The sequence below is a fragment of the Sphaeramia orbicularis genome, chromosome 7, assembly GCF_902148855.1.
Source record: "Sphaeramia orbicularis chromosome 7, fSphaOr1.1, whole genome shotgun sequence".
Taxonomy (NCBI): Eukaryota; Metazoa; Chordata; class Actinopteri; order Kurtiformes; family Apogonidae; genus Sphaeramia; species Sphaeramia orbicularis.
This window is the reverse complement of record NC_043963.1, coordinates 51,308,174-51,431,932: the sequence shown is the minus strand read 5'-3', so window position 1 is coordinate 51,431,932 and position 123,759 is coordinate 51,308,174. Positions and strand designations below refer to the sequence as shown.

The window sequence follows — 123,759 nt, the reverse complement described above, 5'->3', positions numbered from 1 at the left end:
TGACACGTCGCCGGTACGCGTGTGACGTCATGAAGCTTCATTTGGGGAGTCACGTGATTTTTTTCTTGCCTAAGCGAGGCATCGAAACGTCTTGTTGCGATACTTCTGCTTTGAAAGCTCAACACCTTGTCGAGCGTCTGATTCGAGCGTAACATCTCTACTTTTACGTCTTCAAGTCGTCTTTTACCGTTTACAATGCCTTCTAAGTCCAAGGGTGCGAGTAATACATCGGCTCCAACTCAAAGGCCTATTCTGCACACTGCGTCCTCGCCTCACAGTGACCCCCCTTCCCCGAGACAGGAAACTGTGATGCCGGACTTTATGGAAGAGCTGCTGCATTCCCTGCGTAACGAGATGGCGGCTATTTTTCAAACTGAGCTTCAGGCAGCCTTGAATGAAAATTTAACTTCCATCAAAACTGAGCTGCAGTCAATCAAATCCAAACTGTCGGTCAGCATTTCGAACATTAAATCCGACCTCAGCGCCCTGAAACACACGGTGGGTGAAATGGAGACTTCACTGTCCACATGTACCGACGACATAGTTTCACTTCAGGCTAAAGTAGATCACCTGTCGGCCGAACCCTTAAAAGTGGACAGGAAATGCGAGGATCTAGTGTCCAGGTCTCGTCGTAACAATATACGGATTATCGGTGTACCCGAAGATTCATCCATCTCCTTCACTACAACTGCTATCTCCTCCATGCTGAAAGAGGCGCTAAACCTGGAAAAAGAGCCCCTCCTGGACCGCGTCCACCGCACCCTCCAGCCCAAGCCCAGACCCGGTGAACGACCCCGTCCCATTATCGCAAGGCTACATTCTCACATGGACTGCGTTGATATTCTCCGGTGGGCCAGAGCCCAACAGCGGATCAAGACGGCCGACATGATGATCTCCGTCTTCCCCGATTACACCGTGAAGACGGTCCGGGCTCGTGCTGCCTTCACAGACATTCGCCGACAACTACGGGACATTCCAGGGATACGGTTCAGACTACTCTACCAGGCACGCCTCCGTGTCACATATGATGGGGTCGAAAGAGAGTTCAACTCACTGGAGGATGCCAGATCATTCATTAAGACATTGACCAAGTAAGAAAACTGAAAACATTTCATGCTGTTGTGGACTTAAAACAGACAGTTAACACACTTTCACTCCACTGATTGTATGTGTTTTGATGGTGAATTATATGCATATGTGCTTTGTTTTTTACCATCATCACTCTTGTCAAGTTTGCAGGAGCCTTATGTTATCTTAGGTTATTTACTACCATTGGATCTAAAACCGTTAGCTTTTCTATTAGGGATCTGACTCCTTTTGGAGTTTGCACTAGGTTCACCATCGTTTGGGGATGGGATCTGGGTAAGTGCTGTTATGAGGGTGGGTGGGGACGGGACTGTCTTCTTGCTGGGGTTTTTGCCCTGCCAACTGTTGTTGTGGTGTACAAGCTGTTTTTTTTTTGTTGTTTTTTTTGTTTTTTTTCCTTCCTTTTGGGGGAAGGGGTTCTTCTCATGTTTGGCTTTTTGAGAGTACCTAGATATGTCTTCAAACACTAGTAACATAACAGGATCAGCCCTTAGTGACTCTTCTGTGAGGTTTGTGAGCTGGAATATTAAAGGTATGGGGAGCCCCATTAAAAGATCAAGAGTATTTGCCCATCTCAAAAGGCTCAAAGCTGATATAGTGTTCCTGCAGGAAACTCACTTGCGTACCACAGACCAAGCTAGGCTTAAATGCCCATGGGTCTCCGATATGTTTCATTCCAGTTTCAATTCTAGAGCCAGAGGAGTCGCCATCCTAATTAATAAGTCAGTTCAGTTTTCATTATCTAATAGTTTTTCAGATAAAAATGGCAGATATTTGATAGTTTCAGGGACACTGTTTAATGTTCCTGTTCTATTAGTTAATATTTATGCCCCAAATATTGATGACCCGCATTTTATGAATAAGCTGTTTGAATCTCTCCCTTCACTACCAAGGTTATTATCATTAACGAAAACGAACGAAATGACAAAAACTAAAATTGAAATAACATTTTCGTTAACTGAAATAAATAAAAACTCTAATTAAAAGAAAAAAACGATAACTAACTGAAACTGTATTGTGAGTTTACAAAACTAACTAAAACGTATAAAAATTATGGATACAATTCCCTTCGTTTTCGTCTTTGTCAGTGTCGGATTGATATGAAATTAATTTATTCCGCTCCAGCAGTTTGAGCTGGTGACACCATACAACACTACACAGTCTGTCATGTGTGGTCACTGGTGGTTTCCAGTCGTCTTCTGGTCCCCACTCTACCTGGAACATACAGACTAAAGCTGGGACACAGCAGCACAGTCCTGTCTGGGGTTTACTGTAGTGATACATGGGTCGTTTTTTTTTTTTTTTTTGGGGGGGGGGGCGTACCGTGTGTGTGTGCGCGAGTGACAGAGACAGACCAGAGCTAAAGGACAGAGTCAAACAGGACTAGCATCCAGGTTAAAACTGGAGAGTTTATCACCATGAAAAAGCCTTCCAAGCCCTGAACTGCACAGTTTAGAAGAGGAGAAAAGAGGAGGATGAAAACTAATCCAATTACAGAGGTATGGAACCTGTTAGAATGTTAAAAAACGTTTGATGTTACTAGCTACAGCTAGCTGAACTGAACTGAAGCAAAGTTGGCTAATAATGGAACTGGAGATGATTAAGATATGAGATATCTGCTAAGGTGTGGTTTACTGATGATGGACTGGGTTATATATGTTTATAAGTGGTTTATATATGTTTCTGTCTGCTTTAACTACTGGTTAGCTGGTTTATATATGTTTCTGTCTGCTTTAACTGCTGGTTAGCTGGTTTATAATATGTTCCTATCTGCTTTAACTGCTGGTTAGCTGGTTTATATATGTTCCTATCTGCTTTAACTGCTGGTTAGCTGGTTTATATATGTTCCTATCTGCTTTAACTGCTGGTTAGCTGGTTTATACATGTTTCTATCTGCTTTAACTGCTGGCTGCTTTGTGCATCTCCTCTCATGCTTTGCACATCTTCGCATTGTTTCACGTAAGTGACGTTGTGTATGGATTGCACCCCACCTCAACCTGCTATAGGGAATTTATACATTGTACGGTACATTGTGTCTCTGCTCAGTCCATGAGCCGCCCTAACCCGACCCCCAAATAAAGTGTCCAGGGTAACCCATATCCGCACCTCACTAATTTCTTTGAATAGGATGATGAGGAAGATAAAATATATGAAATAACTAAAACTAATACTAAAACTAAACTAAACTAAAACTAAGCATTCAGAAAAAAACGATAACTAATAAAAACTAACAAACCTGCTCTAAAAACTAATTAAAACTAACTGAATAAGAGAAAAAAAAGTCAAAACTAATTAAAACTAAACTATAATTAAAAATCCAAAACTATTATAACCTTGTTCACTACACAGTAACTTTCTCATATTTGGAGGGGACATGAACTGCATTGTTAATCCCAGGTTAGATCGTTCTACTCCTAAAACCCTGACCCCTTCCTCCATGGCTAATACGCTTTCAGATTTTATGTCCAAAAGTGGTTGCATTGATCCTTGGAGATTCAATAATCCCAGTGCAAAAGAATACTCCTTTTCCCAAATGCACAAGTCTTTTTCCCGGATTGATTATTTTTTTTATTGATGCTAAACTAATTTCCAAAGTCTCAACAGTTACATATCATCCTATAGTAATATCTGATCATGCCCCTCTTTCCTTGGATATTCGATTTTCACCACAACCTAGATATTCCCCCTTTTGGAGGCTCAATATTTTACTTCTGTCAGATAAAAAATTTTATAATTTTATGACAACCTCAATTGATGACTTTATTAGAACAAACCAGAGTGAAAGTGAATCTATCTCTAGTTCGCTGCTGTGGGAGTCACTTAAGTCTTATTTATGTGGCCAAATTATTTCTTGTTCTGCACATTCAAATAAAACTCTCACAGCTAAACATCAGGAGCTTCTGCTAAAAATTAGAGAAACTGATCGACAACTAAGCTCCTTTTCTTCTCCCAAGCTACTAAAAGATTGTGTTGCTTTGCAGACCGAGTTTGATCTTTTGACAACAACTGATGCAGAGCACCTCCTATTAAGATCTCGTTCCACATATTACGAGCATGGTGACAAAGCCAATCGACTGATTGGCTTTGTCACCATGGCACATCAGCTGCGTCGTCAAGCAGCCTCCCGTTTGATTCCTCAGAAGACTCTTCAGGCACACAACAAATTGACCCTAAGAAAATTAATTCAGTTTTCTCTTCATTTTATTCCTTTTTGTATAAATCTGAATTTCCATCTGACGCCATGGAAATGAATAACTTTCTAGATTCTCTCAATTTCCCAACCATAACCTCAGATGCAACCTTGCTATAAAGAGCATGCAAAATAACAAGGCTCCTGGTCCCGATGGATTCCCGGTTGAATTTTTTAAAAGATTTCAGTTCAAACTAGCCCCAATATTACACGCCATATACAATGGATCTCTGCAAAATGGCTCTCTCCCATCAGCCTTGAGACAAGCCTGTATAAGTCTGCTCTTAAAAAAAGATAAGGATCCAAAACTTTGCGGCTCTTACAGACCTTTACCAGCCTTCTCAAAAATCCTAGAGAAAATAGTCTATAAACGGATCGTAAATCACCTAGAAACTAATAATATCTTGTACACACACCAATATGGATTTCTAAAAAAATATTCTACATACATGCCACTTTTGCAACTTGTTGATAAAATTTCTACATCCTTAGAAAATAACGAATACACTATAGGAAAATTCCTCGACCTTTCCAAAGCTTCGAAACGGTCGACCACAACATTCTACAAGACAAACTTTTTACCTATGGATTCAATGGTTCTGCCCTACAATGGTTAAAAGACTATTTGACTGGCAGAAAACAGTTCATCTCTAATCGTAATAACAACTCTTCTCAGAAAGTCTTAACATGTGGTGTACCTCAAGGATCCATTCTCGGTCCCCTTTTGTTTTTAATATGCGTTAATGACTTGGCATCAGTATCAAAGAAATTATTTACTATATTATTTGCAGACGACACGGGCTTATTTATGTCCCACAAAAATTTTGACGCCTTATTGACATCTATTAATAAAGAATTGTACAATGTGAATCAGTGGTTCAAGGCAAATAAACTGTCCCTTAACATCAAGAAAACAAATTTCATTATCTTTGTAGGTAGGAACAAGAAATACAATAAAGAGAAGGCTAGAATATTCATAAATGATAAATCTAGCAATCAGGTAACTCACACTTTCTTTTTAGATATATTGATAGACGAAAAACTTTCATGGAAAAATCATATTAGCTTTTTTTGTAAGAAAATTTCAAAAAGCATAGGAATCATAAGAAAAGTCAAATCTGTGTTCACACAAGACATATTTATGACCCTTTATTATAGTTTGATATATCCTTATTTAACATATTGCAACATCATCTGGGCTAGTACATACACAACATCTATCAAACCACTCTATCAACTACAAAAGCGTTTTGTCAGAATCATAGCCAGTGCTACTTTTACAGCACATTCAGCTGGTCTGTTTCACCACCTAAAAGTTATGACTGTGTATGATAACAAATTTCAGATTGCCTTATTTGTCCATAAAATTGTTAATAACAGTTCAAGTTTACCTGATCAATACAAAGGCTTCTTCCGGTTCAACTCAGACATTCATCACCACAGTACAGGACAGCGGAATCTACTAAGATCAATTATGACCAAATCCAATCCGAAACAATTTACAATATTGTATAGGGGCCCCATCATATGGAACAATTTAAGCCAGTCACAACAAACCTGTGTTCTTACCCAGATTTAAAAAACTCTTAAAACTGGATTTCATACAACACCCAAGCACTACTTTCACCTGATTTGTTTGTTCTTCTTGATTCACTTAACTAGTTAGATAACTTATTAGTTTCATTCTGAATTTTGTTTCATAGTTTTATCGATTCTTATTTATTTCTACATGCACTGCTTACGATGTATTTAGTTTTCTTTGTTATATTTGTTTTTGACTTATTTCCTTCATTTAGTTAATTTTGTTTACTTATGATTGTATATCATTATTAGACACTGCAAATACTTTTTTTATTTCACGTCTTTGGGGAGGCCCACGATAAACCACTTTGGTTTTTGGCTTCCCTGGCATGTCTTTTATTATTATTGCGTTTTATTGTCTTGTATACATGCAAATGAACAATAAACAATACACAGGCAGCTGCCTAGGGCGTCATCTGCTGGAGGGGGTGCCCTACGGTGGCCGAGAAGGGCAAATCACAACAGCAAGTTGCAAAGCACACAAGAAAAAAAAACACACACAATAAAAAGAAAATGACGCAAACAAGAAAAAACACACACACAATGAACAGAAAATCACGCAAACAAGAAAACACACACACACAATAAAAAGAAAATGACGCAAACAAGAAAAAGGTCCTACCGGAAAAGGTAGGTACCTGTTGTGTGGATGCCGAGTGGACAGAAGGACCTCCCCTCTTTCTGGCTGATGCACAGGATGACAGTTGTCATTTAGCATCAGGTAAGAGGACTGCATTGGAGGCTAGATGTTTTGCCCTCGTTATGGAAAAAAGGTACCCGAAGAACTCGAACAGCCGAACTATTGCAGTGGTTGTGGCAAGAGCCATCAGGAGATTGGTGACAATGAATCCATCACCGGACTGTCCTCAGGTAAATTCACTGATATAGCGTCATTTTGCGCTAACTGCGTTAGCCTAGCAAGGAAAGTGTATCAGACCATGGTGGTCCACAGGTTGCTAACAACATACTCTGGTACTATCCCTTACAAAGTTTAGGTTTGTAAACAGGGGTTCATGCATGAAGACAGCCAGTTTTTACTCCAGGCTTTAAAACATTTCAGGATAATCCTTGTTGTGCATAGCCATGCATTTTATGTGTTACCGCTATTTATGCACCTGTAATACACGTTTTTCCAGAACATATTTTCCTTTGTTTCCTCATAGTATCGCAGAATACTGAGTTTAATCCAAACTCAATGTTAATAACGTTCCTGGAATACCGGAAAAAAAGCAGAGGAAAGACAAACTTTCTCATCTGGTAAAATGGGCACAAAGAAAAAGTCAAAAAAGAACGTTCAGGTAAGTAAACACGTTTTGACATAACTCAGAGTGAGAGTGAACAACTGTACCTATAATGTCAACCATTTTAACCAAAGACCTATAGAAGGGTCAATTTAATGATAATAGTTCACTTGTGAAAATACTTAGGTGTATATAAATATACATGTGTGTACTAATAGCTTCTGTGTTTTCAATTAATTCTGAACACAACATTCAATTTCCTGTTTTGCCTATTTTGCAATTGAATTCTCATCATAAATATCAAATATGTCAACTTCTGTTAAAATAAAATTCATATTTTAGAAGCGATTATTTGGCCAAGATAAAGTTTTTTTCAAAAATACCTCCAAAATCTATTGTTTACTTGAATTTGAAGTAGTGATAATTTTTGGATCCAACATTTGCCAGCCTCGCAGCAGAGAAATAATCACGTTTGAATTAAGTACTCTTCTTTAATTCAGATGAAAACCTCCCTTTGTTTTCTGTTGCAGATAAATATTGGTTTGATGGCTGCTCAGAAAGGTGTTTAAGGCCACAACGTGGAAAAAAAATTTCTTTACCAACAGACCCGGATACCACTGCACAAAGTCTTCTGAATCAGGCTGTGAAAAAAATGAGTCACTTCAACAAAGACTTAGATGAAGGACCCTTCGTCCTTCTTTATCTGGATGGTTCTGAAGTCATACCCCAGGGATACAAAGACCTTTTATTTTAAAAGAATACAAGGCAGAAGTAGGCAAACCATATCAGCGAATCACCCTTTTTCATCTGCTCAAAGAAGGATTTTGAAGAAGGTAGGTCGTTTTCCCATCCTAACTCCTGTGCCTTGTAATTTCACCTGAGAGGCACTGTCTACTAGTTAATTATATAGTTAATTACTAGTTAATGATGTTAAAAAAAAAAAAAAATATATATATATATATATATATATATATATATATATATATATATATATATATATATATATATATATATATTTATATATACATATGCCAGGAAACTGCTGGGTGCAAAGCTATTTCGACTTGTACAGGTATATGTTGTTGAGATCAGACCTTAGCCAAAACCAACTGCTTGTTACATTTTTTTTTTTTTTTTGTTTTTTTTTTGTTTTTTTTCAGTTGGAGAAGTGTCATACATTTCAGACTCCGACTGTGAAGTTTTCATAAAAAAACCTGCATAAAACCTGCATGTATAACTCTCCATAAGTACAAGTATAAACATTTTGAGATAGAATGTACAGTTATGAAATAAACACAGTTTTTCTGATTTAACTCAAGCATCATGTAGTGTGTACAAGGCTCTGGGCCAAGGTGAAACATGTGCTGTGATAAATAAAAATATCTGTATAATAAACTTGAAATACACCCTTTACACCTCCTTGAAAGGTTTTCCCTTAAATAAATCATAATCAAACCTCAATATGACATATCTCTATTACACTTATCACACTTTCTGTATTCTGTGATACACATTTATTTCTTATTCACTATTAAAATGCATCACACCATTTCAAATGATCTCTTAAACATGCCAAGTTCTAAGCAGTTTAGATTATTTCTCATTCATATATATTTCTCTCATAATTATGGTTCATTTACATCAATTCTTTATCACTGTATACATGCAACCACTTTGCATCTCATGTATTTAAGTGAATTAGACTCTAGCAAACAATTTTATTATTGTCATTGGTGATGTGTCTATTGCCAGATTCAGGTTCAGTTTCAAAGAATTAATAAATTAAACTTCAGGCTTTTCAAAATCAAAGCCTGGGGAAGACACATGGTTTTTGACTGTGCCATGTCACTGTATTAATTTAAAGCCTATTTGTATTGGTTATTGGATGAAGTTTAATTTCCCACAGTCGCATATAATAAATAAGTAAATAATTAAAGAAATGTTTGGACATTTGCTTTGTTGGCACACTACACCTGCATCTGGTATGTGTGCAAGCCACTTCTGACCAGTTTGCACAGATAATGGGCATTAGGAAGCCACTATATTACCAATATTAATATCTTGGGCATATATAGAATTTTCACCCATATTAACAGGGTAGGGCAGCCACATTGCCTATTTGAAACCTGTCTCTGCTGTAGCTTAAACTGCTGATGAAACTTAGTGAGACAGATAGCAGTGATGACATTGTGCTAATCACGCAGTATGTTTCAAGGCGAATACAGACTGTGAATGTTGCCTGAAGTAATGTCAACAGAAATAATCTTGTATGTTGTAGCAAAAAAAGTATATGCATTTTATTCCTTACAATAATTCACCAGTGTCTGTCTTTCAATAGTTTCAAAGAAGGACTTGCCAGCCTACATTTTCTTGATACCCTCTGCCAGCATCCCAGTGTACTGGCTCCAGCGCTGTGTCATGTGGAAAAGCGGCTGACTGCTACACAACTTGAACAACTCTTTGTGCCACAGCTTAGTCTCTCTGGAAGCAACAGGTGGACTACAGAAAATTTGGCACTCAGCTTCTGGGCAGACTATGTTATGGACTGTGAAGGTTTGAAGTAAAATACTGTTGTGATAAGATAATAAAATGTAATTTTACATCAATGGAAATGTATCTAATGATATTTCTTTTTCACAGAACAAGGACCTGTGTCACTGGAGGAGTTGTTGATGTTTTCCACTGGTATGAAGTCAATCCCACCTGCAGGAATGACACCCCATCCATGCATCACATTTGCACCGGAGTCCATGGACCCCTTAGCCAACACATGTGCCAGCACAATCACACCTTCACTCTTACAAACATACAGTCTTTTCAAAGCAAATATGGACTTTGGTATTCAAAATTCACCAGGTTTTGGATGCTGCTGAAAAGTTATGACATGAAAAGTCAAAGAAGTTACCATATAGACACAAGTGAAAGTTCCAAGTTGTTTATTTAGTTTTTGCTTCAATTTCCTTTCCAACATTTTACCAGTTTTCTTATTGGACTTCATTTTACAATCAACGCTGTTCTTAAAAAATTCCAGCTGAGTAAAAAAGAAAAAATCTAAATTCCAGATTGCTTTGACTTAATTATACTATTGTTTAATATGATTTCACAGCAATAAACAAGTTGTTAAACAACAGGTCATGGGTCGTGGTGAATTGCACTGTATATTTTAATTGCAAAGTTCAAGTCAGTTGACTCATCCAGGGTGTACCCCGCCTTCACCCTTAAGTAGCTGGGATAGCCTCTGATTGACCCCCCGCAACCCTAGTGAGGATAAACCAGGGTGTTGTCAATCATATTGTTTATTAGTACTTATTCATAGCCCAGCTATTTCCTTCATAATAAAATATAGTTCTGAGGCAGATTCCCAGTCGTGTGGTTGCTGTAGTCCATTTTGTTGCACTGCCTGTTGTAGGTAATCCTGAATGTTTGGATCAATGCATGAATGAATGCTTTGCCTCAATTCAGGAAACACAAGTAGTTCTCTCTCTTCAACTGCGAATCCACAATCCCTTGAACCAAACCTGCACAATGAGACAATTACATAGTATAACTAAAACTGAATGTTCAAGTCTCTTAGTTTTCCAGAAATGTTTGTTCCAAATGATTATTCTTCATCTTTGCACCTAAATATTAAGGTAAAAGAAGGCCCCAGCCTATAAATTCAAGGTTATAATTTACCTACACCTGCAATAAACCGAATGTACTACCCATAATATCAACAGTTTGCATTTTTATGAGAATGTATAATGTCAGTTCATTGTGATATGTGATATGGATTACCTGTGAAGCAAGAAATAGAGTTCGTTTGGAATCCCTCCAGGACATGATGAAAGTCTGCTGGGTCAAATCCTATGCTTATTCCAGAGGTCAGTGCATTCATCAAGATCTTTTTGCAGAACATCACCGAAGCAGAATCTCAGTAAGTCCTTGTGTTCATTGCTGCCATTGAATTGCCCAATGTCTGCAAGGTCTTTGAACAGGTCCATCCAAAATTGAGCTCTGGAATACATGGAAATTTCTTACTTTACCCAAGGGCCCAAAATTATGATTGAACAATCTGTAAATATTAGAAATATGCATTGATGCTGTATCCAAAGCTGATCTGTCAAAGAAATATACCAACCTCCCTTTCCTGAAATAGGACCACCATGACTCAGTGCGCTGGTTGCCTGTTGATGATCCATAACTGTGGCTTAATGAGCCTGCACAGTAATCCGTATTCTCATGGTGGAGGGTGCACTGTATTGCTGCCATTGTCCCATTTTCTGTTCCGAAGTCAGTTCTTAATCTCATTGGGATAACGCCAGTATTCTTCACACAGTTTATATAAGTGTGAGCAATGACAGACGGATTATTGTTGGTAGCCCTACAAATAAGCCACATGATTCTTCTGGAGGAGTCATCTATACATCCCGACAGAGCCGAGCCATATGGTTTGAGTTTATCAGAACCATCTACGTGCCATATGTAGTTTGGACCCATGGAGTGGTATGCTCGTCTCATAAATCTCCGTCGTGTTCTCATATCGGTCCCTTGTGGATTGAGTTGTTTCAGCAATCTCATCACAACATCACGATTAACACGTAGCTAGTGTTTTTGCTTCAGTACTTGCCACATAGTCCTATAGCCGAACAGTTGCCCGGGCCCTCGCAGCTCATTCAGAATAGCTCGTCTCACCTCAGCTAGTTGGGAGTAATTTTTTCTCCGAAACAGCCCTGCTTCTCTTAAACGGGTCTTCAGAGTGCGAATACTCATTTTGATGTTGTGCAAAGTTGACAGCATGTCAACTATTGCCTCATAAATATGTCCTGCATCAAAATAACACCTGATAATTTCTTCTGTGGCAGCCATAGTTAAATATAAACTTCTGGTTTTCCCATCTGTCATAAAGACAATCCAATCAGCATCCACCTGGTCACAACAGGTACCTACCTTTTCCGGTAGGACCTTTTTCTTGTTTGTGTGTTGTTTTTTTCTTGTTTGTGTGATTTCCTTTTTATTGTGTGTGTTTTTCTTGTTTGCGTGATTTTCTTTTTATTGTGTGTGTTTTTTTTCTTGTGTGCTTTGCAACTTGCTGTTGTGATTTGCCCTTCTCGGCCACTGTAGTGGTGCCACCTTACAGACAAAACCAAATAAAATTGGAAAAAAAAAAAAAAAAATAGATAAGAATATCTGTACAGTAAACTTGAAACATACCCTTTACACTTACTTGACACGTTTTCTCTTAATGAAATCATAATCAAGCCAACACATCTTTATTATACTTTTCCCACTTTATGGATGCTGTCATTCACATTTATTTTTTATTCACTATTAAAAGGCATGTCACCAACTCACATAATCTCTTAAACATGCTAAGTATCTAAACAGTTTAAATTATTTTTCATTTTCTATTTATTTCTCTTAGACTTATTTCTCTCATACTTATGGTTCATTTACGTTAATTCTTTACGACTATGTACTGTTTTGGATAAATCTTGGGTTCCTTTTGCACAAACCAATTCCAGTATTAATTAATAGTCTCAAACATTTTACATATTGAAAATCACCATATCAGTGACAGTCAGTATTTTGAAGATTTGCATGAGTCAGGCCGAGGGTTTTCAAGTGTATGCACATTATGTTCTCATCTGTAAACCTTAGTGTGTAAGCCAGGGGTCACCAACCTTTTCTCTTCTGTGAGCTACTTAATGAAGTTGCTGGAGGGCTACTCTAATTTAGCAACATTTATTTACATAGCTAATTTTCGTACATACGCATATTTTGTATAATACGTTTGTAACATTGTGTTCTTTATTTATTTTGTTTGTTTATATATCTTTGTTTTAACATTTGCCATACTTAAAAAGTGTTAATATGAAACTATTATTTTACTTTAAGAAAATCAAAAGTAGAAAAAAAAACAAATACAAGCATTTGCATGTTGTATTCCTAAATATTTTAATACTATGTCAAAAATCATGAAATGGAATAATCCTGCCTATTTTTATAGAATTATTAAAAACAAATAATACACACCTGTATGTGCATTTTTAATACTTCGAAATTGTGAAAAGGAATGTTGTCACTCACACAATAAAACTTCACCCGGATGTGCTGCTGTATTTCTGAAGGATTTGACCTTTTCTAAATTCACATATGCTGTCAAAACATATCAGTTAAAAACAGAACTTTGTGTACATAAATCCACCATCCCCGTCACTTCTACAGTCATCACACTGGAGTCAAACGCAGAGGCACCTGTTCAGGTCCGACTCCAGCTGTCTGAGCGTATGCGCAGATAGTGTACATATGTTTGCGCTTGTCCAGGATGTGACCCACTTTACTGATGCCTCTGTTGAATTGGTCAGTTTAATGAACATGGACTGTTGTTTGTGGACTTTAGTTTTCAGCTCTTTTACCTTCTCTTCACGGAGGCTGATTCCCACTGGAGAATCTCCAGAAAAGTTGCTGTGAACTTTGGTGAAATTCCGCTCCACGTTGCATCTTTCACTGACTTCCAGAATGCGCCACAGATCAGACACACACACCCGTCTTTCACATTTGTCAAACAGAAGTCCGTGCCTCATTGTTGGTGAAAATAACTCCCTGACTATATTCAGCCGACATCGTTGCGGGGCTAAACCCACTACCTGCCTGGCATCTGGCTCATCCTGGGCCCCGCCCCTCTCCAATGACAGGCAGCAAACCAGCGCTAAAGTTTGATTGACAGCTAGTTGACCGTTTCATCTTGGGAGGGGGACAGGACACTTGTAATTTTGATTGGGTGGAAATTTAGGCCTGTTCTACCAAATGACGAATCAACTTTGTGTTCTTATATTAGTGACCCTTGGAGAGCCACCGGTAAATCGTGAGCAACGTGTTGGAGAACCCTGAACTAGTTTTATTTTTAGAACAGGCCTGCGGGCGACTCGCATGGTCCCTGCGGACAACCTGGTGCCCGCGGGCACCATGTTGGTGACCCCTGGTGTAAGCAATGTCTATGACCAATATTCAAAATGTACCATATATTAAACCTTTAATATTTGTCAGATAAATTTGTTGGGGGGTCACATAGTAATGAACATTGCTGGTGACTCAACAAAATGAGAGACCATTAAAAGGGAATAGTGTTAGCGCTTTTACATGTGATGAGTGATGCGTGATACATCAAGTGACGAGTTGCAGATTGCAACCATAATTAGTAACTCCTTGCTTTGCCTCATTATTATTCATTTATCCATGTAGTTGTGATAGTGTTTATCATATAGTTACATGAATGGTTGTTAGAAATATTATTTGAGACAAAAGACAGTCCTAGATTCTCGTGTCAGAAGTGTTTACTTGCAAGGAATCAAGTATATACAGCAGTTGCAGCAATTGACTGACTAGCATAAAGGACTGTAGTTTCTTTTACAAAGTGGAAATTTGATACACCCAACAATAATCATAATTGTGGCTCTTTCCGTCAGGGACAATTCCTGCTCTGCTCAGGTGGTTCGTGATCTCCTTGGTTCCCACACCGAGGTCATTATATTCTCGCAGTAAGGAGGACCTGTAGACACAAGGCACACACACAGACAGAGAAATAGTCTAACAATTTAATTATATTGTACTTTTTTCATCAGTGTAGAGGTTTCTATTGTTGGTACTATCAGCTGCAGTAGTAGTATATATCCACTGTTAGTACTTGGAGCACCCCCTCCCCCTATTTCTTTTTGGTTTGTTTTATCAAATATTTACATTACATTAGGTTAAACTTATCAGCTGCTCTGACCAACACAAAATTTGCCCAAGTGTTACCAAAATAAATAATTGTAAAACTTATGGTATTTAGTTTTTCTGTATTATTTTCATTTACAGAATATTGTGAAATGTAAGGTAATAAGTTATTGAATTTATTGGGGGACATTATGACGTGTGGTAGCGAGTAGACGTATCCTCCGACTGCTCCGAGAAAATCTGATTTTTTCACCTCGATCTAAATGTACTTTTGGAAATAACTTGGTGAGCTCGAGGCTATAGTTAGCATGCTAGCTGCCCAGGTGACTTCTCTGACTGGAAAATGTGAGGATTTAGAAAGCAGGTCACGACTGAATAACATTCGTTTGGTGGGGATCCCAGAGAATAGCGAGGGCCCTCAGGTTACTGACTTTGTTGCCAGGATGTTGCAGGATATGTTGGGCCTGAATGAAAACCACTACTTGACCGTGCTCACCGCACTTTGCGGGAAAAGCCCATACCCGGAGCCCCACCTCGGCCTATAGTTGCTCGAGTTCACTTCTTTCACATTCGCAAAATGATCCTACAACGTGCGGGTGAAACTTCACCACTCCTTTACAAGGGCAAGAGGATTTCCATATTCCCAGACTTCACCTCCTCTGTTGCAAAGAAGAGAGCAGCCTTTGGGTCCGTTAAGCGCTCGCTGCATGCCATTGAAGGGGTCAAGTACGGACTTTTTTTTCCAGCGACTCTCAAGTTAACGCTGCCAGATGGAACTTCGAGACAATTTGATGATCCGTTTTTAGCTGCGGACTTCGTCGAACAGAACTTAAAACAAAGTTAACTCAGGTCATGATGAGCCTGTTAAGCAGCTGAGTATCTGTTACTGCTCTTTTGTAAGTTACTGAAAATTCTCCATACTGGAATGTACATTCGTTTGGTGGGGATCCCAGAGCGCCCTCGGGTTACTGACTTTGTTGCCAGGATGTTGCAGGATATTACTTACATATGTAAGTAATTAATACGAGAATTTTTCTATGATGATTGTTCGAAATACCACTGTTATTGTCATGGTCACTTTGCCTCCTGATTGTTATGCCACGGACACTGATTTCAAGATTTATTATGAGTACACTTGCTTAGTTTTGATCAGATTTTTCTGAGGTAGCCCATCACAGTTTTGGTTGGAGCTTTTCTGGAGTGTTCTAGCATTTTTTTGTTTTGTTTTTGGGTTTGTGTGCATCCTGTTTGGGTGGATGCTGACACAGGGGTGGGTGGGTGTTTTCTGTTGTTTTTTGTACTTAAGTGTCAGTGATTTTTGTTATTCGTTTTCTTATTCAACTCCATGTTTATTTTCTGCTGCAGTATTGTCAGTCCGTCCATTACATACATGTCAAGATAACTTTTTACTTGGTTTGTAAATGACTCAACTCCGGAATAACTTTAGTCCTGACGGTGGTGAACTCAAGTTTCTTTCCTGGAACTGTAAAGGCCTTAATTCCCCGGTGAAGCGCACTAGTGTTGAATCATCTTCGTCATTTGGAGGCTCAGGTAATTTTTTTTGCAAGAAACACATTTCAAACCTACAACCCACCCACAAATAAGATGTTTCATTTCACAAGAAAGCTAGAGGGGTTGCAATTTTAATTAATAAATCCATCCTGTTTGATTGCTCCTCAGTGGTATCCGATCCAAATGGTCGATATTTAATTGTATCCGGCACTTTATATGGCACCCAGCTGCTTTTGGTAAATGTGTATGCTCCTAATTGGGATGATGCAGAATTTTTTAAACAGCTTTTCTCTAACATCCCTGACATGTCCCCTCATGTACTTATTATGGGAGGAGACTTTAATTGCTGGTTAAGTCCATATCTTGATTGTTCCTCACCCAAATCCGCAACAATTTCTAAATCTGCCAAAGTGATTAAGACCTTTATGGACGAATTTTCCATTTCAGACCCTTGGCGTTTCTTTAATTCTCCCAGTAAGACATACTCGTTTTTTTCTTCTGTTCACCATACATTCACTTGGATAGATTATTTCCTATTAGATAGTAGACTTCTTCCTAATGTTAACGCTGACTTGTGCTCATATGAACCTATTGTTATTTCTGACCATTCGCCTGTTACTATCAGTATCAAGTTTAGTGGGAATATTCAATCACGGTCTCCTTGGTGTTTTAACACGTGCTTGCTGTCAGATAATAATTTTAACAGCTTTATGTCTGAGCAAATTGATCTGTTTTTAAGCTTTAATAAAACACATGACATTTTGGCATTTGTCTTATGAGAGATACTAAAAGCATACATTAGGGGACAGGTGATTTCTTACTTGAGTCATGAGAGGAGGAAAAAGAAAGAGGAAACTGCTAGTCTTACTAAACAAATTGCTCAACTGGATGCTGCTTATGAAAATACTCCCATTTCTGATGTATACAAGCAGCACCTTATAGCGCAGTCTGGGTTCAATACTCTAGCTGCAGATCATGCTGTTAAATTATTACAAAAAACTGGTAGTGTATTCTTTGAACAGTGTGACAAAGCAGATAGGCTTTTAGCTCACCGGTTGCATCAAAACATTTCCTCACAGCAAATACCTAAACTTTGTACCTCCTTAGGCATTACAATAGACCCAATAAAAATCAATGAGGAATTTAAAAACTACTATGAATCTTTGTACTCTTCAGAAACCAATGTGAATAGATTAGAATTTGATAACTTTTTCTCTACTTTGGAAACTCCTCAGGTGGGGTCGGATATGTCAGAAGAGTTGGAGAAACCAATAACCACTGCTGAATGGTCTAGAGCTGTTAAGTCAATGCCTACTGGTAAACGTCCGGGCCCAGACGGTTTTCTGGTGGAATTTTATAAGTGTTTTTTGGATAAGCTAGCTCCACTTCTAGACATGTTTAACAAATCTTTTGCCACTTCAAGACTACCTCCTACACTCAATCAGGCCTCGATCTCTCTACTTTTGAAAAAAGACAAGGATGCTCTAAATTGTTCTTCTTATAGGCCAATTAGTTTGTTGATCTTAAATTGCTGTCAAAGATGCTTGGAATTCGATTGGAAACAGTTTTGCCTCTTATAATATCTCCTGATCAAGAGGGTTTATTAAAAATAGACGTTATTTTTTCAACCTGAGGCGTTTGTTTAATACGATCTATAATCTTCCAACGTCCAACCTCCCACAAGCAGTCATATCTGTGGATGCCGAAAAGGCCTTTGATCGGGTAGAGTGGTGATATTTATTTTACACATTACAAAAATTTGGGTTTGGGGTAAACTTTATCTCTTGGGTGAAACCTTTGTATTCCCCCCTTCGGCTTCAATTAGAACCAATAATAATCAGTCATCATACTTCCCTCTACATCTTTATACGCGCCAGGGCTGTCCTCCCCTGTTATTTGCCTTAGCTATCGAACCCCTCTCTATTGCTCTCCGTAGTAATCCTTTGATTAAAGGCATTGTCAATGCGGTCAAGAACAAAAAGTGTCGCTTTATGCAGATGATTTTCTCCTCTATATCACAGACTTTTCTGTGTCAATTCCAGCAGCTCTCTCTCTTCTTGACTCATCTGGATCGATATCTGGCTACAAACTGAATCTGAATACAAGTGAATTACTTCCTCTTAATAAGGCTGCTTGTGAATACCCAATGCATACCTTGTCTTTTAAGATTGCTAGCAGTCAATTTAAATATCTTGGAGTACAGGTAACCAAAAAACATAAAGAGCTTTTCAGTGCAAATTTCACTCCTCTCATGGCTCCAGTCCAAAAAGACTTAGATCGCTGGTCAGTGCTGACGCTGTCATTGGCTGCCCATATTAACAGTGTTAAAATGAACATACTTCCCAGATTTTTATATCTTTTTCATTCTCTTCCAGTTTTCCTCCCACAGTCATTCTTTCAAAAACTAGATTCTATCATTTCAGACTTGATTTGAAAACTCCTAGATTATGTAAACAATTTTTGCAAAGGCCAAAGAAATTGGGTGGGATGGCTCTGCCCAATTTCTGATTTTACTACTGGGCCGCTACCATTAAGATTATTCAGTTTTGGTTACATTCGCATTCACGATTGTCTACTCCTGTCTGGTTAAAGATGGAAAGTGCTGCTTGTAGAGCTGTTTCTCTTTCTGCTCTGGTTCACTCACATGTTAATCTTTCCATTAAAGCGTATACTAATAATGTTATTGTAAAAACAGGCTTAAAAATCTGGAACCAATTTTGGCGCAGTTTTGGTCTTACAACATATTCCATCCTAACCCCAATATCATCAAACCATGCCTTTGCTCCATCTCTAATGGATAGGGCTTTCAATGTCTGGTGTTGTAAGGACGTTAAAACATTTAAGGATCTCTATATTGACAATATGTTTGCATCTTTTGCACAGCTGTTTGAGAAATTTTCAGTTTCTAAATAACACTTTTATAGGTATTTACAAATACAGTTTTGTAGCTGAAAAGTTTCCCTGTTTTCCTGCCCTGCCTCCTGATTTGCCTCTAGATGTATTTCTTGAACCAGCTCCTGCATTGAAAGGGATGATCTCATATGTATACGCTCAGATTCACTCATTAAGAATGGCATCCTTGACTTCTATCAAGGTACTTTGGGAAAATGATTTGGAAATTGAGTTAACCAATGATATGTGGGAGGAGGTTTTAGACAAAGTTCACCGCTCCTCAATTTGTGCAAAACAGGGCCTTATACAGTGCAAAATTTTACATCAAACCCATTTGACGAAGGTCAGGATTTCAAGAATGTATCCAAATATAGATCCAACTTGTGATCCAGGCTGATGCATCACTTATTCACATGCTCTGGACATGCCCAACATCCACCGTCTCACTCTCGTTGGGTTAGGGATGTACTTTATTTTGCCAATTTGGAAAAAATCAGATACTTGTTGAGGGGCTCACAACAACAATTCTCTAAAATATGGGACCCTTTTTTTGAATATGTTCAGAAGCTGGACTTCCCTGTAAACGCTGTTTGATTTTTTTTACTTTAATCTTTTCTTCCAATCTTGTGTTAACAACCCAATACCGCTTCACTAGTAGCTTGTAATACAAATATCATGTTTTGTGTTGTTTTATATGTCTTTTTTATTTTTAGGGACCGAGCCGAAAGGTAAGGCCCTCTCACACAGTGAGAGGCCTTGCCTGCAAGCAAGGCCCTATTGTTTTTCGTTCGTTTTTAGGGACCGAGCCGAAAGGTAAGGCCCTCTCACACAGTGAGAGGCCTTGCCTGCAAGCAAGGCCCTATTGTTTTTCGTTCGTTTAGATATTATTATTATTTTCCCGACGCCACTTTGAACTGGATTTTGACCCCCTAAACATGCTCAAAAACTCACCAAATTTGGCACACATGTCAGGCCTGCCGAAAAATTTCATAAAATGCAAAAATTAACCCCACAGGTGCCAAAATGGCCTCTCTAGCGCCACCTATATGAAAAAAATGGCAACTGCCCTAGTGGCCAGTAGGAATGTCATACAGACATGAAACCAGTGCCAAAATTTTTGTTGGATTAAGAACTAAAAATCATCCACTGACACTTATGACCTAACTCCTACAGGAAGTTTACAATATGCCTTTCAAAATAAAATTTTTCAAACTTACTCCGATGACACCGTTTGTTGTATTGACTTCTAAATAGCACCAAAAGATAGAGTGAACCCTCCTCAAAAAAGTGGTCTCACACTTTTTCCAGAACTGTCTTAGGTTTTTTTTAGAAGCCCGCAAAGTTGCGATGTTTGGAACTCATTTTTCACTTTGGAGTTTTTCCCCACATGTGACATATCTATGTATTCACGGGACTCAGCACAACTCTCACATGCTAAATTTTTTGAAATAGGATGTACGGTTATTGATTTATAGCAATTTGTTTATTTTCATACTTTTTCCACTTTAGACTACCATTTGACCCCTTAACATGCTCCAAAACTCACCAAATTTGCCATGTATGTCATGGCTGGTGAACACTTTGATTCAATATCAGAATTAACCCCTTGGGTGCCAAAATGGACTCTGTAGCGCCACCTTTGTACTAAACAGTAGCCACTTCCCCAGAGGGGAGTGGGGACAAGGGACACAGGGTGAATAGTAATGAACAGACTAAGTAAACTAGATACTGTAAAATATTAGTAGAGGGAAAAGAGGTACCAGAAAGAGGTGAGAGGATTCAGTGCACTGTACTTCCCCCGGCATTATTGCTCCAGGGGCAACTTTAGACTGAACTGTGGGGTTAGTCTGTTCTTAACTAGCCTGACCATAAGCATTTTTCAAAGAGGAACGTTTTCAGTCTGATCTTAAATGTAGAGACTGAGTTGGCCACTTTAATATTAGCTGGAAGCTGATTCCATAAGACAAGAGCTTGGAAGCAAACTACATGTATAGACTATAGTTAAAATTAAAGCTGCAAGCAGCATTGGGCGGGACCTCGCACCGGGCGTTCCGCCTCCCCCGCGATCTGCGCCCCGGGAATGTCCACACCTCAGCTCCACTCACACCTCTCCGTCCCCATACCAGTTCCCACCCTTTAGTGTCTGTCCTCCTTACATCTGTACAGAACACCAGCGACCCTCTGCTGAAACCACCATCACCTTTAAAATGACACTTTTATTTTGGAAACCCTACTGTGTGCATGTGCATTTGTTTTGTATGTGAGAGAAAGAATCAGTTTGAAAAATGAATTGAAATTGTATAAATAATTGAGCATTAAAGTGATGATTTCTCACATTTAAGGCTTTTATTTTGAAAAAAACCCTATTGTGTGAGCATGTGTGTCTGTGAGAAAGAGTACTTTTGAATGAAGAAACATTGTACAAACAGTTGAGTGTTTGGTCATAAAAATGAAAAGAAGTTATGTAATAGAAATTTTGTATTATTGGTAATTAGGGTTTTATTTAGAAAAAATGTACTCAGTGTACTTTTGAATGTGTGCAAAATTTCCAATATCCAAAATACAATCCAGTAAAACCTGTTTTAAAATGGAGAAAGAAGAAAAAAAAAAAAAAAAAAAAAAAAAAAAATTGGATTGTCTGGGATTTGAACCTGGGTCCTCTTGTTTCATAGGCAGCTACATGAACCACTACACTAAGGACAGACACATACAGCTGTGCACCAGGAAGAGTTTTATAGGGACTTTTTCATTGTTAAAAGTGAAAGTAAACATAGTCTTCAAAAAATCGCCATAATTCCATAACCGTAGGTCGTATCTGAAAAATTCTTTCACTTTTGGATTCTGCAGACTTGTGGGAATTGAGTGAGGAATTGACTTTTTATTCAAAAGTCTGGAATGACTGAGTACTAATTGCAGAAACGTAGAGTAACTTTCAAAGGCAGATTGCCAACTTCCTGTTGGAGTTAGCTCATGAGTGTCAGTGTATGATTTGTGGGGCTCAATCAGACCAACATTTTGGCATTTGTTTCATGTTTCTGTGACATTCCTACTGGCCGCTAGGGCCGATTTTGTGTGTTTTTTAGTACATAGGTGGCGCTACAGAGTCCATTTTAGCATGCAAGGGGTTAATTTGATATTGTATGAAAGTGTTCACCAGTCATGACATACATGGCAAATTTGGTGAGTTTTGGAGCATGTTAAGGGGGTCAAATGGCAGTCTAAAGAGGAAAAAGTATGAAAATAAACAAATTGTTATAAATCAATAACCGTACATCCTATCTCAAAATTTTTGGATGTGAGAGTTGTGCTGAGTCCCGTGAACGCGTAGATATGTCACATGTGGGGAAAAACTCCAAAGTGAAAAATGAGTTCCAAACATCGCAACTTTGCAGGCTTGTAAAAAAGAAACTAAGACAGTTATGGAAAAGCTGTGAAATCGTTGTATTGAAGAGGGTTCACTCTATCTTTTGGCGCTATTTAGAAGTCAATACCACAAACGGTGTCATCGGAGTTAGTTTTAGAAATTTTATTTTGAAAGGCATATTGCGAAGTTCCTGTTGCAGATAGGTCATGAGTGTCAGTGGATGATTTGTAGAGCATGATCCAACAAAAATTTTGGCACTGGTTTCATGTCTGTACGACATTCCTACTGGCCACTAGAGCAGTTGCCGTTTTTTTCACATAGGTGGCGCTAGAGAGCCCATTTTGGCACCTATGGGGTTAATTTTTTCATTTTATCAAATTTTTCGCCAGGCCTGACATGTGTGCCAAATTTGGTGAGTTTTCGTGCATGTTCAGGGGGTCAAAATCCAGGTCAAAGTGGTGTGTGAATAATAATAATAATTAAAGCTGCAAGCAGCATTGGGCGGGACCTCGCACCGGGCGTTCCGCCTCCCGTGACCGTCCACACCTCAGCTCCACTCACACCTCTCCGTCCCCATACCAGTTCCCACCCTTTAGTGTCCGTCCTCCTTACATCTGTACAGAACACCAGCGACCCTCTGCTGAAACCACCATCACCTTTAAAATGACACTTTTATTTTGGAAAACCTACTGTGTGTATGTGCATTTGTTTTGTATGTGAGAGAAAGAATCAGTTTGAAAAATGAATTGAAATTGTATGAATAATTGAGCATAAAAGTGATGATGTCTCACATTTAAGGCTTTTATTTTGGAAAAACCCTATTGTGTGAGCATGTGTGTCTGTGAGAAAGAGTACTTTTGAATGAAGAAACATTGTACAAAGAGTTGAGCGTTTGATCATAAAAATGAAAAGAAGTTATGTAATAGACATTTTGTATTATTGGTATTTGGGGTTTTATTTTGAAAAAATGTACTCCGTGTACTTTTGAATGTGTGCAAAATTTCCAGTATCCAAAATACAATGCAGTAAAACCTGTTTTAAGATGGAGAAAAAAAAAAAAAAAGTTTGGATTGTCTGGGACTTGAACCCAGGTCCTCTTGCTCCATAGGCAGCTACATGAACCACTACACTAAGGACAGCCATAGACAGCTGCCCACCAAGAAGAATTTTATAGGGACTTTGTCATTGTTAAAAGTGAAAGTAAACATAGTCTTCCAAAAATCGCCATTATTCCATAACCGTAGGTCGTATCTGAAAAATTCTTTCACTTTTTGATTCTGCAGACTTGTGGGAATTGAGTGAGGTATAACTTTTTATTCAAAAGTCTGGAATGACTGAGTACTAATTGCAGAAACGTAGAGTAACTTTCAAAGGCAGATTGCCAACTTCCTGTTGGAGTTAGCTCATGAGTGTCAGTGTATGATTTGTGGGGCTCAATCAGACCAACATTTTGGCATTTGTTTCATGTTTCTGTGACATTCCTACTGGCCGCTAGGGCCGATTTTGTGTGTTTTTTAGTACATAGGTGGCGCTACAGAGTCCATTTTAGCATGCAAGGGGTTAATTTTGATATTGTATGAAAGTGTTCACCAGTCATGACATACATGGCAAATTTGGTGAGTTTTGGAGCATGTTAAGGGGGTCAAATGGCAGTCTAAAGTGGAAAAAGTATGAAAAGAAACAAATTGTTATAAATCAATAACCGTACATCCTATCTCAAAAATTTTTGGATGTGAGAGTTGTGCTGAGTCCCGTGAACGCGTAGATATGTCACATGTGGGGAAAAACTCCAAAGTGAAAAATGAGTTCCAAACATTGCAACTTTGCAGGCTTGTAAAAAAGAAACTAAGACAGTTATGGAAAAGGTGTGAAATCGTTGTATTAAGGAGGGTTCACTCTATCTTTTGGCGCTATTTAGAAGTCAATACCACAAACGGTGTCATCGGAGTTAGTTTTAGAAATTTTATTTTGAAAGGCATATTGCGAAGTTCCTGTTGCAGATAGGTCATGAGTGTCAGTGGATGATTTGTAGAGCATGATCCAACAAAAATTTTGGCACTGGTTTCATGTCTGTACGACATTCCTACTGGCCACTAGGGCAGTTGCCGTTTTTTTCACATAGGTGGCGCTAGAGAGCCCATTTTGGCACCTATGGGGTTAATTTTTTCATTTTATCAAATTTTTCGCCAGGCCTGACATGTGTGCCAAATTTGGTGAGTTTTCGTGCATGTTCAGGGGGTCAAAATCCAGGTCAAAGTGGTGTGTGAATAATAATAATATAAAAACGAACGAAAAACAATAGGGCCTTGCTTGCAGGCAAGGCCTCTCACTGCGTGAGAGGGCCTTACCTTTCGGCTCGGTCCCTAATTAAAGCTGCAAGCAGCATTGGGCGGGACCTCGCACCGGGCGATCCGCCTCCCCCGCGATCCGCCACCCGTGACTGTCGACGCCTCAGCTCCACTCACACCTGTCCGTCCCCATACCAGTTCCCATCCTTTAGTGTCTGTCCTCCTTACATCTGTACAGAACACCAGTGACCCTCTGCTGAAACCACCATCACCTTTAAAATGAGACTTTTATTTTGGAAACCCTACTGTGTGTATGTGCATTTGTTTTTAATGTGAGAGAAAGAATCAGTTGAAAAATGAATTGAAATTGTATGAATAAGTGAGTATAAAAGTGATGATTTACCACATTTAAGGCTTTTATTTTGGAAAAACCCTATTGTGTGAGGATGTGTGTCTGTGAGAAAGAGTACTTTTGAATGAAGAAACATTGTACAAACAGTTGAGTGTTTGGTCATAAAAATAAAAAGAAGTTATGTAATAGACATTTTGTATTATTCTTAATTTTGGTTTTATTTAGAAAAAATGTACTCCGTGTACTTTTGAATGTGTGCAAAATTTCCAATATCCACAATACAATGCAGTAAAACCTGTTTTAAAATAAAATTTAAAAAAAAAAAATTTTTTGGATTACCTGGGACTTGAACCGGGGTACTTTGGCTCTTCAGGCAGCTACATGAACCACTGCACTACAGAGAAACATGTGAAAATGTGCACCAGCAAGACTTTTATAGGGATTTTGCCATTTGGAAAAGTGAAACTAAACATAGTCTTCAAAAAAATCGCTATAATTCCATAACCGTAGGTCGTATGTGAAAAATTCTTTCACTTTTGGATTCTGCAGACTCGTGGGAATTCAATGAGGTATAACTTTTATGTCAAAACTCTGAAATGAATAAGCAGTAATTGCAGAAACGTAGAGTAACTTTCAAAGGCAGATTGCCAACTTCCTGTTGGAGTTAGCTCATGAGTGTCAGCGTATGATTTGTCGGGCTCAATCAGACCAACATTTTGGCATTTGTTTCATGTTTCTGTGACATTCCTACTGGCTGCTAGGGCAGATTTTGTGTGTTTTTTAGTACATAGGTGGCGCTACAGAGTCCATTTTGGCACCCAAGGGGTTAATTTTTGATATTGTATGAAAGTGTTCACCAGCCATGACATACATGACAAATTTGGTGAGTTTTGGAGCATGTTAAGGGGGTCAAATGGCAGTCTAAAGTGGAAAAAGTATGAAAATAAAAGAATTGTTATAAATCAACAACCGTACATCCTATCTCAAAAATTTTTGCATGTGAGCATTGTGCTGAGTCCCACGAACGTGTAGATATGTCGTATTTCAGGAAAAACTGCAAAGTGAAAAATGAGTTCCAAACATCACAACTTGCGGGCTTGTAAAAAAAAAAACTAAGACAGTTCCGGAAAAAGTGAGAGATCACTTTTTTGAGGAGGTTTCACTCTATCTTTTGATGCTATTTAGAAGTCAATATGACAAACGGTGTCATCGGAGTTAGTTTTAGAAATTTTATTTTGAAAGGCATATTGCGAACTTCCTGTTGGAGTTAGGTCATAAGTGTCAGTGGATGATTTTTAGTGCTTCATCCAACAAGAATTTTGGCACTCGTTTCATGTCTGTACAACATTCCTAGTGGCCACTAGGGCTTTTCCCATTTTTTTCACATAGGTGGCGCTAGAGAGGCCATTTTGGCACCTATGGGGTTAATTTTTACATTTTATGAAATTTTTCGCCAGGCCTGACATGTGTGCCAAATTTGGTGAGTTTTTGAGCATGTTTAGGGGGGCAAATTCCAGTTTAAAGCGTCACGGAAAAATAATAATAATAATAATAATAATATAAAAACGAACGAAAAACAATAGGGCCTTGCTTGCAGGCAAGGCCTCTCACTGTGTGAGAGGGCCTTACCTTTCGGCTCGGTCCCTAATTAATACAGTTAACCTTAGTTGGGACATTTCAGGTGTGTAAATCCGCAAATATAATTCATAGACCACAGATGGTATATAACAATGGACATCATGAGAACATTTCACATTTGAATCTAAACCATATAGAGCAGGAGGCTGGCTTCCGTAAAGTTCATAAGATCCCAATCTTTCGTATTCTATGAATACTAACTTAATCTAATACTTAATCTAAAATAAAACTCAAAAGTACTTCTGCAACAAATTTTTCCCATGCATTACATACTACAGTAAAGTATGTACAGCAGTAAAAACAAAAGTTTCAGTAGAAAAAAACCCAGCTTTTATGAACCAAAGGGGTCGTATTTAGTGTGACCTTTATTTGATACTTAACATGTCTTTAATCCTTTTGTTCAGACAATAGGAAATTTTTGGCATTCACTTTCTGATTTTTTTATACTGATTATATTCAACAAATGCCAGATGTTTGTAATGGCTTTTTCTGCTTCTTGTCATGGGGTCAGGGGCCACACTAAATACTAAATACTTTAGAACCTATTTAGCTCCATTTTTTTTTTGTGTCTTTTAAGGCTGTGCACATATTTCCTTGTATTTTCTTGTTGTATCTGAAGAAAAGAGTCTGAGAAATAAATATGCATGCTCGTTTCAACGCTGCAAAAACAAATCTAAGGGCCGCCTAAAACTTTTGCACAGTATTGTATGTAAGTAATTTATCTGATCAGTTTGTTTTTATCAAGTAATTTGATGTTAAAAAAAAAAAAAAAAAAGACTGACAGACGTAATGATCATGTGACGCTAAACTGAGAACCTGTCTGGAGGTTGGGTGGAGGGCAAATGTGACATCGCCACATCTCTTCTGCATAGATTTTAAATGATGTATAGCAGCCTTCACACAGCCCTGGCTCCCAGATCACATTGCACAAGATGACATCAGCAAGATGACATACACATACCCTTCTACCAAAACCCTCTCACTCACAGACACACAAAGTGATGTCATGTTTCAAAGTCATTGTATGTGCTTTACTGCTTTTAGTCAACTTGTCCACTTTTGTCAACAAACAACCATGGCACCAGGATCTTTTGTTTGGACAGATGAAGAAGTTGAACTTAAATTAAATGTAGCGTTAGACTAAAAATCAACAGGAGAACGCTGACTGGGAGTCGTGCCAGAAGAAATACAGTGATGTATTGGAACTCTTTTTAGAGCACTATCCTGATTAGGATCAAGAGAATTTTTCACAACGCAGGGAGGATACCACCCGCGGCGTAATTACAACCAATCTCAAGGCACTAAGAGGAAAATACAGCAGTGCTGTGGATACGGGACGCAGATCCGGACATGGAAGAGTAGTTCTTTATTTCGAACTCTGCAAGCAGGTATGGGGTGGTTAGCTGACCACCACCACCTTGGTGACCAGCATCGAAACAAATGATTTGGAGATGACCACCTCCTCCTCTGCATCATCTCCCTCTTTTTCAGCACTGGATAGATGCTAATGGCGAGTCTGATAACGCTTAAGACGAAACTGATGGCAGTGTGGCAACAGTGAATATGAAGGAGAGAACGTCTTCACACATATATGTATTATTGCTACCTTTTATGTTCATTGATGTTTGTGTGTATGTGCTGATTTGGTTATGCAGTTAACAGGCCTAGCTATACAACTCTAACAACAGTAATTTGATGCGATGATTGTGCAAGGTTCTGTTGATGTTTTCTGTCTGAAATTAGATTATAGAACTTGAGTCTTTGGAAATTTGATGGCTTTACTTGTTCAAATTATAATGTTGTAATGTATTTTGTAATGATCATGCTTGTACAAGGCTAAACTGAGGGGACACCAGCACGAGCACCTGAAAAGAAGGCTGCCAGAAGGCAGATGAACAAATGAAGCAAATGATAAATGCAAAATGCCATTGAGGAAGACAGCGATTATAAAACAACTCATAAATATCATTGAGGCCTCAGACAAAGAGCTGCTGAAACATGGCCAATACACTAGATCGGCTTACAACCTTCATTGCTGAAGGGTTTTCTTTATTGTGCTCCACACACCACCACCGCCACAGTTCCGCTACCCCACAACATTACCCCACCCAAGGCCAAATGCAAACACAACATTACTATCTCCAAGGGTCCAGAACCGTTTCGGTATGTACCTGTTCGGTTTGGTTCGAAATGACACAGTATATGAGAAAAAGAAAAAGGAATGAAAGACGTCGTTCGACGCGGAACTTTAAATCCACACAGTTCCACACTCACATATTGAAGGAGCACACATTGACCCAAAATACAAATAGCAGCTGCTATAAGGTTACAAAAAATAACAAAAATGATGTCAACCTGAGCGAGGGGATTGAAGACCCTCTGCCAACATTACAGTCCTGTTTGGGATCACTGCGGGTCCGGTGAAACACAACAATGGGGAAAGTCGAACGTTGTTTGCTGCCTATGTACAGTAGTTCTCAAATACTTACACTTACTCTGACTGTCTGTGTGTGTCACACACATGCGCTGTGATAATAGAAGAATAAAACCCGGGAGTTGGACGTTGAAAGTATGAAAGTTTCACCTTTTGTTCATGCCAGCTTAGTAATGGACTGCACCCCCAGCATATAACTGCCCCCCCCCCCAGACAACACAAGCAAAATATCCCCCCCCCAGTGTGGCACTGACAAATTGCACCCTGCACACACACACACACACACACACAAATACACAAAGTGGCCTAAACAGTTTGTTTGCTGTCCTAAATAATAATTTGGTGAATTTTGTCATCAATGTTGCTCTTCAGTAAGAGAGAATACGAGTTCGATTTGATTTTTGTTGTTTGTTCAAACTACCTTTCAGGGAAAAGTGCAATACAAATGTTTAAAATACATTTAGTAATATTTTATTATTTTATTTCTATTTGATTTATAGCAGCAGAATTAAATTTACCTCCTGTTTTTCTACTTTCTGTTGTCTCCAAAAATGGGGGGAAATGTTCATAAAACTTCATAAATACATTAAAGACGTTTTGAGGGGTTTTCTTTCTTCCCGTAGCAAACCGAAAAAAAACCAAACTGTGGCTTTCAAAACTGAAACCATACCGAACCGAAAATTTTGTGAACCATTACAGGCACACGCACGCACACACAGTTTTCATAGTTTTTTTACTACTGAGGTCTGCTCATTACAGGCCTCTTAAAGTACTTTCTTTACCTGTTAGTACACTGGTTGCACAGTATTTCTTCTGTTTGTCTTAATGTCAATTTTCCTTCATATGTTTACAATGTTAACAATGTTTATTATAGAAACTGGGGCTGGGTTTCAGAATGGAAAAACACAACCTTATGATTATGCATGCCTTTGCATTAAGACAGCCGAAATTCTATAAAAGTCAAAAATGTGAAAGCCATATAATTCCATTGTTTACATTTTCAAAACATTTCTGCACTGAATACATTTTTCATAATGCCTGCATACTGTTTGTACACTTGCACTGTTGCACTGTATTTCTTCTGTTTGTCTTAATGGCAATTTACTTTTGTATCTGTTTACAATGACCAATGTGGTCAGAAATAAAATGTGTGAAAAACATTGTGTGTCTGTGTAATAAATCAATGTACAGGTCAAAGAAGGCATTCACCACATAATTATTTCAGGTTCCGGTTACTTTATTTAAACCAAAAACAGGTGAGATGTTTGTCACATTCTTTAAATAATGCCGTTCAACATAAAATGCTTTACTAAAAATGGAACCAGTTATGAATTAAGGTATTGACTGCGGATTCTCCTGACCCTCTTCCCTTCTGCTATCAAGCTGTATCCTCTGTCCGTTGGTTGAGTAACTGGTTGGTTGTCTCAGTCACTATGAATAGCCTCAATAGCACTGTTTTCACTACGGGATCCTTTGAAGCCTCACAGCAATTGTGCAGGACGAAACATGCGTAGATGACAAAAGGAAGGTCGTTCAGGTTAATGTCCATTGCTCCTCTCAGTGTTGCAAACCGGGCTTTCAGCCTCCCAAAGGCGCACTCGATGACCATCCATGCATGGCACAAAGGAAGTCGAAGATACTGTTCCTGGGCAGTGCTCCCCTCACTTGCATATTCATTCCTTAAATATGGCAACAGTGGGTATGCTGGGTCACCAAATAAATACACTGGTATGGCTCTTCATTGTCTACAGTTTGCCTTGGACAGGGCAAATTTTTTCTGTTTTTTCATCTCTCAGGTGTTGAGTGTAGAGTTGGCGAAAATGCAGGTGTCATGTATGCTTCCTGGCCATTTCACTACCGCGTCAATCAAAGAATTTATAGTCACAGGTGGCCTGGATGTTTATGCTAAACCTGCCTTTTCTATGAAGGTAATCATTGGAATTGACTGAAGCTGTTTAGAATCCATGTACAAGTTGCTGGACAGCAACACTGGAAGTGGACAGTTCAATGTAAATGGGACCCAAGTGGACAGTTATTGCCTTACACACCTGTCTGACACGGTTGATCGAAAAAGTCTGAAAGCATTAGCAGTTTTGCATAGTCTACTCTTGTCCACCTTGTAATATAACGTACAGGCTACCTTTTTGACCACACTCACTGGAGACCGCATGGTAGTTGTCTGACCCTCTACATTGGGTGGCAGCAATTTGGCAAGTGACAGTAGTGATGATCGCAACATCCTGAAATTCTCTTGCCACTCCTCTGGCAAAACCACTTCTTGTTCGAAGTTCTTCCACCAAGCAGCAGTTCACCCAGGTTGAACCCAAAAACGGCCGCGGTGGCTGGCGCTGAATCTTCATGTTGATTGTAGGAGAAGTTGCTGCAAAACTGCTGACCTCCAAACAGTCATTCTCCTATGCTCCTCAACGTTACAGAGCAGTTGCACTTAAATTTGCAAACAAACATAAAGTGTCTGCATTAACAGCAATACCACCACAACTCTGTACGTGTCAACAAACAATGTACCAAGAGTCACACGTGACGTAAATGTATTTCCGTTGCCAACTGTAACGTTGTCTGAGATCTCCGGTTCCCTCCATTTATACGCAAATGCAAATACGGAAGTTTGCAGAAATCTCCACTTTGTCCGGAGTGATGAGAAACCTTCATTTACTCTGTGCATGCCTGTCATTGTCATGTGACCGATAGGCACAAACACAGACAAAAATCTCTGTTTACAAAATCCCCAGCTTCGTGTGAACAGCTACGCCCCTTGCACATGGTGCAGACTCATTCCAACAACACTTTACGACCCTATTATAGAAAAAAAGCTCCCCTGCTTGTTTATCTACAATGTTTAGAACGTGCTCAGCCTCATCTACACATTACCTATTACATATTACACTACATATTACAGAGAAGAAACCCTTCGCTGGAATCAGGAATACATTATCATGAAACATCATTTAAATGGCATTCCCTTTAGTGGGTCAATATTTCACCTGGGGTTGGGGCTCGTATGAGAGCACATGGTGGCCGGGGCCTCTGCCCGAACGGACGATGTGGGCCTGACCTCCGGTGGGCTCACCATTCGCTGAGGGAACCATAGGGGACGGGTGCAATGTAGATTGAGTGAAGTCAACAGCAGGGGGCTCGGTGACCCAATCCCCAGACACAGAGACTGCTCTCGGGACATGGGACACCTTGCTGGGGGGGGAAGGAGCAGGAGCTTGTGAGGGAGGTCGACGAGGTACCAACTAGGATGCAATCGGGCTCACCATCCACACACAGCTTGGGCTCTGGAACCCAACCCCTTGAGAGGGGCTGGACTCTCCACTTCTCTGACATTGCCTGCAGTGAGAGGCAGTGAGCTGGTGTGGGCTTGCTCATAGCCCCACAGCTCAGCCACCATGTGTTGGAGTTTACCCAGAACAAGAAACAATGTGAACAAGAAAGTAGTACCCTTGCAATGTGTCTCTTTTCCATTTTCGTAAAGCGCTGTGGAATTGCCCTGTGTATGAATTGTGCTAAATAAATAAATCTGCCTTGCCTTGTGCCTGTGGGTTGGGGACAGGCGTCTCACTGTTGTTCTGGCCAACAGGCCGAGCAGCAGTGCAGAGTGCAGATTTGGAGTCCCTGGCTGGGGTGGTGGATGGTGCTCCGACTGGGGACTCCATTGTTCTTCTGGGGGACTTCAACACCCACGTCACGACAGTGAGACCTGGAGGGGGGTGGTGGGGAGAAACGGCCTCCCCTCTCTTCACCCAAGTGGTGTTCTGTTATTGGACTTCTGTGGTAGTCACAGTTTGTCCACAATGAACACCATGTTCAAGCACAGGGATGCCCATAATGCACTAGGACACCATAGGCCGGAGGTCGATGATCGACTTTGTTGTTGTTTCATCTGACCTATGGCTGCGTGTCTTGGACACTCGGGCGAAGAGAGGGGCAGAGCTGTCAACCGATCACCACGTGGATCTGCTGGCAGAGGAGGAAGCCGGACAGACTCGGCAGGCCCAAATGGGTTGTGAGGGTCTGTTGGGAACATCTAGTGGAACCCGATGTCAGTGTGGGTCCTTCAACTCTCCCTCTGGCAGAACTTCTCCCAGATCCCGGGGGTAGGCTGGGGACATTGAGTCCGAGTGGACCATGTTCTCCGTCTCATTGTCGAAGCAGCGGCACGTAGCTTGCTCCAAGTGGAGGAGTTCAGGTATCTCAAGGTGAGGGGAAGGATGGAGTGTGAGATTGACAGGCAGACTGGTACAGCGTCTGTGAAGTGATGCGGACTTCAGTCTGTCATGGTAAAGAAGGAGCTGAGCCGAAAGGCAAAGGTCTCAGTTTACTGGTCAATCTACATTCCTACTCTCACCTATGGTCATGAGCTTTGGGTCATGACCGAAAGGACAAGATCCCGGATACAAGCGGTCGAAATGAGTTTCCTCCATAGGGTGGCTAGGCGCACCCTTAGAGATAGGGTGAGGAGCTCAGTCACCAGGGAGGAGCTCGGAGTAGAGCTGCTGCTCCTCCACATGGAGAGGGGCCAGCTGAGGCGGCTCGGGCATCTGTTTTGGATGCCTCCTGGACGCCTCCCTGGGAAGGTGTTCTGAGCATGTCCTGCTAGGGGAGGCCTTGGGGAAGACCTAGGACACGCTGGGGAGACTATGTCTCTTGGCTGGCCTGGGAATGCCTCAGGATCCCCCCCGGAGGAGCTAGAGGAGGTGTCTAGGGAGAGGGAAGTCTGGGTATCCCAGCTTAGACTGTTGCCTTCGTGACCCGGCCCCAGATACGCAGAAGAAAATAGATAGATGGATCAATATTTCAACTTTATTAGGATTTTATTTAGAATTATTATAAATCCAATATATAATTACTCAATCCAAAATATCTAATTTGTTTATAATTTAATAGTATTAAAATTTGTGTTTTAATTATTTATACAGGGTGTCCATAAAGTGTCTTTAGAATTTTACAAATTTATTACAAAAGCAAATGAATAGACAAATCTGTGGAAATGATTACAAATGAAAAGTAGATATTAAGTTTTTTTGTGCCTCATTTAATACACCTCTACATGGGAACTATTACTTGTATGACACACATCAAGACCGTTCTCCATTTCTTGCCATGTTCGCTGTAGCATAACCTTTTGCTTCAGGTCGTTGATGATCGTTGTTCAATACATGGCATCTTTAACATGGCCCCATAGAAGGAAATCCAGGGGAGTGATATCTGGTGAAGGAGGAATGATCGGATTGTACATCACACCTTTGAAAACTTTGATAACCCTGAGTACATCAAACAAACCTGGTTCCCTTCAATTGCTTTTGTAATACATTTTTTAATTGTAAAGATACTTTGTGGACACCTTGTACTAATTTTGGCTGACTTAAAATGTCAGTAGTAAGACTAATGTCTTTAACTTGTAAATGCTGATATCAAACATCAACGCATTAAACCCCGTAAGATGATTTTTAATCTTGTGGTAAATCTTCTAACAAATTATCTTGTGCACATAAGATAATTAACCCGATCCAACAGGATAGTTATTTTGTTCACGAGACAAGTTGAATGTACAAGATTTTGGGCTCTGTGGTTTTACCTTTGTGAAATTTTTCCTCAGCTACACATACACTACAGCTACACATTACAGGTACATTTCTACCTGGTAGAAAATGGACTTCAATAGATGATCATCATTTGTAAGAAAAGCCCCCCGACATATAACACAGACCAGGCTACATTCAAACAAACAGCATCTTGAAATAAATGTGGCAAAGACCCTTAAACATATCCATTCTTCCATGCAACTTCATTTACATTCATTTTCAGCAACAGCATTTTGGATATTTGTCTTCACTTTATAGGTTTAACCCCTGTGCTTTTAAATGTACAGCAGAAGTCCGCTCTGGTCCTTGTGTGGAGGAACGAGCATGCTCAGGTCTAGAAATGCTCTTTGAATGTAATGAGTGCCTCTTAAAAAAAGTAGCATGACAAAAGTAGCGGACTTCAGAAATCAACTTCTGTACACCAACATGGATTTAAAACTACTGCTACTAACCCACGTTACTTGTGTAGTGCTTAATCTGCACCTCTATTCCCACTATGTAACTGAAGCCATGCAGATAGTTTTCATTTCCAAAATAATTCCTCCACTAAGGGCTGGGTGATCTAATGATCCAATATCATGGACCATCTTCATTTGTCATCTGACCTGCTTTTCAGAGGGGTCATACTGGTCATGTCAGTAAACAAACGAATACAAACGCTCCCCAAACATGTCCCAGTATATATTTTTGCTAGGCTAGTATGTGCGTTTCCATCGAGGGGTACAAGCAGGGAGGAAGGTCATTTACAAGAGTATCCTCCCACTCAGCCCTTTCGGCTGCCATGTCTCCACTGCAGAGTTCTACCCACAGCTGACATAATCGCTTGCACTCATTGGAGTTTTGCTGTAGAATGCACACAGTGTCTGCACATCTGCGTCGGTCCACTTATCATACATTATTCTTTCAATTGTAAAATCCGTCAATTCACCAGAATCCAACAATTTACAACTCCACCTCTGCAGGGCTTTAAAAATGCTGCTTGATTCCTTTCCTGCTTTGGGTCTACCTAACCAACATCTTTAAGTTCCGCCCAGGAGTTTTACGGGTGTTTCGAGTAGGAGGGCCTTGGTTGGACCCTGTAAATGTTCTTGTAGTTTGATCCACGGGGGTGGTTCCTACAGTGGAGACATGCACCATTGGCCCTGCCCCAGCTAAACTACCTCGAAGTTCCTGCAATGGAAAGGCATGTGTGCGTTTATGGATTCTTTAGAATGTATTCAGCGTTAAATGTTGAGTTAGTCCTCTTAACAACATGTAGGTAAGTGCTGCATCAAATGTTGCTCCATAAATCTATTTTATAAACATTTGAAGGACTGCATTAGAAAATGTTGTACAGATGAATGGAAATAACATATTGAAAAACTTAAAATTACTAAAATTTTACTCTCCTTAAGGTGATTCATGAGATTCTTTTTGCCTAATATTAGACATAGTGAATACTGAAGTCATGATGATCAGCTCTTTTTTATCTTCCTGAACAGACAAACAACCTTAGGTTTTATGTAGGTCTTTTGCATCTTAGGTGGCCATTCTTGCAACTTCCACACTAGATGACACTAAATATCATGCACAGATGTTTTAGGAATATGTATTCCTAGTATGTTTATATACACATATATATTCCATATACCTTTTAAGTTTGTCCAGTCATGTATTTTCTGTTTGAAAATTATTAGGGAAAAGGCCAATTTAAAAAATCATTTTGCCTTTTTTTGTGCTTAATGAGGTTCAAAAGATTTGTTACATATTTCAAACATTTCTATACAGAGTACTAAAACATATCTGAAACAAAAGGTCATGTGGACTGATGACAAGACCAATTCAGCACCTCGGTGAGCTAATAGTCTCACAACTAAACTCTATTGTGTTACACCCCAGACACATAGTCTACAAAACATGTTAGATGTGAGTTACATATTTAGTAGGAAACACTGCAGCTATGACAGCTTATTGATGGGCAGATGTTTGGGTATTCTTATAGATAAATACTACAGTAATACCGGTCCAAGATAATGAGTTTTTAGCCAATAACAACAGCAAAGCCACAGCCTCTTGTGACAGCTGAAAATGGACACCTTAGTTATTTGGCTTTGCACTTTCACACATCCACACAATACACTCACTACTGATGAACTAATGTGTTAATTTTAAGTTGTTGGGGTTTAATTTGAAGCAATTACATGTGACTAGAACACATTGTCAATGAGACCTACTTAAGAAATATTTGCACACAATGCTGCAATTTTCAACACTAACAATTTCATGTCTTAATACTTCTTACACTCATCTATGGAATTATTTCTAAGTCTCTACTCTTTAAATGTTTCAGTATTGTGTACAAATATTTCTTAAGTTGGTCTCATTGACATTGTGTGATTTGGTGGTCTATACAGACCATAACCCATTAACCTTTTTGCAGTCCCTCCAGAATCCAAATCAGATTGATGCTCTGGGCTTTGTTTTTACAACCTTATGATTTGGATATTTGTCCAAAGGTGAAGGAAATGTAGTTGCAGATGCATTGTTAGTTGTAGGTTTGCCGCTCTGTTCTTTATTTACATTATACCGTTTTGATGTACTCTTAAATGTGCTTCCTCTGGATCCAAGGGTGCTGGGCCAAGAAGACTGCAAATGGGGAAAGAAGTTTTGGGAGGGGATCGGAAGTTGTGGGAAAGGTTAAGTGACATAGCTAAGCTTAACTAAATACTTATCATGAACATATAGTTATAGTTAGAATGTACTCAGTTACAGTGGTATAATTCTAAATCATAATGTTGGAATGTTCTCTTTTTTTAGTTGTTTTTCGGAGTCTAATGCCCTGTTTCCACTACGTGGTACTGGCTTGACTCGACTCGGCCTTTTTTGCGTTTCCATTATGAAAAAGGACCTGGAATCTGATACTCGGTACTACTTTTTTGGTATCACCTCCGCCGAGGTTCCAGGACTGGGGACCAGATACTAAAACGTGACGTGTACACACTGCAGACAGTTGTCAGACAGTTGTCTCTGTGACCCACCGTTTTACAAAAAACAGATGCGGAAGTGGACAGTAAATATAGCGGTACATTAATCTACATGACAACAGCCCAAAACTACACCATGGTCAGTCGAGGAGATTCAGTCGTAGGTGGCCGACGTAAAAAATTCAGACCGAGACAACCACGCAACAAGCGAGTTTATCAGCAACTCTCTGAACAGACGACACAAGTAACGCGCTGCATCACTATGACGACCAGGTACTGTAAGTTGGTAGTATCTTGTAATGGAAACGCTCTCCAGGAATACCGAGCCGAGCGGTTCACGCAGTGGAAACGCAGCATAAGATGGAACCATACTCTTGAGGGGGGGGGTGACAGCCTCTTGCTTCTACACCATTCCGTTTTATTTGCTCCTGGGATCTGGAGGCGTGGCCCTATCAGGAAAATTGTATATATATACAGAGGGGCCAGTGCAGTCTTTCTCTTGTTTGGATTGTGGTTTGGTTAACTTAACGGGTTACTAGTTTTTGGATATCTTGGTTATTTGGCTTGCACTTTCATACATGTTCACACATCCACACAATACATTCACTACTGATGAACTGATATGTTAATTTAGTTCCTTAAATAAATTGGGTTAAATGTTAAGAGTCTTGTGTGGTCTCATCCTTTTTTTAGCCTTCCTCTGAGCCAGGTCGTGACACTCTAGAACCAGGAAACTGCAAACTCATTTTTACACAAGGTGATTCAGGACCCAGCAATAACTCCAGCTCAATAGTAAATGCCAAACATATTCTAAAATACAAGCTTAAAGTACAAAAAATGACATGTCTACTGTACCAACAGTTCAGAAATCAGTCATGAACAGAGGTGGCGAATGTCTACACAGTTTCCTCCAGTAGAAGTACATACTTTAAGTACCAATAAAATAAGACTGGTAAAGGTAGAAGTACTGATGCAAAAGTGAAAAAATCCAGGCTCTGAAATGTCCTCCAAGTATCAAAGTTTAAAGTTGGCCTTTAAAGGACATTCCTCAGCTGTTTGTGAAGTGAACTGAACCTCATGTCATATTAATATAATGTGAAGACTATCGAACCATTCTAGTAAAATATCACCAACTGAAAATAATTTAAACATCAACTTTACTTTAGTGTGCAAATTAGTTTTCAATATCAGCAACACAACAGGTATCATAAAGATTCAACCATTATGGTACTTTTTCTCTATCCAGTCTCTGTTTACTGTCTGGTTAGTCTTATGTTTACATGTTGTTTGACATGTAAAACATTTACCAGTGAATACACAAGGTGATTGTCACTTCAACATGTATTAGGAATGTCAGTGACAGCCTGGATGGCATCAAGTTGCACAATGATGCAAAAAAACCCCAGATAATTATATATAAATGCATTAAAACTAATTATTAGAATTTGGAGTAGAAGTACAGATATACGAGTTTAAAATGTAGGTAGTAAAAGTGAAAAAAAAAACACATACACAAAGTGCAGATAAGCCTTCTGAAGTACAGTATTGAAGTATTTGAACTTGTTATTCCCCATCTCTGTTCATAAACATTTACATGCACACAAGAAGGTTCTACAGGTTAGCCCATACGTTCACATGCACTGTAGTAATGAGCTCTGATGATCACACACATTACAGCCTGCAATGGAAATGGAATTGTGTTCTGAATTTAAATGCGGTTTCTGACACTTTTCCTGCCTGTGTTTGTGGCATTAAGATGCAGTTTTCAGATTACCATTTCAAACAATTCAACCCACACTGGTGTACTTATCCAGTCTAATAAAAATCTCCAATCTAAACACACCTACACGTGAGCTGCACTGGAGTTGCATCAAATATCAAATAAGGTGCACTATGTGGCCTAAAAATGTACAAAAATGTAATAACTGTTCTGGTCCATCCATCATTCTCATATTTCTCATACACAACTGAAGTTTCAACTAGTGGCATTGACAGAGTTCAAACAGAAACATGACCTGATTTACTCAGCCAACGGTCTTTGGTTACGGGCCTTGAGTAGCAGCAGCAGTACTTTAGAGAAGCTTTATTAGTGAGCAACAACAGAATGAGAGAATCCCTGATGAGCACCTGATTTCACTTCATGTGACAGCTAAATGTTTCAGCTCAACTGCAAAAGGGACAGTCCTGAAAAGGGCCCTTGGTTGGTCCAACAGTCTGATGCTGGTTTTACAGACAAGAAATGTAAAGGGATGCTGGTATCTGGAGATTCCCACTGTGAGTCCACTGGTGGAAAAGGCCCGTGGACCAAATCACAACAATCCAGTTTGAGTGATGCAATAGCAGGAAGCAGAAAGGTACCCTCAATGCGTCAGATCAAGTGAAGGCTGCGGGAAAGCGATTGATGAAGGGTGTAGGGAGGGGGGCCCTTTATTATTTCCACTGTGAAAAGAAAAAAAAGCCTCCTGCTCAGCTTACAGAGTAGAGGGCTGAAGTTCACCAGACAAACCAGTTTTGAACAACTATTCATTCAGAAGTTAGCGGTGGCATGGTAGTTTGCTGAAGCCAGACGGAGGGTATTCATCTCTTTCCTGACTTCATGTAGGACGGGATAGCACCTCGAGCTGTCAGGCCTTCAAAACGTTTGTAAGTGTAGTTGATGAAGACCCAATCCTTGTTCTTCAGGTCGGCCTCAGTCTGGTTGGATACTGTGGTGACTGCATGAGAAGGCAAGTCATTAGGTCAACCCATACTTTTTAAGGGATCTTACAATAAAGACAGGTCAAGACAAAAAGGAATTCTTTCGCCAATATATACCCTGAAAGACTCTAAAACCATGTAAACTTAATTAAAATGCACATCTAAGACAATATAACTAATTAACTTAACATCACAACTCCATACCTGTTGGCTGAAGAATGTCTGAATCAGGGAATTCATCAAAGTGTGATGTGTCATCGATGCTTTTGATCTCTATGGGGATGGCAGCAGGTCTCTCTCTACAGTTCAGAGACAGACACAAAAGTCAGAAATGTTTAAGATTAAGACAAAGAGACACCTAGTGCCAGTGTTTCTGTTTCAGTGGAGTTGCTCAGTTCTAACCACTCATCAGCCCATTTTCTCAGTTCTCAAGTTGTAGCCCTTGCCTTGACTTGCCAGGGTCCTGCTCCCCAGTGTAAAAATCGAGGACCTAAGAAGAGAGGAGCTGAGGCAACACAATGTTTTCCCTTCCATTATGTTAGGGGGGTGCATAATGCACCCCCACCCCCCAGAGGTTCAATTCATTTTATTTAATTTTATTTTCTACATAACTCCGGATCACAAAAGAAGTTATTTAAAGATACCTTTCCTTTTAGAACTGGTCTATTCCTTGTCCTTTTATCAAACTAAATAGCCTCAAGTTTTTTTTTCTTATTTACATGACGGCAGATCGTTTGTCTCTTCTTCTCTGAGTTCTGTATTGTTATGGAGAGACATTTGTCTTTTTATTCAATCAAATAGAATAGATTTGCAACCAAAAAAGAGATTTGAGAGCAAAAGACATAAAGTGGCAATCAAAAAAAAGATCATTTTGCTTGTAAATCAGTCCTCTTCGCTTCCAAGTTGAAAACTTTTGTTTGAAATCAGTCCTCTTTGCGAGTTCAAAAGTTTTGCTTGCAAAATAAACCGCACTTAATTTGCGGGGTCTACACTGATGGATGAGAGAAGAGTTTCTATTGGTGGGTTTGACCTGGCTCCAGTGTTGGCTACAGCTTCCACGTTGAACCCACTTCTTCCTTGTGTTATGCTACTGGGAGGTAAGTTTATAGTCTATTGCTCTTTGAAATTGAAATGTGTCCTATAAGTAATGAATTACGCTAAATAGTGTCAGCTACAGCCTGCTGTACATTCACAGTTTGAGCAGAGTCACAACCTGAACAGAGTACGTCGGAATGAGTGAGTGAGTTACAGGGAGGCATTCACAAAATAGGGCTGTGATTTAAACATTAGTGCAGACTGGTGCCCGCGGTGCCAAAACATGGTTATAAAACACACACGCTGCTACAGCTGTCAGCCTGTATCTCTCCCACGGAGCTCTGTCCATTAGAAAGGTGACGTCACTTCTGAGATGTAGAATGTGTATTATAGCAGAGAAACTCATATTTCAGCACCTCTGATTTGTAGTTCCTCTCTCTTAATCTGGCGTTTGACTGTGTTTTTTTTGACAGTTATTTAACATTTGTTATACAGAACATAACACCAATCGGCAATAGACCTAATCCAATAGCAAAGATAATTCAGGCTACAGTTATGAAACAGCAAACAAGTTACACAATCAAATTTTTAGTGCAGCAGTTCAACACGCACTTCAGAGGACTATGAGACAACCACACATTATCTTTAAAGAAACTAATCCATTTGCCCCACATTATCATATAAAGTTCAGCTTGCAGCCTCAGCATAAATGTTAATCTCCCCATTTGTGAATTTCATCAACAATTTAACCAGTCCTCCAGTACCGGTGGATCAAGTTGAAGCCATTTTTGAGTGATTGTTTTTTTGCTGCAGCACCAAAGATTTTTAGAAGGTATTTGTCATTTATTGCCAAATCATCAGGAAGATCTCCTAACAAAAAGTAGGTTGGTAAAGTAGGTTGCTGTAATTTAAAACCCAAAATCTGTTCTGTTTTTATTCCGACATCTTTCTAAAAAGTTGTACTGTTCATACAGGACCAAAAAATGGGGGTGTGGTTTGCCTCTGTGTCCCCGCAACCCCTCCAGCATGTAGAAGCATTTAAGTTTCTACAAAAGTGTTGTTTTGGTGTTATAAAGAACCGTACTATATTTTTTCCAACAAAATTCTCACCAGTAGGCTGAAGAGGAGGTTGCAGTAGCAGATTCACACATATTGTCCTATTGTTCACATGATATAACAGTGTTCAATTCTTTCTCCCATCTTTTTTTAATCTGTTGAGTTTCCTTTAGCCTTCAACAGACCTTGAAAGAGCTTACAAATAATAGACTTACATTATTTACTTAGTGTAAGCTTGTGAGACTAGTTGAATTATCACATTGGCCTCTGAATTACACATTTTCAGTATGTTTGAAGAGCGATATTATTGTAATGCAAATACCTAAAAAATCATTTTTTTCCAAAGCTACGGTTTGTTTTTTGCAGAGTTTTAAAAACTTGGTAAATTATTTTTATTCAGTATCTTGCAGTACACAGTGATCCCTTTATGTGACCAATTTATAAACTTAAATCAGTTTGATTAGGGTATAAACTCTTGAGTCAAAGCCGGCCCATCACAACTTCACAACTTCAAACCACGTCATTAGTCTAAAAGAGACCAACAGACCTTAATTTGTTTTGACACGTGGCTGTAAGTTCTGATCTCCAAACAATTCTTGTATTGGAATATTTCCACACATGTTCTTCATTTCTTTCCATCTAGCCTCATAGGCACCATCACACCACTGTATCACTGTTTTAAGTTGAGCTGCAATGTAATAATCACATAGATTTGGGAGGGATAAACCCCCTTTTTATTTTCTAATCATAACTGTACTGTAGTTAACTCGAGGTTTCTGTCCCTTCCAAATAAAACCAGATATTTGTTTGTCCCACTCACGGAACTGAGAATGAGGGATTCTAACAGGCAGTGACATAAGCAGGTATAATAACCTAGGCAAAATGGACATCTTAATGACCTCAATTCTTGCATTAAAGTCAAATATACATGTTACCCATTGTGTAAGGTCGTCTTTAATCCTCTTGTTCACATTTTCAAAGTTTTTTTTATACAGGTCACTAAGAGAGTGGGTCAGCGACACACCTTATTTAATTGCTTTCTGAGACCAATCAATAGAAATTTTGTCTTTAAGCTCTGCTGAAGGGCAATAATTAAAACTCATAACTTTTGTTTTACTTATATTTAATTTATATCCTGAATAGACATCAAATGTATGCAGCAATTCTAGAAGGGCCTGGATGGATTGCTCTGGACTGGAAAGATACAAAAGGACGTCATCTGCATATAATGCTCTTTTATGTTCTTTTGAATTAATTACAATACCATGGATATTCCATGTCCCAACATGGAATATCAAGTGGAGGAGTTCAAGTATCTCAGGGTCTTGTTCACGAGTGAGGGGAGGATGGAGCGTGAGATTGACAGATGGATCGGTGCAGCGTCTGCAGTGATGCATTTGCTGTATCAGTCAGTTGTGGAGAAGGAGGACCTGAGCTGAAAGGTGAAGCTCTCGATTTACCGGTCAATCTATGTTCCTACTCTCATCTATGGCTTTGGGTCATGACCGAAAGGACAAGATCCCGGATACAAGCAGTCGAAATGAGTTTCCTCTGTAGGGTGGCTGGGAGCACCCTTAGAGACAGGGTGAGGAGCTCAGTCACCAGGGAGGAGTTTGGAGTAGAGCCGCTGCTCCTCCACATGGAGAGGGGCCAGCTGAGGTGGCTCGGGCATCTGTTTCGGATGCCTCCTGGACACCTCCCTGGGGAGGTGTTCTGGGCATGTCCCACTGGGAGGAGACCTCGGGGAAGACCTAGGAACACTGGAGAGACTATTTTGCTCGGCTGGCCTGGGAACGCCACGAGGTCCCCCCGGAAGAGCTAGAGGAGGTGTCTGGGGAGAGGGAAGTCTGGGCATCCCTGCTTAGACTGTTGCCTCTACGACCCAGCCCCAGATAAGCGGTAGAAAATAGATGAATGGATGGACCATGGATATTATTATTTTCCCTTATTGATGGTAAATCTTATGAATCACGAAACAGTTTTATATCTTCTGTGTTATTTTGTCTCGGTTGCGTGTATAACATTTTATAATATGTTCGGAATGCCGTATCAGTTTCTTCTCAATTATTTTCTAATATTCCTGTCTTTAGGTCAATTATTGAGCACACTGATTGCATTATTAGTTTTTTTTTTTGCTAATTTTCCTTGCAAGTAATTTTGTTGCCTTGGTCCCGTTTCATAGTATGATTGTTTTTAGGAATTATACTTTTTTCTCTTCTTCTTTATATACATCTAAACTTTTACTCCATATCTTTTTAATTTGTTCAAGAGTCTGGTTACTATGAGTTTTAATGTGTATAATCTCTAAATCTTTGATTATGTTCATAAAGTTGTTTTTCCGTTGATTTTTTTAATACCTGTACTCAGCGATATGAATTTGCCTCTTATAACAGCCTTCAATGTGTCCCATAGAATGTTAGGATCAATTTGTCCATTATCATTTAAGTCTAAAAAGTTTTTTTTTTTCTTCTTTTACCTCTTTTATGACATTGTTATTATTAAGTAAGCTTGTGTTTAGTCTACAAATAGTTTTTTTGGGGGGATCAATTAAGTGTTAAATAGATTGGTGAATGATCTGACATGTTCCTAGTAACAATTTCACAACTTTTTATTCTATGTCTGTCATTCCTAAAGACCAGAAAAAAAACTATCCTTGAATACACTGCATGAGGGGGAGAGAAGTAAGTAAAATCTGTTTCCACTGGATGCATATCCCACCAAACATCAAATAAACCTAAGTCATCCAGGCAGTTCCTTAACAATTTACTCTGTGGCGTGACTGTCCGTTTATTATTATATCTATCTTTTTTTATTCAACACTGTGTTAAAGTCACCTGCACATATATTAATACACCTTGTGACTCTGAAGAAATTACTTCTAGGATTTTTTTCTGAAATTGTAGGTCATAATGTGGAGGCATATAAACCAAAAGAAGACTGGTCATTTTACCCTCTAATTTTCCCTGGACCAGTATATACCTGCCTTCACTATCTTTTATTTGGTGTTTGGCTGTATTTTGTATTGAAAGAGTTGGATTGAAGATCTCAGCACCAATCAGCTGAGCAAGATTGCTGCACAGCTGTAGCAGCATGTGTGTTTTATAATGTCAGCAACAAAAAAAGCATTATTCAGTTGCTCTGAGTGTGTTTTCTGGTATAGTAGTATTTACTTATTTAGTTACAGGACAGTGTGTATTGGCATTAGTTACAAAGAACAAGATGCATGCACAAGACTTAGCAGAGAAGCTAATTTCCATCTGTTGTCCTGGACAAACGATTAACACAACAAACATCACAGTAGTAGTAACCATGACATTTTGGTACCACGGGTACCGGTCAACACTAATGTTTAAATCACAGCCCTATGTTGTAAACGCCTCCCTGTAACTCACTCACTCATTCTGATATACTCTGCTCAGGCCATGACTCTGCTCAAGCTGTGAATGTATGGCAGGCTGTAGCCGATGCTATTTAGTGTACTGCATTACCTATCGGACACATTTCAGTTTCAAAGAGCAATATACTATCAACTTAGCTCCCAGTAGCATAACACAAGGAAGAAGTGGGTTTAATGTGGAAGCTGTAGCCAGCACTGGAGCCAGGTCAAACCCACTAATAGAAAGTCTTCTCTCATCCACTGGTGTAGGCCCCACCCATTAAGTGATTTTTAATTTGCAAGCAAAACTTTTGAACTCGCAAGCAAAGACCACTGATTTTCAAGCAAAAGGTTTTAAGTCACAAGCAAAGAGAACTGATTTAGACACAAAATTATCTTTCTTTTTTGATTGCCACTTACTATTTTTTGCTCTCAAATCTCTTTTTTGGTTGCAAATCTATTCTATTTGATTGATGAATAAAGAAACAAATATCTCCCCATATATTAGGCATTGGGGCAGAACTCCGCCATGCTCAAACACAGACAGGTGCACCGCTGAAACTGGCAAGAACATCCACAGTGTGAGCTACTGCCTTGAGGATGAAGCTACTGTGTCAATAAAATGTCTCTGCTTTAGAATGTTGTTGTGTTAACAGTGTAAAATATAAGCCACCTTTGACTGGAAATCAGCTGTCTGTTTGGAAAGGTCCTCACCTGATATGGTCATAGTCGACCCCCTCAAAGAAGGGGTTGGACTTTATTTCCTCCACACCGGCCGCACCGATTCTGTGCTCCTCTTCACAGCAGAACCTAGACACAACATGGCTTTTAGATGTTCATGTTTATCCATCATTTTCAGCAACCACTAGAATGATATTATGCAATCATATTATCTGACTTTCTGTTTAGCCACATGTCAAGTAACAGTTGCCTTTAGCCAATTACTTTGTCTTTATGAGTATATTTGCCTGACCACAATGTGACTAAATTTTGTGCCAATCATGTCACCTTCACTAATACTAACATTAATGGGACTAGTGAACATGGTAAACTCTGTGCCAGCTGACCTGACACCATGTTCTGCTCCCTCAGTTACTGTTGCTAATCTTTGGTCACTACGTAATTCACACCAGAAATTTGATTTGTAATACATGTCAGGAAAAGCGACTTCCTGTTGCCAGGATTTCCAAGCAATTACAGCAACTTCGGGGATTTTAAAAAAGTGACCATTTTTGGTGGTTGTGTACTGTAACTCACAATTCAAGATTCATGTAATTTCTTTTCCAACAGTCACGTCAGAAATGACATTAACTGGCAGGATAAAAGTAGCTATTAGTGAGCTAAGCATAATTTGCTACCTCAGACAGACTTATGAGAAAGTAAGAGACCGTCAAAGTTCATTTTAAAAATGTTTCTGGGATTCTGGGCTTAAAATACACATTAGGAACTGTAGTTTACTTAATCAATAAAGTAGATTTAGCTTATTTCATACTCCTTCATACACACTATTTATTTACAGTTTTTCTCATCACTTTGACACATTTCTCAAATAATCCTTGACATTTACAAAACAGTAAGTGCATTTCTCAAAATTCATATAAATAGCAAACACCATGGATTACCTGCAAAAGCCAGTCTCTTGCTCAAAATCCTTAGTTCGTCTCTCAAAAGTAAATATCTGTGTCAATGAACGTGTCAGTGCTATCAGAATGACAAGTCCTTGTGTCACTGTGTACAGATAAGACGGTCAAATTGCTTAGTCATGTTGTCAATATAACAGTGTACTCTGGAGGGATGTTCTGATGTAAACTATGGCTAAAGTTTAGATGACAATTTTTGTAAATTGTAAGTTACACCTTAGTGTATGTGGGAGATTGATTGCAAGAGACTAGACAAGATTCACATTTACACTCACTGTTTGTACTGTAATTTGTTGACATACCATGTTATTGCAATACAGAAAGGAAAAGACAGCACCGCATAACACAAAGAAAGAAACAAAACAAAACAAAATAAAAGTAGAAATATGAACATAGGACATTCTCCTTGGGGAAAACTGTACATGCAGTGCTGTAAGAATTACAGTTCAGTCTTCCTACACCTCCTAATGTTCCTGTCTGTTGGGCCACAAATTCTCATCCACATCACAATGAATATCTTCTCTTGTGATGCAGTGTGGAAAGAATATTTTAGAAAACTGCTTGATCATTGGTTAATCTAATGCTTCACACATTTCCCTTCATTAGAGAAAGTTAAGATTCACCTGGGAACAATTTACCAATTCACGACAGATTTGGAAAAAAAAAAGTCTAATGAAAATGTATAGATATATGCTTGGCATATTATGACAACTTGTTCAACCCTTTTGCATGTAAAGACTTAAATGATGAACTAATGCCTAAATGTTGTGGGGGGTGAGACTATTCAATAGACCCATTATAATACATTTTGATAAACATGACGTGAGCAATAGATAATGTAGGAAACAGCAGAGAATTGTACATAATCATTTGCATGGATGTACCAAAGAATTTGCAACTTGTTCAAAGAAATGAGAAACAGTTTTTTTATGTGCGCACACGACACAATGTGAAGATTGAGCAAGTACTTTTGAGAATTTCCATTCTGATCTGAGAAATGTACAAAAGCAACTGAAAAAAACAGTAAAAAGAAATCAGAGGTAAGAATTAGACCTGCTACTATTAACTGAGTGGCCAACTAATTCAATGTTTTTTTCTTTTGATACTTGATGACTTGTTTAAGATGTTTTTAAGACAAAAGTGAAAATTCTGAAATTCTAGAATCTGAAAAGTGAATATTATGGGTTACTTTCCTCCTATGTGTTAAGTTATGTTTTAGCTACTGCACATGTGTGCATTTGGGGGGGGGGAGACGCTATATCCTTAGTTACATTACGTTACGCAGATGTTGCTATGGAATTAACATGTGTTGGTGAGGAGTAAAACAGAAGTGTCACAAGAAAAAAAACAAGTGTGGTTATTGACTCAACACTATGTGATATCAAACTCAATATTATAATAATATTATAATAATTATAATTATAATATTTAAAGGAGTCGTACATAGGATTGTGGCTAAGACAGGTATTGCAATCACATTCAAAATACTGTAGAGCATGGTATCCCCTTTGCCTCCCCCCAGACAAGGGGTTGCCAGATCCAGCATAAGCATCTACAACAAGGAGCTACCATGACAAGCGACTAGTCCTACATCCACGCAGTTCCGGGCTGCAGTCTGTTCTCCCAGCCCAGTCCGTGGTGTATTCTTCAGGGACCAAGCCAGGAGAAGAGACCACGACAGGGCCCCAGGAGAAGAGACTGCGGCCCAGGACCCAGTGAAGACACCGTTGCCTGGCTGTCATCAGGTGGCGAGACTGCGGGCCCAGCTGTGGCAGAGCGTCAGTCAGTTGAACTTATTTCTAGTCAGCTTGTCAGTCTTTAAGTTTTCCTGTCTGTCTTATAATGTGTTTGTTCATGGCCTTTTCATTTCCATGTCTCTCACCTGTCTTCCTCTGTTCTGTGCTTCAGTCCCTAGTTCAGGAGTGTCCAGATCTGGTTCTTGAGGGCCGCTATCCTGCATGGTTTAGATGTATCCCTCTTCCAACACACCTGATTCAAATGATAAGCCTATGATCAAGCTTGATAATGACCTTCAGATGTGCTGATTGAGGTAAACATCTAAAACATGCAAGTTGGCAGCCCTTGAGGACCAGGATTGCCCTTGTTCATTTTTTTCCACTTCTTTCCCCCTCTCATCTTTTTGTCTGTCTTGTAACTGTTGTCCTAGCCCTGTAGTCCTGGTGTTTATGCTCCTTTGTCTTTCTGTCTCTCTGGTCAGTCTGTCGTTCCTCTATCTTCTAAATTTTTAGTCTTTTCGGTGATGGTAATTTTTTTTAATGGGAGGGGGGGCCTCAAAATAAAATTCTGCTTAGGGGCCCAATTTGGCCAGGGGCAGCCCTGCCAAGGAGCGTACACCACCACCGAGCCAACATCAATCGAGCTGTGACTCAATGATGAGCACGGACATTAGCTCGTCATCAGAGCAGCCTTCTGCAAGCCGCGACGGTAAATATCGAACTAGCAGATTTAATCCAAAATGGTTACTTTTAAATGTGACCATTGCATGACTTTTCAAGATCCACTAGCCGATTACTTTATTAGGATTTAACTTAAGTGAAAACAATTGATATTATTTATTTTAATTGTATTTTTTTTGTGTTTGTTAAAACAGTATTTCAGAGTGTGCCTTTTTTGTTAGACTCTATAGTAGGTGTGTAAGTATTATTAAATGTCTTACAATAACACATAATAGGCATAATTTCATATTTCCTGTCAACTTTTAACATTTTCTTTAAACAAAAACATGGTGGGCTTCCCTAGTGGCCCTACCACCAGGCTTGGCAAAATTTCTGGGGGAAACCCTGTATTACATAAGTTAACAATTTTCTTAGATGACACCGTTATGTGTTTACTTATCCTTCAGTTGTTGTTTTTTTTTTACCAGACATTTCAACCTATTTCAAGTGATACCCACAGTGCCAAATGGTTTACAGGTATCAGGAATGGAAGGATGGACTACACAACATTGATAACCATCTAATCTTAAGCCTTGAGCTTTGTTTATATTTAAGCCAAAACTTGCAAGTAGGTACAATGGAATTGTTGCGGTAATGGACAATTTAGTTAAGATTATCTGGGTATATTTATTTTGTTGAACCCATTTTCATTGTATTTATTAAGTAATATGATTTTTGTTTTGTTTTTTTTACATTTCTCTCTCAGAACAATGTATCTGTGCCCAAAGTCATAAAGTCACTGGAAAGCCTCAGGAAAGTAAAATTTCCTGCTGTGGACACCACCCTCCATGCTTACTACCACTTTGAGGCACTGACAAACCACAGTTATTCTTTTTCTTGTCTGTGCTGTGGCTGCCACCCATCAACTGTTGTGATGGACCAGCATAAAAAAGGAGTATTCAAATGACCTGATAAGCTACAATGTCATGTAGTGTAAATGAGGTGGTATGTTTTGATGTGATAAACAATTTGCATGTTGCTCCATGTTATAGAGAGTGACACTGAGGAAGCCTTTGAGAACTTCACTGGGGAAGGTGAACAGAGTTCTGGGAGTTGGTTGAGCTGGAAATGATTTCACGTGGATTTTTCCCAAGTATTGTGCTGTTCAACTCTCTCCAATTTTCTTTACATTTATTCAATGATTCATATTTCCATTTTTATAAATTTTTTGTATGATGTATGGGAGCGGTGCACCCCCACCTAAATATACATGCACAAATGCGGAGTCGGTATCGGATCGGAGCGTTTTCTCTGGAGGTTGGTGTAGTCCACGGTCATCTGGACTATCTAGTCAATGAGACAGAAGTTGAAAACCTGATCCAGGCCATAGGTATGTCCCGCATTATGAAAATAGCAAGGGGGGGCATCTCCGCTGAAATCTCGTTCTATCATGTCAGGTAGTGATGCAAAGTCAGAAATGCCCATTTCACATAAACTGCCCCTCTTCAGATCCATTTATTTTATTAAATTTCTCTGCAGAATTTATTTTGTTCTACTACATAAATGTCATGGTATAATAAATCAATCATTAAGGAATATGACATGCTTTTTTCATGAAGTAGCCTATATAAACAATATTTAGCTTTTATTCTTATAGACCCTATCGAAAGAGAAATTCAGGTTCTCAGGAAAATCGCTGCTTATCAATTAATCATTAATCAATCAATAAGGTCAACCAACTAATGATTAATAGATTAGTTGATAATTTGCATCCCTAGTTTCAACTGTATGCAAGCTGTGCAAGGCATGCAATCTGGATACCAAGGGATTCAGGATGGATCTTATCATCAGACTAAGAGAGGAGATGATGACCAGACATTCCTATGATAAAGTATTCAGGAAAATATGGGGAGCATCTGGATCATTGCACATACAGAATTAAAAACACTCCGATAAATTGCTTGTGCACTGTCTGACAATGTTGTCATTTGTCACTCACTGAAAGGCGGCTGGTCAGTTATCCTGTGCCCTCATGGTGTTGTGTACAGTTTAAAGTTCAACCTACGAGCTGAGTCTCCAAGGGACTTTGTGGATCTTCTTTTGATGTGGAAGCATCTGCCAAATGTTTCTGTTTATAATTTTGCTTGTGGGTGGGCAACTCATGCAAACCTCCACTTCTCAACCTCTATACCTTTCAAGCCGTGTGAAGGGAGACTGGCGGCATCTACACAACAAAACATTACAGCAGCCCAGCAGAAAAATAACTAAAGATCTCTCTACCATGGCTGACTAAAATTTCACAAAACCCAGATGAAGCTGGGCATCCGCACATGGGCTCCTCAGACCACTACGTGCTCTATGATAATTTTATGAGGCCAATACCAAAGACCCACAGGAGGTCTTCAGGAGGATCAACCTGGTTCCTGAACTTCAAGGTTCATTGAATAGCCAGGTGGCCAAGCAGCTTTTCTCAAGTATGCAGAAAAACAACTATTTCCTTAATAACATGGTCCCCGCAACACACATATTTCTGATGAGAAATATGGTACATTACAGAAACAACACAAATGCTAAGCTTTTGGAAAAGCAACCCCAGAGGGTCAATGAGATGCATCATTTGCAAGACATCACTCTGGAAAGATTTGTCCAGGCAGTATTTGGTAAATATTTATTTTGTATTACTGTAATGATTTTTTAAATGTAATTCTTGTGTTCAATGTCAACAATTTCTGAAAACCCCAGGACCCCTAGCATCACAACATCAACCCCCCGTAGTTGGACTGCCTCTGCAGCAACAGAAGCTAACCCTTGATCCATACAAAGGTAAGTATTTGGCTTTCAAATCAACATGAAATTATTTTGCCAAGATTTTACAAGACCTCCAAGAGTTTCTGCATCAAATATCTTTTATAGACACTGATACCTGTGGACTACAATGAGAAACAATCACAAAATGTGAGGCCATGTCAAGCACCATGAACACTGAAATTGCATCTTGGCCAAGAGCAGCTGGTATGCATTTTCAAAATTTGTGCCCCTCATCTTGAAGTTGTGCTGCAAATTAATGTCCTGTGTTGAAGTACACATTCAATATCTGGGTTTTATTAATGTGATGCTTTGTAAGAAACACCATGTCATGCTTTTTCTTTTATGGGTGTCAACTGGACTACATCTTGGTCACTGACAGGCCAGGGGGTGAACTGATTGTTAAAGCAGGAAAAAGTTGCCTGACTCGAGCAGAGTTTTTGGGACATGGCTTGAACAATGAAACATGAGTTATAGTTAATCAATTTTAGGTGAGACTAAGGGATGGATGTTTGTGGCTACTAAACTTTTTTTTGGCTGGTGTTTTTGCAGGTTGGAAATGCAGGCTTTGAGGTTTTTAAGTGGCTCAATCACAGGTATATAAAATACAAAATTCATCTTATCCATCCATCCATTTTCTTCCGCTTATCCGGGGCCGGGTCGCAGGGGTAACAGTCTAACCAGGGATGCCCAGACTTCCCTCTCCCCAGACACCTCCTCCAGCTCTTCCGGGGGGACCCCGAGGCGTTCCCAGGCCAGCCGAGAGACATAGTCTCTCCAACGTGTCCTGGGTCTTCCCCGAGGTCTCCTCCCGGTGGGACATGCCCGGAACACCTCCCCAGGGAGGCGTCCAGGAAGCATCCGAAACAGATGCCCGAGCCACCTCAGCTGGCCCCTCTCGACGCGGAGGAGCAGCGGCTCTACTCCGAGCTCCTCCCTGGTGACTGAGCTCCTCACCCTATCCCTAAGGGTGCGCCCAGCCACCCTGCGGAGGAAACTCATTTCGACCGCTTGTATCCGGGATCTTGTCCTTTCGGTCATGACCCAAAGCTCATGACCATAGGTGAGGGTAGGAATGTAGATTGACCGGTAAATCGAGAGCTTCGCCTCTTGGCTCAGCTCCTTCTTTACCACAACCGACCGATACAGCGACTGCATCACTGCAGACGCTGCACCGATCCATCTGTCAATCTCACGCTCCATCCTTCCCTCACTCGTGAACAAGACCCCAAGATACTTGAACTCCTCCACTTGGGCAAAGACTCTCCACCGACCCGGAGAGGGCAGACCACCTTTTTCCGGTCGAGAACCATGGCCTCGGATTTGGAGGTGCTGATCCTCATCCCGCTCGCTTCACACTCGGCTGCAAACTGCCCCAGGGCACGCTGAAGGTCCAGGTTCGATGAGGCCAACAGGACAACGTCGTCTGCAAAAAGCAGAGATGAAATCCTGTGGTCCCCAAACCGGACCCCCTCCGGCCCCTGGCTGCGCCTAGAAATTCTGTCCATAAAAATTATGAACAGAACCGGTGACAAAGGGCAGCCCTGCTGGAGACCAACGTGCACCTGGAACAGGTCTGACTTACTGCCGGCAATGCGAACCAGACTCCTGCTTCGGTCATACAAGGACCGGACAAAATTCATCTTAAAATGTCCTTTTTCCATTTTTTTTAAATGAACGCTTGTTCATTTTTGATATCTTTTCCAAAGGGGAAAACCATTTTTGTGGTTGATCTCTACGTTGTACCAACATGGCGACAGCTGCAAGCATGCAACCCACTTGAAAGTTTACCTGTAAGTGTACCATGCCATACTGAATTGAAATAAAATTACATTCATGTTTTTCAACATGTTCTTTTTTTAACTTTTTGGAAGAATGATGCTGCATTCAGACATGCCATTGTGGTTCCTGTGTGGAAATCTGGGCATTACATTCTCTCTGTAAGTAATGCTGGTCCCTTTGACTAGCTCTCATATGGCAACTACTTCTAATGTTCTTAAAGTCTTAGATTAGTTTTATCTGCTAGTCCTGTGCTGTGTTTTTGTTCTGTCCTTCCACTGACAGTTGAGTTTAAATGGCAATAATTGCAACTGTGGGCTTTGAAGCCAGCACAAAGAGAAATATTCTCTCCGGACTCAAAATGTGCTCAAGCACGATTTGGATTTGGTGATGATAAGATGAGGGGACTGTTGAAGAGAAGACTTCCAGTTGCAGGTTTGATCAGTCCAGTCTTCAGTAGTCCACTGCTGGTGTTTCATGGCCCAGGGAAGCCTCTTTTTCTTATTCTGAAGTCTCAGCAATGGCTTTCTTGCTGCAACTTGTCCCATCAAACCTGCAACTCGAAGTCTTCTCTTCACAGTTCAAACTGAGACTTGCTTACTACGACCACTATTGAGCTGTGCTTGAAGCTGTTGTCCTGTGAGTCGCCTATCACGAAAGCTGCTGACTCTCAGAAACTTGTCTTCTGATTCTGTTGTAGCTTTGGGTCTGCCAGACCTCTTCCTGTCAGCATTTCCCCTAGTTTCTGAGTGCTTTTTGATGGTGAAGGAAACTGTACTTACTGACACCTTGACTTTCTTGGCAATTTCTCTGTAGGAAAGACCTACATTTTTAAGTGTAGGTCTTTAAGATGGTCTGTCTCTCTTCTATCATTAATTCCCTTTTCCTTACCATTTTTATAGTAACACACTACTTTCTGCAGCACAATACTGTTCAAATAATGCTCACAATGTTATGGTACCAAAGTATGTTCCAGCACTACTTTTATGCAGACAGAGGGGGTTGGAAGTAATTGAGAAATGTTGGGACACCTGTAGGAATTGGTAGCACCAACTTTCGAGGCTTGATCAACCTCCATTGCTGCAGAACTGCTTTAGGTTGTTAACCCATTTCTTGTTCGCCTTATTGTATAATTCTGAAATGTACATTATTTTTCAGTTTTGTTTAAACTTACCTTTTTTTTTTTTTTTTTTTTTACCTCTGGGAGTTCACAGCTTACCTTTGTACCATTTCAAGCTGTTCATTGGACTTGAACTGCTTGAATTTCAATACAAAACTGGAAAAATTGGGGTGTTCTAAAAATTTTTGACCGGTAGTGGATATGCTGATCTGTGTGTCATTACTGGTTATCAAATTCATATTTGAATTTTACACTTCAATGTTGACTTGGGAAAAAAAAGGCACCATGAATAGCTCGTTCAAATGGTGTGTGGAGTATGACTGCATGTAAAAATGTGTTCCCAACTGAATTCAGTGTGGTGTGTGGTTCATGAAAATCAATCATAATGATTCATTCTAACAACTATCTATATAGCTTTAATGCAGTTGTCTTTGTAATTTTAGAAACCTTGCACAGTCATTACACGCTGGAAATTGAAAGGAGGTGAATGGCTTGCAGACAGAGGTAACAGTAACTACTGTTTGTAGTTTGTGTATTACCCTAAAATGATTGTCCGAAAGAAATATTTATGGAGGACTTAATTGAACTACACCACTAACTTTTCTTGAACATTATAAGATTTTCCAAGACCAGCATTTGGCATTGACTGTGGCATCTTCATGTAGATGGTAATACAATTTTGTCCAATTAAATTATCCTTCTGTGTTGAAAATGTCAGCATTATATTAAAATGCTGACATTTTATTCCTAGTATGCCCTTTATATCACATTAGATGCTCCATATAATTTCACTATTGTAAGTTTACCTACTCAAAGTAAGCTAAAATTTAAGGGAGGAATTGATCTGACAAAGTGCTGGCATAAATATATACATACATTTTGAAGATAGACATGCCATATCTGCGGAAAAGGTGGTGTATTCTCTTAATGGAGAACTTTAACCTTGGAGGGTAAGACTGCAATGTTGATATTTGAATGACTTGCATGTTGTCCAGAGTTAGTTATGGCATGCCGCAAGGGTCGGTCCTCAGGCCCATTTTGTTTACACTGTATATGCTGCCTTTAGGTAACATCATTAGAAAACATGGCATTTATTTTCACTGTTACACAGATGACACACAACTGTATTTATCGATTAAACTTGATCAGACCAGGTAAGCGAATAAACTAAGTGCCTGCGTCCGAGACATAAAGACCTGGATGAGCGCTAATTATCTTTTACTTAATCTTGAAAAAACATAAGTTATTATAATATGCCCTAAAAGTGTGAGAGACTCCCTAACTGACCACATAGTCACTCTGGACAACTCGAGTGTAGCCTCCAGTGCTACAGTTAAAAACCTACGAGTTCTATTTGACCCAGATCTATCATTTAAAGCTCATATTAACCAAGCCTGCAGAACAGCCATTTTCCAATTGTGCAACATAGCCAAAATTGGAAATATTCTGTCTAAAAATGATGCTGAAAAATTAATTCATGCGTTTGTCACATCTAGATTAGATTAATGTAACTCCCTACTCGCAGCATGTCCTAAAAGTTCACTAAAAAGTTTTCAACTGGTTCAGAACACAGCAGCAAGACGATTAACAGGAACAAACAGAAGACAGCATATCACGCCTGTGCTCCAAGCCCTTCACTGGCTTCCAGTCGAGTTTAGAATAAAATCTGAAATCCTCCTTCTTACATACAAGACCATTAATGGTATGGGCTCTTCTTATCTCAAAGATGCTCTGGTGCCGTACCATCCTAACAGAACCCTTCGCTCTCAGAATGCAGGTCTACTGGTAGTTCCCAGGGTCTCTAAAAGTACAGTAGGAGCAAGAGCATTTAGCTACCAAGCTCCTGTCTCGTGGAATCAGCTTCCAGCTAATATTAAACAGGCCGACACAGTCTCTACATTTAAGATTAAATTGAAAACATTTCTCTTTGAAAAGGCTTATGGTCTGGCTAGTTAAAAACAGACTGAACCCCACAGTTCAGTCTAAGCTGCCCTAGGAGCAATAATGCTGGGGGGAGGTACAGTGCACTGAGTCCTATCACCTGTTTCTGGTACTACGTACCCCTTTTGTCTGTACTTATAATTTCCAATATTTAGTTTACTTAGTCTGTTCATCACTATTCACCTAGTGTCCCTTTTCCCCACTAACCTCTGAGGCAGTGGCCACTGTTTCAGTTGTAGCCACCTGGGGCCCAATGATGACAGGATCTGAGATGGACCCCCTCATGTGCTCCCACCTTACTGCATCTTCACAGACTGGAACTACATCTGCAAATGGACATCCATCAGTCCTGGTGCATCTATAGCCTGTCTGTCCATGGGAGTGGATCTCTCCTTCACCATGGTTCTCCTCGAGGTTTCTCTCTTCCTACTGGGTTTTTGGAGTTTTCCCTTGCTGAGAAGGAGGATCTAAGGACGGGGGATGCCCGGGACAGTAATCCATTTCCTTCATCTGCTGTTTATTTGACTGTTGTTTGTTTTCATATCCAACTAATTCTGTAATGCCCTGTGAGGCTGAGCTCTACAGCCTCACAGTGATATAGAGCTCTACAAATAAAATTGAATTGAATTGTTACACTGCATTATCATTTTTTTTTCATGTGTTAATTTTTATTTTAGGCATTGCAAGGTGTTTGCTCACTGGACACACTCAGCTAAAGTCCTCCTGCATGGTGAAGTACCACCTGTGTTCAGGTTGAGGAGACAAAAGCTGGATGACACAGTTAAGGTTAGGGTTAGGGTAAGGGTTAGGATTTTTTGACTCTAAATAACCAGACACACCACAAGTTTCCAAAGAGCACCTGTGGATAATCACCAGGAAGACCCAGCAGCACTTCCACTTTGTTGGATTAGAGTTCAGTAGGACTGTGTTTGGGTGAGTCCTGTGGAAGTACCTCCATTCTACCTGAATGTTTGTGGGGCATTTTTTAACATGGCCTTGAATACCACATTTTCCTTCACAAATGGGCAAGGCAAGAACATAATTGAACAAGACTCTCTTTTGAATGAAGAAGCTAATAATCAAACAGGCACTTTACATGAACTATATCACAATCTAAAGAAACTAAAAGAAAAGGAGAAGAAGTTAGAACTACATGCAATCACACTGTCGGATTACTGGAGAGAACAAATGATCCCAAGAGGACTGCGTATCAAAAAGTTCCCATCATTCAGCCATGACAATGTTGAATTTAAAAAGAAATGGGAGGCCATTTTGAACAAATGTTCACTTGATTTGATTTTATTGCTGATTGAAGAAGCTAAACAACAGAAAGCTGCTTTGCAACCAAATATAGATGACATCAGATCAGTGATTGACTCTACTGATCCCTCTGAACAAAAACTCCAGCGTGAGGAAAAACTTGAAGAGATGCAAAAATTCACAACTCTATTGAAACATGAGAAAATGGCTAAATTTAGAAGCAACCAAAAGGATTATAAGGAAAACAAGGTGTACACATGGAGTCATGGATCTCCTCAACCTCCACGGAAGAACAAAAAAGTCCGCTCAGTCTCATTCAATCTGCTCACAAGTGATGAAGATCAAGAGGATGAAAATTCCTCAAAAGCAATAAATTCTGGAGCTGAATCTGATTTTTTGGAACAGCAAAACCCCCAATCCTACTGGAACGGAAAACCAGGAGAGGAAGGAGGAAAAAGAAAAACAGGACGATACAACAGAGGACAAATACTGAGACCTCGGACACGTAGCTCTCAGCGGAGGACAACACAACAACAAATGTGATCAACATTTCAGGTATGTCTCTTCCTAAAGAATGCATGTCAGCTCTATCAAAAGGACTAAGTTATGCTCCTACCTACAGAACAAATGAGTGTCAAATGAAAATAGACCTCTTCAGATTCTACAGTAATTTGCATTTGAAGGTCTGGTACAATCAAAATCCAGTGAATCATGACTCACACAGTGGGGTTGAGCAGAAAGCAATAAGTTCATTCAGACCTAAATCCACTTTCTTTCCTACCAGCAATAATGTTTGTCTTAATGCTTTCACAAAAACGGTATCGCATGAGGTTGAAAAACTTTTTCAGAATAACAAACCAACAACTAGATACAACCTCACTAGGAAAGAATCACAGGCCATTAATTGGCTGAGCAGAAATAATGATGTCATAGTGAAGAGTGCTGATAAGGGAGGAGGAGTGGTCATTTGGGGAAGACCCAGTATGTGGAAGAAGCACACAGACAACTGAATGACATCCACTACTATTCCCCCATTGACAGAAATCCACTGAACAACCTGCAGTGTGAACTTATGAATATGCTAGATAAAGCTAAAGCTGAAAAGTGGATCACAGATAAAGAATTTACATTACTGTTTGAAAAAAACCTAAGACTACCTTGTTTCTACATGCTGCCCAAAGAACACAAAAATCTGTTAAATCCACCTGGCAGACCCATCATCAGTGGGAATGGCTCAATTCTAGAACCCATTTCAAAATACACTGATTATCACATTAAATCCTTTGTTCCAGAACTAAGATCTCACATTCAGGACACAACATATGTATTAAACAAATTAAATGAAAGAAAAAATATTGGAGATGCATATATGATCACAATGGATGTGGAATTTTTATTTACTAACATAGATCATGAGGAAGGCCCCCAAGCCATGCAGCATTTCTTACAAAAGAGACATGAACTTACTCCTCCCACAGACTTCATTGTGGATCTCACAAGATGGACACTGCAAAAGAACATTTATTTTCCAGGAGCAGCTGTACAGACAAACACAAGGCACGGCGATGGGGGTCACATATGCACCATCCTATGCAAATCTGTTCCTAGGAGTATGGGAAGAGAAATATATCTGGAGTCCATCTAACCCCTTTTTGAAGAAAATTGAATGGTTTGGACACTACATTGATGATCTGATTTTCTTTATGCACTGTGAAGAGCATGAGGTAATAGAGTTTCATAAATACTTGAATAACACCAACAAGAATCTGAAATTATCTCTGGAATGCAGCAAAAAGGAAATACATTTTCTGGATTTGAGAATTACAAAAACTGATGATGGGACTCTACACACAATTATTTACAGAAAAGCCACTGATCGGAACACAATCTTAAGGGCGGAAAGTTTCCACCCAAGGACTCTCATTGATAATATTCCTTTTGGCCAGTTTCAGCGATTAAAACGCATATGCAACACAGAGGAAGAGTTTGATATCCAGGCCTCTGAGATGGCAAACCGCTTTAAAGAAAGAGGATGCAAAAGAAATACAGTAGAAAAATCACTCCGGAAAGTAAAGGCCCTGGACAGAAAACAACTACTCTTGACCACGAAGAAGTCACAGCAATCTTCTGGAACATATTTTGTGACTCAATTTAGCAAACAAGCATCCCAAGTAAGAAATATCATAAAACACAACTGGAAAATTCTTCAGACTGATGCATCTCTCAGACCACTGTTCATGGAGCTACCTCAGTTCTCATACAGACGTGCACCAACCCTGAGAGACAAGGTGGTACAGAGTTATCTCCCTCCCCCTGAAAAAACTTCTTGGTCAAAAAAACCCTGTGGAACTTTCAAGTGTGGAAGGTGTAACCACTGTGACAATGTGAAAAAAACTGATGTATTCCAAAATGTAACATCTCACATACATAAAATGAGAACTTTTGCTAACTGCAACACCACACATGTGGTTTGCAGATTGGAGTGCCCATGTGGCCGTTTCTATGTCGGACAAACAAAAAGAAGGCTCAAAGATTGATTGGCGGAGCATAAAAATGCCATCCGTATGCTATGGCATCACATTATATGGAGGTGGGACATGGAAACCCCAACACACTGAAAGTGGTCGTTCTGGAAGGTGTAGAAAAGGACATCAGAGGAGGTGACTGTGTAAAAAGACTACTCCAACAGGAGACTTTCGGGATTATTGAACTACAAGCAACAAAACATCCAGGTCTCAATGGAGATGTGGACCTCTCTCTTTTTTTGTAAAGGATCATTTCATGAGGGATATTTGATTGGTAATGAGAAAATATGAATTAATAAGACTTTAAAGTGTATTGCATTTGAGTATGTGGTACTAATAGTGGGATCTAACTTTAGAAGTGTGGGTTTTTTTTTTTTTTTTTTTTTTTGTCATATTATTTTGTTTTATTTAATTATATATGTTTATATATTTGTATGTATGTATGTATATATGAATATATATGTGTGTATGTATGTATGTGTGTATGTATACATACATATATATACATATATATACACACACACACACACACACACACTATATTGCCAAAAGTATTCGCTCACCCATCCAAATAATCAGAATCAGGAGCTCAGTGAATTCCAGCGTGGAACTGTGATAGGATGCCACCTGTGCAACAAATCCAGGCATGAAATTTCCTTGCTCCTAAATATTCCATAGTCAACGGTCAGCTGTTTTTATAAGAAAATGGAAGTGTTTGGGAATGACAGCAACTCAGCCACAAAGTGGTAGGCCACATAAACTGACGGAGCGAGGTCAGCGGATGCTGAGGCGCATAGTTCGAAGAGGTTGCCAACTTTCTGCAGAGTCAATCACTACAGACCTCCAAACTTCATGTGGCCTTCAGATTAGCTCAAGAACAGTGCGCAGAGAGCTTCATGGAATGGGTTTCCATGGCTGAGCAGCTGCATCCAAGCCATACATCACCAAGTGCAATGCAAAGCGTCGGATGCAGTGGTGTAAAGCACGCCGCCACTGGACTCTAGAGCAGTGGGGGTGCGTTCTCTGGAGTGATGAATCGCGCTTCTACATCTGGCAATCTGATGGACGGGTCTGGGTTTGCCGGTCCCCAGGAGAACGATACTTGTCGGACTGCATTGTGCCAAGTGTAAAGTTTGGTGGAGGGGGGATTATGGTGTGGGGTTGTTTTACAGGAGCTGGGCTTGGCCCCTTAGTTCCAGTGAAAGGAACTGTGAATGCTTCAGCATACATTTTGGAGAAGTCCATGCTCCCAACTTTGTGGGAACAGTTTGGAGCTGGCCCCTTCCTCTTCCAACATGACTGTGCACCAGTGCACAAAGCAAGGTCCATAAAGACATGGCTGACAGAGTCTGGTGTGGATGAACTTGACTGGTCTGCACAGAGTCCTGACCTCAACCCCATAGAACACCTTTGGGATGAATTAGAGCGGAGACTGAGAGCCAGGCCTTCTCGTCCAACATCAGTGTGTGACCTCTCAAATGCGCTTCTGGAAGAATGGTCAAAAATTCCCACGAACACACTCCTAAACCTTGTGGACAGCATTCCCAGAAGAGTTGAAGCTGTTATAGCTGCAAAGGGTGGACCGACATCATATTGAACCCCAAAGACTAGGAATGGGATGTCACTTAAATTCATATGCGAGTCAAGGCAGGTGAGCAAATACTTTTAGAAATATAGTGTGTATATATATATATATATATATATATATATATATATATATATATATATATATATGTTAAGCCTGTAACGGTACACGTACCGAACCGAACCGTTTCGGTACACACCTGTTCGGTTCGGCACACAGCTGTACCGAAACGGCACAGTATGTTGACAAAAAGAAAAAGGAACGAAAGATGTCGTTTAATGCGGAACTTTAAATCCGCGCAAGTTTCACACGGACATATTAAAGGACACGCACATTGACCCAAAATACCAAATAGCAGCTGATATAAGGTAAAAAAAAAACAAAAAAAACAAAAAAACACAAATATGATGTGAACCTGGAAGGAAGAGACTGAAGACCCTCCACCATCAGTACAGTCCAGTTTGGATCACTTCAGGTCCCGGTGAAAGACAACAACGAGGAAAGAGACGGAGATAAGACGGACGTTGTTTGGCCCCTAGGAACTACGGTAGTTCTAAAACACACTAGCGCTCTCGCTCTCTCTCTCTCTCTCTCTCTCTCACGCTGTATAACAGAGGAATAAAACTCGGAGTTGGCCACTGACAGTATATAAAAATAAAGTTTCACTTTCGTTTCACGCCAGCGTTAGTTACGTTAGTTATGGACCGGACCCCCCCACCCCCCGGCTCCGACCAAAAAAAACAAAACAAAAAAACAACAAACAAACCATCCCCCAGACAAATCGTACGTTCCATGCGCGCGCACACTCAAACACACAAACACACACACACACAAGTACACACAGTGTCCTAAACAATTTATTCTCTGTCCTAAAATAAATAATTTGGTTCAGTTTGTTGTCAATGTTGCTCTTCAGTTTGTTTAAACAGAATACCAGTTTACCCTCCTGTTGATGTTGAACTTCATGCAGAATTTTTTTGCTGATATTTTTCTGCAGATTGTGAACTGACAGAACTGTGATTAGATTTTTCTTGTTTGTTCAAAACTACCTGTCAGAGAAAAGTGCAATACTAATGTTTAAAATACATTTAGTCATATTAATAATTTATTTTATTTTCTATTTGATTTATAGCAGCAGAATTATATTATTCCTGTTTTTCTATATTCTATTGTGTCCAAAAATTGGGGGAAAAATGTTAAAAAATTCATAAATGTATTAAAGACATTTTGAGGGGTTTTCTTTCTTCCCGTACCGAACTGAAAAAAACTGAATCGTGGCTTTGAAAACCGAAAACGTACCGAACCGAAAATTTTGTGTACCGTTACAGGCCTAATATATATATATATATATATACATACAGGGTGGGGAAGCAAAATTTACAATGAACATTTAGTTGTTTTTTCTCAGCAGGCACTACGTCAATTCTTTTGAAACCAAACATATATTGATGTCATAATCATACCTAACACTAGTATCCATACCTTTTCGGAAACTTTTGCCCATATGAGTAATCAGGAAAGCAAACGTCAAAGAGTGTGTGATTTGCTGAATGCACTCGTCACACCAAAGAAGATTTCAAAAATAGTTGGAGTGTCCATAAAGACTGTTTATAATGTAAAGAAGAGAATGACTATGAGCAAAACTATTACGAGAAAGTCTGGAAGATACTATTAAAGAAGAATGGGAGAAGTTGTCACCCGAATATTTGAGGAACACTTGCGCAAGTTTCAGGAAGCGTGTGAAGGCAGTTATTGAGAAAGAAGGAGGACACATAGAATAAAAACATTTTCTATTATGTCAATTTTCTTGTGGCAAATAAATTCTCATGACTTTCAATAAACTAATTGGTCATACACTGTCTTTCAATCCCTGCCTCAAAATATTGTAAATTTTGCTTCCCCACACTGTGTGTGTGTGTGTGTGTAAATATATATATATATATATATGTATACACTTTTTTTTTTATACTTCTTTTGTCTGGTTTATTGATTTTTTTTTTTAGGTTTTTTTTTCTCTCTTTTCTTTTTTTTCATTTTTTTTCATTTCTATTCTTTATTTTTTTTCTTCTTTTTTTGTTTTTTGTGTATATATGTGTGTGCATATGTTTATGTATGTCTGTATGCATGTTTTTTTTTTCCCCTTACACCTCTCTCCTTCAGGTCATTAAAGTGATTGTATGAAGGTGTGCAACTCACTAGTGAAAAAAGCCCTGATGAAGACCAGAGGTCACAACATGTTGGGTGTATTTTAAAGACTGCCATGAATTAATAAAGGCATTTTATTTTTACACAAATCCTACAGTGTGCCTTGGATATATTTTTTGAAATCTAGCATGCTAATGTGGATTTTTTTGACTCTAAATAACAGTTAAGGTTAGGTTTTGATTTTCAAGGAATTGCCTTTCTAGCAATGATGCCAGAAGACAAAGAGAAGACCCTCTGTGAAATTGCAGATGTAGACAGTGAGGAAGCCAATGAGGCCTTTTTGTTACAATTTGAACTTATGGAGGGCCTGACGGTGTTCCCTGATGAATGTGTGGACCAACAGAACCTCCGTGTCAAGGCCTGTTGTCCTCAGAGGTCCCTTCCTATGTCAGAAACAGATTGAAAGATTAAACCACTTATGGCTGGCTGGACACTACAAGTGCTCCACCCCCCGACCCCTTCCAACTACCTTGGCTGAACAACGGCCAGAATCTCTGCTCGGCAGGTGGCATGCCTTTTTGGATGCAATGTGTCCACCATAGTCAGGATGCAACAGAGGCATGAAGAAACTGGCTCAACTGCAGACAGACCTCGGCCTGGACAAGCACGTGTGACCACGCTACAGCATGATCGCTACATTGAGCTGCAGCACCTCCGGGACCGCTTTGTGACTTTTGGTTTTGGGGGTCCTTGAGTTTCTTTCTTGATCCTTATTTTTGTCAACAAAATTGGATGTGATTTTTTATTTTTACTGTACAGAAATGGCCTATGATTAATTCCAAAGAGCTTATGGAATAAAAATCCTCATCCATTTAAAAAAATATAAGAATCTTCAAGTGTTGCGTTTTCATTGGCACTGAGTATATGTTATACCAGTGCAAACTGCAATTTGTAAGGAAATCTGTATATTCAGAAGTCTGTGTCCTACGTATGTACACAGGGGACTGTAATTTTTGATGGATCTTGAAAACAAAACAAGTGTTCAAAAAATGGACTAAATTTATCATCCTGTGAAATTGCTGTTGTATTTATAGTACTTTTGAGACAAACGGGAGCTTAGAGATAGGCCTGAAATTTGAAAGTGCTGCAGAATCAAGGCCAGGTTTTTTAAGCAAGGGATGCACCACTGCATGTTTAAAATGAGCAGGGACAACACTGGATGACAAGCTACTGTTTAAAATGGATTGGACAGCAGGCGCTATAGTTTCAAAAACCTCCTTAAAGAGACGCGGAGGTAGTGGGTCATCTGGAGAACCTGCGGCCTTCAACTGAGCAACAATGTTTTTTAATTCTGGGAGAGTTACAGGCTCAAAGTCATCAAAAACAGCACAACAGGGGACATGCACGGAGGGGTCATGAGAAGGGGGCGTTATTTGTGTCCTTATAGTTTCAACTTTGCTTACAAAGAATGAAAGAAACTTCTTACATGTTTCAGAAGAATGCTCTACGCACACAGGCTGAGGGACAAGCTGAGCTAACCAGTTTGGCTTCTTACTTGTGTTTGAAAAAGGAAAACTGAAAATTTCATATATGAAGATATATTTTCAGGAAGAGGAGAAGCAGGCTAAGGGTGCTACTGTTGCACACATTGAGACACCAGTGGATGAGATGGTCTTGTTTACTAGCAGTTATTTGTTGGACAACATTGGAGCAACATTGAAAAACTCATTTTTACCTCTGCAAAGTGTAACTCCGGAGGTTATGTTTTCATCAGGGTTTGTCTATCTGTTTGTTTGTCTGTTAGCAAGATAACTCAAAAAGTTATGGACAGATTTGGGATGAAATTTTACTGGCACAAGGAACGAATGATTAAGTTTTGGTGGTGATGGAGGGGGTGATGAAATTTTCAGGAAATGTTGATTCTGGCACAAGGAACAAACAATAAAATTTTGGTGGTGATGGGGGGGCGGGGGGGCACAAGTGATCTGCCTTGGCGGTTTCTAGTTCTGTTATGTTTATAGAACACATGTGAAACTAGAATCCTTCAGGACTGCAGTCGTGCAGTAGAATGGGTGGAGGCCAACCTGCACGTCTTCACTGCCTGAGTTGACCCGCCTGATGTGCTGCACATTGGGAAAGAGGTTGAGGCTGTGTTGCACTATAAGACGCTCTGGTATGCAGTAGATGGCAATCCGGGAGCCACCCTGGACATGTCACCAGTTCATCGCAAGGCTGACATATAGAGATGAAGAATCACTCTCACATTCACACCTATGGGCAATTTAGATTAACCGATTAACCTATCAGTGCATGTCTTTGGATGGTGGGAGGAAGCCGGAGTACCCGGAGAGAACCCACGCAGACACAGGGAGAACATGCAAACTCCACACAAAGGTCCCACCCCCATTGACTGGTGTTGGAATCAAACCCAAGACCATCTTGCTGTGAGGCACAAGTGCTATCCACTGCACCACCGTGTTGCCCCCCATGGAACCTCAGGGCTGCCATTCAAATTAATTTTTATAATGTTGAGGACTTGTGAACACTTACTGAGGAAATTTTGAACAAAAGAAAATATCTAAGTTTCTGTGAATGCCAAGAATAAAAATGATTTGAAGGAGTGTGTTTTTGTCTTTCATCTTTTCAGTTAAAACAATATAAGGTAACAGAGGGGCTGTTTCTTACATTGTTTTGTTTATTTATGCACTATACACTTCCACCACATTGTAATTGGAAATCCATCCATCCATCCATTATCTTCCGCTTCTTCCGAGGCCGGGTCGCGGGAGCAATAGTCTAAGCATGGATGCCAAGACTTCCCTCTCCCCAGACACCTCCTCCAGCTCTTCCGGGGGGACCCCGAGGCGTTCCCAGGCCAGCTGAGAGACATAGTCCCTCCAACGTGTCCTAGGTCTTCCCCGAGGTCTCCTCCTAGAGGGACATGCCCGGAACACCTCCCCAGGGAGGCATCCGAAACAGATGCCTGAGCCACCTCAGCTGGCCCCTCTCCATGTGGAGGAGCAGCGGCTCTACTCCAAGCTCCACCCTGGTGACCGAGCTCCTCACCCTATCCCTAAGGGTGTGTCCAGCCACCCTACGGAGGAAACTCATTTCAACCACTTGTATCCAGGATCTTGTCCTTTCGGTCATGATCCAAAGCTCATGACCATAGGTGAGGGTAGGAACGTAGATTGACCGGTAAATCAAGGGCTTGACCTCTCAGCTCAGCTCCTTCTTCACCACAACCGACCGGTACAGCGACTGCATCACTGCAGACGCTGCACTGATCCATCTGTCAATCTCACGCTCCATCCTTCCCTCACTCGTGAACAAGACCCCAAGATGCTGAAACTCCTCCACTTGGGGCAAGGACTCCCCACCGACCCGGAGAGGGCAAACCACCTTTTTCTGGTCGAGAACCATGGCCTCGGATTTGGAGGTGCTGATCCTCATCCCACTCACTTCACACTCGGCTGCAAACCACCCCAGGGCACACTGAAGGTCCAGGACAACGTCATCTGCAAAAAGCAGAGATGGTGTGGTCCCCAAACCGGACCCCCTCCGGCCCCTGGCTGCGCCTAGAAATTCTGTCCATAAAAATTATGAACAGAACCAGTGATAAAGGGCAGCCCTGCCGGAGTCCAACATGCACCTGGAACAGGTCTGACTTACTGCTGGCAATGCGAACCAGACTCCTGCTTCAGTCATACAAGGACCGGACTGCCCTTAGTAAAGGGCCTCGGACCCCATACTCCTGAAGTACCCCCCACAGGATACCACGAGGGACATGGTTGAATGCCTTCTCTAGATCCACAAAACACATGTGGACTGGTTGGGCGAACTCCCATGAACCCTTGAGCACCCGATGGAGAGTACAGAGCTGGTCCAGTGTTCCGCGACCGGGACGAAAACGCATTGTACCCTGGAATCGACTTTCCCCGGGAAGCTGAGGAGTGTGATCCCCCTGTAGTTGGAGCACATCCTCCGGTCCCCCTTCTTAAAAAGGGGGACCACCACCCCAGTCTGCCAATCCAGAGGTACTGTCCCCGACTGCCATGTGATGTTACAGAGACGTGTCAGCCAAGACAGTCCCTGAACATCCAGAGACTTAAGGTACTCAGGGCGAATCTCATCCACTCCCGGAGCCCTGCCACCGAGAAGCTTGCCAACCACCTCGGTGACTTCAGCTTGGGTGATGGACGAGTCCACCTCTGAGACCTCAGCCTCTGCTTCCTCCATGGCAGACGTGACAGTGGGATTGAGGAGATCCTCGAAGTATTCCCTCCACCATCCGACAACATCCCCAGTCGAGGTCAGCAGCTCCCTACTTCCACTGTAAACAGTGTTGGTGGTGCACTACTTCCCCCTCCTGAGGCACCGGATAGTTTGCCAGAATTTCCTTGAGGCCGACCGCTGGTCCTCCGCCATGGCCTCCCCAAACTCCACGAAGACCCAAGTTTTTGTCTCCACAACCGCTCGGGCTGTGGCACGCCTCACCTGCCGGTACTCATCAGCTGCCTCGGGAGTCCCACGGGCCAACAAGACCCAATAAGACTCATTCTTCAGCTTGACGGCATCCCTTACTTCCGGGGTCCAACACCGGGTTTGGGGATCGACAGGCACCGGAGACCCTGCAACCACAGCTCCGAGCAGCCGCTTCGACAATGGAGGTGGAGAACATGGTCCACTCTGACTCAATGTCCCAAACCTCCCCCGGGATCTGGGAGAAGCTCTCCCGGAGGTGGGAGCTGAAGACCGCGCTGACATCGGGCTCTGCCAGACGCTCCCAACAGACCCTCACAACACGTTTGGGCCTGCCGAGTCTGTCCAGCTTCCTCCTTCGCCAGCGGAGCCAACTCACCACCAGGTAGTGATCGGTTGACAGCTCTGCTCCTCTCTTCACCCGAGTGTCCAAAACACGCGGCCGGCGGTCTGATGACACAACAACGAAGTTGATCATCGATCTCTGGCCTAGGGTGTCCTGGTGCCAAGTGCACTTATGGACATCCCTGTGTTCGAACATGGTGTTTGTTATGGACAAACTGTGACTAGAACAGAAGTCCAATAACAGAACACCACTCGGGTGAAGAGGGGGAGGCCATTCCTCCCCATCACCCCCCTCCAGGTCTCACTGTCATTGCCCATGTGGGCATTGAAGTCACCCAAGAGAACACTGGAGTCCCCAGTTGGAGCACCATCCAGCACCCCTCCCAGGGACTCCAAGAAGGCCGGATACTCTGCACTGCTGTTTGGCCCGTAAGCCAAAACAACAGTGAGGCACCTGTCCCCAATCCGAAGGCGCAGGGACGTGACCCTCTCGTTCACCGGGGTGAACTCCAACACATGGCACATGGTAATTGGAAATGAGAAGTGTTTTTAGAAAACACTGAGAGTAGGAGTAAAAGGAGTGAAAGTGTGGATATAGATAAAGAAGAAGAGAAAAAGTATAAATTCCTAAAACAATCATGCTATGAAACAGGATCAAAGGCAACAAAATTACTTGCAAGGAAAATTTGCACAAAAAAAAAAAATGCCATCAGTGTGCTCAATAATTGACCCAAAGACAGGAATATTAGAAAATAATTTAGAAGGAATTGATACAGCATTCCAAACATATAATAAAATGTTTTACACACAACCGAGACAAAATAACACAGAAGATATAAAACTGTTTCTTGATTCATTAGATTTACCATCGACTGGAGAATGTCAAAATGAATGTTTAACTAAGCCTATTAGTAACTAGAAAAGCACTCAGAGAGTGCAGACCTCCGCCAAGGCAGATCAGTGTACCCCCCCAATCACCACCAAAATTTAATCATTTGTTCCTTCTGCCAGTATGAACATTTCCAGAAAATTTCATGAAAATCTGTCCATAACTTTTCTTGCTAACAGGCAAACAAACAAACAGACAAACAAACCCCGTTGAAAACATAACCTCCGCATTACACTTTGCGGAGGTAATAAATGTTAGTTGCTTTGCATACAAACATACTCAATGTGTCCCTCAAATAACTACTTTTGACTTGGACACTGAGGACATTTCAGAGTCTGGCCTGCCGTTTTTTTTTACTGCAGTAAGAAAGTTCGATATTTGAACTTTTACAACAGTCTATTTTGACACAAGTACCTGCACTTGAGGACTGGAGGAAAATATGTGTGGAGTTCAGATACCTCTGATATGTTCTAATTTTAAACAAATTTGTGTACAATTTGAGGCTGCGTAAATACTAGATTCTCCATAAAGGAAACACTACTAAGAGAAAACAAGAACATAACGTTCTGCACCAAATATAGTGTAAGGTCTGTTGAAATTTACTGCCCTATAATTTAGATTAGATAGTCTTTGTGTAAAACTTATTACATATGTGTTTTAATGCAGGGCCGTGCAGAGAGCTATAAAAGGGCAGGGGCTCAAACTTCCAAAAGGGTACATGAAAACAAATAACCACCAATTACAAAGTTCACATTTAGCAACAAGCAACAGTATTAATCCACAGCAAGTCAAAGATTGACCAAATGGTCCAGATCAATGTCCTCAATACTGGGTGTGTCCTCCCTGAGCCCTAACACAGGCTGTGCACCTTCTGCGCACACTCTGGATTCACCTCCTGATCCTATCTTGGGGGATGTTGTCCCACTCTTCCTGAAGGGCCTGTATGAGCATCTGGCAGTTGCCAGGTGCTAGACACCTAGCATACACAGATCTACAGTACCAAGAATATCCCACAAATGTTCAATGGGATTGAGATCTTTGACTTGCTGTGGATTAATAATGTTGCTTGTTGTTAAAAGTGAACTTTGTTGAACTACCCTTTGTCATATTTTACATTATCCTCTGGATACTCATCCACTGTTTTGTCGTTTGTTGTATTTTGTTTGTTAATTGAGCGCAACCTGGCCTGGGCCAAGGCTAGGAAAACTGGCTCTATGGCTGACTGGACTGTCTTCCGTCACCTTAGAAACAAATGCTCCACTTTGATAAAAAATGCCAAATCGGAATATTATCTGTCACTCACTACTGACAATCTAAATAACCCTCAGAAATTTTGGAAAGTTATTAAATCACTTTCCGTAAGTAAAAGTGCTCAGACTCTCCCAACCTATGTTTTAAAGGACTCTGTTCCAGTTTATGATGGACAGGAGATTTTAAACTGTTTTAATAAGCATTTTATATCATCTGGCTCTTTCTTTGACTCGGTGGGAGCTGCTCCTATGGAACCTTACACCCACTTCTCAGTATATACTGGTGAGCCTTTTAATTTCTTACCCTTTTCTACTCTGGAAGTTCTTAAAGCTCTTAAAGCATTGGACCCCAGAAAACCTTCTGGACCTGACCTAATGGATCCTTATTTTTTAAAGTTGGCAGCAGACTTTATAGCGGAGCCTCTGACAATTCTTTTTAACCTTACAGTGGTAAAAAATGAAATTCCCTCTGTGTGGAAATCTGCATTTGTTCTTCCCTTACTGAAAGGGGGTGACCCGGCAGTTTTAACTAATTATAGACCGATATCGAATTTGTCGGTACTAGCCAAAATTCTTGAAGCTCTTGTGAATGAGCAGTTAAAGGAGTTTTTATATTCAAATGATATTTTATCAGAATATCAGTCAGGTTTCCGAGAAAAACACAGTACTGTCACTGCCGCAGTGAAAGTGACAAATGACATCAGAGTTGCGCTTGATAAGAAACAGCACTGTGCATCACTTTTTATTGATTTGGCCAAAGCATTTGACACAGTTGACCACAATATTTTAAAACTTAAACTCTGTCAATCAGGACTCTCACAGGATGCAGTTGGTTGGTTTTCAAACTACCTGAGTAATCGGACTCAGTGCATCAAATTTACTGGCCAGTGTTCTGACTTTGTTGCTGTCCACAAGGGGGTGCCACGGGGCTCTGTATTAGGTCCCCTCTTATTTATTATTTATATTAATGACCTGGGCATGCATACGCCAGGTGCTAATTTGCATTTTTATGCAGATGATACAGTTATATACTGCTTTGGATCAACTCTTGTCCAGGCAATTGAATCCCTGCAGAAAGCCTTTGTTGCTGTCCAGTATTCATTAATTCAACTGAAACTGGTCCTCAATGCAGACAAGACTAAACTCATGTTGTTTTCCAATTCAAGGACACCTCCGCAAACATTACCCTCAGTGACCACTCTGGAAGGAAATGTAATAGAGGTGGTCCACACATATAAATACCTGGGGGTTTTAATCGACAACTCCCTCACTTTCAAGCCACATGTGGAAAACCTTGTGGCGAAATTGAGGCTAAAGTTGGGATTTTATTTTCGTAACAAATTGTGTTTTTCTTTTAAAGTAAAAAAGCGTCTTGTTGCTGCGACTTTTTTATCAGTATTGGACTATGGAGATGTTTTATACATGAATGCTTCTGCTCAGTGCCTACAGAAGGTTGACAGTGTCTACCATGCTTCCTTGAGGTTTATAACCAACTGTAAAGCATCGACTCACCACTGTGAGCTGTATTCGCGGGTAGGATGGCCTGCTCTGAACACCAGAAGGACCAACCACTGGTACTTGTTTATATAGAAGGCCATACTTGGCCTCTTGCCTAGCTACATCTGTACCTTAATTGACAAGAGAAATTCTGAAAATTATTCTCTTCGAACAAATGAGTGCATTCTGCTGTCTGTTCCATTTGCCCGTACAGAAATGGGTCAAAAGGCTTTTAGTTGTTCTGCACCTCATGCATGGAATCAGTTACAGAAAGACTGGAAACTAACTGAGTTGATTTCTTTGAGGACTTTTAAGTCCAAACTGAGAGTTCTTGAGGCCAATTCCATATCTTGCACTTGCTTTTCTTAATCTGCCTGTACATGCAATTTTTATCATCTGTTTTTGTCGAGAGTGTGTGTATGTTGTATGTATTCTTGTAACTATGTGTTGCGTTGCTGCTGCCTATCTTGGCCAGGACAACCTTGTAAAAGAGGTTCTTAATCTCAATGGGACATTTCCTGGTTAAATAAAGGTTAAATAAATAAATAAATAAATAAATAAATGGTTTTTTTTAAGAACAAGAAAGAATTTGTTTTCATATTTAATAAAATTATGTGAAATGGCATCACATAGAATATGTGATAGGTTTCTTTTGATGTTCAGTTTCTATATAAGTGGAAATAAAGATGTAATGTGTAGAAGTTTTTGTGTTAATACCCTGCAAAAATCTAAATCTTACCATGTGCATTTTTCTCATTTCTAGTCAAAATATCTCATCACACTTAAAATAAGACAAAATCACTTAAAGAGTAACTTTTCAGTGAGATATAAGAACTTGGTTTTAGACAACAGATCTTGAAAAACTCATTTCAAGAAATCTTAGTAAGATAATTTTCACTTGTTCCATTGGCAGATTTTTGTTTTGCTTAATTCAAGATTTTTTTTTTGCTCAATTCACCAAAAAAATCTGCCAATGGAACAAGTGAAAATTATCTTGGTAAGATTTCTTGAAATAAGATTTTCTAGATCTGTTGTCTAAAAATAAGTTCTTTTATCTCCCTTACAAGTTACTCTGTAGGTGATTATGTCTTATTTTAAGTGTGATGAGATATTTTGACTAGTAAATGAGAATAATACATTTGGTAAGATTTTGATTTTTGCTGTGTAAGTCCAAGACAAATTCTTAAAAGCAGATGTTAAATTATGTATAAAAGTATGACAGTGAATGTTAATAACTAGAAATACCTTCATTTTACATCTGGTTTTACCCCTACTTTCACAGTGAAACATTGAATATTTAGTTCCTTTTCATTATAGGACATATTTATGATGATATTTAGGTTTTCCACAGTTAAGAAATAACCATGTAGAGGAAGTGTTAACCCAAGCCAAACCATTTAACATTACATGATAATAATAAAGTTTATGTTGTAGTATTTATAGCTGTATCATTTAATATTGACTAGGTTGATGGGAATATTTGTGGAGGTTTGTGGTTATTTCAAATAAGATTCACTGTTGGCACTGAAGATTCAGTGTTGGCACTGATGAAAGAGTCGGGGGATTTTACATAAGTTTTATGACTCTTGTACACCAAAAGGGCTAGATTTAGGTATTGGATGAGAAGAGGACTTGGATGTGTTTTCTTTTTATGCAATTTTATATCGGTTAAGCAGAATTTGATTACTTCAGCACATTTTAGCCCATTAAGACCGAGTGGTACTTTTATGGCAGCTTCTAAATGATTCTTTTCTCTCCTTTTAATGTTTCTTATGTGATTTATCACCATTTATTATAATAAAAACCTGCGTTTTGCATTTTTCAGTGTTACTTTACCCTATATTTAATTTACTGATCATGTAGATGTTCATTAAAGCTCAGAGTAAACTTAAAGGTATTATGCAAAAACAGAGAAAACTGAAGATAAAGTGACTGTTTCAGCAAGTGAGGACTATTACCATGTGTTAGAATTTTGCGGCTAAAACTCAACAGTTTATGGAAATAAAACAGAAGTTAATATGTGTGAGTGCTTCAGCAGGACTCAGACTCAGGTGGGCACCCAGCTGTTAGAGTGTGCTAATCTGTGAGCTCATTCCATGACGTGACGATGATATTGAATTATTTACTCACTTACGATCGGTTTTTGGCCCCAAAACTATAGTTGTTGAAGAATAGGACCAGGACCAAAAGCGACAAGAGAATGTTTTGGGAAGATAGCGGGGTGGACTCTCACGTACCTCGAATCGCGGAGCATCCCTCCTCCTCCTCGTTCATTCTCCAGACCGCATGACGTGTGCGTGTGTGTGTGTTGCAAGCACGGTTGCACAGGAGGAAGGGGCAGGGCGTGACACAGATGAAAAGGCACCATGACCAGGTCCAGTGACAGCCAAATTAAACCACTCTCAACATTCATTATCACTGATCAAAATTTTAGTCACGAAAATTTTAGTCATGCAGTTTTTTGCGAATAAAAAAAAAAAAGAGTAAAAAGGGCACTTGTAGGCAGAGGATCAAAGCGGCAGGGGCTCAAGCCCCCCCGGCCCCCTGCTTTGCACGTGCCCGTTTAAATGTGAAAAGTACTCAGATATTATAACTGCAGAAGGGACAAGGCCATTTCACCTTGAAAAACTAGGTCAAGGTCACCTATTTTCAAAAGGCGTCTGCTCCATGCCAAGATGTATCCACAGTATAAATTTGGTGCAGATATCTCAATGTATTCTTCAGATAATGCCATTATGTTGTTGATTCACCATTTGACCTTTAAAAAGTAGGTCAAGGTCAGCCATTTTCAGTAGGCTTCTGCTCCATGCCAAGATGTATCCACAGTATCAATTTGGTGCAGATATCTCAATGCATTCTTCAGATAATGAGATTATGTGATTATGTTGAATGGACAGACAACAAAATGATTACAATACCCCTCGGCTGAGGAGTAAGAACTATGTCTATCTTGTACCCACTGTGTTAATCTAACTAGTGTTTATTGATCAAATTATATTGTGTATGTTAGAGCCCGACTGATTAATTGGTCGATTACAGGGTATCACCGATTAATCAACATCGGTTAATATATAACCGATGGATTCACTTTTTTGCTGTGTGGAGATTCTGTCACTCTGCACCTGTGTTACCGTGCTGCCTGGAGAGTTAGACGAACAGTAAAGTGCGTTCGGTTTCACTTTCACTTTGACAAGCACGGACCGCTATCCCCCTTGCTCCAACAATAACGGACTGCTACCCCCTGCTCCGACAATCACTGACCGTTACAACCTCCCACGACAATCACAGACCCCCATCCCCCCCAAATAATCATGGACCGCTATCCTGCCCCGTCTTACCAACCATTCAGCCCCCACCCCCATCCGTGCACTTCCTGTGTACCTCACAATTTCATTCTGCAGGCATGTATTAATACTCTATAGTAATTGTCAATTACATTTTTAAGAATGATTTACCAAACAATTTTTATGTCACTACTTATAAAATACAGACTCGCCTCTTTTCCCACAAGTCTGCTCTGCCAAGCATAAAAACTATCACATCTACAACCCGTGGTTCCCCACGGGTCACATCCTAGTCTAACATAAGACTATTATACAGCGTTTTAAAATTGTGTAAATTACCTTTGTGAGATAAACAAAGATGCAACTGTTAATTCACGTCCACCATTATCTAATATATGACTATTATACAGCATTTTAAAATTGTGTAAATTATCTCTGTGAGATAAACATACAGCTGTTGATTCACATGTCCACCATTATCTAATATAAGACTATTATATCCTGTGTATATCAATGTTCTTATTTCATATATCGGCCAATATGTCGGATATCTGCTTTTTTTAAGCCCCCAATATCAGTATCAGCTCCAAAACTCCCATATCGGTCAGGCTCTGGTGTATGTAGATCTCAAATGCATACTCTAATCCTTTATGTCTACTTTTCTCTGACATTTCATAGCTATTACTGCTCACAGTACACACACAAGATGCCGACACAAGTCCTCCACATACAGGTCCATTGCATTACACTCTTAGAATAACGAATGTCAGCTCTACAAACCTGTTCAATCAGCTGAAGAGACAGCATTCCAAACAGTTGGAGAGTCAAACTGAACTAGAAGACCAGCCAAACCACAGCCAGAGGCAACAGGTAGAATTAAACAGATGCAAACAACTGTAACACATTTAGTAAAGGCAATCTATGAGAAGAGTAGTAAGTACGTTTCACATTTATACTTTTTTGGAGTGCCTGGATTATTCTTCTTATTTTGGACTTCTTCCTCCATTCAAGAGCACCCAATACACTAATTACCAGTTGAAAAACCAGAGCTACCAGCCACCTGTTCTGTAAGCCTGGAGGATTATTTAAAATGGGCATTTCTTCATTGATATTTTGTTCTGTATTTTTTTTTTTTTACTTCTCATGTTTATTGAAAGCTACCTCAAAAACCAAGTGCAGTTTAGTTTTTATGTTCAAGAGTGCACTTAATCAGAGTGTTGTTATTTACATTTTAGTATGTTTATGTTCTTGGCACATGTTGGCGAAATGGCATAAACTAAATTAAAAATGTTCTGGATGAATAAATATATATTTTTTATTTTAGGGCAATGTTTTACATAGGGAAATTGTTTGGTTGCACTGTTCGGAAACTTGCAAATTAGTCTCAAAGATCAATGTAAAGAAATGTGATAAAATTGAGATCATGATTTTATTTTTTTAAAATCGTGATATATTTTTGCCATATCTCCCACCCCTAGATACTTGTACTTTTATGTGTGCAGACTCCTGGAACAGCTGAGTGATCAGCTAACCATGAACAGTGGAATACTGTAGCTTCGGTTAAATATTGATGTGTGTTCTTGCCTAAGAATGAGGTCTTTGGCCTTCTCCGATATAGGCACTTCTGGAGGAAAGATGAGTGTCTCCCGCCAGTTCATCACCTTCCTGTATGTCTCCTGAGGTGTCTCTGAGCAGAATGGAGGATAGCCTGGAAACAACAACACAACTAATTTGAATCAGATTTGTGCGAAAGAAAAAAATACAGGTTAAAAAAATATAAAAAATAAAAACTTCATATGACTAAAGTACGATGACAAGAATGGTCCAAAACTCCAGTGGTGCCCAGTGATGTGAAGTTATTACCTATGAGCATCTCATACATGATGACACCCAGGCTCCACCAGTCGCAGAGCTTGTTGTATCCATTTTGCATGAAGACTTCAGGAGCAATGTAGTCTGGGGTTCCCACTGTGGAGAAGGCCTAAAGGGGAGAGGGTGGAATCAGAGCATGTCATTTTTTTTTGTTTTACTTTAAGTTTCCAAGCCTAGAAATTCACCCAGACTGACTGAAGAGGTTGAGAATGAATTTTGCAGTAACAATAACGATAGATTCTAGATATGATAGATGAGTTTCTCTGAGGCCCCCCATCACACCTTTTAAAAGGGTTCAGAATCACCTGGGTAAGAACAGAGTGGTCAGACAGCCAGAGGAGCAGGAGGCAGAAGAAAGTCATGTCTTTACCCAAGAAAAGGGAATGAAAAGGAGGTGAGCTGCACAACTGAACTAACACACACAGTTGGAGCTAATGTCAGTAGCTGTTGTCTCAGAGTGAAGGCAGCATATTGAGGCTTTATTTTGACAACAGATTAATTTCCATCAGCATCAAAGTTATTATCACCATTCAATTTGATTCAAGATTCCTTTTATCTCAGGACTGTGAAGATGCCATCCTGCTACCAGAACAACTGAATGGAACAGACCTCAAAAACTATAATATTAACACCCAATGATCTACTATAATTTATTTTTTAACAGAGGATTAAAATTGGTAAAATAAACCAGAGGTGGAAAATATTCCAACTTTAAGGTTATAATGAATAATGAACAATGCAAAGTCGAATTATTATATGACCTACTGTTGGTGTATTTGAATCAGATATAATGCCTAATGGATCTTGAAAAAAGGTGGTTTTATAATTATTACTTAATTCAATGCAAGAACTAGAAAAAAAATTCTCAGGGAGTGCCATGCATCAAAAAAGGTGCCTAGCCTATATGGGTTTATAAAACAGAGTAGAAAGTTCACAGTAAACAGAAGGTACGATACAAAACATGGCTCATGTCATATACCATGTCATGTGCATAGCCTAGCAAATGGTTTATTATATATTACATATATTTATGTAAAATTATATGTTTACCATGCTAAACCATTTTTTCCATCATTTTTTACAACACGTGTTGGAACACATTTCTAACAATAGCTAATGATCTTATTTTCCTGCAAACAAAAACAAAGATGAGTGAAGTCTGACTATTTAACTTATAATGCTGCTAATTAGGCATTTTCTCAATATAGAGGTGTCTGTATGTGGAGTGAAACTTTGGAACAGTCTGGACATCCAACACAAGCAATGCCAAAAATATCCACAGATTTAAACTGTTATATAAACAGATGTTCTGGTCCCAGTATAAAGATAGAGGGTCCTAATATTGATGTTACATCAATATTCTGTCTTAATGTGTGCTTGTTGTTCCTCATCTAGTTGACATGTGTTGTCCTTTACTTTCTGGTACTGTGCTTACCATTGCTGGTATGTGCTGCCCTTTCCCATTAGTGGTACTGCAGTTTTTAGTTTTTTTCTTACCATTTTTGGTATGTAATTATTGCTGTTCTTGACCACTTGCGGCATTGTTTTTTTTGTTTTTTTTCCACCATTGTTGGTATGTAATTATTATAATGGAAGTTGACAGTGAACTGTTACCAGTGGTAACATCACCACTACTTTGTTTCTATTTTTCACACACATTTTGGTTATATAATGTAAATACTGTCGAGTGAGTTCATTCCAATTTGGTATAGGCCTATTTTGCTCATTGTTCTGGCTTGAAGTCAAAGGACAGGCGTGAGTATTTAAAACATTATTATGTTATTTGATGATGAGAACAGGGGTGGGATTAAATAAGTTTTTTTCCCACTCCTTTTTGAGTGTAGATGAATGATTTTGGAATTTTGAATTTGCATGTATTCTGTAAATGCTCGAAATAAACAAATGAAATGAAACTAAGATGATATTTGAGATATATTAAGTGAGCATGGGGGCCCACCAAGATGGTCTATACATAGGGCCAAGAATTTCATCCTTCATCCTGACTGCATACTTATTTTCCATCCCTGTGCCCACCATCTCAAGTGTCATTGTGCACAGAATAGTTTGGTAAATGGCATGAAGTGCATCAAGACTAACTAAATGACTGTTAGCAGATTTCATTTAGTCCCCAGTAGATTTTCTAACCACTTTTTAATCATTGTTTTAGCCTCTCCAAATCATATATATATATGGCAGTAATAATGGCCCAAAATAATGTAACATAATACATTCTACTGAAATCTTCCATTTCCTTGCAATAAGACCATAAACCCCTTACTGTCAACCACTATAATATCTAAATTATGTAGGAAAAAAATGTGTAGGTTTTTTAATCAAATTCCAAAGTTTTCTTTTCACAACCACACAATCCATCCATCAGACCTGTAGAGCAACCTAAGCCCCACAGACAACCTGAACCTTTAAGCATATGTGAATTCTTGCTATTGCATGTGACAAGTAAAAGTCAATGTGCATGCTCAAACATGTCTCAGACCCACCAGTTGCCTTCTGTTCCTCTTCCAGGTTTCTGCTTTCCTTTTGGAGTTCATGTTCTGGAAGGCTGTGCACACAGAACCATTGCCTGTTACACAGTAAATCTTAACCAATCCTTATCTAGAATTTAGTATTTTTACTAATGTTTGTCATGATATCTGCCACGTTAAAGCCCACATTGTTCACTCAATCAATCAAATTTTATTTATGTAGTGCCACATTATAACAAAAGTTATTGTTATGTCAAGGAAAACTGTTACAGAACACAAAATGTTGCAGGCATGCAAACAATAGTGGAAACAAATGGAAGGGGCTGCCTGACTTTGCTTACTGAGGTCACTGGGCAGGCTGTGGTTCAGATTCTTGTAAAACTCAGTACGGTGAGCCCTCTTCAGTCCGGTGCACAGCCCAAAGTCAGACAGCTTCACGTGACCCTAAAAGTAAACACACACATTGCAAAAACATCTCATGTGTGGCCTGTGTGAATAACAGGAGCCCACCATACCTACAAGTTGAATTCTGACAACCAGTGGCTTGACAGTTATACTTGCAAAAAATCGAAAAATTACATTTCCATTTCTAGGGGGTTAAAACATGTGAGTAATGTGGATGCCAAGTGCACAGCATAACTAATACATTAAAAACACATATTTGTATGGATGCAGCCTGAGAACAATAAGCAAGACACTGGTCACATACTATTCCATTTGCTGTTTTATGTTTTTTCCAGAAAGCCAAACCAACATTTTTATGTCTGAATGATTCTGGAACACCACATATTCAGCAGTTTGTTAGCTTTACTGGTGTATACACAACAGGTCTCTGCTATACTGGATGGACAGGACATTTGAGCAAAGTCAGTTCTGGCACGTGTGACTCACCCTGGAGTCCAGCAGCAAGTTGTCTGGTTTGATATCTCTGTGGATGAAGCCCAGCTGGTGGATAGAGTCGATGGCCAGCACCGTCTCTGCTATGTAGAATTGAGTGGCCTCCTCAGTCAGAGTGTCCATCTTCATCAAGAGGGTCATCATGTCTCCTGCAAGAGCACACAGTAACACTGACAAAGGGAAACAATGCAGCTGAAAGCTAATCAGTTTTGTGTCACCCAAAACATCAACGCTAAGGTTAAATGACTCAGTGTCATTTAACAGAGTCACAATGTCACACCTCCTGGCAGAAACTCCATGATGAGGTACAGGTTCATCTTATCCTGGAAACTGTAGAACATTTTCACCACCCACAGGCTGTCTGCTTCCACTAGGATGTCTCGTTCAGCACGGATATGACCCACCTAACAAACACACACAGGGATTAATGAAATCTGAACCGAATATGCTGAAACAGGTGGAAGATGAGCTGCACTGTGGTGCACTGCTCAACTACATTTAGCACCATACAATTGTACGTCTTCATGACCCAGTCAATTTCCATTTTACATAGATGTTTAACCCATTATATACAATCTGATGACTGAGAATTTAAAAAAAGGCATTCAGTGTATTTTATTGCCAAACAGAGATTTTCGCAATATTGACACTTTTCAGTCCAGTGAATCATTTCAAGTGAGGCACATGTCTGCACGTAAAGACAAGGCTATCAATCAATCAATCAATCAATCTTGATTTATATACTGCCACATAATAGCAAAAGTTATCTCATGACACTTTACATTTAGAGCTGGTCTAAATCTGATTCTGCCTCTCTTCAGGGTAAAAAGTGAGGCAAATGAAGTGATGCACCCATCATGCCTAGTGCCTACTGTACAAGCCTGTGGGTGCAGTGCTATGATCTGGGGTTGCTGCAGTTGGTCAGGTCTAGGTTGTGTGGTGGCCGAATGCATGCGAAATCAAAGCTAAAGGCAGTCCAACAAAATATTAGTGTGTGACCTTTTTTGTGGTGGCGACTTTTTTTTTTGGCCAGGCAGCATATATTTTTATCTGGTGAACTGCTGGCTGTTTTGTGCATCTCCTCTCACATAACACATTAGTTATTCAAATCAAATTTATTTATATAGTGTCACATCATAACAAAAGTTATCCCATGGCACTTTACATTTAGAGCTGTCTAAACCAGACTCTTGAGCCAATTCACAGAAACAACAGAATCCTCCAGGAGCAAACACTTGGTGACAGTGGTGAGGCAAAACTTCCTTTGAACAGGCAGAAACCTTGAGCAGACCCCAGCTCTTGGAGGATGGTTGTCTGCCTTGATCAGTTGGGGTTAAAGAGAAAGGGTTAAAGCACAGGTGTCAAACTCCGGTCCTCGAGGGCTGCTATCCTGCATGTTTTAGATGTTTCCCTCTTCCAGCCACACCTGGTTCAATTAATGATCAGCTCATCATCCAGCTCTGCAGAAGCCTGATAACAATGTAATGGCTTCCAGGTGTGACGGAAGAGGGAAACATCTAAAACATGCAGGATACCGGTCCTCGAGGATCTGAGTTTGACACCCCTGGGTTAAGGAAGAGAAAGAGAGATTGGGGGAAGGGGGTAAATAGCAACACAGATGCACAGCAAACTGAACTGCAACTGTTAAAACTAGAGCTGTTGTTGCTAGTATAACTACCAATAACTGGATCAAATATCCATAACTGTTATCACTACTAGGGCATTAGTGACTCCAGATTTTTTTAGATTGACTTATTTGTCAATAAAGTTGACGTCGAGTCGACTTGTGTGATGATGTTGTCACATTGACAGCGGAGGACCAACACAGACACACAACTGTTCAACAATGAGTAACTTGTACTAACGTTCACTGGAACATTAACAATGTACAGTAAAATGCAGAATAAAATACTGAAAAGACACAAGCGTCAACAGTCCTCAGACATTTAACCAAAACAAAACATAGGTTAACACCTTGAATTTTCTTTTAAATTTAAGTGAACAAGTGGGAAAAGGTTAAGACCGCGGCAGCCAAGACACACAGCATGTTAGAGAAAAGTGTGCATTGTCTTCATGAAATAAATGAACAGAGTAATCCAAACACACTGGCTGTCCAAATGATTATTCAATATTGGTGGTGCTTGCGTAGTTCACAGAACATTACTTGGACCATACTTTTTCTAGATCACAGACAGTTTAGTAATCCTACTCTGAGTCGTCTTCTTCCTTCAGTCTTGGCCTTGTTCGCGCAGCCACCTGGCAGTGGCAGCGGCAGCTGCTACAGACATGACACAGAAACAACAGGAACTGCCAGGCGGCTGCGCAAACCTCCGTTTCCCACAATGCACGTCACGAAAAAATTCTAAAGATGCCTGAGTTACCTACTGGCTCTGTTTGTAAACAAATGCTTTGTTTATGGTGGATGGCACTTCGAAATTGTTCACCGTGATGCAAGACATTCAAGTGAGTAATCACAGAAAGACATAAGGATTCGTGATACTTAGGCTATGACTGGGGTTTAACAGATTTGATGAAAAATTGGTCACAAAAGTCTCCCACCGCTTTAAACCAAGTTATTCTCCTTCATGGGTCTTTCAGTTCAACCAGGACAAACACTATTTGACGCAAGTCTTCCCTTTTAATCTGAGTGTACTTTATCTGCCGAAATGGGTGAATAGCCTTTAAGAAATCAGTTGGAAAAAGTTTCTAAGTTCAAATTTTCAAAAACATGAAAAAAAAAATCCAAAATTTGAAATTCAGCCATTAAACTGTGTACCAAGGTTATAATAGTTTTGGATTTTTCATTCTGGTTTAGTTTTATTATTTTTGACTTTTTGTTAGTTTTCGTTTTTTTCTAATTTCTTAGTTTTAGTATTAGTTTAGATTTTTCATATCATTTATCTTCCTCGCCATCGTATTCAAAGAAATTAGTGATGTGTGGATCAGGGGGTAACCCGCAGGACATTTTTTGGGGGGTCAGGTTGGGGCAGGTCATTCATTAAGCAGTGACACAAAAATATGCACAGTATCATGTATAAATTCCCTATAGCAGGTTAAAATGTTTAGCCTGTTATAGTTTATATAATTTGATGGTTATGTCATGGTTCGCTCTGGCATGGCTGTGAACCCCACCCTCAACAATCAGACTTGCATCACATCCACCTGCTGCTGCTGCACAACCTTTTTCATTAGGAGCATATAGAAGGTTCCTTTCTGCAGCTGGATCACTGCACCTCATCACCTACAATAACTTGGACTTCTACCATCCTTTCCCACCGGACTCTGACAACTGCACCAGGTATTTTAATTTGTTCCCCTTTCTTTCTTTTCATAAATCTGCTTCTCCCTGCATTTGAGTCCTAGCATTCACACAGTATAATAGGTCAGTACTAGTGATACACAGATCAGCAGGTTAACCCGCAGGTAACCTGCAGGTCGGGTCAAAAAATGTCACTTTATTTGCGGGGTAGGTTAAATAATTCTGCAAAAGTAGGACCCGCTGGTTGGAAAAAAAAAACAGAAATGCGCATCACTTGAAACAAATCCCATACAGGACTCTGCTGCTTTCTCTCAGCTTTAGTCTGCATGTTGCCATTTAGAGTGGGGATGAGAAGCCGACTCTAAACCACAAGTGATGACGGATCGTGAAGGGCCACATGGTGCCGCCAGCTAAAATTGCTCGAGTGAAAAAAATCAATTTGATATTAATCCGACATTGACAAAGACAAAAACGAAGGGAATTTTATCCATAATTTTTATGCATTTTAGTTTTGTAAGCACACAATACACTTTCAGTTAGTTATCGTTTATTTCATTTAATTATTCAATTATTTCATGAAAATGTTTTTTCAATTCTAGTTTTCGTCATTTCTTTTGTTTTCATTAACAATAATAACCTTGCTGTGCACTGCACCTCTCCTAGTGGTAAAACCAATGTGTGTCAAAATCGAAAAAAAAAATCTGGTGAATAGTATTCAAGAAACTGGTTGGACAAAAATCTTGGATGGACAGAAAAACAGATGGAGTTCCTGGTATTACTATATATTGTAATGGGCATTAAATTTATAGAACTATAAAAAATTATTATTTTGCAGTTCACCATTACATTTTACTCACAAATGGGAGCAGAGTGCTTTGGCTATATTTCCACTGCAACTAGTAGTATTAAAGCTGCAGGGCTTGATAGTTTTTAGCATCACTGGACAAAACCTCCATAGTTATCTTTTAGAGTGTTGTAACTGCAGTGGTCTGAGAGGAAATGAGACCTCTGTACCTACTCTTTGCCTTTTTTTCAAGCTGTAGAAAATCTGCTCCATGATGCTCAGCTTTTGTCTACTTAGAGGCATTTTCAGACATTGTGCATTGAGTCATATTGTTTTAAAGGCCAAAAATATTTGTTCACTGAAATGTTATAGATTTCAAAGCAGTAGAATCAGAAATTATACAGCAATGTGGGTGCGGTGCTGTTTTTCTACAGTTCTAAGTATGTGCACAAACAAACGTATGTCAGAATTCTTCTTCACCTGTTCCTTCTCCAACATGTCAGCCTTACGGAGAATTTTCATGGCGTAAACATGACCGGTGTCTTTCTTCTGTACTAGGCGAACCTGAAAACCAATCACAACATTGTTCACACTAGTCAGAGGAAGTCAATTTGTCAGTGGATGAAAACACAACACAAAAGCACAAAGGACAAAATAAGAGTGAAAATTTTACAGAATGTAGGGTTCTTAGTCAAGTTATAAGGCTTAGATGCTGCACCCAAGCCATTTTAGAAGAACCGAAGCCAAATAAGTGTAAAAATCATGTGAACATTATTATATCATCATCATCATATTACTACAATGAATATAGACACGTGGGCTCGGAAGTCATTGTCACTCCCCCCTCACTTCAAATGCCAATGGTAACTGTTTTGCAGGTATTCACCATGTTCTTAACATGCTCTTACCTCTCCGAAAGCACCTCGTCCAATCACCTTCAGGGACTCAAAGTCCTCAAGGCCCAGTCGCGTGCGTTTCAGACGCAGAAACTCTGTCTCTTTCCTTGCATGCTGAGAGCGACGGATACGTTTCTGCAGAGCACACAAACCACCACCATTCCTGTTAGGTGGGATCACATCACAATAGTTGCCACAAAGCACTGAAAAACTATAACTCACTTCAGTTGGAATTAGAAATTTGGCTTGACCTGAAAAGAATTGAGACCACTACCCACAGATTTTTTTTTATTTTTTTTTTTTGTAAAAAGGGCTTAATCTTAAATGATTAATAAATTCATATTGCATGTTATACATATACTTCATGCAGGATAATATTAATCCTCAAAGACATAATTTCAGGAACTCCGTTAATATCTGTTTTGTTTTTCTAGCATATTATAGCAGTCAGCATCATATGCAACTGAGCTTAAGTTCCAGTTTGGCTCATATAAATTATATTACCTTTGTCTGAGGATTGATGAATTTACAGACAGAACCCCAGGAAGTGTGTGTGTATGTGTTTGTGTTACGTCTGTGTAGTTTCGATAGCACTGTTACTTACACTCCTGCTCCAAATGTAAATCAGTTGACAAATGAACCTAATGCACTCCAACATAGTCGCAGCCCTAACTGAACACGCATCTAACTTATAGGTAAGGATATATGAGGATGTCATAGCACGAACCTCTTCATCTGCCAGACCCTCCTGATCCATCACTTTCTCCAGCTTCTGCTGCCTGAAAACACAGTTTGACCAAAGTGTTATTATATGCACAGTGATTGTGATGTCTTTAGGTCAAAGACCTAACTTATTTCCTGTGCTTGAGCTAGGAAAATGAAAAATACAGCCACTGTGGCTACATTAGTAAAAATGAGTGTAGCCACAAAAAGCCACAACTAGTCTGGGTCCCTGCAGCGGGGCGTGTAGCGGACTGTGGCGACGAGCATAGCTCCCCAAGGAAATTAGGAAAAATGACGTCTTTTTCCTGCATTCTGGTGCATTTTGAGCTTAAAAATATGTCAAATCTGGCTTCAGTTTCATACAAGAAAAAAAAAAAAAAAATCATAAAAACTTAACTTAAGTCAACATTTTCATCTGAACTATTTCTATTTCTAATCTAATATATACCAAAACAATAAATGATAGACTTATAAATGCAATTATTCTGACCACCGATGTTCACGAGATTCAATATGAGATTCAATATAAAATTAAAGCCGCAAGCGGCATCTAAAGGCCCTCGCCTAGGGCACGTCCAGTAGAAGTATGCTCATCGTTCAGCAGGTGGCGCTCTAGCACCAAATTTCAATGTCTTCTAATGAATGGGTGTAGGCCTGCGAGATGTGCCACTGAGTCAAATTTGAGAAAAATCGGTGTTCGTATGTCCGAACTGATGCAATTTTCGTGAAGATAAATTTGTAGGGGGCGCTATTGCGTGAAATGGCATTTTCTTTTGATATATGGGTGTAGGCCTTGGAGATTTACAACTGATTCAAATTTGAGCCAAATTGGTGTTTGTATGTCCGAATTGATGCAATTTTCGTGAAGGTAAATTTGTAGGGGGCGCTACGGAGCGAAATGGAAATTTATTTTGATGAATGGGTGTAGGCCTGGGAGATTGAAAACTGCTTCAAATTTGAGCCAAATTGGTGTTCGTATGTCTGAAGTTAAGTAATTTTTGGGAAGGTAAAATTGTAGGGGGCACTATAGCGCCAAATTTCAATTTTTTTCTCATAAATGGGTGTAGGCCTGAGAGATAGACATCTGAGTCAAATTTGAGCCAAACTGGTGTTCGTATGTCCGAACTGAAGCAATTTTAATAAGAAAAATTTAAAAAACTTGTAGGGGGCGGTGTAGCGTGAAATTTAAGTGTCTTTTGACAAATAGGTGTAGGCCTGGGAGACAGATGTCTGAGTCAAATTTGTGCCAAATCAGTGTTCATATCTCTGAACTGATGTCATTTTTGTAGATGTACATTTGTAGGGGGCGCTATAGTGCAAAATTTCAATTTCTTACAATAAATTGGTGTAGGCCTGGGAGATGGACGTCTGAGTCAAATTTCAGCCAAATCGGTGTTCCTATGTCTGAGCTGAAGCAATTTTTGTAATGGTAAATTTGCGGAGAAACTTTGCAAAGTTTGCGACGTTGTCACAGAAAAACGGTGACACCAATCCCAAAAATTCGGCTAACTTTTGATGCCCCACTTCTCTAGATACTGTACACTGATTTTGAGCTCATTTGGCCAAACGGCCAAGGAGAAGATAGTTAAAATACGACATCAGCGAAAACGCTGACTCAGCATTTTGGAAATTTCAATCCAATATGGCCGACTTCCGGTTGGTTTAGGGGCATGGCCACAATAATATTTTTTGTTTGTCTCCTCATGATGAATCTGTGTACCAATTTTCGTGGCTCTACGACAAACTTCATGTTGGGTGTGCTCCCATTGACGTAATGCATTTCCACTTTTCAAGGGGGCACTGTCACAACATTTCTTTACCGACATCTACGAAACCTATATGTAAATTCAATTTTGCACATTTCTGAATTTTGGGCAACATTTGGTGAGTTTTTGTAAATGTTCAGGGGTTCAAAATTGAGCTCAAATTGCTGGAGAAAGAAAAATTAAAGCCGCAAGCGGCATCTAAAGTCCCTCGCCACGGCCACGTCAAGTAGAAGTATGTCCATCGTTCAGAAGGTGGCGCTCTAGCAGCAAATTATATGTCTTCTGATGAACGGGTGTAAGCTTGGGAGATTGACAATTGACTCAAATTTGAGAAAAATCAGTGTTCATTTATCCAAACTGATGTAAATTTTATATAAGTACATCTGTAGGGGGCGCTATGCAGCTACAATTACATTTCTTCTGTTGAATGGGTGTAGGCCTGTGAGATGTACCACTGACTCAAATTTGAGCCAAATCGGTGTTCGTATGTCCGAATTAATTCAATTTTCGTGAAGGTAAATTCGTAGGGGGCGCTATTGAGTGAAATGGCAATTTCTTTTGATAAATGGGTGTAGGCCTGGGAGATTGACAACTGATTCAAATTTGAGCCAAATTGGTGTTTGTAACTCTGAAGTGAAGTACTTTTCGTAAAGGTAAAATTGTAGGGGGCACTATAGCTCCAAATTTCAAATTTTTCTGATAAGTGGGTGTAGGCCTGGGAGATAGACGTCTGAGTCAAATTTGAGCAAAATTGGTGTTCGTATGTCTGAACTGAAGAAATTTTAATAAAAAAAATAAAATAAAATTTGTAGGGGGCACTGTAGCGCGAAATTTCAGTTTCTTTTGATAAATAGGTGTAGGCCTGGGAGACAGATGTCTGAGTCAAATTTGAGCCAAATCGGTGTTCGTATGTCCGAACTGAAGTCATTTTTGTAAATGTACATTTGTAGGGGGCGCTATTGTGCAAAATTTCAATTTCTTTTAATAAATGGCTGAAGGCCTGGGAGATGGACGTCTGAGTCAAATGTTAGCCAAATCAGTGATTGGATGACCAAACTGAAGCAAGATTTGTCAAGGCAAATTTCTGAAAAAACTTCGCAAAGTTTGCAACGTCGTCACACAAAAATGGTGACACCAATCCCAAAAATTCGGCTAACTTTTGATGCCCCACATCTCTAGATACTGTACACCGATTTTGAGCTCATTTGGCAAAACAGCCAAGGAGGAGATAGTTAAAATACGTCAGCAAAAACGCTGACTCAGCATTTTGGAAATTTCAATCCAATATAGCCGACTTCCGGTCAGTTTAGGGGCGTAGCCACAATAATATTTTTTGTTTGTCTCCTCATGATGAATCTGTTTACCAATTTTTGTGGCTCTATGAAAAACTTTACGTTGGACATGCTCCCATTGATGTAATGCATTTCCACTTTTCAAGGGGGCGCTGCTGCAACATTTCTTTACCGACATCTACGAAACCTATATGTAAATTAAATTTTGCATATTTCTGACTTTTGGGCAAACTTTGGTAAGTTTTCGTAAATGTTCAGGGGGTCAAAATTGAGCTCAAAGCACAGGACAAAGAAAAAAAAAAATGATAATAATTAAAGCCGCAAGCGGCATCTAAAGGCCCTCGCCACGGGCACGTCCAGTAGAAGTATGTCCATCGTTCAGCATGTGGCGCTCTCGCACCAAATTTCAATGTCGTCTGATGAATGGGTGTAGGCCTGGGAGATTGACAACTGATTCAAATTTGAGGCAGATCTTTAGTTTTATGTCCAAACTAAAGAAATTTTAGTATAAGTAAATCTGTAGGGGGCGCTATGCAGCTGAAATTGAATTTCTTCCTTTGAATGGGTGTAGACCTGCGAGATTTACCACTGAGTTAAATTTGAGCCAAATTGGTGTTCGTATGTTTGAATTAATGCAATTTTCGTGAAGGTAAATTTGTAAGGGGCGCTATTTAGCGAAATGTCATTTTCTTTTGATAAATGGCTGTAGGCGTTGGAGATTGACAACTGATTCAAATTTGAGCCAAATTGGTGTTTGTATGTGTAACGTGAAGTGATTTTCGTAAAGGTAAAATTGTAGGGGGCGCTATGGCACAGAATTTAAAATTTTTCTGATAAATGGGTGTAGGCCTAGGAGATAGACGTCTGAGTCAAATTTGAGCCAAATCGGTGTTCATATATCCGAACTGAAGCAATTTTAATAAAAAAATATTACAAAATTTTTGTAGGGGGCGCTGTATTGCAAAATTTCAGTTTCTTTTGACAAGTAGGTGTAGGCCTGCGAGACAGATGTCTGAGTCAAATTTGAGCCAAATCGGTGTTCGTATGTCCGAACTGATGACATTTTTGTCAATCTACATTTGTAGTTGGGCGTTATAGTACGAAATTTCAATTTCTTTTAATAAATGGGTGTAGGCCTGGGAGATAGACGTCTGATTGAAATGTAAAGCAAATCGGTGTTCGTATGTCTGAGCTGAAGAAATTTTTGTTATGGTAAATTCCCGTAAAAACTTCGCAAAGTTTGCAACCTCGTCGCACAAAAACGGTGACACCAATTCAAAAAATTCGGCTAACTTTTGATGCCCCACTTCTCTAAGAAATGTACACCAATTTTGAGCTCATTTGGCCAAACGCCCAAGGAGGAGATAGTTAAAATACGACGTCAGCGAAAACGCTGACTCAGCATTTTGGAAATTTGACTATAGGTCCAAATTTCAAATTTTTCTGATAAATGGGTGTAGGCCTGAGAGATAGACGTCTGAGTCAAATTTGAGCCAAATTGGTGTTTGTATGTCCAAACTGAAGCAATTTTAATAAAAAAATAAAAGAAAACTTGTAGGGGGCGCTGTAGTGTGAAATTTCAGTTTCTTTTGACAAGTAGGTGTAGGCCGGGGAGACAGATGTCTGAGTCAAATTTGAGCCAAATCGGTGGTCGTATGTCTGAACTGATGTCATTTTTGTAAATGTACATTGGTAGGGGGCGCTATAGGGCGAAATTTCAATTTCTTTTAATAAATCGGTGTAGGCCTGGGAGATGGACGTCTGAGTCAAATTTGAGCAAAATTGGTGTTCCTATGTCTGAGCTGAAGCAATTTTTGTAATGGTAAATTCGCGAAGAAACTTTGCAAAGTTTGCAATGTCGTCACACAAAAACGGTGACACCGATCCTAAGAATTCGGCTAACTTTTGATGCCCCACTTCTCTAGATACTGTAGACCGATTTTGACCTCATTCGGCCAAACAGCCAAGAAGGAGATAGTTAAAATACGACATCAGCGAAAACGCTGACTCAGCATTTTGGAAAGTTCAATCCAATATGGCCGACTAAGGGTTGGTTTAGGGGCGTGGCCATTATAATATTTTTTGTTTGTCTCCTCATGATGAATCTGTGTACCGATTTTTGTGGCTATATGACAAACTTTATGTTGGACGTGCTCCCATTGGCGTAATGCATTTCCACTTTTCAAGGGGGCGCTGCCGCAACATTTCTTTACTGACATCTACGAAACGTACATGTAAATTAAATTTTGCACATTTCTGAATTTTGGTCAAACTTTGGTGAGTTTTCATAAATGTTTAGGGGGTTAAAATTGAGCTCAAAGTGCAGGAGAAAGAAAAAACAATAATAATTAAAGCCGCAAGCGGCATCTAAAGGCCCTTGCCACGGGCACGTCCAGTGGAAGTATGCCCATCGTTCAGCAGGTGGCGCTCTAGCACCAAATTTCAGTTTCTTCTGATGAATGGGTGTAGGCCTGGGAGATTGACAACTGAATCAAATTTGAGCCAAATTGGTGTTTGCATGTCTAACGTGAAGTAATTTTCGTATAAGTAAAATTGTAGGGGGCGCTATGCCACCGAATTTCAATTTTTTCTGATAAATGGGTGTAGGACAAGGAGATGGACATCTGAGAGAAATTTGAGCCAAATCGGTGTTCGTATGTCCGAACTGAAGCAATTTTAATAAAAAAATATTAAACATTTTTGGAGGGGGAGCTGTAGTGAAAAATTTCAGTTTCTTTTGACAAGTAGGTGTAGGCCTGGGAGACAGATGTCTGAGTCAAATTTGAGCCAAATCGGTGTTCGTATGTCCGAACTGATGTCATTTTTTTAAAATCTACATTTGTAGGGGGTGCTATAGTGCAAAATTTAAATTTCTTTTAATAAATGGGTGTAGGCCTGGGAGATAGTAGTCTGAGTCAAATTTCAGCCAAATCGGTGTTTGTATGTCTAAGCTGAAGCAATGTTTGTGATGGTAAATTTTAGAAAAAACTTTACAAACTTTGAAACCTCGTCACACAAAAGCGGTTATGCCAATTCAAAAAATTCGGCTAACTTTTGATGCCCCACTTCTCTAGATACTGTACACCGATTTTGAGCTCATTTGGCTAAACGGCTTAGTAGGAGATAGTTAAAATACAACGTCAGCGAAAACGCTGACTCAGCATTTTGGAAATTTCAATCCAATATGGCTGACAAAAGGGTTGGTTTAGGGGCGTGGCCATAATAATATTTTTTGTTTGTCTCCTCATGATGAATCTGTGTACCGATTTTCGTGGCTCTATGACAAACTTTATGTTGGACACGCTCCCATTGGCGCAATGCATTTCCACTTTTCAAGGGGGCGCTGCCACTACATTTCTTTACCGACATCTACGAATCCTATATATAAATTCAATTTCTCGCACTTCTGAAATTTGGTCAAACTTTGGTGAGTTTTCATAAATGTTTAGGGGGTCAAAATTGAGCTCAAAGTGCAGGAGAAAGAAAAAACAATAATAATTAAAGCCGCAAGCGGCATCTAAAGGCCCTCGCCACGGGCACGTCCAGTGGAAGTATGCCCATCGTTCAGCAGGTGGCGCTCTAGCACCAAATTTCAGTTTCTTCTGATGAATGGGTGTAGGCCTAGGGGATTGACAACTGATTCAAATTTGAGGCAGATCTTTTTTCGTATGTCCAAACTAAAGAAAATTTTGTATAAGTAAATCTGTAGGGGGCGCTATACAGCTAAAATTATATTTCTTCTGTTGAATGGGTGTAGGCCTGCGAGATGTACCACTGAGTCAAATTTGAGCCAAATCGGTGTTTGTATGTCCGAATTAATGCAATTTTCGTGAAGGTAAATTTGTAGGGGGCGCTACTGAGCAAAGTGGCATTTTCTTTTGATAAATGGGTGTCTGCGTGGGAGATTGACAACTGAATCAAATTTGAGCCAAATTGGTGTTTGCATGTCTAATGTGAAGTAATTTTCGTATAAGTAAAATTGTAGGGGGCGCTATGCCACCGAATTTCAATTTTTTCTGATAAATGTGTGTAGGACAAGGAGATGGACATCTGAGAGAAATTTGAGCCAAATCGGTGTTCGTATGTCCGAACTGAAGCAATTTTAATAAAAAAATATTAAACATTTTTGTAGGGGGAGCTGTAGTGAAAAATTTCAGTTTCTTTTGACAAGTAGGTGTAGGCCTGGGAGACAGATGTCTGAGTCAAATTTGAGCCAAATCGGTGTTCGTATGTCCGAACTGATGTCATTTTTTTAAATCTACATTTGTAGGGGGTGCTATAGTGCAAAATTTCAATTTCTTTTAAGAAATGGGTGTAGGCCTGGGAGATAGACGTCTGAGTCAAATTTCAGCCAAATCGTTGTTTGTATGTCTAAGCTGAAGCAATGTTTGTGATGGTAAATTTTAGAAAAAAACTTTACAAACTTTGAAACCTCGTCACACAAAAGCGGTGATGCCAATTCAAAAAATTCGGCTAACTTTTGATGCCCCACTTCTCTAGATACTGTACACCGATTTTGAGCTCATTTGGCTAAACGGCTTAGTAGGAGATAGTTAAAATACAACGTCAGCGAAAACGCTGACTCAGCATTTTGGAAATTTCAATCCAATTTGGCTGACAAAAGGGTTGGTTTAGGGGCGTGGCCATAATAATATTTTTTGTTTGTCTCCTCATGATGAATCTGTGTACCGATTTTCGTGGCTCTATGACAAACTTTATGTTGGACGCGCTCCCATTGGCGCAATGCATTTCCACTTTTCAAGGGGGCGCTGCCACTACATTTCTTTACCGACATCTACGAATCCTATATATAAATTCAATTTCTCGCACTTCTGAATTTTGGGCAAAATTTGATAAGTTTTCGTAAATGTTCAGAGGGTCAAAATTGAGCTCAAAGCGCAGGAGAAAGACAAATAATGCAAAAAAAAATAAATAAAAAACATAACAAAAATAATAATAATCTGAGTAAGAACAATATAGCCGTTTCTGTGGCAACCACATATTTGGCCTTATGTGACAGCTCTCGAGCTCCCCCACATGTCTGTGGGGTCAGATGTCACGTGTCGTGCACTTACACACATGTGACTAACCCCAAGTGCGCGTGTCCCATTGACTCCCATTCATTCTGAGCAGGTGTAAATATGCAATTTGTGCACATGTCATGTACATCGTCGGAAAGGTCTCAGTGCCGTGAATGTGAATATGTGTGAGAGTGGCGACAGTGGCAAAAGGCGACCACGTCACTGGCGATTTCGTCCCCATGCGCCCACTGCAGACTCAATAGGTCCTGCGCCGGCTTTACTCGGCTCGGGCCTAATAATAATAATTAAAGCCGCAAGCGGCATCTAAAGGCCCTCGCCACGGGCACGTCCAGTAGAAGAATGGCCATCGTTCAGCAGGTGGCGCTCTAGCCCCAAATTTCCATGTCATCTGATGAATGGGTGTAGGCGTGGGAGATTGACAAGTGATTTAAATTTGAGGCAGATCTTTGTATGTCCAAACTAAAAAAACTTTTGTAAAAGTAAATCTGTAGGGGGCGCTATGGAGACCAAATTCAATTTGTTCCATTGAATGGGTGTAGGCCTGCAAGATGTACCAATGAGTCAAATTTGAGCCAAATCGGTGGTCGTATGTCCGAGCTGATAAAATTTTCGTGAAGGTAAATTTGTAGGGGGCGCTATTGAGCAAAATGTCATTTTCTTTTGATAAATGGGTGTAGGCCTGGGAGACTGACAACTGATTAAAATTTGAGCCAAATTGGTGTTCGTGTGTCTGAAGTGAAGTAATTTTCGTAAAGGCAAAATTGTAGGGGGCGCTATAGCGTCGAAATTTCAAATTTTTTCTGATAAATGGGTGTAGGCCTGAGAGATAGACGTCTGAGTAAAATTTGAGCCAAATCGGTGTTCGTATGTCCGAACTGAAGCCATTTTAATTAAAAAATGTAAAATAAACTTATAGGGGGGTGCTGTAGTGCGAAATTTCAGTTTCTTTTGACAAATAGGTGTAGGCCTGGGAGACAGATGTCTGCGTAAAATTTGAGCCAAATCGGTGTTCGTATGTCCGAACTGTTGTCATTTTTGTAAATGTACATTTGTAGGGGGCGCTGTAATGCAAAATTTTAGTTTCTTTTAATAAATGGGTGTAGGCCTGCGAAATAGACGTCTGAGTCAAATTTGAGCCAGATTGGTGTTCGAATCTCTTAGCTGAAGCAATTTTTGTCATGGCAAATTTTCGAAAAAACTTCGCAACGTTTGCAACCTCGTTGCACAAAAACGGTGACACCGATTCAAAATATTCGGCTGACTTTTGATGCCCCACTTCTCTAGATACTGTATACCGATTTTGAGCTCATTTGGCCAAACGGCTTAATAGGAGATAGTTAAAATACGACGTCAGCGAAAACGCTGACTCAGCATTTTGGAAATTTCAATCCAATATGGCCGACTAAGGGTGGGTTTGGGGCGTGGCCATAATAATATTTTTTGTTTGTCTCCTCATGATGAATCTGTGTACCGATTTTCGTGGCTCTATGACAAACTTTATGTTGGACATGCTTCCATTGGCGCAATGCATTTTCACTTTTCAAGGGGGCGCTGAAGAAACATTTCTTTACCGACATCTACGAAACCTATATGTAAATTCAGTTTCTCGCACTCCTGTATTTTCAGCAAAATTTGGTGAGTTTTCATAAATGTTCAGGGGGTCAAAATTGAGCTCAAAGAGCAGGAGAAGAAAAATTAAAAAAGAAAGAAAGAAAGAAAGAAAAATAATAAGAATCTGAGCAAGAACAATATAGCCGTTTCTATAGCAACCACGTATTTGGCCTCATGTCAAAGCTCTCGAGATCCCCCACATGTCTGTGGGGTCAGATGTCACATGTCGTGCACTTACACACACATGACTGACCGCAACTGGGCGTGTCCCATTGACCCCCATTTATTCTGAGCAGGTGTAAATATGCGATTTGTGCACATGTCATGTACATCGTCGGAAAGGTCTCAGTGCCATGAATGTGAATATGTGTGAGAGTGGCGACAGTGGCGAAAGGCGACCGCGTCACTGGCGATTTCGTCCCCATGCGCCCACTGCAGACTCAATAGGCCCTGCGCCGGCTTTACTCGGCTCGGGCCTAATAATAATTAAAGCCGCAGGCGGCATCTAAAGGCCCTTGCCAAGGGAACGTCCAGTGGAAGTATGCCCATCATTCAGCAGGTGGCGCTCTAGCACCAAATTTCACTTTCTTCTGATGAATGGGTGTAGGCCTGGGAGATTGACAACTGATTCAAATTTGAGGGAAATCATTGCTCATATGTCTGAAGTAAGGATATTTTTGTATAAGTAAATCTGTAGGGGGCACTATGCAGCTAAAATTAAATTTCTTCAGTTGAATGGGTGTAGGCCTGCAAGATGTACCACTGAGTCAAATTTGAGCCAAATCGGTGGTCGTATGTCCAAAGTAATGCAATGTTCGTGAAGGTAAATTTGTAGGGGGTGCTAGTGAGCGAAATGGAAATTTCTTTTGATAAATGGGTGTAGGCCTGGGAGATTAACAACTGATTCAAATTTGAGCCAAATTGGTGTTCGCATGTCTGAAGTGAAGCAATTTTAATTAAAAAATTTAAAAAAAAACTTGAAGGGGGAGCTGTAGTGCAAAATTTCAATTTGTTTTGACAAATAGGAGTAGGCCTGGGAGACAGATGTCTGAGTCAAATTTGAGGCATGTCGGTGTTCGTATGTCCGAACTGATGTCATTTTTGTAAATGTGCATTTTAGGGGGCGCTATAGTGCAAAATTTCAATTTCTTTTAGTAAATGGGTGTAGGCCTGGGAGATAAACGTCTGGGTCAAATTTCAGCCAAGTCGGTGTTTGTATGTCTGAGCTGAAGCAATTTTTGTAATGGTAAATTTTTGAAAAAACTTTGCAAAGTTTGCAACCTCGTCGCACAAAAACGGTGACACCGATTCAAAAAATTCGGCTAACTTTTGATGCCCCACTTCTCTAGATACTGTACACCGATTTTCAGCTCATTTGGCCAAACGACTTAGTAGGAGATAGTTAAAATACAATGTCAGCGAAAACACTGACTCAGCATTTTGGAAATTTCAATCCAATATGGCCGACTAAGGGTTGGTTTAGGGGCGTGACCATAATAATATTTTTTGTTTGTCTTGTCATGATGAATCTGTGTGCTGATTTTTGTGGCTCTACGACAAACTTTATGTTGGACATGCTGCCATTGGCGCAATGCATTTCCACTTTTCAAGGGGGCGCTGTAGCAACATTTCTTTACAGACATCTACGAAACGTATATGTAAATTAAATTTTGCGCATTTCTGAATTTTGGGAAAACTTTGGTGAGTTTCATAAATGTTTAGAGGTTCAAAATTGAGCTCAAAGCGCAGGAGAAAAAAAAAAAAAGTAATAATAATTAAAGCCGCAAGCGGCATCTAAAGGCCCTCGCCAAGGGCACGTCCAGTAGAAGTATGCTCATCGTTCAGCTGGTGGCGCTCTAGCCCCAAATTTTGTGTCTTCTGATGAATGGGTGTAGGCCTGGGAGATTGACAATTGACTCAAATTTGAGACAAATCAGTGTTCGTATGTCTGAACTGAACCAATTTTTGTATAAATAAATGTGTAGGGGGCGTTATGGAGCCAAAATTCAATTTGTTCCATTGAATGGGTGTAGGCCTGCGAGATGTACCACTGAGTCAAATTTGAGCCAAATTGGTGTTCGTATGTCCGAACTGATGTCATTTTTTTAAATGTACAATTGTAGGGGGCGCTACAGTGCGAAATTTAAATTTCTTTTAATAAATGGGTGTAGGCCTGGGAGACAGATGTCTGAGTCAAATGTGAGCCAAATTGGTATTCGTTTCTCCGAACTGATGTCATTTTTTTAAATGTACACTTGTAGGGGGCGCTATAGTTTGAAATTTCAATTTCATTTAATAAATGGGTGTAGGTCTAGGAGATGGACGTCTGAGTCAAATTTGAGCCAAATCGGTGTTTGTATGTCTGAGCTGAAGCAATTTTTGTAATGGTAAATTCGCGAAGAAACTTTGCAAAGTTTGCGACGTCGTCACAAAAAAAACGGTGACACCAATTCAAAAAATTTGGCTAACTTTTGATGCCCCACTTCTCTAGACACTGATTCTGATGAATGGGCGTAGGCCTGGAAGATTGACAATTGACTCAAATTTGAGAAAAATCAGTGTTCGTATGTCCATAAAAGAGAAACTGTTGTATAAGTAAATCTGTAGGGGGCGCTATGCAGCTAAAATTAAATTTCTTCCGTTGAATGGGTCTAGGCCTGCGAGATGTACCACTGAGTCAAATTTGAGCCAAATCGGTGTTCATATGTCTGAATTAATGCAATTTTCGTGAAGGTAAATTTGTAGGGGGCGCTATTGAGCGACATGGCAATTTCTTCTGATAAATGGGTGTAGGCCTGGGAGATTGAGAACTGATTCAAATTTGAGCCAAATTGGTGTTCGTAACTCTGAAGTTAAGTAATTTTCGTAAACGTAAATTTGTAGGGGGCGCTATGGCACCAAATTTCAAATTTTTCTGATATATGGGTGTAGGCCTGGGAGATACACATCTGAGTCAAATTTGAGCCAAATCGGTGTTCGTATGTCCGAACTGAAGCAATTTTAATAAAAAAATATGAAAAATTTTTGTCGCGGGAGCTGTAGTTCAAAATTTCAGTTTCTTTTGACAAGTAGGTGTAGGCCTGGGAGACAGATGTCTGAGTCAAATTTGAGCCAAATCGGTGTTCGTATGTCCGAACTGATGTCATTTTTGTAAATGTACATTTGTAGGGGGCGCTATTGTGCAAAATTTCAATTTCTTTTAATAAATGGGTGTAGGCCTGGGAGATGGACGTCTGAGTCAAATTTCAGCCAAGTCGGTGTTTGTATGTGAGCTGAAGCAATTTTTGTGATGGTAAATTTTCGAAAAAACTTCGCAAAGTTTGCGACGTCGTCACACAAAAACGGTGACACCGATTCCAAAAATTCAGCTAACTTTTGATGCCCCACTTCTCTAGATACTATACACCGATTTTGAGCTCATTTGGCCAAACGGCTTAGTAGGAGATAGTTAAAATACAACGTCAGCGAAATCGCTGACTCAGCATTTTGGAAATTTCAATCCAATATGGCCGACTAAGGGTTGGTTTTGGGGCGTGGCCACAATAATATTTTTTGGTTGTCTCCTCATCATGAATCTGTGTACCAACTTTTGTGGCTCTACGACAAACTTTATGTTGGATGCGCACCCATTGGCGCAATGCATTTCCACTTTTCAAGGGGGCGCTGCAGCAACATTTCTTTACCGACATCTACGAAACCTATATGTAAATTCAATTTTCCATATTTCTGACTTTTGGGCAAACTTTGGTAAGTTTTTGTAAATGTTCAGGGGGTCAAAATTGAGCTCAAAGCACAGGACAAAGAAAAAAAAAAAAATAATAATGATAATAATTAAAGCTGCAAGCGGCATCTAAAGGCCCTCGCCACGGGCACGTCCAGTAGAAGTATGTCCATCGTTCAGCATGTGGCGCTCTCGCACCAAATTTCAATGTCGTCTGATGAATGGGTGTAGGCCTGGGAGATTGACAACTGATTCAAATTTGAGGCAGATCTTTGGTTTTATGTCCAAACTAAAGAAATTTTAGTATAAGTAAATCTGTAGGGGGCGCTATGCAGCTGAAATTGAATTTCTTCCTTTGAATGGGTGTAGACCTGCGAGATTTACCACTGAGCACTTCTGAATTTTGTGCAAAATTTGGTGAGTTTTCGTAAATGTTCAGGGGGTCAAAATTGAGCTCAAAGCGCAGGAGAAGGAAAAATAAGACAAAACTAAATAAATAAAAAATAAAAATAATAATAATCTGAGCAAGAACAATATAGCCGTTTCCGTGGTAACCACGTATTTGACTTTATTTGAAAGCTCTCAAGGTCCCCCACATGTGTGTGGGGTCAGATGTCACGTGTCGTGCACTCAGACACACGTGACTGACCCACGACTTGGCATGTCCCATTGACTCCCATTCATTCAGAGCAGGTGTAAATATGTGATTTGTGCACATGTCATATACATCGTCGGAAAGGTCTCAGTGCCGTAAATGTGAATATGTGTGAGAGTGGCGACAGTGGCGAAAGGCGACCGCGTCACTGGCGATTTCGTCCCCATGCGCCCACTGCAGACTCAATAGGCCCTGCGCCGGCTTTACTCGGCTCGGGCCAAATTTAAAGCCGAATGGGTGTAGGCCTGGGAGATTGACAACTGATTCAAATTTGAGGGAAATCATTGCTTGTATGTCCGAAGTAAGGAAATTTTTGTATAAGTAAATCTGTAGGGGGCGCTATGCAGCTAAAATTAAATTTCTTCAATTGAATGGGTGTAGGCCTGCAAGATGTTCCACTGAGTCAAATTTGAGCCAAATCGGTGGTCGTATGTCCGAAGTAATGCAATTTTCGTGAAGGTAAATTTGTAGGGGGCGCTAATGAGCGAAATGGAAATTTCTTTTGATAAATGGGTGTAGGCCTGGGACATTGACAATTGATTTGAGACAAATCAGTGTTCGTATGTCCGAACTGAAAGAAATTTTGTATAAATAAATCTGTAGGGGGCGCTATAAGCTGAAATTCAATTTGTTCCATTGAATGGGTGTAGGCCTGTGAGATGTACCACTGAGTCAAATTTGAGCCAAATCGGTGTTCGTATGTCTGAACTGATGCAATTTTCGTGAAGGTAAATTTGTAGGGGGCGTTACTGAGCAAAGTGGCAATTTGTTCTGATAAATGGGTGTAGGCCTGGGAGATTGACAACTGATTCAAATTTGAGCCAAATTGGTGTTCGCATGTCTAACATGAAGTCATTTTCGTAAAGGTACCATTGTAGGGGGCACTATGGCGCCGAATTTAAATTTTTTCTGATAAATGGGTGTAGGCCTGGGATATAGATGTCTGAGTCAAATTTGAGCCAAATTGGTGTTCGTATGTCCGAACTGAAGCAATTTTAATAAAAAAATATTAAAAATTTTTGCAGGGGGCGCTGTATTGCAAAATTTCAGTTTCTTTTGATAAATAGGTGTAGGCCTTTGAGACAGATGTCTGAGTCAAATTTGAGCCAAATCGGTGTTCGTATGTCCGAACTGATTTCATTTTTGTAAATGTACATTTGTAGGGGGCACTATAGTGCGAAATTTCAATTTCTTTTAATAAATGGGTGTAGGCCTGGGAGATAGACGTCTGAGTCAAATTTGAGCCAAATCTTTGTTCGTATATCCGAACTGAAGAAATTTTAATAAAAAAATACTAAACATTTTTGTAAGGGGCGCTGTAGTGCAAAATTTCAATTTCTTTTGACAAATAGGTGAAGGCCTGGGAGACAGATGTCTGAGTCAAATTTGAGCCAAATCGGTGTTCGTATGTCCGAACTGAAGAAATTTTAATTAAAAAATATTAAAAATTTTTGTAGGGGGCGCTGTAGTGCAAAATTTCAGTTTCTTTTGACAAATAGGTGTAGGCCGGGGAGAAAGATGTCTGAGTCAAATTTGAGCCAAATCGGTGTTCGTATGTCCGAACTGATGTCATTTTTGTAAATGTACATTTGTAGGGGGCGCTATAGTGCAAAATTTCAATTTCTTTTAATAAATGGGTGTAGGCCTGGGAGGTGGACGTCTTAGTCAAATTTCAGCCAAATCGCTGTTCGTATGTCTGAGCTGAAGCAATTTTTGTAATGGTAAATTCACTGAGAAACTTTGCAAAGTTTGCGACGTTGTCACACAAAAACGGTGACTCCTATCCAAAAAATTCGGCTAACTTTTGATGCCCCACTTCTCTAGATACTGTACACCGATTTTGAGCTCATTTGGCCAAACGGCCAAGGAGGAGATAGTTAAAATACGACATCAGCGAAAACGCTGACTCAGCATTTTGGAAATTTCAATCCAATATGGCCGACTAAGGGTTGGTTTAGGGGCGTGGCCATAATAAATTTTTTTGTTTGTCTCCTCATGATGAATCTGTGTACCGATTTTCGTGGCTCTACGACAAACTTTATGTTGGACGCGCTCCCATTGGCGCAATGCATTTCCACTTTTCAAGGGGGCGCTGCCGCAACATTTCTTTACCGACATCTACGAAACCTATATGTAAATTCAATTTCTCACTCTTCTGAATTTTAGGCAAAATTTGGTGAGTTTTCGTAAATGTTCAGAGGGTCAAAATTGAGCACAAAGCGCAGGAGAAAGAAAAATAAGACAAAAAAAAAAATAATAATAATAATAATCTGAGCAAGAACAATATAGCCGTTTCTATGGCAACCACGTATGTGCCCTTTTTTGAAAGTTCTCGAGGTCCCCCACATGTGTGTGGGGTCAGATGTCACCTTGTCGTGCACTTACACACATGTGACTGACCGCGACTGGGCGTGTCCCATTGACTCCCATTCATTCTGAGCAGGTGTAAATATGCGATTTGTGCACGTCATGTACATCGTCTGAAAGGTCTCAGTGCTGTGAATGTGAATATGTGTGAGAGTGGCGACAGTGGCGAAAGGTGACCGCGTCACTGGCGATTTTGTCCCCATGCGCCCACTGCAGTCTCAATAGGCCCTGCGCCGGCTTTACTCGGCTCGGGCCTAAAAATAAAAATAATAATAATCTGAGCAAGAACAATATAGCCGTTTCTATGGCAACCACGTATTTGCCCTTTTTTGAAAGTTCTCGAGGTCCCCCACATGTCTGTGGGGTCAGATGTCACGTGTCGTGCACTTACACACATGTGACTAACCCCGAGTGGGCGTGTCCCATTGACTCCCATTCATTCTGAGCAGGTGTAAATATGCGATGTGTGCACATGTCATATACATCGTTGGAAAGGTCTCAGTGCCGTGAATGTGAATATGTGTGAGAGTGGCGACAGTGGAGAAAGGCGACCGCGTCACTGGCAATTTCGTCCCCATGCGCCCACTGCAGACTCAATAGGCCCCGCGCCGGCTTTACTCGGCTCGGGCCTAAAAAAAAATAAGTAAAAAAAAAAAAAATAAGTATCTGAGCAAGAACAATATAGCCGTTTCTATGGCAACCACATATTTGGCCTTATGTGTGAGAGTGGCGACAGTGGCGAAAGGCGACCGCGTCACTGGCGATTTCGTCCCCATGCGCCCACTGCAGACTCAATAGGCCCTGCGCCAGCTTTACTCGGCTCGGGCCTAATAAAAATAATAATAATCTGAGCAAGAACAATATAGCCGTTTCTATGGCAACCACATATTTGGCCTTATGTGAAAGCTCTTGAGGTCCCCCACATGTCTGTGGGGTCAGAGGTCACGTGTCGTGCACTTACACCCACATGACTGACCCTGAGTGGGCGTGTCCCATTGACTCCCATTCATTCTGAGCAGGTGTAAATATGCGATTATTGCACATGTCATATACATCTTCGGAAAGGTCTCAGTGCCATGAATGTGAATACATGTGAGAGTGGCGACAGTGGCTAAAGGCGACCGCGTCACTGGCGATTTTGTCCCCATGCGCCCACTGCAGACTCAATAGGCCCTGCGCCGGCTTTACTCGGCTCGGGCCTAATAATCTGAGCACAAGAACAACATAGCCGTTTCCGTGGCAACCACGTATTTGGCCTTATTTGAAAGCTCTCAAGCTCCCCCACGTCTGTGGGGTCAGATGTCACGTGTCATGCACTTACACCCATGTGACTGACCCCGAGTGGGCGTGGCCCATTGACTCCCAGTCATTCTGAGCAGGTGTAAATATGCGATTTGTGCACATGTCATGTACATCGTCGGAAAGGTCTCAGTGCCGTGAATGTGAATATGTGTGAGAGTGGCGACAGTGGCGAAAGGCGACCTTGTCACTGGCGATTTCGTCCCCATGTTCCCACTGCAGACTCAATAGGCCCTGCGCCGGCTTTACTCGGCTCGGGCCTAATTAAAGCCGCAAGCGGCATCTAAAGGCCCTCGCCACGGGCACGTCCAGTAGAAGTATGGCCATCGTTCAGCAGGTGGCGCTCTAGCACCAAATTTCAATGTCATCTGATGAATGGGTGTAGGCGTGGAAGATTGACAAGTGATTTAAATTTGAGGCAGATCTTTATATGTCCAAACTAAAGAAATTTTTGTATAAGTAAATGTGTAGGGGGCGCTATGGAGCCCAAATTCAATTTGTTCCATTGAATGGGTGTAGGCCTGCAAGATGTACCACTGAGTCAAATTTGAGCCAAATCGGTGTTCGTATGTCCGAGCTGATAAAATTTTCGTGAAGGTAAATTTGTAGGGGGCGCTATTGAGCAAAAGGGCATTTTCTTTTGATAAATGAGTGTAGGCCTGGGAGTTTGACAACTGATTCAAATTTGAGCCAAATTGGTGTTCGTATGTCTGAAGTGAAGTAATTTTCGTAAAGGTAAAATTTTAGGGGGCGCTATGGCGCCAAATTTCAATTTTTTCTGACAAATGGGTGTAGGCCTGAGAGATAGATGTCTGAGTGAAATTTGAGCCAAATCGGTGTTCGTATGTCCGAACTGAAGCAATTTTAATAAAAAAATGTAAAAAAAAAACTTGTAGGGGGCGCTGTAGTGCAAAATTTCAGTTTCCTTTGACAAATAGGTGTAGGCCTGGGAGACAGATGTCTGAGTCAAATTTGAGGCATGTCGGTGTTCGTATGTCCGAACTGATGTCATTTTTGTAAATGTAAATTTGGAGGGGGCGGTATTGTGTGAAATTTCAATTTCTTTTAATTAATGGGTGTAGGCCTGGGAGATAGACGTCTGAGTCAAATTTGAGCCAAATCGGTGTTCGAATGTCTGAGCTGAAGCAATTTTTGTAATGGTAAATTCCCGAAGAAACTTTGCGACGTCGTCACACAAAAACGGTGACACCAATTCAAAACATTCGGCTAACTTTTGATGCCCCACTTCTCTAGATACTGTACACCGATTTTGAGCTCATTCAGCCAAACGGCCAAGGAGGAGATAGTTAAAATACGACATCAGCGAAAACACTGACTCAGCATTTTGGACATTTCAATCCAATATGGCCGACTTCCGGTTGGTTTAGGGGCGTGGCCACAATAATATTTTTTGTTTGTCTCCTCATTTTGAATCTGTGTACTGATTTTCGTGGCTCTACGACAAACTTTATGTTGGACATGCTCCCATTGACGTAATGCATTTCCACTTTTCAAGGGGGCGCTTCAGCAACATTTCTTTACCGACATCTACGAAACCTATGTGTAAATTCAATTTTGCACATTTTGTGCAAAATTTGGTGAGTTTTCATAAATGTTCAAGGGGTCAAAATTGAGCTCAAAGCGCAGGAGAAAGAAAAAAAATTAAAAAATATATATATATATATAAATAATTAAAGCCGCAAGCGACATCTAAAGGCCCTCGCCAAGGGCACGTCCAGTAGAAGTAAGCTCATCGTTCAGAAGGTGGTGCTCTAGCACCAAATTTCAATGTCGTCTAATGAATGGGTGTAGGCCTGGGAGATTGACAATTGACTCAAATTTGAGACAAATCAGTGTTCGTATGTCCAAACTGAACAAATTTTTGTATAAATAAATCTTTAGGGGGCGTTATGGAGCCAAAATTCAATGTGTTCCATTGAATGGGTATAGGCCTGCGAGATGTACCACTGAGTCAAATTTGAGCCAAATCGGCATTTGTATATCCGAACTGATGCAATTTTCGTGAAGGTGAATTTGTAGGGGGCGCTATTGCATGAAATGGAATTTTCTTTTGATAAATGGGTGTAGGCCTTGGAGATTGACAACTGATTCAAATTTGAGCCAAATTGGTGTACGTCTGTCTGAAGTAAAGAATTTTTCGTAAAGGTAAAATTGTAGGGGGCACTATAGCTCCAAATTTCAATTTTTTCTAATATATGGGTCTAGGCCTGAGAGATAGACATCTGAGTAAAATTTGAGCCAAATTGGGGTTCGTATGTCCAAACTGAAGCAATTTTAATTAAAAAAATTTTTTAAAAAACTTGTAGGGGGCGCTGTAGCGCAAAATTTCACTTTCTTCCTACAAATAGGTGTAGGCCTGGGAGACAGATGTCTGAGTCAAATTTGAGCCAAATCGGTGTTCGTATGTCCGAACTAATGTCATTTTTGTAAATGTACATTTGTAGGGGGCGATATAGTGCGAAATTTCAATTTCTTTTAATAAATGGGTGTAGGCCTGGGAGATAGACGTCTGATGGAAAATTAAGCCAAATCGGTGTTTGTATGTCTGAGCTGAAGCAATTTTTGTGATGGTACATTTTCGAAAAAACTTTGCAAAGTTTGCAAGCTCGTCGCACAAAAAACCTAGAGGGTGAAGAGAACTCAGGCAATGATGCAGCCTCAGTCTGATAGGGAGCAACAGGAGGGCTCAGGAGGACAAAACAATGAATTTCTAGGCAGATTACCTGCTTGATAATGAAGAGAACGTTACAGAGCATATAACAACAGCCTTCACATCTGTAGGAGCCTGCAAGCCGTACTGTCATTGTATTCGCTCCATAGCAGTGCTAGCTAATGTTGCTAATTGTGTTGCTAAGTCATAACCATTAACTGCATAATTATAATAACAGCCCAAGGCTAGATGGTAGTATACATAAATATAGATGTCAGAAAGTCTATTTAATTTCTGGGACTTTTATTTTGAAGTTGACGTGCACTTTGCTGTAGCGCTGTCTTTTCCGCTGTCGGCAGATGTGCATGAGTAATGGAGAAGTGGTCCGTGTGCGTGCATGACGCAGTGTGAGTACTTACACCCTAATTTGTTTATATCTATCTGTTATGGCATTGCTCAGTGGTTTGTGTATGTTCCCAATGTTTCCGATGCGGGTTAGCAGTACTCGAGTATATTAATATTACGCAGAATCTGTTAGCTGATTTTACGAAGCTGTTAAATGGGCATTAGCAAGTGTTAGCTTAGCTTGTTTATTTTCTGTGCACTTACTTGTGATAAGCGTTGAGTTCTACTCGCTACCCAACTCCAGACCATTTTTGTGTATTGTTTACGTTTACTATTTGACTCCTGTTCATCATGCTAACTGTAATTTGGCACGGGAGCTCCGTGTGTTCAATTCACACGTGTTGCGTTCGTACCGCGCATGTTGCGCTGTTTGCCCACAAGAGGGCGCCAGAGACCACTGAATAATTTTGTATAGCTTGTGTGCATCTCTATTGTACTTTCTTTGTATTTCAATGTGTGAGATGTTGACTGAAGCACATGTACTTTGATTTTCTTTATTAATATATTGTTTAATCTTCTTTTTGTATTTTTATAGAACCACACACACCCCATGACCAAAAGAGGTGATCTCAGTCCAGATCAAACTGAACCATGGTTTAGTTCATTTTCAGTGTGAAATTTTTTTTGATAGTGTGGACTCTTCCACAAGGCTATTGTTACCAACGAAAAAAGAAGAAAAACAGTGGGAAATGAAGAACACGATGCCAGACAGAGCCTGCATATAGGGATGTAATGATTACCGGTATAATGATAAACTGTGGTAAAATTCCAGATGATTAATAACCATTTCAAATTCCAATTATCATTAAAACTGTTTAATTACCGCATTTTGAAAAACTCACGGTGATACTGCTCATTTCCTGGAGAAGCAGCAGCACTCCAGGCGCACATGTACAGTTTGCAATGTTTGGTCTCTGGAAACATGGCGGAAGTTTCCCGCATGGATAGCGCTCGAGAGATTTTTTTCCCCCCACTAAAAGGACAAAGTCAAAAGTCTGGACATATTTTGGGTTTTTAAACGATGCTGAGGTGAAACTAATTGAAGATGATCAACCTGTCTGCAGAAAATGCAGAAAAAAGTCTCTGTGAAGGGGGGCAACACAAATTTGATGAGCCATCTCCATAACCACCACCTACATCTATACATTTGATTTGTATATAGCGTGTGTTAGTTTAAACACCTGCACTACAGATTTGTTTACATGTGGTTGTATTGTTCTTACATCCACATTACTTTGTTTAATATGCTAGTGTATGCACATTTGATTTCTACCTAAAGCCTCAGTCACAAAGCTTCGTACGAAAGATGGGTTCATACGAATCTCCCAGTTCGTACGAGTTCTGGAGTTCGTAGACATTTGTGGAGGGAGCAGTAGTTTCTTACGGCCGTCTTACAAAGTCAGCATGGCTGCTGTTGGAAACGCAAGAGCATCTTGAGGCCACCATGAGAAAATGACGTGATTGTGTGTCGTACGAACACCGCACACAGTTGTCGCAGTCTTCTTAAGAGTGCCTTAAAACCTTCCTACGTCAGACCTACGGCCACTTCATGAATTATTTAGCCGTAAGGTCAATGTATGTCAGCCCTACGTGAAACTCATGGTGCTCGCAAGTCAATGGTGGGAAGATCTTACGCTGTTTTGGTCCAACAGCCGCGGAAGAAGAGGGACATTCTAAAGCACTTAATAAAAAACACAACTTAACGTAGTTTAATGTCCCAGAACAGTGATCAATCATCACCAAAGTTCATGTGGACATCTGTAGTCATGTCCACTTCCACCTCTGCAAAAAACTTAAACATATAGTTTAATCTTACAGTACTCTTCTTTCATTCATTCATTCATTCATTCATTTTCTGAACCGCTTTATCCTCCAGATGGTTCCTGAGGCACTGGAGCCTATCCCAGCATTAGAGATGTCCACGCATAATTTGGTGATGATTGATGCTTTTTTTTTCAGACATTAAACTACGTTAACCTATTTTTACATTAAGCCTTTTGTGAAAGCGCGTTTTCTATGTTTGGGATCGTGCACTGTCAGTAGTGCTGAAATCACACATTACTGTAAAATAGGCAGGAAAACGGAATCGTACTGTTAGAAATTAGGAGTAATAATAAGACATCAGATGAAGACATTTGAAGTAGAAGATATAACAATAAAACAAAGATACACAAGAATAAAAAAGAGAAGTGATTGTTAAAAACAATAACTGTCTGACACAGACATCCATCACCCTGATCCTCGCCCTTGTGGACTGTGCATTTTCTCTGCTGGTTTGTTTCAAGTTTATTTTTCTGTTAATAAAACACTTAATTCCCTTCTGCACTATGCGTTTGAGTTCAGTCATTCACTCCGTCTTGAAAATTTCTATTCGACCCCCTCAAAGAACACCACGAATGCTGTAGAAATTACGCACTACCGCCTAGAAACACCTTACGTCCATCTTAAGAACACCGTGCAAATCTCTGTCTGTGCATCCGTTCATGTGAACGCTGTAAGAGACCCCTAATAACATTGCAATGTGTTGTTGAGCTCTACTTGCGGCCACCGCAGGAACGTATGGGTCCTGGAATGGCCTCCTGATCCACAAACATCGTACGTTGTCTTTACATTGCTCATAAGGCATTCATTAGTGCACCGTGCGAAAGGGGGTTTCGTACTGCGTTCATAGAAAATCTTGGACAAGATTGCTCACCTGGCTACGAACTTAGGAACGGTCCACGAACACTCCATGAAAACTCCATTCTTATACGGCCGCCTTGAGAAGGTCGTACGAAATGGTCCATAGATCATTCGCACAGAGTTCGTAGCCGTTCGTAACGGCATTTGTGACTGAGGCTTAAGGTACACCAAAGAGTGAAAGTGTCCTTTCTGTACCAGTTTCTCAGAAATCTGTGAGACTAGATCTCATACATGAGCATTGAATTTAAGGAAAAGTATTTTATCTACAATTTGCATAAAGTGCAGTTACCTATTATGACCAAAAGGTGCCATCTTTAATGCACATTTGTATGTTTGATGTTCACATGTTAATATTTCAATGTCTCTGCCCACAGAAAGTACATTGTGCATGTTATTTATTTGTTCTAAATAATTCTTGGTAAAATTTTTTCACTGTCTGTATAAGTACTTTTTGAATATTTAGAACAAATTTTAACAATACCGTGAAAATAATGATAACCGTGATAATTTTGGTCACAATAACCATGATATGAAATTTTCATATCATTACATCTCTACCTGCATATAAACCAATCATTGTCAAGGGTCACTGCAAAGGTAATGACAGTAGAAGGTATTAGGGGCTGTACAATTTTGGCCAAAAATAAATTCCTGATTTTCTCCTCAAAAAGCTTGATTTCGATTTGGGTTGGTGGTGGCATTTTAGCCAACATGTTGTTTTGGTGGGCAGCCCACAATGCAACGCACTGCTCCCACTCTGGAGTGTGATGAAGTTTGAGGTACTGAAATAAATTGGTAGTGCTGCTGTCTTTGACTGATACTGTCTTCAGACAGAGTTTGCAGCAAGGAATGGTTTGGTCTTCAATGGAAACTTCAAAGCCGTACCAATTCTACATAACTGACTTGCTCTTGCTATTTTTAGCCACAAACTTCTCACTCTCCTTAGCAAATGGCATTTTTGTACTGGTGTGTGGAGACCAAAGACTGTGGAGACTACTGTCACAGTTAGGAGGAGGAGCCGGCGGTAGCCCGGAGGCGCGCAGCCTGGGAACACGAGAGAGATGAAATTCAATTTGACGATTACCCTTTTATAAATATCATCCTAATTATATAATCCGATTTTGATTTAAAATTGATTAATCTTGCAACCCTAGAAGGTAGGCATAACATTAAAAGTTTCTTACTGTCTTCTTCACAGCAGACATTTTAGCTGGTTAAAAGCAGGTAAAACACAGGTTACTGATAACATTAATGATGGCTCTATTCTTTCCCCAAATGGCGTAGGTTTCAAAGTGCCCTTACCTCATCTCTCTTTCCTCATGTTGGGTGATGAGGTTGCTGTAGAAGTTTTCCAGGGTCACTTTGGCCATGGTGACCCGCTCCTTGGTGTGGTTACTCATGGTGGAGCATGAGCTTTGGCCTGTCATAGCCATCCTTTACCTGAAAAAAATGCAGACAGTAAAGGGAGCCTTTCACCGGGAACAGTTCCACTTTCATAAATAGATAAAAATTCAGGCTGTGAGAGAGCTGAAAGGAGTCCAAAACCTGCACTGACATAAATACTACTTTACATCTTTAGTCAGAATTATTCAGTTCTCATATGTCAAGAAAAAGAGGAAGGAAGGCATATGCTGTGTCGGTTGTGCAGAGTAACAGGGATAACATTGTGACAGCAAAGGAACAATGATGAAAGTTGATTTGTGTAAGCCTTGATGGTTTAGACCCACTGTGACTTACATGAAAGATGAAGCCAAATGTGCGAAAACAGACTGTTGTAAAAGCAGAAGTACTGATTAAGCATCTCTGCAGTAGTAAAATGACAAATTCCAAACTCAGATACATTCTCATACTATAAAAATAAAAAGTCACACTTTAAATTTCATTTACATTGCCTGTATGAAAAGAGAAAAGCCAAGCTTACACCATTGTACAACACATCTAAACACAACTCAGAAAACAATGAACATTAACTTAACTCCGAAATGTAAATCAGTTTTCAGTGTCAAAGTCAGCAACGGAAAATCTATGATGCCTTTTTCGTCTTTTACATTGTTTCATTTTGTAAAACAACAACTCATTACAAGCATTTCCTTCATTTTGTTTTAAAGCAGCATTAAATCAAAATTTAAAAATGAACACAAAGGGCACAAACTCAAAATCAGAGACAGTACACTATCTTGTGTCATCACATCTTTCATTTTTCATCATGTTACATCTGATGTGTGTATATATAGAATTAAACACCCACCCTTAAATGCATTCAAACTACAGTAATATTTCGGTTTTGAACATCTATGAAGTAGAAAGTACAGATATTTGTGTTCAAGCTAAAAGGAAAAAGTTACTAGAAAAAGTTCTCAAATAAAGGACAGATTCTGGAAAAAACTGATGAAGTATTTCTTCTCAGGTGCTTTCATCAAAATTGGGTGTGTGTCTTTGGTTATACTACTGGAACAGAATAAGTATACGAGTTAAAGAAATTCTGATCTGGGTATTAACTGCTACCGAAAGGGCATTTATTTTAATCAAGCTGGTAACTGACATCACACATGAGAGATATACTTTCAAATGTGTGTGTGCGCGCACACGAAGACGCGAAAACAGACACGTTCGGCACTCTATTACATGAAGAGTAATGTTCAGCTGCTAATAGTGTCTCTTTGAGATGATTAATAACCGAATCACACTGAGGCTACGGACAGAAGTTAAATGCACTTTATTTAGGTTTATCCGTTCTTATAGCTACTGTCAAGACGGAGTTGTGGTTTCGGTCTCACGGTATTCAGACAAACAAACAAAAAAAAAAACTACATACCTTAATAGATAAATACTATGTCGCCAAAGTAATGAAACTCAATCCTAACGTCGTGTTTCATCGACTGTCACTTTTATTTATTAAGGTTACGCAAGTTATCTTAACTTGAACGTTCTGTAAAGAAATTATTTAACCTACCAACATTTGTTAGCTTGCTAGTTAGCTATTAAAGTTCCAAAGCTCAAGTCAAACACTGACAGTATCAACAACGCCTTATGTTTTCTTCAAATTAAAACTGTACCTTTTCCTCAACGGAATTTTGCAGACCGAGCGTGAAAGTCTTTTATTCTGAAAGCTGTAAGCGGAACAACATATTTACGTTATACAACACTTGATGGTTTAAAGTTAACAGAAGCTATTTGCTTCTGGTGAAGTTAGCTTAGTAAACGTTAGCTACGGAGCGTAATCTACCACAACACCACAAATTTTTTAGTTTCGAAACCAAACTATCTAAGACGGAAAATGTGCGCAATTAATTGAGCACTGATTAAGTAAGAACATATTCAATACAGTGTACTTTAATTAATTCATGCTGCATGTTTGTAGTTAGTCTTTGTTCGCTTACCTTGGTTGAAGGTGCGGTGTCTGCCGTGTCTTCCTCTGCTTTGCCGAGTGTTGAATCAAACGAAGTCTGACCTAAGCCTGACACCTAGTGGCCAAACGTATGGAACGTCTTGTTTTTGTTCTTCTAGTTTATTGGCGGTTGCCAAACCACTTTAATGGTGCATTACCGCCACCAATTGGACAGGAGTGTGGAACAAATGATTGGCAGGAAAAAAACAACTAAATCCTTCCTGTAAAATCTATATCCCTTAAGAAATTCTATCTATCTATCTATCTATCTATCTATCTATCTATCTATCTATCTATCTATCTATCTATCTATCTGTCTGTCTGTCTGTCTAATCTCTGTGTGTGTGTGTGTGTGTGTGTGTGTGTGTGTGTGTGTGTGTGTGTGTGTGTGTGTGTGTGTGTGTGTGTGTGTGTGTGTGTGTAAGTGCTTCCAACCACTTTCCCAAGAAGACCCTTTAATGAAAAATAATCATGTTTCAGTTTCTTAAGTGAGGTTAATAATTTTTACGTTGCTCAGTATATGCCTTGCACTCCAGCAGTACATGTTTAATGGTTTCTGACTCATTGCATTTGCCGCATAATCCTGTTGGATGCTTTCCTATTTTATGTAATGATTGATTTAATCCAATGTGTCCTAAAGAAGTTGAGTTATGATTCCTTCTTTCTGCTGATTTCAACCTCCAATTCTTGCTTTTTCCTACCCGTGTAGTTATGGTATATAGATGCCTACCTGTTTCACTCCTATTCCAATATTCCTGCCAGACTTTATACATTTGTAACGTAATTTCATTTCAGCCTTACTAATAGGAATCTGTAACCCTATGTCCCTATTTTCCAAGGCTTGTTTGGCCAGTTTATCCACTTTCTCATTTCCCTCTACCCCTACATGAGCAGGAACTCAAATAAATCTTACTTCAAAATCTGTTTGGCAGGTGACATAATTCACTCGGAACTTCAAACAGAATATCCTGCCTAGATGCTGACTTTCCACTTTTAATGCTAGAAAGAGCTGAGAGACTGTCAGTTACAATAACAACATCTTGATCTAAGTTTCCCTCTACCCACAGTAATGCTAATCTTATTGCCAGGAGCTCTACAGTAAACACTGATAAATGATCTGATGACCTTTCTTTAACGGGTACATCATAGCAAGGAATAAAGACTGCTGCTGCTGTTTTTCCTGAATCTGGTTCTTTTGCTCCATCAGTGTATATACGAGTTTTCCCCATAAAGTGCTGATCTGTATATCTCTAAACTATTACATGAGTATGTACATTATGTGTTTTTTGTTTTATTACCTCATGCAGACTTAGGTCTATGGACACTGTTTTAAAAAGCCAAGGGGGTATGCTATATTTAGGAAAAGTAGGCCAGTACCTAAAATTGCACAAACCCAAACTTTCTGCTTTAGCTTGACCAAACCATCTAAAACTTCTGAAATTTGACTTGTTATGTTCCTAACAATCTTTTAGGACCTCATTAATGGGATGAGAACTTCTATGTCCCTGAATTAACCCTGTATGCCAACAACAGACCGACTCTGCTGATTCTTAGTGGCAATATAGTGTCATCCGCAACTGACACATAAAGCACATTGTCGGTCCGGCTACCTACTGACATTTGTGTCCCCATTATTTACTGATTTATATGACCCAAAAATGAGTCACACATTTATAACAAATGGTTTAAATGACATCTGTAGGTATCTATAACTCAAACAGAGGAATCGGACATTAAAAGCACAATTGTATTACACAACTTTTAAAGCTGCCGTATGTAGGATTGTGGCCAAAACTGGTACTGCAATCACATTCAAAATACTGTAGAGCGTGGTATCCCCTCCTCCTCCCCCCAGGCTAGGGGTTGCCAGATCCTGCATGAGCATCTACTACTAGTGTTTTCACAAATCCTTGCCACCACACCATAAATTTCATACAAAAAATCATCACCAGACTTATTATACATAAGTATAATTTATAATAGGCCAGGACAAATGTCCTGCCCACTCAAATGAAAGTTTGCAAAGATTCAGAAGATAGGGAAAAGGGAAATGAGCCTTAAGTTTCATTTTTACTACACGCCACACAATCGCTTTATCCCCCCCCCGACTGAACCACGGATGCCGAACTACCCCCCCCTTCCAGGACCCCCCCCGACCGAACCATGGACACCGAACTACCGACCCCCCCCCCCCCCTTCGGATTGCACACCACTAAATGAAGAGTCCACTTTCACAGAAAACACTGTACAACAAGGAGTTATCATGGTAAGAGACAAGTCCTACACCGGTGCCCGATCTGTTCACCAGTCCTGGACCGGCAGTCTCTTCACCAGGGCCAGGAAAAGAGAGTGCTGCCCGGCCCCGGGAGAAGGGACCGGGTGAAGAGGCTGCGACCCCGGCTCTGAGTGGCTTTTACCAGTGGTCAGACTAAGGCAGAGCCGGCGTCGGTCTTCAAATCCTTCTCCTCTTTCAGCTTTCTCCTTGTTTCAAAGTCATTTCCTACACATCTCCTTGTTTTGTTTCTCACTTTGTCACGATGTATTTGGGAATAATACAAGGCCTTTTAGGTTTATTAACGTCAGACATTTGTGATCAGAAATGTTCCAGCTGCAGCTCAGTGGAACTGGCAACCTGGATGATGAAAGGCTTCTGACTCTGTGATTGGACAACAGGTGATGGGCGGAGCCTCAGACCAAAACACACAATGTCAACATAAACATCATTTCGGGGCTGACACTGAGCTTTTCAAATGCAAATATTCTGGCTGGACTACTACTGTCAGTGATATCAGTATTTGAAATGAACATGATTCCTTAATGTCTGGTGACACTCAAGGCCATTTTACAATTACTCAGAACAGAATTCCTACATACTGTACCTTTAAATAATGTATGTGTCCAGTGTTTTGTCATCAGTGTATGTTAATCAACTTTCACAAGCCATGACATGATCAGCACAAAAATTGCAACCTCTCACACACTTAAATCAGGTGAAACTGTATTTTGACCATTATCTTTGTTGACTCTGTCCAAGAACTTAAATTGTCTTGTTAGTATGAGTCATTGAGATGATGCATGCATTTTCTATATACGATAACATACAGGATAGTAAATAAAATATCACTAAAAGAGAAATATGCTGTATATTCTTGTATTTGTACTCTGTTTTCTAAAACCATTACATTAACCATTTTTCTGCATATCTTAAACTTATGTTGAATCTGTACTATATGTGTATATTAAAGACTTATTTAATTGTATAGACAAAACAAACAATGTAGATTAGATTTTCCTTCACAATTCTGAGTGTCTCTCTTGGTCTCAACACCACAAAAGCAGCTCATATAATCCGCTCACATTTCACCAGCAAATGTTCTGATTGGCTAAAGTCCGACCAACTTTCACGGTAGATTGGATAAGATGTTGACATGAAGCTCATGTAAACACACAATGAATACATTCAGTGAAATACATACAAATACATATAGAAAGTTGGTCACATTTGGAGGCAACTGTCTGTATTCTGTCATCATTCACCTATTCAACATGATTGTCTTATCATGCCTTCAGCTTCAATCTCCATGCTTGCAGTGAGCTATTAGTTCTTCCTCCACTAGATGCATGGATTCTAGATGCATAGAATAGGCTGTTAAGTTGTGGTTATTTGATGGTGGGTGGTTGATTTGACAACACAATGCGTACAATACAAGTACATATGGGATTGTGGTAGGAATCCTGGTGAGTTTTTGAAATTTTAAGAATGATACAGCGACATGGTGGTGCAGTGGTTAGCACTCGAGCCTCACAGCAAGAAGGTCCTAGGTTCGATTCCAACACCAGTCGATGGGGGGTGGGACTTTTCTGTGTGGAGTTTGCATGTTCTCCCTGTGTCTGCATGGGTTCTCTCCAGGTACTCCTCCAACTTCCTCCCACCATCCAAAAACATGCACTGATAGGTTAATTGGTTAATCTAAATTGCCCATAGGTGTGAATGTGAGAGTGATTCTTTGTCTCTATATGTCAGCCCTGTGATGAACTGGCGACATGTCCAGGGTGTACCCTGCCTTCACCCTTAAGTAGCTGGGATAGGCCCCAAGCGACCCCCTTGACCCTACTAGAGGATAAAGTGGGTTCAGATAATGAATGAATGAATGAATGAATGAAAATCACCACTGGTGAGACACAGTACTTGATGAAGAAATGCTTTGTTTATTTCAAGGTCTTATTTATGTATAAATAAGAGCTCGCACAGCAACCAAGGACTGTTGCTGTATGAGGACAGATTTCTGTCAACTGTCCAAATGGAAGACACTTTTGAACCCAAAAGTTGCAATGTCAGGTGCTGACTGCATGCATTAGACATAATAACACTAACAGCATAAACACAAGATTATATTCAGCATACAGGATGACATCTTAAAATGAGAATACCAAGTTATTGATACAAAGAACAGTGGTGGATCCAGAAAAAAATGACGGGGGGGTCCAGGGGCTGACCTTAAAACTGTAATTTTTTTATAACCATACCCTGATAAAATGATTACAATTTAACCTTACTAATGACACCACTTTTGGAACCAAAGCAAAGAGTTTGCTTTAATGAGGTAGGCCTCAGTTATGGCATTGAATTCCATTGCATTCCAAATAATTTTAAATCAGAAACCACAGGATACAGTAGAGGTATTGCATTACCACGTATTACTAAATATATTATTTAATGTATTTATTATTATTCAAAATATTTAATAACACACTTGTAGTAATCATTACTTTAATTAATTAGGATTGTATTCTTCTGAACAGAGATCTCACTCACAGTGAGTGGACTTGCCAGAGGGCAAGGCCCCAATTGTTTTTCGTTCGTTTTTAGGGACCAAGCCGAGAGGGCAAGTTCACTCACACAGTGAGTGGACTTGCCAGAAGGCAAGGCCCCTATTGTTTTTCGTTCATTTTTTATTATTATTTTCCCGACGCCAGTTTGAACTGGATTTTGACCCCCTAAACATGCTCGAAAACTCACCAAATGTCAGGTCCGGTATGTCAGGTCCGGTAAGTCAGGTCTGGTATGTCAGGTCCGGCGAAAAATTTGATAAAATGCAAAAATTAACCCCGTAGGTGCCAAAATGCACTCTCTAGCACCACCTATGTCAAAAAACACAAAAACCGCCATAGCGGCCAGCAGGAATGTCCGAGAGACATGAAACCAATGCGAAAATGTTCCTTACATCAAGCACTACAAATGTTCCAGTGGGCACTGAGAGCTAACTCCAACAGGAAGTTGGCAAATTGCCTTTCAAAGTAAAACCCCCAACTTAAAACTAGTATGAGCCTGTTTGTCATATTGGCTTCTAAGTAGCATCAAAAGATAGAGTGAACCCTTCTCAAAAAACTGTCTTCGCAAATTCCTAATTAATGTCTTAGTTATTTTTTATAAGTTCGGAAAAATGCGATGTTTGGGACTAATTTTTAAATTTCGACTTTTCCCCACATGTTATATATCCATACGTTTAGAAAATCACCCCAACTTTTCTATGCAAAAATTTTTGAGATGGGATGTACAGTTATGGACTTATAAAATACTGTTTGTTTTTATGCTTTTTTGGCTTTAACCTGCCATTTGACCCCGTCAACATGCTCAGAAACTCACCAAACTTGTCACATATGTCATGTCTGGTGAATACTTTCATACAATATCAAAAATAACCCCTTAAGGACCAAAATGGACTCTGTAGCGCCACCTACACATACAAAACTGCCCCTAGTGGCCAGTAGGAATGTCGTACAGACATGAAACCAATGCCAAAATGTTGGTCTCATCGAGCCCGACAAATCATAAACTCACACTCATTAGCTAAATCCAACAGGAACTTGGCAATCTGCCTCGGCATATATTATATTATCCAGGAATTACAAGGACGAGGTGCTTTCCACCATCACTGCTTATTCAGTTCAATCTCTTATGACTAATGTTATTTATTAAATAAGCTCAGGAGTCTATGTGCTTGCCTCTAGTCCAAGAATTTTTGAGATTGGATGTACCATTATGGATAAATCGTAGTTTGTTTCTGCAGATCCATGCAGAGGTTTTCTGCCACAGACTCTGAGCTTTGTCTCTGTGTGTGTGTGTAACCCGACACCGCTGAGTAGACTGACAGGGAAACAAAAGGTGAAAGCTGATTGGCTGAATCTTTTCCTGTGGAATGCATACAATGAAACCACCAGGTGGTGCTGTAAGACCATGAACAGACAGTCAGATTCCTAGTTTGACTTAAAGACATGACAAGTGTGACAACATGACAACTGTCAAACGGTCCACACAAGAACATTTGAACAATACAGAAAAAATATGAAAATTACATAAGAAATATATGTACGTATGTCCAAAATTATTTTGAATAAAAGTTGAATAAAAATGAAGACATGATAAAAATGTGAATGGTACACACACACACACACACACACACAAACATAATAAAGTTAGACAGAAGGCCCCTATTGTTTTTCGTTTGTTTTTTATTATTATTTTTCTGCTGCCATTTTGAACTGGATTTTGACCCCCTAAACATGCTGGAAAAATCACCAAATTTGGCACATATGTCAGGTCCGGCGAAAAATTTTATAAAATGCAAAAATTAACCCCGTAGGTGCCAAAATGGGCTCTCTAGCACCACCTATGTCAGAAAACATGGAAACCACCATAGCGGCCAGCAGGAATGTCTGAGAGACATGAAACCAATGCCAAAATGTTCCTTACATCGAGCACTACAAAAAATATAGGAGGACGCTATGAGCTCTCTCCAAGAGGAAGTCAGAAAATTGCCTTTCAAAGTAAAACCCTCAGTTATATATATACAGGGTGTCCCATAAGTCTCCATACATAGGAAGAATAAACGTTTCTTGACATAAACCATTTTTATTTACATAATATGACTGCCATTTTGTCAGGAACACATTTCAATGCGTGGCCTCCACTGCTGGAGAACTATAAAGAAGAAATATAAAGAAATACATGTTAGAACCATATATGTATGGAATGTATTATGTCTCCTATGTATGGAGACTTATGGGACACCCTCTATCTATCTATCGATCGATTGATCGATCGATAGATAGAATAAAAATGAGGACGATAAAAATGTTAATGGTACACAAACACACACAATAAAGTTTTACAAAATCAAAGCCTTATAAAGGTAAAGTATAAGTTTTACGCTCACCTGTTTGTACAATTTCAAGTCACTCAAACGGATTCGGTCTGTCACACACACATTTGCATACACACACAGTAGGCTTTTCAAAATAAAAGCCTCATTATAAGGTGATGGTGGTTTCAGCAGAGGGGCACAGGTATTCTGTAGGGACGAAAGGAGGACGGATGCAAAAACGAGGGGGCTGGTGTCGGGATGGAGAGGTGTGAGTGGAGCTGAGGTGTCGCCAGCCACGGGAGGCGGAATGTACGGGAGGCGGAACGTACGGGAGGCGGAATGCACGGGAGGCTGAATTCACGGGAGGCGGAACGTAAGGCAGGTGGAACGCACGGGAGGCAGAATGCATGGGAGGCGTAACGCACGGGAGGCGGAACGTATGGGAGGCAGAACGCATGGGAGGCGGAACCTACGGGAGGCAGAACATATGGGAGGCAGAACTAACGGGAGGCGGAACATATGGGAGGCGGAACACATGGGAAGCAGAACGCACGGGAGGCGGAATGCACGGGAGGCAGAATTCACGGGAGGCGGAATGCACAGGAGGCAGAACGTATGGGAGGCAGAACGCATGGGAGGCAGAACGTAGGGGAGGCGGATCGCCCTGTGTGAGGTCCCGCCAATGCTGCTTGCAGCTTTAATTTAATATATGTGTATATATATATATATATATATACACACACACACAGTATATACCGTATATATATATATATATATATATATATATTTTGCAAAACGATTAAATGATTAAACAAGGTTCCCGTGTCTACTCAAGGTTAGGCCTGGGTGGTAAATGGTTAAGGTTAGGATTAGGCTATGGTTGGGGTTAGTTTTCAGTGGTAAATGGCCCTTGTGTGTACTGTGTGAAGGTTCGTTGCTAAGCTAATGCTAACACGAAAAGTTGACGGCCTGGAGTGAGTCGCATCCCCGCCATGTTTAGGATTTGGACCGGGGATACACTATAGGACAGCAAGTGAGTGTCAAAGCTGTTATCTTACTATATTGATCCATCAGACCTGTCCATGGTCTGTGACTTAGATAAACGCTAACGTCAACTATGTACAACTGATGTTGTGTGGATTTGTTTCTGGTATTATTTGTTATAGGTATTATTTGTGCGAATGTGGTATATGACATTTTGTTCATGCTCTCTTATATTCTTCATTTCATAGGTCTTATGTATCTCATTGTTGTGTTTAGTGTTTTTGGGTTTTTTTTTTTTTTGTAGTTTTTTTTTTTTTTTTCTCTTCTGCCCAGTTTACTCAGTTCTGGTTGTAGTTATTGTCACCATTATAATTGTCTCCATGGTTGTTGCTGTTTGTATTGTTGATACTTTCTTGTGAGGGTCTTCGCCACCTTCTTCTCTCTTGTTCTCTTCCCTTCTTCTACCCCCCCACCCCCACCCCCCATGTCAGATCCGGCATCGTAATGTGGTTCAACAAAACTCATAATAAACACAGTAGAATATCAAAGGGCGCTTCATATACTTTATGAAGTTACCCTTGGTAAAGCAAATTTGTTCAGCACCAAAAGGAACCAGACTACCATTCTGCTGTTAGGACGCTGGACAAGACAAGTAGGAAAAAAAAAAAAAAAAAAAAAAAAGATAAATGCTAACGTCAACTATGTGTTAAGAAGGACATTACCTGTCGGTTCACTGTTAATAATACCTCACTTGTTTGTGCTTGTGGCTAATGCTTATCACAAGCTAGCAAGCTACCGATGTTAGCACGTGTTCAGTGACAGACATTGGTGATTCTTACATTTATGTTAATACTGTAAACGTAAG

General features: G+C 40.0%; 1 protein-coding gene across 2 annotated transcripts; it reads right to left on the bottom strand.

The window, feature by feature from the left end:
* Positions 1-38,985: 38,985 nt before the first annotated feature.
* LOC115421973 (serine/threonine-protein kinase 38) lies at positions 38,986-114,825 on the bottom strand. Of its 2 annotated transcripts, none has more exons than XM_030137993.1 (14): positions 114,758-114,825; positions 112,680-112,817; positions 87,871-87,922; positions 87,156-87,278; positions 86,728-86,811; positions 82,485-82,608; positions 82,199-82,353; positions 81,640-81,751; positions 81,323-81,384; positions 78,816-78,933; positions 78,537-78,660; positions 46,724-46,819; positions 40,747-40,841; positions 38,986-40,559 (listed from the first exon to the last, which is right to left on the bottom strand). In XM_030137993.1, the coding sequence occupies exons 2-14, from the start codon at positions 112,808-112,810 to the stop codon at positions 40,423-40,425; spliced, it is 1,413 nt and encodes a 470-aa protein (XP_029993853.1). In that variant the 5' UTR covers positions 112,811-112,817; positions 114,758-114,825; the 3' UTR covers positions 38,986-40,422. The 2 variants fall into 2 exon arrangements, with proteins under 2 accessions (XP_029993853.1, XP_029993854.1); XM_030137994.1 differs by having other exon boundaries at positions 81,649-81,751.
* Positions 114,826-123,759: the final 8,934 nt, after the last annotated feature.

What these genes read in the sequence shown, in the direction of transcription:
- LOC115421973 (XM_030137993.1), bottom strand. Translation starts at nt 112,810, where the DNA reads ATGGCTATGACAGGCCAAAGCTCATGCTCCACCATGAGTAACCACACC. An exon ending in CATGTATGAGATGCTCATAG is followed by an intron (nt 78,661 to 78,815) that starts GTAATAACTTCA and finishes TGTTGTTTCCAG; the next exon opens with GCTATCCTCCATTCTGCTCA. An exon ending in AGACATTCTTCAGCCAACAG is followed by an intron (nt 40,560 to 40,746) that starts GTATGGAGTTGT and finishes CTTCTCATGCAG; the next exon opens with TCACCACAGTATCCAACCAG.